This window comes from Anser brachyrhynchus (assembly GCF_964034855.1).
Source record: "Anser brachyrhynchus genome assembly, chromosome: 3".
NCBI lineage: Eukaryota > Metazoa > Chordata > Aves > Anseriformes > Anatidae > Anser > Anser brachyrhynchus.
Genome location: NC_137696.1, coordinates 89,379,099 through 89,500,994, shown reverse-complemented (window position 1 = coordinate 89,500,994; position 121,896 = coordinate 89,379,099). Strand labels below are relative to the sequence as shown.

The 121,896-nt window shown below is 39.5% G+C and overlaps 2 protein-coding genes and 3 long non-coding RNA genes across 9 annotated transcripts; 3 read left to right on the top strand and 2 right to left on the bottom strand.

The window, feature by feature from the left end:
* Positions 1 to 5,697: 5,697 nt before the first annotated feature.
* On the top strand, positions 5,698 to 15,439 carry LOC308191743. Its single transcript, XR_013948248.1, has 2 exons — positions 5,698 to 8,639; positions 10,712 to 15,439. It is a non-coding gene; the product is annotated as an uncharacterized lncRNA (long non-coding RNA).
* A 2,598-nt stretch (positions 15,440 to 18,037) lies between these two features.
* IBTK (inhibitor of Bruton tyrosine kinase) lies at positions 18,038 to 72,956 on the bottom strand. Of its 3 annotated transcripts, none has more exons than XM_080584489.1 (29): positions 72,751 to 72,956; positions 64,501 to 65,157; positions 62,301 to 62,397; positions 60,769 to 60,893; positions 59,005 to 59,115; positions 57,639 to 57,809; positions 56,322 to 56,439; positions 54,392 to 54,572; positions 53,055 to 53,178; positions 49,957 to 50,134; positions 48,643 to 48,820; positions 47,233 to 47,829; positions 45,944 to 46,030; positions 44,919 to 45,001; positions 44,794 to 44,831; positions 43,008 to 43,104; positions 42,517 to 42,618; positions 41,381 to 41,498; positions 40,513 to 40,573; positions 39,666 to 39,793; positions 37,266 to 37,378; positions 36,747 to 36,895; positions 36,206 to 36,369; positions 34,372 to 34,464; positions 32,937 to 33,092; positions 27,865 to 28,017; positions 21,013 to 21,081; positions 20,787 to 20,919; positions 18,038 to 19,415 (listed from the first exon to the last, which is right to left on the bottom strand). In XM_080584489.1, the coding sequence occupies exons 2-29, from the start codon at positions 64,822 to 64,824 to the stop codon at positions 19,290 to 19,292; spliced, it is 4,074 nt and encodes a 1,357-aa protein (XP_080440615.1). In that variant the 5' UTR covers positions 64,825 to 65,157; positions 72,751 to 72,956; the 3' UTR covers positions 18,038 to 19,289. The 3 variants fall into 3 exon arrangements, with proteins under 3 accessions (XP_080440615.1, XP_080440613.1, XP_080440614.1); XM_080584487.1 differs by having other exon boundaries at positions 32,937 to 33,095; positions 72,751 to 72,955; XM_080584488.1 differs by having other exon boundaries at positions 32,937 to 33,095; positions 48,643 to 48,817; positions 72,751 to 72,955.
* A 199-nt stretch (positions 72,957 to 73,155) lies between these two features.
* On the top strand, positions 73,156 to 90,805 carry LOC308191740. Of its 2 annotated transcripts, XR_013948244.1 has the most exons (4): positions 73,156 to 74,630; positions 85,810 to 85,985; positions 86,571 to 86,742; positions 90,689 to 90,805. It is a non-coding gene; the product is annotated as an uncharacterized lncRNA (long non-coding RNA). The 2 variants fall into 2 exon arrangements; XR_013948245.1 differs by lacking the exon at positions 90,689 to 90,805 and having other exon boundaries at positions 73,159 to 74,630; positions 86,571 to 90,654.
* Positions 90,806 to 92,858: 2,053 nt separating this feature from the next.
* On the bottom strand, positions 92,859 to 94,699 carry LOC308191742. Its single transcript, XR_013948247.1, has 3 exons — positions 94,569 to 94,699; positions 93,464 to 93,504; positions 92,859 to 92,978 (listed from the first exon to the last, which is right to left on the bottom strand). It is a non-coding gene; the product is annotated as an uncharacterized lncRNA (long non-coding RNA).
* On the top strand, positions 93,525 to 102,108 carry TPBG (trophoblast glycoprotein). 2 transcript variants are annotated; one of them, XM_080584490.1, is made up of 2 exons: positions 93,525 to 95,010; positions 95,656 to 102,108. In XM_080584490.1, exons 1-2 carry the CDS (start codon positions 94,443 to 94,445, stop codon positions 96,918 to 96,920), a joined length of 1,833 nt encoding a protein of 610 aa, XP_080440616.1. In that variant the 5' UTR covers positions 93,525 to 94,442; the 3' UTR covers positions 96,921 to 102,108. The 2 variants fall into 2 exon arrangements, with proteins under 2 accessions (XP_080440616.1, XP_080440617.1); XM_080584491.1 differs by lacking the exon at positions 93,525 to 95,010 and adding an exon at positions 95,218 to 95,332 and having other exon boundaries at positions 95,656 to 100,009.
* The last annotated feature ends 19,788 nt before the right edge of the window (positions 102,109 to 121,896 follow it).

Genomic DNA, 121,896 nt, shown 5'->3' with positions numbered 1-121,896 from the left:
AAAGAGGAAGAGAGAGAGTTAGATTTGCTGAGATCATTGCACTGCTGCTCTGAATGCTACACCAGAGTGTAGTTATTTGGTTTCATCTAAGGGAGACCTAATGTTCAGGGTGAACATATAGAGAACACGATTACTGAAAGTCCTCCTCAAGTGCTATATTTTGTATTCCATTAATTATTTCTATTCCACTGAAAGTCTTATTTTTTTTTTGCCTCAATTTAGAGAGATTCCTGAATGTCTGTTTGAAAGACAGAGGTAGAGCCATTTATGAAAACATAGTTTATGAAAAAGGTGTAAGACTACCAAGTATGAGATATCTTTGATGGGGAAAAAAGAACATAAAAACATCTCCATCTGTATGTGATGTTACCAACTGTTGAATACTAAACTACATGGAAAAGGAGATTAGAAGATGTTATCTATACATCTGCCAATCACACAGCTTTCCCCAGGCTCTACTATTTTTTGTTTACATGCAAAGATTATTTTTCTTTCAGTACTCATTCCACTAACATTATCAGCAATAATGTTGGTCTGTAAGGTAATTTATCATTGCACACTCACCCACCTGCAGAGCACCCACTCCATGCACACACATTTTCCCACAGAGTACCAAATCTGATATGGAAATAAAAGGGATTCCCAAATTATGTGACAAAAGAAAGGAATGAAGTTTAAAGAAATCTAAGAGATGTGTGTTGTGCAGGAAGAAATGTTCTCAAAGCATGTTTACCACATTAATCAAGTCTTTCCATGTGGGAGGACAAATTCTCTCCCATAAAATACGAAGCCCTTCTTGGGGCTTTTCTCTCTAAGCAGTAGAAATCCTACAGTGATTTCATGTAGAGAGTTTGATGGCTTGGTACTGCATGAACTTCATCAAGATTAATCTGACTCCAAACCACGTAATGTTGTTTCAGTACTCATTTGCCCAGAATGTTGTGGTGAGGAAAGAAATTTTTGATGCCTAGCTTGATTGAATATCAGCCTTTCATCTGACAATTGACAAGGCACTGAAAATAAACCATGGTTAATAAATACAAAAATGTAGTTTATGAACATGACCATTGTAGGTGGGTATGACTCAGTATCTTCACTTTTTCAGAAATGCAAACTTTGATAGAAGCCTACACAAATGACTGGCAGGTTATTTCCTTCTTGATGCAAATAAAAGAGCTGGACAGGAAACCAGTTATTAGACCCTTAAGTGGTAGGGATTACAGATAGACTCAGAGCTGTGGATCTCTTAGCAGCCCCAGGGAGCTGATGGGAGCTTTAGACACAGCCCTTCTCCGTGGAATATATTCTTAGTCTGTAATTTATGGCTTTGCAATGTGGTTTGCTATAAATTAACACATGACACAGAAGATTCAGAAAATATGGCTTTGCTTTCAGACCCAACCTTGGCTACTCCTGCCCAGAGCTAGTGATGAGGGTGCTAGGTACATCATGACAGGGATATGACCTACAAGCCAAAGGCGGTCCATTCTTTCCTGGGACCTTCCCTGTCCAATCCATGTTTCTGAGAAACACAGACAGCAGATGCTGAGAGGATGCTTCTTGTTTGCTTGAGACCTCAGCATGGGATGAATTGGCATAAACATAAACAAAAGATGTTGTCACTCCATTTGGCAATAAAAGCTAAGAAGAAACATTCCTCCCCCAGACATTCAAACTGCTCCACATGCTCTTAGTGGCAAGCTGAGTGGCTGCAAACCCCTTGCCCAGTCAGAGAGCCGCTGAGCAGGGGAACAGCCATGACTTTCCATGGCTTCCAGCTGCTACCCTATGCTCTGACATTTCTGGAGAAGGTGCACAATTTATGAAATAATAACTCTAGGTATTATGCAGAGAGTAAGGTTGTTTTCAAGAGCAACTACCATCAGTCTCTGCACATACCGCAAAAACACTTTGATCCTCGTTCTATGTGACTGCCTCAGACTTAGTAAAACCACTTTGGTTATATCGAATGAACATGAGCATCTTAAACATACCTGCTGAGGTGCTAGAGGTGAGAGATATAAGATGTAACATGCAGAAAAGCAGCGAGGAGGAAGCAATGAGGGACCTTTGAAAACTGCAGCATATTTTCTGTCTATAAAACACATTTCTGAAAATAAAACAAAGATGAAGCATTTCATGCAACACTGTGACAAGAAATTGTAAAAGAAAAGACACTGCATTGGAAAGAGGAAAAAAATAGAGCAGGAAGAAAGAGGAGGGAGCACAGCAGAACTCTTTTTTGCAAGAATCTGTAAGAGGTTTAGATTCCAGAGGTAATGCTCATGGTCAGGTTAAAACAGAAATAGATGCAAAATGTATTCAGACTTTGTTCATCCACAATGATCAAAATTATGCTAGCTTTCCTTCCAAGAGTTATTAATAGCTGTTAATACACAGGGTCTTACCTCTGCACAAGGCTTGTACAGCTACCCACATCTTAACCACCGTCTGAATCTTTCCTCTGCTGATTTAGAGGATAGAGCTATGAAAAAACATTCGTTAAGAATTAAGCCTGTACCTTTTACAGGCATTAACTAGAGTGGTGATTTCTGAGGTGCATGTCTGCGTGTGGGGGGGCAGGGAGTAATGGGAGCACATAGCAAAAAGCCCTTGTTCTGGGCTGGCTTGGCTGATCCAGTTTCTATTCCAGTTTCCAGACCAAGAACACACTGCTCGTTCGTGGTCTGTGGACAGCTGACTGGTTAAAGGCTTTTTTGGCTCGCCTCCTCATTTCCACTTGCTAAATTGCCGTATGCAGCAGTTATGCTATGGCAGGAACTTTTACTTTTGGCATTTCAGAAATGTCTAGCCTTCAGCTTTCTTGTTTGTCTCAGTACTTCCCTGTGTCAACAACTGGGGTAACTTCAAGACACGTGGTATAGCCAGGATTAACAGAGAAACAGTCCTAAAGCACTGTGAACTGGTAGGCCAAGAAGTAAATGTGATCCATTTACTGGTATGAAAAATATCCCTGCTTAACCATTATGCCTTTGAGGCAACCTTGCTTAAAAGAAGAGGACCCCTAAAAGAAAATTCTGCTTTCTCAGTCCTATTGGTGTGTGTCAGAGGTGCTGGCACAGGGAGACTCAGACCCTTCACCAGATCCATGCTCCAGCCCCTGACCCTTCTTCACCTTATACAGAGGTTTACCTCCAAGTTCACTGCCTAGACTCAGTAGAAGCTCCTGACCCAGAGGTCTGCTTAAATCTCCTCACAAGAGCAGAGGGCACAAACAATGTGATGGGGCACCATAGGAAACTTCATCATGTAACCCTCCACACAGACACCTTGGTCAGACAAATCAGGCAATAAATAAATCTCTCCAGAGTTTGCAACTAACATTACTCTAACAATAGAGGGGGGGGAAAAAATTAGGGCTGCAAAGCACGGACACAGGAGATGCTCTTAATGGTAAAATGTAAGTACTGGAGGTATCTGGAGTGAGAAGAAAAGATATCTGAAGGCAGAACAGAAGCTTTCCTCAAGATGGAGAAGGTTCCTTTTAGAGTAGCTTTTGCCTTTTTTTCCAAATTGTTTTGTGTTGTGCATGTTGTTTAGCTCGCCCTGTTATTCACAAACTTGCCTTGTCCGTAGGCCAGCACAACATGCAGCTGTACAGTAAGGTCTAAATGCCCTCTCTGTACTGCACTGTGACTGTTCCTTCACCCCCTTTGAGATCAAGCACAAGTGGATCACATAACGTGGGGCTAATACTAGTTGTACTTGTAAAAACCAAACCTATAACACCAATGCATACAGGTGCTACATACTGGACAGTTCTTGCTACGGTCTCTAGCTGGAACAATCTCCAAATAAAACGATGTGTTCCTTCAGTACCTTCTCAGCTTTGCTCTTGCTTTTCTCAAGAAATATTAATTTATTTCCCTCATGTAGATTTCATTTCTTTTAATTTCCATAATAATATTTCAAAGGAAGAAGTGAACCAGGCTACAGTTACTTTGACTGAGCTAACCATAAATGCTACCAAGTACAAAAAACTTCAGGAAACCATCACCACAAGAAATGAAGTTACAGTAAAAATATCACAATAAAGTGTGATTGGGACTAAATCACTGTGTTTATATATATATATATTTCTCTTTTTTTGATTGTTTTCATGCAAAGGTCGCCAGAAAGTCAACTATGATGTCCTGTAAGCATAAACTCTGAAAGACCTCACGATTTCTTACCAAAACAGTATCATACCCTGTGTTTTTCTTGGGGAAGGTTTATTTAATCTGAAACACACAGTTACAATTCCTAATTAAGAGGTTGGGCACTCCAGGGCACTTTTCACAACATGGTTTATTTTCTGCTTCTGTAGATGATTTGACACAAAAAAAGGTGTTAACAAGGTGTCTAGTAATTAATACTCTGTAACTGAGGGAGTTGGGGGTGGTATATGAAAAAGGTCAGGGCTAAAGAGATCATGCCGTAAACTATGTAAAACAGAGCAGATGCATTCTGTTGTTTGCATCAACCTCCTTTACTTTTCCATATGCACTTCCACATTCATATTGTTATTGAACATTTCCACTAAAAGCCAGGTACTTGCATTCTACACTTTTGCATCAGATTCCCAAGATAAAAGCATCCGTCTCTCTCTACAGTCACCAGATTTTCCAAATCACAATCACCCTTTTTAGGAATATAATGGGTTTTAAAAATGAGTGTTTTACATAAATTCACACAGGCATAGTAGTGTTAGTACATTATTTTCATTGAGACAACACCAAGCTCTAGCTGCTTTGAATGGCACTTCAAGTGCATAGATGCATATTAAAAGCCACTTGCTGAAATAAATTGAAATAATCATAATAATTCCTGATTACGCTTAAAGAAAAGCAGTTTCAGAGCAGTAAAAATTGGTAGGCCAGTCAAATCTTGTTATTCAACCATGACACATTGGATTTATGTTTTGATGTCTATTAGTTCTTTAATTGTTTTCCCCTCAAGCATATATTTGTGGAGGTTTGATAGCTCTCTAGGGTTGTTATCAATTACTCTAAAATAATTTGTCCTAAAAAAATTGTCAGTGTTCTTAATAAGCGGTGAGTCTGAATGCCTAGCTGCATGATTCATGAATATCAACTGTTATTAAAACTCCTCACAAAAAATACTAAAAGTTCATTGTAGTAATAACAATCTTTAATGCAGAAGCTTTTCTCATAATAACTATCTTTATGCAAAAGTCTCTGTTTCATACAGATGTCTGCACAGGCAGAAAGTTCTTCCTTTTGGGGAGGATTTTGGCCATGATTTCAGGCTTACTGCTAATCAGGAGGGTATCTGCACGAGAAATTGAATAAATGGTTTGGGTTTGTACCTCTCCCACTTTATCCTGAGGTTGGCTTAATTACACCTGCCTTAATCCAGCCTGTTTTTAAAGACTTCAGTGATTAAGACAGCCTTGCAAAGTCATGGCAAGACTTCACCATCCTTGCTATTATAATGATTTTACCACTGTTTAACCATGGTCCTTCATGCTCCAGCATATTTATTCCTATTTCACCATGGACATCAATGAGAGGTGTTGCTTTTCCCACAGTGCAGTATATTCCCGTTGCCCATTACCATTCAAAGAAAATGTTGAGGTTAAACTACTTCAATATCTCCACCCTTTCCCCAGTTGTGAAATCTTCAACACCTGAAATAATTCTTGATAGCCAACATGTCCATCTCAGCCAGAGAAACTCCACAGAAAAGCAATTCCAGCCAACTTCCACCATTTTGCTGCGGAGGCATAGCAGGAGGTGCTCCAAAATCCCAGTGTGCTACCTGAATGTAGCAGGTGCTCTGTGTGGGTGCTCCTGTGCAGAGCCAGGGGTTGGACCTGATGATCCTTGTGGGACCCTTCCAACTGGGGAGATTTTAAGATTCTATGAATTATCCCCCAATGTCATATGCAAACACACTGAACAGATAGCGAATAATTAATAAAACAGCGATGACAGGAAACAAAAGCATTACAGGATCTGACTCCAGCCTCCACCTAAATCACAAACAAAACCTTAATATGAGCCTTGCTGATAACCAACACAGCTTCACTAGTGCGCCTTTCATTTCCCTGTTGCAGTCTGCTGTGATCCTCAATTTGTTCTTGGACCAGGAAAAAAAAAAAAAAAAAAATTAGCGTCTCTGACCTCTTCTGGAGTACCCCATTGCACAGGAGAAAGCTACACCTTGCAGTCAGGCCCAGAAGAAGAGAAAACCCAGCAGAGACCTTCTGAACTACTTGTTTCTGCACACCAGAATGGCCAGGCACCATTTCTGAGACAGAAATATGCTGTTGTGCTTCCCATAACAATTTTAATATATGCTCCTCCAGTATCAGCTCATAAAAGCCTGGCTCTCCTTTCTCCAAAATTATGTCAGTTCGTACAAGAATCAGGATGCAGGAATCACTCTTGGTGCTGGCAATTTTCTAATAGAAGTTGCTGAAAGATTGTTTTAGTTTCCTGGGCTGGCAGGGTTCCTCTATTGATTCACGTTATCTCACTTAAATGTCTTTGACTTCTCTTAATTTCATTTCACGTAAACTTAATTAAGTTACTAAGACCATTAGCACTAACTACTGAAAACATATGTGTGAGATAGTATAGTAAAGGGATAGTAAAGGGTATGAGGGAAGGGGGATTGCCAGGTGGATGTACTTCTGAAATGGCTTTGACTGTCCAGTGTGCTGGATTGTCATCAGCAAAATACTGTGGGAACAGAAAATTGCTTCCAAGACATGTCCAACTGCAGTTGTACAGACCTCTACAGAGGACAGAATAGATAGCAAAATTTAATCCAGTTTCTAAATTGTGTTAAAAAAAAAAAAAAAAACAACAACAAAACAAAACAAAACACCTTTAATATGGGCTAAAATGGGGGGGAGGAGAATTGCTTTAGAAAAAAGCTGGCATATGATTTTGGCTTCACAATGGATCAAAGCTAGAAATACAGCTAGATACAACATTGCAGAAGTCCCAGAAACACTCATGAAATCAGACATTATGAATACTGCAAAGGCATATGTAAATAAAATATAACCAATGAGAATCTGGTAGCAGATCTGATAATTGCTACCGAGCAGATGAAATTTACAGGGAAAATGTTTAATAAGTAAGTTTTCCCTAGCTAATGGCAGACACTATGAAACTGCAGAAAGAGGAGATAAAAAGAGAGGGGGAGGCAAACACAGTGGAAGAAGGAGCAGCAGTTTAAAAATGCTGCTACACAACACCAGATCATTTAAGTAAACCAGGAGATAGCAGGGGGTAAGGGAGGAGAACCCTGGGATTTCTCCAAAAGCAGTTTAAATCCACAAAAAATGGCATGCATGAAAGACTTTTTTGAACAGTGTAATCAAGAAGCTGAAGGAACCACACAATAATATTTCACCAAGCTACATGAAATGGCTGACTCATGTAATTACCCAGTTTTCAGAGATGAACAGATGGCATTAGTAACAGAAATGGAAAAGGCAGTAGCTGAAATGAAAGCACAGAAAGCTCATCCAAACTCTACCAAACACCAGAGTATCAAGCCAGCTTGATAAACAAGCTTACATGCAAACACAAGCCACAAATCAAACAGAGGCAGAGACAATACACTGAGGAGGAGGCAGCAAGCAAATGAAAATAAACTAGCATGGAAAATAAATTGGCACTCACTCAGTACCAAATGTACGAGATACAAAGAGAGCACAAGAAGAAAACCAGTGATGCTCTTGCTCTATAGAAACCTTAATGAGAATAATCTTTACACAGAGTCATTCTGTAAAGGGTTTCAAAAAAAAAAAAAAAAAAAAAGTCAGTGACTTAGAAATTTCTCAAGTAGGATAATGCAAAAATAAAAGGTAAAGGTTTGTCAGCCCCAAATAAAGAAAATAAAAAATTAAAAAATAAAAAATGAAAACAGCAGCAAATGAATCAGAAGCCAAAGAGAGAAAAATGGCATGCTGAAACCTGTACCAAATAGTGTATATTAAAATTGCACAACAAGACGCTAAAGGGATCTTCAGACAACTACTAGACACGTCAAAAGGTAAAATGATTGAGATTTCATAAAGGGTGGAGGAGAAGTCAAACCTTCCAACAAAAACAAAGTGCATATATTAACTTGCACTAAACTTAATATAAGACAAATAAAAGACAAAGGCAAGATGGTGAGTCAGTCACAAATTCAGAAGTGAAAGATTTGTTGCTCATCAACCCTGAAGAAGTAAAAGTGCTACTGTGGGTACCCGTCCTGAGCGTTATCAGTGCAATAATCACCCGGGTTTTCAAGCTCTCTGATACTCAAAGACGTCCAAGCACATTCTCCACCTGTGACAACAAATGGAGTAATCTTCTACAAGATACTACCTCAGCATGCTGCAACTTGCATATTGAAAGGAGATGGAAGCCAGCTACCACATCCTGAAAAATAAGGCGGTGAGTGAAAAGGCAACGAGCACGCAGCGTGAAGTCAGCCCGGCAGAGCAGAAGTGCCGCGCCACTGAGGCAGCGACTTGCTGGCTTGCACCTCAGTTTCCTTATCAACTGATGATCAAGAAATACGTGAACATTTTGAAACAACTGCCTGCTTGAGGAAAGCTTTGCCAGAATTTTAAAAACTACCACATAAGGAGCATAGCCGGTGGAAGAAAGGTTGGGTTTTGTTTTTGTGTTGTTGTTTTCATTGTTTTCTCATTTAGTTGATTACTGGGTTTTGGGCGGAAGGGCAGGAGGGGGTGGTAGGAGGGGTTGTTTGTTTGTTGTGGGTTTTTAGTTGTTTTTAACAAAAATACCACAAACAAAACAAGTACTTCACTAAAGGAGCTGAGAGGTACCTAGCTGACTGCTGAGACTGAGCGGCCCTGCTATATGAAAATGCATCAACTGAGCAAGAACATGAAACTCTCAATCAAATAGAAAGCACCAACCATCCCACTTCAGTAAGAGTTTTAAGGCTGGTGCCGGAAGGAAACAGGAAAATAAAGCAGAGGTATCCATGTGCTTGTATTCATCGCTCTGTCTGGCTGACCCTGCAGGGGAAGGAAGCCTTGTCTGTTCCCATAAACACATGAACTGTAGAGACACACTGAGCCACCTTGAAAGCATTACGTAAAAGGTAGAGTAGATCATCGAGAACAGAAGTGCTGAAAAACCAGAGTTACCAAATTGTAATGAGGCCGTGGGGATGGAGTGGGCATGGTACTTGCAGAAGTCAAGCTAAGTGGCAAAGAGAGAGTGACAACTCATAGCACCAGCAGCAGGTCAGGGGTGGGGAGGGGTGGGGGGGAAATGAAGTGGGATTTTGCAGCACTATGGATTCATTTTCTGTCTCTCTCTGACATTTGAACTTCACAAACCTTAAGCTTTAGCTTCTCTCCCCATGAACTGTTCAACAAGGCTAAAAGGAATGTAACATCCAGCAACTGAAATTAATCACCGTGAGACTGTCAGCAGTAAAGTCCAAAGAGATGCTATTAAAAATTAGAAATATTTAGACAAGATGGGAACCAAAATGCTAATTCCACAGCCTCTTGGATGTGAGCATACTGCATTACAAACATCCAACCCTGAGCATAGCGATGTGACTTTTAATGAGTTAATTAAAGAAATATTAAATATCTATTCATAAAATCTTCCTCCTTCCAGAATGGGCTTTGATTAATTAGTTTTCAATAAACAAAAGATCATCAGCTTTTATTCTATGATAAATCTTTTAACTGCAGTGAGTTCACAGTCTCCTCTGCTACCCACTGCATCCCCTCTAGCTGCTCTGAGCTCTCAGTAGTGTCTGCAGAATGAAAACATGCAGCAGCTCCTTTCTCTTCCCAAATGTCAGAACTGACAAAATGAAACAGAATGACATCACCAGTGGTTTACACCTGCTCCCATTATCCTTCCTGAAAATCATTGTACAAGTAATAACGCAAGGCATAACTAAATCCCCCTCCTACTTAAGCTAGCCAATTTTTTTTTTCCTTCAGCTGAAGGGGGAGGAGACTCTTCATATGCCAATACACAACCCCTAACCAGAGCAGATATCTCTCACTCATTTCTCATCTGTAATTTCATTTGGGGTGAGAAGGCTGACTAACAGCTTCCAGTATCTCACAAATAGCAAAAGCCTTTTGATACTACCTGTAGTGGCTCTAAGGATGCCCACTACACTCCAATGGCATTTCTAGTAGTGGCTCAGCTTGCAGCAGGTAGAGATCTCAACTGGAAATTTCCTGATAGATTTACGTGTATGTGTGTGTTCCCACACATATGCTCATGCATGAAAATAATGCAGCTGAGCTACAGGAACACAGTATCATACAAACAAGGACCGAAAAGTTTATTCATTAGGAAGGTAACACTATAGCAGGAGGGAAATATTTGGTTGTTATCCAGTTAAGAGCAGAAAAGAAGTCCATTACCTCATGAAGGCTGTGTAACTTCCACTTCCAAGCCCCCTGTTTGTGTTCCGCCCAAGCACTGAGGGCCACTGCACAAGTGCAGAAACACTTCAGCATTCTGCAAGGTTTGAGAGCATTGGCACAAATTTATGCATGGAAACATAAAAACTCTATTGCGTTACACCACCACTGCACAAAACAACAACAAAAAACATTAGGCTTGTGATGTTGTGATGGAGATGGTCTCCACTGCACCCAGGGCAGAAACTGCCCCTTTTGATTTCTTTGCCTTCCTCCAGCAAGAATCAGCAAGCACCTCCTGTATTGCAGATTGAAAGCATCAGAGCTTTCAGAAGAAAACTACTAAGACAGCCACAAATTGACAGAGCTAATTTGAAATATCCAGCACTGCAGACACCGCACCAAGGCTATCAGCTCTAGAGTGACAAGGAGAAAGGCAGCTTTGAGAGCCAGGAGGTAGTTACACTGCCTCTGATCCTGTAAGTTTTTGCTTCTTTGTTTTCATAAAGGCTTTCCTCTGCTTAGTGTAAATATCACTCTATATAGCTCCTTTATTTTTTATTTTTTTAATCTCATCCCCTTAATGAGCTAAATTTTTGATCTTCAAAGCAGGAGACTTCGTTATGCTTTAAGTATATGATGAATGAAAGCACATCCCAGGAGAAATTAAATCCAGCTTCTGAGCCGTATGCACTTGGACATTACTGAAATTAAAGTGGTAATTTCAGTTTCTGAACAATGTAAAAATCGCACAGTTTAATGACAGGTATGCAGGGAAGACTTTCCTACTGGAACATTAGGAAACTTTGGGTACTGTTTATGTCCACTCTTTAATTACAAAAATAACAGAAATAATAAATTTAACAAATCACATACACATTTCATCATTGCCATCAAAGTCTTGCAACTTCTGCAGCAACAACTGGTGCACTTTTGACATATCCAGTAGCCTTCACAGAACAAGTTTGCTCTGCAGCATGTCACATAAATCATCACATCTCCTTTTCCACCAAAGATTTAGCAGAACTGTGATTTAGTTATTGCTGCTCGTTGTAAAGCTGCAAAGGAGGAGGGAGAAAAGGACTGAGTAAATCCTAGAATTAGTGTTTCTAGGAAAGGAGAGGTTGGAGTTTGTAAGATGAGAATGAACATGGGACAGCATAAACAATTGCAGCTTGCAATTCACACAGAGTTTTCAGAAACCCAGCCAAAACCTCCTTTTTGATGCCATCAGCCAGCAGAGCGCCCTGGGAGTGCAGTATCCACCCCGTCTGCTTGCATCGCCGCCCAGCCCTTGAGGCTGCTCTGAAACTTCACACAGATCCAGTGACATAACGTGCTTTGAAAAGTAACCAAATACTAGTTTTTTTTGCCTCAAATAATGAAATCAGGCTTATGATTTTACATTTGTATCGTTTTGTCATTTCCCTCCCCATTAACATTTTCAACCCCAGCTTAATTTTTAGTAATCATTTTGATTTTTTTGCTTAAAAAAAAAAAAAAAGGAAATTCAGATCAGACATCCTAGATTTTCTAACAGAGAACTTAGAGACTCACGAGGTATCTCTCTCTACTAGATACTTCTATACGGTCACAAGGAAGCCACAGAGGACACAAACTCGGTTTTTGCCCCTGCAGCTTGCCCTCAGCGATGTCGTCGACAGCGCCTCCAGGCAGGCGACACGGGCCTTACATCTCGATGCCTTCCCCCCAGGAAATCATCCCCACCAGTCCCTCCAGTTGTGCTTCCCTGCTTCAAGTGAAATCACCACGCTAAAACCGCCTGATAGTAATCATCATGGGCTTGCCAAGTGTTTCTTTTACGAGAGTATTAGTTTACAAGATCAGAGAGCTGCAGCTTGACCAGCTTGCAAAGGGTGCGCGGCTCCGTCAGGCAGGAAGCAGCAGGAGCTGCCCAGGTCAAGCGGCCCAGACAAGCACTTTCTGGCAGCAGATCCCCTCGCTTTGTGAAGTGCAGAGATGTTTGTGAAGTGCAGAGATAAAGCTCAGATGAAAAGGTTCGCTACCAATTTATGTATATTAAGAAAAATAAAGTCTGCTGTTTTAGTGCCTGCACTATCAAATGAAAAGATTACTCGGTACATAAAGATGGAGATAACAGATAACGTACTAACTCTGTTTGCTGAAGCAGTGCAATAATTTGATTTTACAAGTGCAAACAAATCAGACAAAGAGCTCTGGTTATGCACGCACACATGCACACACATCCTCCATCAGCCCTGATGCTATCGGCCATTTGTGCAATACATTGACAAAGATGGGATCCTGAAAACCCTGCTGTGTTCACAGCCTTACAGCTTCATTTCATCTTCACGGCATGCTTGAATGTGGGCAGCGTGTATTGTAAACATCTTAAAATATACACAGTTGGAAAAGAACTAGGATTATATATTTCTAGAATAGAAATAGAAGAACTAGGATTATATATATATATTTATATATATATATATATATTTCCCCTTCCATTGCAATAAAGATAGCATTTAAAAGGCAGGATAAACAGAACAATCCTTAAATGTGCATAAGGAAAACAAGACACCTTTGTGCTTAATACAGTCTTTGTGTTTGTTTTTGTTTGTTGATTTTGTCTCTTTTTTTTTTGCTAGGTTGTTCCAGGCATCGTGTCAGCAGATGGCACGAGCACAGTTCTCTCAATGAACTGTGCCACAGTCGGTGACATTGAGCAGAAGAGAGGTAGCGCCTGCTTCACAACAAACCTATAGACAGGAAATAACCCTAAGAGCTCGCTCGGTCATCCTGCAAGACAGCAACAGCTGATGAATCATTATGTCTGTAGAGAAGTGCGCCGGAGCAAGTTGCTCGTATTCGCAGTGCAGTTCTCATGAACTCTTCACCTAGTGTAGAGATTATGGACAGACTCACAAAGCAGATACAGCTCCTGTGCTTAAAGCAAAGGGCGCCTGGCGTTCTCCCACCTAGAACAGCATAACCCACAAAACAGGCAGCTGTTTCCCTGGGGTCAGGGTTTACTGGCTGAAGAGTGGACATGACATATTCCTGCAGAATTACAGGATGGTGAAATGAGTAGGTTAAGGCTCATCTACTTAAATGCCACTTCAGTCGGAGGAGACATAGTTCTGTAAATGGCTTAGCACCAAAAGAAAACAGTGCATTCTGGGTTGTTGTATTCTCCGTATCTTCCTAGAATAAACTTTCACGGAATAGGAAGAAAGAAAATGGCAGGAACAACAGAGAACCATAAAGTCACTTTTGGGTCAATTTTCCTTGCTTACTATTTTATTTGAAAACATCTCATGAAAATTATTATTTTCTTTTTTATGAGGAGAGAAAAGTAGCCAACTCTTGGTTTCCTTCTAGCTGTACATTATTATTTCAGGGAAAACACTGTGGATCTGTTAAAGTGTGCTCTTATATAAACTTGTTTTTTGTGTGCTTGCTGGTTTTGATCAGTTTTTGACATGTGATGTACCATGCAATCAAAATTATAACAAAAAATAATCAGGCTTCTAACAGTGTTATTCCCATTGCTATCTGAAAAGCTTATGTAAGAACTGGAAAAATTGGCCTGCAATGTTTTTTAAAGGTATGCATTTTAAAGAAATTCTATAGACCAATAGAGTTCATTTAAACCAAGACTGAACTCAGAGAATTCCTTTGCTATATCAAAAACAAAAGTGTTATCATATAAAACATATATTGCAATTGTGAATTTATCAGCCTTCTACAATTAATAAGTGCTTTTGAAAGGTTAGATACCTAAAATGACACTACAAGAATAATTCCAGAAGGAACGTAAGTATTCAAAGCTACTTTAACCTAGAAAGCAGGTAATGGCGGGGGGGGAATATATATGTATATATACACACACACACACACAAGATGACAGTGGAATGTGTTTTTTGCTAGGCACGGTTTCTTGCAGCTGCTGTATGAAAAGCTGCTGCTTCTAGGTAGCAAGATGAATAAGAGCCAGAAGGAGCCATTCAAGAATCGATGGTAATTACTGCTTCAAATCTAATCTTCCAGTTTTACATCAGCGAACAGACAGGCTGTTCCACCACCTACACCCAGCACAGGTGCAGGCACCCAGCTTCCTATGGGAATCACCATTGCGACACTCAAAGACGCTTTTCTAAGACGGTTTACACTGAAAGACTAAGAACTAACTTGAATGTATCAACAGATCCTGCCTGTTAATATTCCTTCAAGAGCATACATAGAAATACTATCTATATAGCTCTCACCGGGTTTGAAGCAGTTGCAGGCAAAGAAATGCATTAACAATAAACTTTCGGGTTTCACCGTACTAGCCCATGGTCGGAAAGATTTCTGTCTTCCAGCGCAAAACTGGTCAGCTATTCTGGGTCGTTTCCCTCTCAGCATTTCTGAGGTTTGCCACAGCTAGACCCCAGACAGGAGGAACTCACCTTTTGAATACCTCATCCGCATCTCACTTGCCCAGGGTCAAGGGCATTGGATTTTGCAGAGGAAAGAATTTTCCCTTAATTTAACAGGCTCCTTGACGGAGTTTTAGCTTTGCTAACCAGTTCCCTGTTACTGCAAAGGTCTTTGTAATGGTAGCACCTCAATCTTGCCCATCCTCAGATGGTATCACCCAAGTCAAACCTTCAGGATTGAAGTTGCTTCATTCCAGTATAAATCTTTTATATTTAGAACAAGATCTAGTCATTCAGTGATGTATTCTGACTTAAATTGTACGCATTGGAGGAAGCATTTCTTCAGGCAACATCGTGAGTTCAATTTGAAATCACATTCTTGAATTCCTTAGCAATAATGGAACAAAAAATGAACTTTTCAAGTTGAGCACAAAGTCACTCTTTTTATCATTTCCCTATTCCAAGTGTTTAAAAAGGGGGGGGGGGACAAAACCATTTAAAGTCCCAAAATATTTAAAGTACCACCATAATTTCACTTTTCCCGCAGAAAGCTTTGCTAGAGCCTTTGTAAAGAAATTTATGAATTTGTACCTAAAATTTCTTGTTGTTACTTGTAAATAAAGACTTACCCATCTCATGGGCTGAGGGGGTGTGTAAAAATTAGGTTTAAATGCATACGTTAAGAGGGTATTATCCAGACTTGTAACACAAGTGAGATTAGTAATTTTCTCTTAATGCTCTTCTTTGAAAAATTGCAAAAATCAGTCTTTACACAGAGATTCCATTCAACAAAACTCTAGTTAATTTATTCACTAGAAATGGCCTCTCTTCCTAGGGAACAAAGGCTCAGAAGGGTTCTTCAATTGACTGAAGTCACCTACTTTTCCTGCATTTTCATTTCAATACACAATGGAGAACAGTTATACATTTCAAAAGTGCCTTGACACAGACTTTAATAAGTGCTGAAGACACTGCAGTAGTATTAGAATATTAGATGCTTAGATGTAATTTTGTCTCAATTTTAAAGTATTTTGAAGTTCTACTTTTCCTTACATTTTTTAAAAAGCAACTGAGGTTTGAGATAATGAACGATGGAGGAGAAAAGTGTTTACCTGTACTCAAGAAACTCAAGAAAGTTGTTTTGTTGTTTTGAAGGTTTGTTTTTGAAATATAGGAACTATTTCATAAGACGGCTTCTGCCAACTTTTCTTGAGCCAACTAGCTATAAGGTCTCTCCTGGAAATTATACACCAACACACTACATATATACACACTGTTTTCACAGTAAACTTTCACATGGTGCCTTATGTTCATTAGGACCTGGGAATTCCACCCTTGACTTAGCAACAAGTTTTGATAGAGATGCTGTTCTGATGCAAGCTAAAGGAGTTATCATGCTCAGAAATGACTAGATGTTATTAGAGCTAATGAAAGATGGAGTTCGTGTTTAACATTACAAGAAAAACCACAAACTTAGGCATCTGAGCTAGAAAATGCCAGATATTTGTTGCTGAAAACCTAGCACATGCACTAGGTCATTTATTTTCTGGTTACTCTTCCCTCAACCCTGAACATTCTCCTCATGTAGACTGGATGCAAGAGAGCAGTTGCACAGACAACTAAAATGTGATGTTTCTTTATATGCAAGCTTCGGGCATGGATACCTGTCAATAATTTCAACTATGACTTCAGCCTGTCATTTTCTGCTTTATGTAAAAACAGTTTTATCAAGGTAAAACACCTAGGAAATGTCCCTGTGGGATTTTGTTTTTAATTTGTCTAGGAAAAATAACTAGAAGAAATCAAACTGTGAATATTCATTCACTTGACATGTATAAAATCTGTAACCAGATTAATGGTTCTACTTATTTCCTCCTTATATACGACATACTTATTTCTTTGGCCTTAAGAATTCTGATAGACTAGAACAAAAAAATAGGATTGCCAAAAAAGATTGTGACATCAAATTTTCAAAGATCATATGAAAATCCATTTAGAGAAGAAGCCAGCATAACGTCCACAGGCACATTTACACAGATCATTACAATCAGACACCCACCTACATATTGAATGAATTGAGCGGCACATCTCAGCACATTTCACTAGATGAATACAGATCCAGTGCTATATATCAAACAGGTATAAATAGAATAGAGTTTTAGAAGTCTTAAAATACCCCCTGAATATTTTTTCAGAAGACATCTGGTAAAATACCTCTCATGGTGAGCTTGCACAAACTGGAGAGAGCCCAGCAAACGACCACAACGATGACTGGGGTAGCTGACACATGAGGAGAGACTCAAAGAGCAGGGACTGTTTAGCCCGGAGAAGAGAAAGTCCAGAGGGATCTTAATGTGTATAAATAACTGATGGGGAGGGACAGGGAAGAAAATGGAGAAACTCTTCTCAAAGGTGGCCAGTGACGTAAGAAGAAACAAAAAACACTGACTGCAATACAGGAAGTTCTGTTGACATGTGAAAGGGCCTTTTTACCGTGAGGATGGTCAAACATAAGACAGGTTACCCAGAGAGCTTGTGGAGTCTCCGTTGCTGGAGAAATTCAAAGCCTGATTGGTCATGGCCCTGGGAAATCTGCTCTAGCTGGGCCTGCTTGGGCAGGGGACATCAGACTGGGCAATCTCCAGAGGTTCCGCTCAGTCTTGATGATGATGTGATTATAATGTCTATACAAAAAAATAATACACCTACATCACATTAATCCCAGGAAATGACATTGGTTTTAGATGAAAGCAAAGTATGCAACTGAGAATTTAAAGTTCTACCACTTCCACAGAAAGACATTTTTATCTGTTGAGGTACCAGATTTTTGTTTGGGCTTTCATGTGTACCGTATAAGCTAACCCCAAAGTGAACCGGTGAGTTCTTTATACAGTGACTACTTTATACTTGAGAACAAGTTGGGTTCATATCTGGAAAAGGCCGGTGCTTTTATAGCTATTTCTCACAGTACATAAGCTTTCTTTTAATTCAGGATAGTTTCAGCAGGCCCTACGGCACTGCACTGCATCAAGCAAAGCACTTAACGAAAGTATCCTCATCAGTATATCAGATGAATCAGCAGCAGAATTTAAAACAGAACATCTACATCTTCTGTTTTCTGTGTAGCTCCACAACACCTATAGTTCTTGTTTCACACCTAGAAGAAACTTTTATATTATTCTGTAGGTACCTAAAGCATTGATTATACATAAACAGCACAAAAAAGTATATTAACTTTGTGTAAATCAAGAATTTATGGTTTATTGCATTTGTTTACAACTTCCATGGGGGATTTTTGGTGTAGCTTAACCTGAAACCATTAGACATATCTACACAGCTTTTTTCACGACTCAACTCTTATCACACAGTGATCAATCCTCTTCATTCATCTTCTGTAGCTCTCAATTCCAGTTTTCCAGAGTTCATGAGTACTAACACTATTGAAAAAGTGGAAGTTCAAACACACCTATACAAACAAACTAGACAGAATATTGTAGGTAAGGCTATCCTTTTTTTTTTGTTTTTCTTTATATATATAAATTTGTTTAAACCAGGCACAGAGAACTTCAGAAAACACAATACTGAAAGCCACCTATGATACTCTTCGCAGGTTAGGAGTTTGCAAATTCCACAATCAAGCATTCATCCCCATAGCTTTAACAATGAACATATAGATCTTGTACTTCCTCAGCACTTCAAGTGAATTGTACCTTAAACACAGTGGTGCTAAAACTGTACCATATTTACCAGAATAAGACTATAGATGAGCTAATTAAGTGCCACCATGTTGCATTCAACTGTGTACTTTACTTCACAACAGAACTGACTGCTCTAAGGCCAGTCTCACAACAAGTGAAAAAAACATGCACAACTGAACTGAGAGCAGGCAACGGTTGGGCACTTAGGTACAGCATAGAGGTTCGTTGTGGAGCATAACAGTAAAAAGTACTGGTCACGGCAGTAAGAGAACCAGTACTTACATACAGAAGTTAAGGAAAAACTGCATTATCAAACTGTACTTTTACATTAAGTTCAAGCACAAACTTTTTATCATATTCCCAATTTGCCAGAATGCTCTGAAGAACACAACCCCCCCAAAAAACTTTAAAGATGTATAATCCTGCACAATCAATTCCACATTAAATCACAAAATAAGCACTCGCTTTTCAGCCACCTGTGAATTTAACAAAAAACCCTTACAATTTAAATTAGCAAATGCATTTCCAATCTACAGCTTCATGTGACACTACTAGTAATAGGCCTTGTTAAAGAAATTCTCTCAAAACATACATACAATATATACTGTGGGTAAAGGACACAGTGAACAAATTACTTCCATTTTCTCTACCAAATACCTACTGATTATGTGCAATTTTTAATGCTGATGTTAAAAGTTACATGATTTGTGTTCTTCCAGTCCCATTCTAATCGGAAAAGAATTAGGATTTCAGAAGTGCACATATAATATGGACTGTGAACAGTACAAATTAGTGCTTGTTCCACATAGGTGTTGCCATAGGTCCCTGCGGAGCCCTTTCAACAGTCACAAATTCATCAGGGTTGTCAAAAGCTTCATAGTGCATCAATAAATCTTGAATAGCACACTCCTCAATCTGGAAGGAAAAAAAAAAATGTATTTCAGTGCCAGACCCACATTTATACCAGTAATTACAGCACAGTTACAAACAGATTTTTGGGGCCCTGAGTATGTCTGCTACAGACCTCATCAAGAGGAAGTAATATTAGATGAGGTCTTCACGCAACTGGAAGAAGCCTCGTGTTTGCAAGCCCTGGTCCTCATGGGAAACTTAAGCCACCCTAATATCTGCTCTTACGGCAAACACAGCAGGGCACAAACAGTCCAGAAGGTTTGCATTGGTGACAACTTCCTAATACAGGTGATCAGCCAATGAAGTCGATCAAAGTGGTGGATCTCAGACTCACAAACAAGGAAGGACTGTTCAGAGATGGTAAAGTCAAGGGCAGCCTTGGCTGCAGTGACCCTGAGACAGTAGACTTCAGGATCTCAAGAGAAGTGACCATGACAAACAGCAGAATCACAACCCTAGACCTTCAAGAGAACAGATGATGATCTGATGAAGGATCTGCTTGGAAAAGAAATCATAAAAAATGGCCCTTGAAAGAAGAGGAGTCCAGAAAAGCTGTTTGATTTTAAGGTCACTGCTTCTAAGCTCAAGAATGGTCTATGTCAACGAACAGAAAGTCAAACAAGAATGGAAGGAGGGCTGCATCAATAACAAAGAGCTCCTTAAAAAAATCAATCACAAAAAGGAAACATATACAAGGTGGAAGCAGAGAAATGGCCCAGAAGAAAAACACAGACACTAAGCGCGCAGGAACAGATTTAGTAAAGCCAAAGCCCAGATGGAGCTGAATCTGGGAAGTGACATGAAGCTAAGAGAGCTGCAGTTGCTAAACACGGAGAAGAGAAAACTCAGGGAGATCTCAGCAATGTGTGTAAACAGCTGATGGGAGAGTAAAGAAGACTGAGCAAGACATCTCAGTGGTGTCCAGTGACAGCCTGAAACACAGAAAATTGCAAACTTTTTTTTTTTTAAACTGTAAGAGTGGTTGGATACTGGAACAGGCTTCCCAGTGAGGCTGTGGAGTCTCCATCCATCATTGGAGATACTCAAAAGCTGTCAGGGAAAAGTCAAGTAACATTCTCTAGCTGATCCTGCTCTGAGCAGGGACTTGGACTAGGCAATTAACGGAGATTCCAGCCTCCACCAGTTTGTGATCCTGTGGACTTCTGGATATCAGTTGTGGGCTCAATAGCCAATTTGACTTTAATATAGACCTGCCTTATCAAACAGTGATGTAAAGCTATTATTAAATTATATTTAATATCATTATATAAATGATACTGAATGTATCAATACATAATTAGTCCTAAAAACTCATCTCTGAAACAACTAGTGGAAAATCCTTGTGTACCCAACCACAGTAACTTAGCACTTTACCTGGATCAAAGCCAAAGGTTTCTCTCTGCTCCTAATAAGAGCAGCTTCTTGCTGGAGCTCTTCTTCTACAATAGCTGCAAACATGACAGGTGCCATCACAGGAGAGTTAGTTGGTGATGTTGCTAACCAAGGACTGCAAAAAAAAAAAAAGCAAGTGATATTATGAGGCAACATCAGGAACAAGGTTAGCACAACACACAGAAAAACTCCAGAGTTTATGCCTTACTTATGATTCTCCAGTGGTGGAGAATCCAGAACACGGTCTTCCAGACTTGGGCTACTTCTAGCTGTGCATCTGGAAAAAGGCAGGAAAGAAAAGTAAAGTAAAAGTCACTGACAAAGCAATCTCCTAAATCATAATGAATTACAAAGTCAAAGTAGCCAATTACAATTTATTTATTTTTTTCTCCATAAGATAGGCATTGGGAAGTAATGCTGAGTTCGTCTTTAAATGTGACACTGTGACTAGTAGGGACACTTTGATACTCATTTCTGACTACCAGAACTTAACAGATTTTCAGCTTGAGCATTAAGTCTGGCATTTCCCAACTTTTGAGCATTTGAATGTGTTTTTTTGTTTTTATTTTTTTTAACCTGGAAAATAGTCAACTGAATTATACACTAACAGCGTTTAGTATAGATCTGTTTGCAATTCACATGGAAAGAGAATGTCTTCAAGATATAAAAACCCCTGTATTCAAATCAAAACATTAAAAGAGCCAGTACTATGAAAGCACTAGCAAATTATTTCCTGAAGTGTAAGACCAGAAATTATGGACTTTCAGTATGTACCCTGCAAACACCTCCTATATTCATTAAGGACAGCATACAACTAGAATTAATAGAATTGAAAAAACAAATCCTATCCTGAAATACCAATAAGGAGTTCCCGACAAGAAGACATTTTATTCCTTCATAAAATGTTAACCTGTCTACAAAAGGAAATCACATTTGGTATATTTTATGCCTTAAGAGACAAGTATTTGTATCAAAAAAATCCTACATCAGTAAGATGAGAGAAACTTATCCTTGTTATTTAAAATCTATCTTTGGCAACATGTGCAACTTCCAGAACTCTAATAAAGTGTTATAGCATAATATGAAATGCTAGCAGACTTTTTTTCTGAATTATTCTATGGCACTGAAGTACTCTAATGGTGTTGGTATTTTAATAAATCAGTCTCAATTTTCTTTAAGGCTTTGGTAATCCTTTGAAAGTGGCCACAAACTCTTGGAAAAGAGGAAACATCTATAGAAAGCTATCTAATAAGAGAATTCCAGTAACTGCTAAGTTCTCTGCCGGGAATTTTTTCCCCAGAACAAAACTCCAAGGACAACAAGAACCACGATTCCTACTGCTAAGCAATGAGAGCAGGATGTCAAAAAAGCTGAAAGACATCCATCACCAGAAGTGACATTTAAATAAACCATGCCCAGATTTTTGTCACAAAAGCTAATTTTGCCCACCAAACAGCCAAATACTCAATAAACAGAATGAACACAAACGTTAACATCTGCCAAGGCACAACACTGGACTTCAGAAGAGGATCTCTGCAGTGTCACTCCCATGAATCAAACCCAGCAGATCTACCTTCTGCCAGCTCATATTGCTTCTGTGTTTCCACTGGAAAAGTACAGTTCATATGAGCCAAGATGATCACTTGCCTCCATTTTCAGTAATATTGATTGTATCAGACTCTAGCAAGACAGCCAGTGAGACACTGTATGGAGAGGAAGCCAAAAAGGTGTGGTACTTTCCAAACTGAGTGTTTCTGGATAACCACTGTTCCAGAACTTTGAAGGAACTGACACAAGAAATAAGAGCTGCATGGCAAGAGAGGTCAAATCTGCTTTATCAGTCTCCACACTGAGTATCTATAGAGCCGCAGTTCATTTAGTTTGACATTATTAATTTGCAATTCTTTTTTCCATGAGGATTGAAGAATAGATGGGGGGAAAAAAAGGTAGAAAAACAGTATCTTGTATTTTTTTTCCCATTTTATCTTTGGTAAAAGAAAACTAAGGGCAGGATAGACAATCCTACTTTCTTTAATAAAGGTATCAGGTCATGCCAGGTAAGTGTGATAAACCAATATGGGAATTCTGTAAGACACTAAGTGCCACATAATCATTAGATTTAATTTTTTTCTTCCTTGATGAATGTCTTCTACCTCTCCTCCCTAGCTAATTTCTTACTCACTTTACAGCTGGGTTAATCATTATTAAAAAAATAAGTTAACTAAAATAAATCTTACCATAAATTAATGCTGGTGAATGCAATAAGCAGCAATGCTCAAACCAACAAAATTGATAGTAACTATTAATTTAGCAAAGAATAATATAAACGGAGTGTCTGTGAAACAAAGAAAATTCAGAAGTACAAACAAGAGAGACTGTGTGAAGTGCAGCTATTTAAGCTAGGAATTTTTCAGCTTGAAGAGAAAGAAGAATCCAGGGTACACTGATCATGAATCAGAAGTATGTGGCTGGGAAAAAACAGTCTTGACTCAGAAGTATGCTGGACAAGTTTCCATTTGAAACGGATATTTCTGTCACCATATACAACACAGGATGAATATTACTTGAAAGAGCTTTCAGTTTTTGCCTTCGAGATTCAGTGGAGAATAATCTAAATTGTCACAGATGCAGAGAAGGAAAAACTGGTATTGAATTTTCCACCGATCATTTTCTGAGAGACTACAAGTTATCTCTAACCTTGCAAAGAAAAAAATGAGAGGGAATATGACTGCACTTCACAGACAGGATGTGGACTGATTGCTGATCTTCAGAACAGCCTCCTCCAGACACCAAACCAATTATTCCAATGTGCCTGAAGGCAAGCAAGTATGGCAAAAGGTTGGCATGAATTAGCAGGCAACTCTAGACTGAGTTCAGATACAAGTGGGACAACAGTCAAAGCGGGGACAGACTACACAGGAGGAAGATGGAAACATTACTTCACTGTACAAGGACAGAGTTTTAAGAGCCAAAAGCTCAGCTGGAGCTGAAACAACCTGTAGATACGCAGGGCAAAGAGAAGTGCTTCTACAGTAACAGGAAGAAAAAACAACCAATTAACCACAGAGGTTTCATGATGACTACAAACAGCTAAATGTTATAATACCGACTTTTCAAGATGACGGATGTCGACTTTTCAAGAAGACGGATGTGGGGAACTACAGACTGATCAGTCTCACCTTTATCTCCAGGAACGTTGTAGAGTAAATTGTTCCTCAAGTCATTTCTGAGCACATGAGACCAGATGGTGAGTGGGAAGAGCCCACATGAATTTATCACCAATGGCAAATTATCTGGAAACCTGCTTTCTATGAAAGGGTGACTGGCTCTGGACACAACCAGAGAGCAGATGATGTCATTATCTTTCTTTTTTGCTTTTGCAAGCCAAATAGTTATATACAGTCTTCACGTAATTTGCATCCTTGCAATCAGTTTGAAAAATATGGACTGGGTAAACGTACTACGAGATGTGTGGAAAATGGGCTGGGACTGCAAGGCTCAAAGGGTTCTGGATCAGCTATATGAAGTCCAACTGGAAACCAATTACTAGTGGTGGTCCACAGGGATTAATACTGGAACCAGTACTGTTTCATGTCTTCAGTCATCTGGATGGAAGGATGGTGTGCACTCTTAGCGAGCCCACGGATGGATAGGGACAGGCTGAGGATGCATGCAGCAGTCCATGTGCTGAATGCCAGGCTGCCCTTCAGAAGGGCCTCAAGAGGCTAAAAAAAAAATGGGCAAACGAGGACTGATGAAATTCAAAGTCAAAAGTAAATTTACATACTTGGAAGAGAATATCCCCATAGAGCAGCACAGGACAGGGGCTATCTGGCTAGAAAAGGCTAACTCTGCAGAAAAGGACCTGTGAAGTCTGGACAGGCAGCCAGGTAAATATGAACCAGTACATGCCCTTGCAGCAAAGACGACCAACGGCATACTGGGCTAGCAAAAGCACAGCCATACAGTCAAAGGAAATGATTCTTCCCCTCTGTGCTCTATTTATGAGGTTACAGAGTATCATATCTATTCTGGGGCTCCTCAATACAAGAAAGATGTTGGCATGCTGGAAAAAGTCCAGGGGAGAGTTACCAAAATTAGGGACACGTGGCAGGAAACAGCTGAAAGAACTGTTTGCTCAATCCTAGGAGAAGGTGGCAAAGGGGAGATCTCATTGCCGCCTCCAACTACCTCACTGGAGGGTTGAGGAAAGATGCAAGAATCTTCTTAGAGGTGCACAGAGGCAGAATAAGAGACAATAGATACAGGCTGCAAAATGAGAAGTCCCAGTAAGATGTAAGGAAAAAAACACCACCATGGGGATGATTACAATTATGTTGCCTAGAAAGGTTGGGGTATCTACATTCTTGGAAGTACCACAAGTCAACTGGGCCAGGCCCTGAGCAACGTGATCTAGCCAGACATATTTTGAGCAGGAGGCTGGACTACAGAATCTAAATTGTTCTATGTTTTCAACATAGGGGACTGCTTTTGTCTGAGGTCTAGATAAATCAGCTTCCAGCTTTTGCTACAGATCATATAAATAATACAAGAATAAAAACTAGGAAAGAATCAAAGAAGAGGAAGGACAGAACAGGAAAAGATGATGATTTTCTCCTTGCCAGTTCATTTAATTAAGCGCATGTTTGTACAGCTTACTGAATGCCTTTATTCTGGTGTCATCTCTACTTTCTCTCTTTTTCCACCCGCTCTAATAATGCTCACCTTCCTGAACATTGACAATAATCTGCATCTATCCAGCCCATTTGAATGATACTCTCTCCTTTCCACTCATAATCCACAGAACTCACAGCACCACTATGAACAAGTCCAAATAGACTGCTGTACTTAACCAGTCTGTTACGAGTATAAGGAGTTTTTCTCCAGAGTGAGAAAAACAAAACACACAAGCTTCCATTAACTGCCATTCACAGTTCCAGTATCACAGCACACTCTAGTGATCAATTAACTGACAAGTTTAAGTACCTGTGTTGTCTACCTCAATTTAAGTAGGGCTTTAAAATGTAGGAAGCAGTCCAGATATTTTGAAGCTGTTTACACATATGTACATCTGTGTTTCTTGCTAGAAAGAAGCTTATTCCAGATATTAAATCAACTGCAGATATTTCAACATGCTAGATTAATTCCTCAGCTGGCACCAAAATGACTAGGAGAAATGGAACAGAGGGGAAACGGGAAGTGAGGATATATAGAAAAATGGAGAAAAACCCTAAAAACATAAAACTTGGAAACCTGGAAGTCTCGAAAATTAAAGACTGATGCAGAGATGTAAGTGGCTCTGCATGGAAACAAACCAGCCAAGTATCGGTACTGAACCAGCCTGATTAACTCAGCTGGCTGAACTTGCTGTGACTCCTGCACAGCCACCGACATGTCCCAACACTCGACTTCTCAGTGTTTCTTGAGGATTTGTTCACTTGAAACCATGTCAGGTCTGGTGCCTCTGTGACCTAATGACTGCTCTCAGGAAAAGAGCACAGAGGCTGGTCTCCTGCAGAACCTCTTGGGTTTTGCTGTACCATATCACTCATGCACTAGTTATTAGCTCAATATTAGCCAAGCCAAAACTAGGCCATTCCCATGCGAAGCCAGAGAAACATGTTTCCACTAAGACTCTTCACTGCTCCCTGGAGTAACACAGTGAAGACAACCCAGGCTGCCACAACAAAGTTAAGTCATGTCAGGCCTATGTTTTTAGCTTGCATTATGAGCTACATACACACAGCTGCACAGCATAGCTCCCAAGGCTGAGCTGTCCCTGGAAACAACAGTGATCTGCCTCTGGACCCCATCCAGTTCACATCTCCACATTCATGACATTGTTCATCTACAGAAAATTTCTGGATTGCAGAAACTGGAAGGAGACAGTGTATGGAAGCACATTTATACAACCCCCCGAAAATCTCAAAATCTCATCCAGTGACTTAAGAGGTTTCAGTTTAATTACTACACAGTTAATCCAGGAAAAAAAAAAAGACAAAGCAGAAACAGTAGCTGTGCAGCATCAGTAAGTCTGACATCAAGAAAGAGATGAGAATTACTTATGCTCTACACACATTCAATTTCCTTTTCTTAAAAAGGAAGAGGAAAGGATGCGGATAATTAATCTTCAGTGAAACAGTTCTTGAATGCCACTGGCAGAAGTCAGAGCCTGCTGTGACAAGAACTGTACAATCAAAGAATAAGATTACCTCAAAGTAGAAACGCAATTCCTAACTTTCAGATGGATGAGCTAGTCACCTAGGCTTTTTATACCTAATAGAGAGAAATAAGCATCTTCAGAGACGATTCAAAACAACCTGAAATAGCTCTGGAAGTGCCCTTTTTTCCAACTGATGATAGTCATCTAGGCTCCCACTAGCTTAATGTATCATTTTCAGACAATGAACGTATTATGCCTGGATTCAGCTCAAAGAATCCAGTTTGCGAGCCTGCAGACAGGCCAGACTGCACAGACTAGACAGAGCAAAGCAAAAGGAAATGAAGTGACTTTATGGAGATCATAGACCACATGTGACAAAACTAGCAATGGCATCCGGTGCAAGTTCCCTTATCACCACCCCATGCCATCTTCCATGGGATGAAAAGCTTTACCATTTTGCTAGCAATTAAACTTATCCTGCATCTCCACTCACCACAGTAACCTCAGCTTTATCCCTGTTTCTGAAGGACACCCCTCCATTACACACACTCTCCAAAGCCCTCCTCTCTCCCACCAATACTTTTATATACATACAGATGTGCATGTATTTTGTTTGTAGTCCTAAGTGTTTGTGTACGTGTCCATACATACAGACACAAACGCTTCGAACAAAATATTAGCAGCAGCATTAAATTCCTTTAGTCTATTTTAAGTTTCCAATTCATAATATTTCATTCATAAAATCCTATTGACATTAAAACCATTAGAATCATTAGAAGAGTGCTTAAAGGATTTTAAAAATATGACAATTTGATCCTTTCATATTGCAGCAAAAGTTTAAATAGGTTATTGTGGTTCTTGTATAAAGAGTTGTTCTCAATTAGGAAAAAAACTTACTTTATGGTGTTTTGGACCAGTGAATCCTCAGTTCCTTTATATCCAGCCCTTTTGATACCAGTACCAGGTGAATTATTCACACTCAGACATTTTTCTTCTTCCATTACAAGATCACGGAATGACTTCGGCAAAGCAGCACGTGATGAAGATGACCTTTTAAATAAATACATAAATACATACACACATACACATATAAAGTGATGTATCTTAGCTTCTGTATCTAGCCCTTATGCCTGCTAGACCCCATCCACTAAAACGTCACTTTGGATCAAACAGGTAAACATCAGATAAGTTCATTACTCTGAGGTACTTAAGCATTTTGGACTTTTGCAGAATTAACAGACACAGCTGTCAAACAGAACCAAGATACTGAACAAGTTACTTGGAAAAATCCCTTAACCTAACGTGAAATTCACGCGCTTCATTTTCTTTTACTTGCATAAGCATAATGTACACTGCTACTGAACTAGAGCCTGCATATCATCTTTCAAAAATAAAGTTTCATGAAAATACAGCACTTTAAAGTTATAGCTACTCTTAATGCTTTCTGATCCAAAGATTTATTTACAGAAATCAAGGTACTTACCCTCGGTTTCATCCCTCCCCATTAAGGCTTAGATTTAATTTTACATATGTTCTTACATTTAACTTTACTAACCAGAGCAGTCCCATTCATTTCAAACAACTATTCACAGTAATATCAAAAACATGAAATACATTTTAGAACTGATCTGCTCATCATCTACTCAAAGAAATAACAGATTAATTACAAGATTAGTTATAAATACCATTGAAGTAGAACAAGCTATCTATACGATGCTAATTAATTGTGCAACTACTGTAAGAAGGGAAGCCTTTGATGTCAAAGATGTTTGAACTACACCAATGTGGTATATAAATTAAGAAAACAAACATTAGGCAATTAAAATGTTACAACAAAAGCACCTGAATGCTATATATGATATCTAAACCACACTAGACTACCCAGCAGTATTTTTTTTTTTCCTATTGCATAAGCAGCACATATGCCATACACTTTATACATAGACATATAAAGCAGAATGGGAACCACCAAATAGGACTCAGAGCCATTCCACACGTCCTCTATTTGTACTACCAGTTGGCATCCAAGAGTCCGGGCAAGCGTTTGACCAGAAGTTCCCAAAACTTACTATACTGGCTAGGCAAATGGTTACCTTGGGATATGCTGTCACAGAAGCCTCCTCTGATACTATCTATCTAAATAGCCTACCTACCTATCTTCATGAAAATTCTGTACTGCAATCAGATCCACTTCCAACACTGCACCAAAAAAAGCACACCACCACCACAAAAACACAACCCAACTGTGTCATTCTCAGATTGTGATTCTATCCAAAACAATGCAGATGGCTTAAAATGGTTTGGCTTAAAAACTCTTATGCATTTTCCCAACAGTAACAGCCCTAAGTTTAAGCTTGTTCTTCCTGATAAAATTAGATAGAAATGACAGTGTAACATTAAAAAAAATCCTTAAAAAAAGCTTCTCTAAGTTGTAACTGCAAAACTTCAAAGCATGAAATTCCAAAACAGCTGATGTTTCAGAGTAAGCTGAAATACTGACAAACTGAATACCTAGACATTAAAATAGAGAAGTATTGTATATATCAATTCTGAAGAGAAAGTTTCCATTCTTGAAAAGCCATAGGCTCTCCCATCTCCCCCTACATTTCCACCATTCTTTGGAGAAGGTAGCACAGCGGTAGCATAGCTTCACTCCCCCCCCAAACTATGAAACGGTAGGTTACTTTTGGCAGAAAAGGTAGGGCATGGTAGAAGATATACTGTGCCTTTTAGTCAACGAAAAAAGAGCCGGAAGGTCCCACACCCTTCTGGCAAGCGTTCTCACTGCGCATCCAAGATGAGTATCTCATTTCATTGGAACACAAGTTCTATGGCTTTGACTATACTGCATGCACGGAAATCTCACTCCATTGCCAGACACACTCTAACAGCCCATTGTGAATTTACAGAATAGAACTTTGCAAATATGGTGTTAGCGCAGATCAGTAACACCCTTCTATTTCATGTACAAAAACCACTTCGAACAACTAGCAGGGGCAATCAAATAATTGCTGGCTTGCCTGAAGCAGCTTAAAGTTTCTTCAACAAATGCTCTTTTTCGGCAGCTAGGCATACATTAAAATATTCATATACCTCCCACTGGTTCTTTGCTTGAGCTCGAGCTAGCGGCATTTTCCAGCTCAGCAGCCAGGGGAACACTGCTGAGGAACATACAAAATCGTGTGTGGTGACCACATGAGCATTAGACCAGATTCCATCCTCCTGAAGTAGATGCTGGCCTTTCCACTTCAGATTATTTGCATAACACAGTAGAGCCCAGCTACTTTCAAAACCTGCTAAATCAGAACCTTAGTGTTTTCTGGAGAGAGTTATCTGATATACTCAAAAATCAGTCCATACTTGCTTTTTAAATGTAAGCAACAGTTCATGGGCAGTTGGTAGCTTAAAACTGAACAACACAATAAGTAAAGAATTATCTACAGGAGAGTAAATGAATAGTGCTAGTAGCTTACTTAGATGTCAGACAAATGAAGTTACATTCCATATTTTGATACACCTTTTATCAGAGCTTCTCTTAATGCTATTGCCTGTATTCAGAAGTAAATAATTTAACTATAGGCCACCTATCTCGTGCTTTAGTTCATTGGCACAAACACTTCTAAGGTCATTTATCTTACACTGAAAAACAGGCCTTCAGGAACACAAACTTCTGAAGAAATTCAGGTAACTCTGTAAGTCACTCGATGTCCTCCAACACCTACTTCAGATTTTGTATCTAAAAAGCTGTGTATGAAGGGAAGAAGAGAAAGACAGACGCCCATACAAACATCAGCACGGACATCCCCCAAGTCACCCACCGGATGGTGCACAAGAGCATCATTTCCCTGGTGCTGCCACACTGAGTCACTGATGGGTACAAATGTGGTAGGTTTCTAAGAACACAAACTGGTGTGTAAGTGAGCCCGAGCGATTTGTGTTTCTAAGACTGCATGCATCGTCACTGTAGATGTTGGGTTACACTCGCTGTTTATGCATAATTGTAACATTAGCAGTAAGATTAAGAATAGTAGCTAAAATACTATTGGAGTAACGTAACTCTGTATGTTGGACACTGGAAATATACACCACAATTTATTTTTTAATTATAATCAACACGTGATAAACAGATGCCTACAGAGGAGACTTTGTCAGAATCACTACTTGAAGGACACTTCATGCCACAATACCTTGAATCTACCACACAACAGCCCATTTCAGATCAGACTGATGCGATCCTTGAAAGGCCCTATAAAATACTAATGCTCTTTAACCGTAAGTCTGAATGTACTGATTGGTGTCGCTAGAGAAGCGAAGCTTGTTCTGGTGCCATAACTGCAAGTAGGATACTATTTTTAGAACCACTTATCTGTTTTAAAGTGCACGTTTTTGAGATGATTACAACATGCTCTCAAATTTTTCCTGTGAGTTACTGATAAATATTTTGTAATCCCAGCTCTACTCTACTGCTATTTATGTTCTGGAATATTTTTGTTATTACTGTCATCTTAAACTACGGTAACAGCATACCAACAGACCTGTGTGGAATCTCTAATAAATCTAAGGACACTCCAAAATCAAGGTGGTGATCATATTAACATCTGTGCAAGAAAGATGTGATAACTACATGAAATGGAACAGAGGACACAAGAAGTTCTAGATGTTACTTTAAGTTTATTTGACACAGGATAACTCTCAGGAAGCAACTACTGCCAGAAAGCAGCCTACCTTTTCCTCAGCCATCTCTTCATGTGATTTTTTTCTTCTCCTTACACTCATTAAATAGTTAACAGGCTACATGTCTGTTTTCAACTTACATAGCAAATAGGCAAAGATTCCAGCAGATGCATACTACTCTTATTTCTAAAAGGAGAAAGCAGTATATATAGAGGATCAAAGAAAAGAGTCCAAAGACACAAGAGGGAGGTGGCTCTAACTGTGGAAAGCATGTCTATCCTTTAAAAGACATGCTCCAATTTTACTTTGGTATCTATTCAATATGAAACTACAACATAAGTGTCTAAAACAGCTAAACTGTCTAGGTAACAGTTCCTTTAAAACAAAAAAGGTTACAGCAAGCTTTGTTCCCACTGAGGCACAAACAGGTAAACTCTAGAGACAGCAAATGGCCTAAAATTCTTCTAGGTATTCTGTATAACAAGTACAGAAGCAAGTTGCAATGAAAAACTAGACCTTCTTGAATGGGGAAAAGCAGGAGAACCATTCAACATTTGCCTCCACATAAAAGCATGCACATAAGCATTTATTCTGTAGTAATTAAACACACCAAATCCACAAAGCTTATGGCTACTTGTTCAGTTATGCCTCTGCATCCTCTGCATCATACAACACTAATTCTAACCGTGAAAAAGAAATCGTGAATCAGGCTAGCTGTAATTGTTCACTGCTGTAAACTCAGTTTGTTGAACAGATTATAAACCATTCTTGTTTGATATACTGATATTTACTTGAACATTTAAATTGTGTTTAAAATGACTTTTAATGCTGATTACACACATTATACCTCCTCCCACTTTAAGAGTCCTTAATAGCAGCATCCATCACTCCCTTGCTCTACTCCAAAATCTGTTTAGCCTTTTCCCCCAGGAAGAACAAACTTTTTTTTCCTGACAAAGAAAAACAGCATTGCTAATGGTTATTAATAACCTCTTCCTGACTAAGTTTCAGAGCTTGTGTTCTACCTCTTTCTATACGTCACTTTGATAACATCTGCAAATACCACATCACACGCAGGCAAGAGCCAGATGGGATGCAGCCCTCTGACTCATTATAGCAACCACTGCATTTCCCTGCCCCATTCAAGTTTCTAGATTACTACCAAATGTAGATACAAATAACATTAATCTTTTTAATGAACAGAATCTAGGTCATTTTTATTTAAGAAACTGCTTTTAAGACACTAATGTAAAAATCCTCTAAAAACCAGAAGCGATATTTGACTTGTAACATACCACGCGTTCCCCAGTTTTGCAACTTTTGTAGGTGTGGGTGGTGCAGTTATTAGTGGAGTAGGCTCCGTGCTGGTAGTTACTGAACCGTTATCTTTTGCTGCCAAGGCAATCATTTTCCTTTGCTTCTGAGAAAGCTTGATTCCATGAGAAGCCATTCTGCTGTAAATTGATATTGCAAATAAAGACGTAAGATCAGTGTCCTTTCAGATGACTTGTCTTTAAAATTGCGTATTAAACTGAGAAATTTCTTTCCTAGACCAAAATACTTTATCCAGTATGGTGAGAATGGGCAGAGGGTGGGCAGGGGGGGTGGTTGGATGGGGAGCAAAAGGAGGATCAGTAAGTATCAAGAGTGATGGAAAGAAAAGCACTATAAAATGACTCCTCATACCAACTCCTATAAAAGAAAATATAGGGTAGGAATAATTCTGAGAGAGATCCTCCACCAGATTAAGACTATTTTTGTGACTTTTCAGACTGACAGAAATTTAGTTCCCTTAAACCAAAAATATTCTTGTATTAAGAAAATGTACACAACAGAATACAGCCATTTTTTCCTATGTGTAATAATTTGTTTTCTAAGTCATTTGGATTCTTCATTCTCAGATGTTTGGTTCACAGCTTCTGAATCAACCTAAACATCAATCCTTTACTTGGCTCAAAGAAAAACAAAATAAGACCACAACAAATAGTTTCTTCCAATTTACCATAAGCATATATTACTGACTGCGTAATACATTTCTCTCCTGTGATACAAAGAACTTGATCAAAAGGCTCCAGGACTCTTTTCCTAGCTCTCCTTTACAAGAATGTCACACTTTAAAGGTCATGCAAGTCAACTCCAGTTCTCTTCCATACATCACCATGTAATAAATGCCTGTTTTAATTCTCTCACTATGTCTTTCAGGTGCTTCTCAGAGCAAGAACCACCCTTGACTAAGAATTGCCAGTATCAACATATTGATATGTTGAGGTGATGGGGGACAGAATATAACGGAAAGAATGTGAGACGAGATAAAACTTCAGGATCAGTTACAATATAGTCCACAAGTAATTTCCTAAGTGCTATGTACAACAGTTAATTCTTTTTGGCTGAAAATAGTAAAGTTCAGCAGAACAAACCAATTATTTAAGACAGCAACTTCCCAGCACTTCCTTGCTTTCTTGCTTTTCATTTCAAAAGCTAGGACGTTTTCACAGTAGTTGACCAAGCAAGACTACAGTGAAAATAAGGGGATAAATTTTGAATGATAAAAACACAAACAAAAAAACACTATAATGAACCATAATATAAGTAAACAAAGTCTTTCAAAAAAGAAAGAGGACATCTTTTCTCCTACTCGTTTTCAACTCTGAATTGCCAGAACCACTAAGTAAATTCATAATGGCCTAGTCTATCACACTTTTCTTTTATAGATTTTGGTTTTTTACCAACCTTGAATTTGTCTTTGGCATGGTTCCACATTTCTGCATATTTTCTTCAATTTCCATGATAGTTCTTAGATCCATAGCAGGAGGGCTGGCAGGACTAAATGAAAAATAAAAAGTTACCTTACAAGGCACTCATTTTTACTTACATTCCACAGTTCCAACCTTCACTGAAATCCTCTAAATCATACATAAGATTGGTAACCAGATGTATAATTGATGTCTGTTTCCTCAATTATGGCAAACCTCAAATACAATGTTTCTGACAAAACTTTTATAAATATATACATATTTAAGAACATACTATAAAAATACTCTCAAAACTCATTATACTATGAAACAAAAAGATGTGAACTGTGATTACTTTAAAAAAATTAGGAACCTAAATCCAGGATACTTATTTAGTAGCCAACTTCTCATGTTAAGTATTAGAGGAGCATTGTTCACAGCTTCTTCACACAGGCTGAAATATCCTTCTTTGAAGAACTTGTTTAAAAATATTTCACATGGCACAGAACCTTCTTTGCCAGTTAAAGCTCTGTACAAAACACCAGCTACACTGTCAAACTTCGGGAATCTTTTTTTTCTTGTAAATTGCCTACTTTTAAACTTCCATCGAAATAAACATGAATCGAATCCAGACATTTCCAAGATGTAAAACTATGAATTAAAACCTATGTATTCGAAGATATTTGTAAATTAACTACATTTAAAGACAGACCCTGAAATCAGACATAAGCAGCACTTTCTCTCTACATAAAACCAACTGCCATGGACTAAGCAGTGAATTAACCAGTAGGAAGTCACACCAAACCCTGTCATCACTGCTCCTTAGCAGTACTTCAACCAAATATGCTACGCTATTAATCCTTAAAACGCTCAACAGAACAGTGCTGCCTGCCTTTTTTGGATATCGTGTGCTAGCAATACTAGAAAAAGCAAACGAGTGCAAGGGAAACCCATAAAGGTACAGGAATATAACACCAAAGTCCTTTGGCTTTATTTGTTCCCTTTTCGTGTAACTCTCTAAAAAATATCCCAGAAAAATTGTAAGGCAGAAAATGGAGCGGGTACTTCTTCCAACTAGTCTGAACACTAAAGATTCGGTTGGAGGATGTGTCGCCCTCTCTGCACAGACTACGTGACAAGACAAAAGTCGAGACCTAATGGACCCTGCAGGCTGAATCATATACTTCAGAGCTGGGATTTTTAATTTCTACAGCTTTATCACCTGCATTCACAAAGCTCATCAGACACAACCAACAGAGGCTGGGAAAACTCTGGCAAGTTATCACTGTATGATTCCCTAAATCCTTGACCCTCTTCCCTCATCAGCCTTTACTGACAACTGTCAGAGTCAGGACATAAAGCAAGATGGAACTTCAGCCCATTAGAGTACTGCTGCTCTTTCACATGTAGATACTACTACAGATAAAAAATATCATATTCAATTATTTTATTACAGTACCAGTTAAAGCTGAGGTGTTGATTTTCACAGACCATTTAAGTTTAAAGGAATGGCTTAAAAACGCCAAAGCACAATAGTGCTTCCAATTGCTGCAAGCATCATCTGATTCCACAGAATATGGCCACGTATTTTACAAAAGGTTAATGAAGCAGGCCTCTTCAAAATAAGACTGCACAAGTCCAGACTGGTAAGACTTTAAAAAGTTATCAAAAGCTTTTCTCAAAGAAAAATTCTCAAAGAATGCATTTTTAATGCACGTCAAGTAACTTATGATCATTTTGAGGATCAATGAACTTTGCAGACTGAATAGGATTCGCCAGCACATGAAGAATACTGACTGTAACTTAGGTAGGTACAACAACTATTACTCCACCTGAAACTGGTTGCTACCCAATTGGGAGAGGTTGCAGAGTTGGTTTTGGAACTGGGAATGAACTGTGGAACAGACTGTACCAATGCTGACGATCCCCTGTATGACTTCATCTCCTTGTTAGGTTGAGAAGCTTTCATAGGCTGACTACATGCTTTGTCTTTCATCTAAAAGAGACAAAAAAACGTTGCATAAATATTCTCCAAATATTCTCAAAATTTTTCCCCTCAGAAAAAAAAGTGAACCCCTGCTCAGACTATTATTTGTAATCCCCCCTTATTTTTTGCTTCACACTTCACCCTGAATCATCTAAGTCCAAACATGCATCTTGTTAATGGAAAATTTACTCTGAGATGTTCACTTCTAAAGCTCTAACACTTAATGTAGGCAGAAATACCTCAAAATTATTTTTCTTTGCCAGTTAAGCAAAAGTCTCTCCGTCTTAAGGACGACAGCTTCTCAGAAACACTCCAAAGATGCAAACCCTGCTTTTGATGGATTAGATAAACATAAAAATAAATTGCTAGGAACAAATAGATCCAACCTCAGTCTTCTCTGGATGAAATCCTTTTGTGAAGTCAGGGGACTGCAAGTCTCTGGGGCTACCCACTCCTGCATAACTACCTTCAGAGTCAGAGGTTAGGAGTTCTGGAAGCGATTCTACAGAGTTAGTTTTATCCAGCTTTATGGAGCCTAAGAAATAAGAACAGGAAGTAAAACTATTATATCATGAGAGCAGGACTAAACAATGCTTAAAAAAGCAAAGCAAAAATTATTAGCTACATAGCATGGGTACAAAATAACTAATTTGTTACACTAAAGTGTCCATTAGCTTTGTTTTTTACAAAAGCCATGCTTTTACAGAAAACTTTGCACACAAGCTTAAGATGACAACCATCGCTTTAAACAACTTAGTCTTAGGAATTCACCATTCAAATTCAACTGTGGTGTTTGCTAGAAAACAAATCTTTGCAAGGTTTAATGGTTGAAGTATAAAAATTGCATTGCATGTTAAACTTTATGCTCTGTTTTTATATCTGAAAGGAAACACTTTCCCACTGACCTGTAGAGGCTGGACTCTGAATAATGTCTGATAGATTATATCCCCCAGAACTGTCAGAGCGTTTCCGTGGCTTCTTTTTTGCCTTAGTTTTTGCTCTTTTGAAAAGGGCTTCCCTGTTAAAAACAAAAAATTACAAGATGGATTAAACCATGAAGGAAATCTAGTCTCAGAAGTATCAATGTCAAGTTTTTCAGGCAACAGCCGTGGTTATGCTTTAAGTAGTAATAGTTGCTCCCATCAGCTGTCACTAGCTGTTTCCTCCTCCTCTGGCATTACCCTTGTTTATGCATTGGCATAAATATTTAGTAAATGATTCAGGGGGGAAAAATAGGAGGAAAAGAAAAAACCTCTCACGTAGATCTAGTCTCTGATCTGTTCCACTGCACAAACACTTCTGCTGAGACAGTGGAAGATACAGCAGCTGCATAGGCTGGCACTGCCACCTAGGTCAGATTAAGCTTGCTACACATCACAGCAATTGGCAGAAAGCGAAGTAGTTCCTTATGCCCAGCAGAGATACTGACACCAAGTTAGCACTACCACTACAATAGAGTAGGTATGTGGTCATGTAACCACCATGTCACTTGTTCCTACATATCCTACAACGTTAGGGATAGCGGAATCAAATAAAAGGACTCTTATTTTAACAAAACTACTAGAAATTCAGAATTAAATGAATCACAGCTACAGTACCTCGATTTCTTCTCTACCTTGGGGAGATAAATATATATGAACCTATTTATTCCTGCATCAATACTGTAACCTTAAAATATTTTTCTTTTTAAAAGAAAATTTCCCTATCCCCTAAAGGCTATCACATAGCCTGTAAAAAAGACTGAAAGGATGAAAAAAGGATGAAAGGCTTTAGGTCTAATAACAAAACAGCCTCTCAGTTCCTTTGATCTACCAGCTCTTATCTAAACTAGTTCACTTTAACACAACTTCACATTACCAAGTCATCACACCTAATTAATTTTTCATAGTTGTGAACATGTCACAGTCAATTTCTCCAGTTTAAAAACTGTACCAAAACAAGTAGCTGTAAGTTTATTTGCTCATCAGAAAAGAAGCATATTAAGTTAGCCTGACAAGACTCTACAAATCCTATTGGTCTCACCTCCCTGTCTTTACAAGTGTAAAAGCAGAATGACAGAAGTCCATAAAGCTACCAAGAACAAGTTACCTGATCTACAGTTGTTTGAATCACATTTTCTAACACTTCTTAAACATAGGCAGTTTGTTTTAATCACTCTTCAGCAGATAGTACCAACAGATTAAAAACTCATGCTACAAAGCTTGCTATTTCACATGACATTGTTAACATTAAGAAATGCAGATTAACAGTATTTTCCAAATATATAGTACATTAAAAATATGTATTTTTCTCTTTTTCTCCTAATTCAGTGAATTTCATAGTTTTTTCTCATACATACATAGGTGCTGCCACATATGCACAATGCCTAAACATTGTTTTCAATGCTCATTTTCCTACTTTTGCTGGACAGAATAGGACAGATAGAAGGGACCTACAAACATCAAGCCCAACTGCTTGCCTGTTTCAGGGCTATCCAAAAGTTAAAGCATTATTAATGGAGGCATTATCCAAATGTTCCTTGAACACTGACTGACATGGGGCATTAACCACCTCTTCAGGAAAGCCTGTTCCAGAATTTGACCACCCCTCACAGTAACAAAAATTCCCTTTCAATCTATCTAGTCTGAACCTTCCCTGAAGCAGCTTTGTGCTGTTCCCATGCATCCTATCACTGATTCCCAGGGAGCAGAGACTAGCACTTCCCTCTCTCCTCCCCTGCTCAGCAGGCTGCCGAGAGCCACAAGGTCACCCTTCAGCCTCCTTTTCTCCAGACCGGTCAACCCAAGTGTCCTCAGCCTCTCCTCATAGCACATGCCTTCCATCCCTTTTTACCATCTTTGCTGCTCTCATCTGGATGCTTTCAAGCACCTTAACATCCTTTTTATATTGTGGAGCCCAGAACTACACATAATATTCCAGGAGAGGCCACACCAGTGCTAAATATAGCAGGAGGATTACCTCTTTTGACAGGGCACATAGCTGGCTCATGTTGAGCCTGCTGCCAACCACCACCCCCAGATCCCGTGCTGCTGAGCTGCTCTCCAGCCACTTGTCTCCCAGTCTGTACCTGTGTCCAGCACTGCTCTGTCAATCAGATAGGGAGGGGGGAAAGTGCTCCACTGCAATTTCACAACATTTTGTAATACTTAAGGGCACTGAGAAGTCTTTGAAATCTCCATTGCTCCTATTTCCTAATATATTTCAATTCTGAACCCAAATGGAGTCAGTCAGGCACCATACAAAGGCGTATAAATACCATATGTACCTCACTTAGTTACAAATGTTGATGTAAAACAGATACTTACTGAGAACTCTGTTCTGTATTAATTTCCTCCTTTAAAAAAACAAAGTTCTCTCCATCTTCAGGTTCAAAAGAACTCAAATCAGGTCCATCTGGATAGGGAGTAATTACCCTCCTGACCATAGCTGGAATCTGTAGTTGGAAAAGCTGTTAAAATCACTGCTCTTTAATTGCTTCCTAGTAAATACTTGATCTCTTGTGGAAGGACCAAAAATGACAGTTATTTAAAACACTTTTATAGATTAAGCAACTGATTATTTAACCAGTTTACAAACTTCAGTTACTTCTCTAAGCAGAATGGAAGAAGAATTCTTTCTTTTAAGTGATAGACTCAGAATGTATATACGTTTCAGCTGCCTCTAACTCCTGACAGAAGACATTTCATGTTTGCATTAACTCTCGTCCTTTACTTCCATACAGTTAAAGAATACAGGATTATAATGCACCTTGGTTTTCCCCTTATGCATGGAAGTTCAACTTTTACATTATTTTTCTCATTGCCCTTAAGATCTAATGAGAACACTGTACTTTTCACTGGTGAAAGTCTTATTTGTTTTCTTCTCCTTTCTTCTAAGGGATGTCCTTTTCCACAAATCTTCCTTAATTTTTCCCCACACAACAATTGTTAATTAAAGAACATTTAATGGATTTATAGGACTGTACTGTTGTAGCAATGGCTAGTAACTAAGGAAATATGAGCTCCATGAGAGTGGTAATAGCAGCAGCCAACCTTCATTTTTTGAGTCATACGTTCCACTTGCAACCTGTCAACTACAGACCCTGCAGGTATGTATTATCCACCTGTTCTCACTTTAAACCTGACCACCTTACACTCAAGTTGTTCAGCTTACCATTTTCCTGTAGTAAACAGAAAGATCCTTTACAACTTCATCACTTAAGACATCCAGAGTCCTTAAAAACAAACAAAAAACAAACATTGCTTTTTCAAGCTTTCAAGATAAGCTTAGCTTGAAAAAGATAAAAATAAAAATTACATTAATGAAAAGCTCAAATGAACGTCCTAAATAAATCTTAGATGCATTATTACACATCCATAGTAGTCACGCAAATGGAAGGAAGTATAAACTAGTTAATGCTCTTGTTATAAGGCAGGATTAAAACCCTAACCTTTCTAGACAGTCTACATTTCCTTAAAGCCACAGCCAACACAGACCTATGTAGTTAATTACAATGAACTGATTATTGCCTTACCTGTTTCTGCATAGATATGTGTCTGACACATATCTAACATCCAAGTCTAAGCAAATTCTTCTGTAAAGTTCAGCCACAATATCCTCTGACATTTATGCCAGAAAGTAATACTATAACAAGTTCTGCAACAAAATTCTATCATGCCTGCATGAATGGCTCTCCTTGCCCAAGGCTATAATTGCTAAGTTTTGTCTCAAGCCTACCAGATCAGAATTCTTGCTACCTATTAATGACTGGGTATGACTTCATACGTATGAAGATGTAAAGAGAAGTTTCTCCCCCTAATTCGGGCTTTTCATGCCAGATTGTAACATAGTTTTTTGTACTCAGAGTACGTACAGATAGATATATAATTAGCTTCTCTCTCCGTTTGGCAAAAATGAGCCTTCCTTTATAGGAACAGCATTCAGTTGCGCTTTAAGAACCTTATAGTTCTTGCAAAAACTGCCTTTTTGGAATATCTGAATTAAAGAGCTAGTACACAAACACATATGCATCTCTCCTTACCTTGCTTCAAGCAAAGCTGCCATATTGAGTCCTATGAACTGCAGGCAGGACAGTTTTAACTGTTCAGCATTATACGTTGCTGAGAACTCCAGCAGCTCAGCAGCATTCTTTAAAGTAACTGCAAAGAGAAAACACAACAAACTAAGTTCATAAAATCCCGAAGGCTGGAAAAGACCTCCAAGACATCTGGTCCAACCGTCCCCCTACCACCAATATCCCCCACTAAACCACTACCTTAAATAGAATCACGGAGAACAGGATAACATGTTACTATATCATGTAGCATTTTTTCGGACTTGTTGCACAGCAAAAACAAGTTAATTAAACATCAAGAAATATTTTTCCTTCCTAGAAAAAACACTAATACTCAAATAGTCATAAACTACAGCAAGCTCCACATAACTTCACAGCAGCTTGAATGCAAGGGCTACTTCACAGAAATATAAAGATCCTACCTACAGATACATTAATTTCAGTATATTGAAATTCAGTGGATCAAGGGGAAAAAGAAAGTTAAAACCAGCAATTTTCATACACACAGCACAAAACTCTTCATTAATCTCCAAATCTTCCTTTAGGTGGGAAAAAGAAAAAAAGCTGGGGGGAAGGTGAAGTCATCAAGAAATGACAAGCAAAAATTGTATGCTGCCTTTGCATGTGAAGCTGAGCAACATCTAATGTTTTCTAGAAGAGACAGATCTTAATAGCCATATAGGAACACTACTGTGTCAACTAATCAGAAGACACAGGAGAACTCAATGCAAGGACAGAAATAGAAACACAACACAAATTTTGTCATGTTTTAAAGACAAGGAATCTGAATTTAATGAAGAGAACAGAAATTGGCAGAAATAAAGCTCTGATAAATTTGGTTTTTGTGATTTTTTTTTAAATAATTAAAGATGGCGAAATGAAGAAAAGGAATAAAGAAAAGGAAGCTTAAAGAAATAATGATTATGCTAATCTAGAACCTTACCCAAACTAAAGAAGCAACAGTCATCACTGTGCAATTAATGGCAGAAGGTAACCAGAGCAAAGAAATATAAGTAATTCCATGCTGAGATAAAGATGAAAAGCCAACATCTAAAAAAGTATTTTAATCTTTGAGCCATTGTAATAGAAGTGTAAGAACTCACGTTTTTCTGCAATGGCTACTTCACACATTTCTTTTAGTCTGGATATAAGTAGCTGGTCTGCTACCACAAGAACGTTACATATGAATTCCACATTTTGAGAATCTGGAAAATAAAGCATCACATAAACAGTGGAGGCAAATCATGAGCAACTGTAACACACAGAGCTTCAGCAAGATTTTAGCTGGAGACAAACGTACTGGCTCTGCCAATTCTGATGGGGGTTTTCACAACACAAGGAATAAAATAGAAAACCATAAAAGGTGATTATTATATGTATTTTTTTTTAAAGCTAAAGAAGGGAAAAGGGAAACTGGAGAGTCTGACAAACTGGGAAAAAAGGTACAACACAGCTTGGGGTAAACAGTCTCAAAATATAAAGACACACCAATTTGGATTTTCTACATAAAACTTCAATGCAAGCATGGAATTTCTATTTTAAAAATAAAAAACATGCAGAAGCTGCAGTTGAGTTAAAAATATGTTACTGGCACCTTTTACTGCAAGAGCTTCATCTGTATACAGGTAATCTATAATTATCTGCAGTATGTCAGAATGGATCGGCATTTCCAGAGCAGAACAACAGGAAGCCTAAAATGCAAAAGGAGAGGAAAAAAAGGTAAAAGAAGTTAACTACTTAGAATAAAATAAATTAAGACAGTAATTATATTTAGCAAATCACTCAGGCTGAAGTTCACATTTTCAACGTTAAACAATTATTTAAGCATTTGGACAAAATCTCTTCAAATTCTTAAAGAATTGATCGAAGCAGTACAATTAAAGTCTGTCCAAACTTCTAAATAACCAGGAAACTGCTCGGTGTTTTTCATCAATTCAAGGGTCTTCTCTAACAATCCTCTTTAATTACATGATTTTAAACACAACTGTTCAAAAGTAGAGAACTGAACTTCTTTCCTTTCAAGGCAGAACATCTAGTGAAATCACAAGTTATCATTTAAGAATAGAATTGTAAGGTTACATTTAGCATTTTCTGTGGGATTAACAGTAAAGAATCCTCATCAAACCCTTCATTTGAAGAACCATTGTAACCATTAAGGCAAAGCTTTCATATGAGCAAACATTAGCCATTAAATCATGTAATTGTCATTGTTCAAGTTTATTCAGTGTCACTGCTTAACAATTTCTATTTATTTCAGTCAGGGCTGAAACAAAGTTTCATACTAAAAGATTTATTTTGCTTAAAAACGCGTTACTGGTACTGACATATCTCCCATCCTAGGTTTAAAAAACTCTTACAGACAGATTTTTATACAACATCTATAGCACTTGATTCACAAAATATTTACTTATGAATACAGTATGATTTAGATTTGCTTATGAAATAATAGACAACTGAATCTACATACAGCTGATACAGCCATCACCAACACAAATCAACACCTCAACACTTTTTTTTTTAATCACTCGTCTCCCTATGTTTCAGATATGTTTTCTCATGGATGACTGAGGCAGCACAGTAACTTAAATGATATGTAAAGTTCTGTTACTCAGCAAAAAGAGCTGCCAGTATTTCACCAGGTTCTTAGATTCAAGTATTGCCAAAAAGCTATGGAAAGTTGAGAAAACACTTGAACTTTGCTTCAGCTTTCAGTCTCTGAAAAATGCTCATCCATCTACGTCTTTCCACTCATCCACTAAAAATTATCAAGAGTATTCAGACACTTAAACAGAAGCATCTAGTGAAATCCCCATGTCCAGGAACAGCTGAGACACTGATACACACAACTAGCAAATAGAAACTAAGACACATAGAATACCAACACCTTTTGAAGCAGCATCTGGGGACTTCTGTGGAATAGCCTTCGATATACTCTATTCTATTAACAGGAGAAGTCAAATAGAGATTCTACACACTGACTTTCAGTTTTGCTGTACCTTTCACTCAGTACTTATGAAAAGCTACTCAATAATGCATACTACTTAATTTGTAAGATCTTTCATAGAAAAAATATGATAATACACCCAAAGGCATCAGTGTCTTATATGAACAGGCCAGCATCAACCTATGAACTAGCTCAAAATAAACTGCAAAGTAATAATTTGATCTCCTGTTATATATATTCTTACATTCATTATTCTCATAGAATACAAAATCTCAGCAGTACAAATGTAATTTAACCAAACACGTTTTTTTCCTTGCAAATGGGAGCCAAGAACCCAGCCCTTCCCTTTCCCTATTATTTAAGACACATTAGTCTAGAAAAAAACTGAAAAGCCGTCACAAAACATACTACCACACACATTTATTGGCAAGCTTACCTCAATCCATGAGCTGCTTAACATGCTGTGAAAATAATCTGTAAAGAAAGGCATTTCAGTTCAAGATGCAATAAAAGTTCAGTTTTAAAGAAATATGTATTTAATATATATATACACACACATACCAAGTCTTGCACAAAGTACACACTTATGACACGGGAATTCCTTTCCATCTGAAGATTTCAGGGTCACATCACAGAGGTACGAGCTAGAAGACATTTAATAGGATCAGAACTGTGACTGTTCAGGAGACTGTCAATTGTATACTATACAAATACATTCTTACTTGAGCAAGTTAGGACTTCACATAAAATACATTTGAATTTTAATAATTTTAAATAAAATGAACCTAACAGTAAAGACATGATAGTTTTAAGGGAGAAGGGTTTTTTGGGCAAAGAAAAGGTTCACAAAAGGCAGTCATTCCATCTCAGGTTTTTCCTTCAAAACTTTGTCAAGTACTGTTTCAAACAGCTACGACCAAATAATTAATTATGGCTAATTTTAGTTAATCTCAAGTGGTCTATATTAAGTTAGTTATTTCTGTTAAATTAATACCTACTACAAGCTTTGGCAAAGCATTTTAAGAGTAAAGTAATCCAACTTCTTTTTAAAAAGTTACTTTTGCACAACATAGCTTTTATTAACTATATAAGCCAGCTATTCAAGCCAGTCATACCAAGGGAATTAAAGAACAATGAGCCCTTTTATAAGTGTAACGAACTTCTTCTACTGAAAGATATTCCAGAGATTTTTCTCCTTAGAAAAACACATCACACATTTGCTTATTTCCAAATCCATGTAATCTCAGTGTCATAGCAAGCATATTTGCAAGAAGTCAATCTGCTTTTGACTGGGCTACCCACAAAATCTCTCCTGGCATTAGTATTCTATGACAGTTAATCAATGGAACACATTAACATACAGGAGAAAGAAGCCAAAATATACTATATACAACCTATCCCAGATTATCGAAACACAGATCAGGGTATCTACAGAGAACTTCCAAATACCTGTTACCGTGAAGGGGACAAGGGTACACCAGAAGCTAAACACATGGCTAATCAAGCTTGGCATACACTTAACAGGCAATGAGATGACAGAAGAGGAAGATGGCAGAGCTGAGGAAAACTTAATTTTAAAAGTTTACCATTTCTTCTGATTAAACTTCAGTTTGTTCCCATTCTTCCTGTTGATAACATTAATTTTTCCATTTTCTAACCTGACTCCATCCAATCTGCAAATCATTAATATCAGTTATAAGTAATATAATTAGTATACAGTCCAAACTATTAAGAAAAACAGTTTCAAGAATTAATAGCACTTCAGCAGGCTAATATTGTAAATACGAAAAAGAATCAAAACAATTTTTCATAGAAAACTGCAAAGGGCCAGTTGTAAAATATAACTGACATTCTTTCTACACCTTAGCAATCTTATTTATCTTTAATGAACACTATACTTAAGGCCAAAGTCCAATATTGCACAGTCAAAAATCTAAGAGTTAATGTATTCTACTACCAGTCAGTTATCTGAACAAAGACAGTGGTGTGGAAAAGGCGTACATTTCAGCACAGGCTTTTTAACATTCTAATTTATGAAGAAGGCTTGTGAGTTGGAATGGTGAAGATGCAAGAGCGTTGCTGGTGGATTACGTAGCAATATACTTTCAATGAGAAAGTGTTTTACCATGACAATTTTACTTGGAAACTCAGTTTTAGCAGCAGCTTTACATCTTTGCTGATTAATTCTAGTGTTTGTGAAAAATACAGTGAAGAAACTGCCGTAAAACAGCTCATTACCTCCTCTGGAACGGAAAGACAAATGCAGGAAAAAGAGTAATATAATTCTACAGAGATATTTGATCTCATTTTCATTAGTTTCAACACTAAGAGTGCATCAGTTAAACAGGAATTTGGACAAATAAATAAATAAAATAAAGCAAAGTTATCTGTGGAAAAATAGGTAGACTATGGACCACAGCATAGAAATCCATCAATCCAAAACTCAATCAGATCAGCTGACTCTTACAAAAGAGATAATGTTTTATGAAAGTCATTTTTGAAAGTTGGGTCATTTGCAACAGATGCCAAGTCTTGGCCCTTAGAATTAGGGCCAAGAGTACATTTACATCACGTAAAACCTTACTGGAAAATGTTGCTTTAAGTACAGAATTGCACTAATGAAGTCTAATGCTGACATTATTCAAAAAAGTCATGTATACTTTGTCTTAGGAAAGAACATCAGAACAAACTGATGTTGCTTCAAAGAGGTGACATAGTGTATGCTGTAAGCTTTTATACTTAAAAACATAAAAAAAGCAAAAAAGGCAGACTCAGCAACCCTAACTAGTCTTCAACTTTAATAACAAGCTAAATCAGCTTAAATAACATACCATGAAGAGCTTGCCAGAATATAAGTGTATTTCCTTTCACCTACCTTCCACTTAAATTGCTGAGTCCAAATTTTTTTGCAGTACTTTGCAGCATTTTTATGAGGTTAGATTCTTCACCAACAATTTTGCCTTTTTTAGACTTGTTCTTCTGTTTTTCATTTAGAATTTGCACTTGATTATTTCTGTAAATTTCAAATGCAGACTTTCTGTTAATATCTTCATCAAAACTCATTTTGTTCAGGTTAGAAATTAAAGTATTTTCATATTCTTCTGACTTTTCTTTATGCAGGATTTTTGGTTTATAACCATGAGTCAAAAGATCACAAGTATCAGTGTAAATGAATTGCAGAAGGTATGCAAACAGATCTGGATGAACTTTTTCTATTACATAAAGATCACATCCAACAGCATCTTCATCTTTACGGTAGACATCTGGAGTGTCTAGCTGATCATCACTGGAAACAAACAGCTTCTTGAAGAAGTCAGAGCGTACAGCCAAGATGTATTTGTGCAGAGGGTAAGTTCTTGTGCCAATCTGAAAAGTCACATCATGGATGCTGTCCATTTCATCTGTTTCATCTAGCAGCTTGCCAAAATCCTCTCCAAAACTTGATAATGACACACTTGGAATTTCATAGAGACTAGAAAAAAATGAATCCCATCAAAGAAAAGCCACTATTTACAATCCCACAAAATTTTACACAGCACAGTTAGCGAAGAGGATGAGGGTGTTCTCATTTGTTTTTTATTATTATATTTTCTTATGTTGCTGGACTACTCCATTTCATGTCCTATTCTTTACTAAAAGAACCAATAATATGCTACTTAGACTATTAAACCACATACGTAAAACCCACCATGTTTCAGAATACCAAAACCAGCATTTCATCTTTATAATTAAGCCCATATACATGTATTATCAGATCTCTCTCAGATCTCTCTCAATTTTCCAACAACAGGACAAATATTTACTGTATTTCACATTAGCTTTTTTCTTATTACTTTGAATTGTAATATCTACTCCTGTATTAGATGTATTAGAAACTATTACAGGAGTGCAAGGAACGTCATTCAGTAGTCTATTCATTTTTCCAAACAAAGATCCACTTTTCACTTTCATTTAGAAGTTGATTACTGAAGGGATGAATTTCTACAGTGCTTAGATCTGAGTGTATTAAGAACTTAAGAACTACATTGCAAATGCTTGCCTTAAACTCTTTATCTAAAATATCAACGCTACCTATCCTAATTACTCAAAGAACTCAGCTTATTCATTTGTATAACACGGCTGATTACTAACAAGTGCTATTCTCTGGCAATATAGATAACCACATATACTGTGACTTCTATATGAGCTGAAAATTAAGCTTTTTTGAAAAGCAGAACAATTTAATTGTTATCACATGCACAAACACACAGAGGAAGAAATACAGTCATTGGTATTTTAAATATACCTTGTTTTAGGATCTGACTGTAAAACAGCAAAGTTGCATCCATTAGGATCTGTAGCAACACTAACTGCTCGGTGGACAAAAGTAAGTTTCTGAAGTCGAATTCTTTCATACATGCTGTTTGTTTCAGATGAAGAAGGTGTTTCACATGAAGCATTCTGAGGGCTCGATACAAGTTCTGCTAAAAAAAGATGTGAAAAAGAACACGAGATGGTCAAGCTAATTACAATGTGCAACTGATAAAAGCAGGCAAGATTTATGATTTCAAGTCCACTGATGCAGTCACTGATAAAAGTCTGGACTACGCTGAAGATTTCAGCTCACATATCGACATGTTTATTAAAACTTTCAAAACAGTAATACATAGAAAGCTCTCATTCACTGCCAAGCAGTCACAATGTCAACTAGGCATTCACCCGTCAACAGATCTGGATTCTAAAGTTTCCTTAAAGGTACCAAAGCCACAAAATGAACATTAATAAGCAGAAAGATCAGAGTGCCTACAGATATATACCAGCACCAGGACAAAGAATGCAAAAAGGTGTGTCTGGGAACTACTATATGATGTTGAATAAAGGAAAGTAATGACAGAGCAAAACTAGTATGCAACTCTGCAATGAGCAGCAGAAGAAAGATTTTTGCTGTCAAAAAATAAGTTAATTTCCGCATAAAATTGAAGATGGAATCTAGATATCAAATGAGGCAGAACTATAAAAAAAGATGTAAAGCTCAAATACAGCCCAGGGTGGGAGTAGATCCATTGCTATCTATAGATTTTTAAGACATCTAAATAAATAGAGACCCCAGTTTCAATTAAAATCCTGTCCTGTAGTAGAGGGGTATCTTCTTCACAGAAGTACAATCCATTAGGACCTATTCTCAGCAATATCAGAGAAGTGAATAAGGAAGAAATTGCTCTGGAGACCATACTACTTTCAGATAAGGGTCTGTGAAGAAATATAAGGTTTCACTGACTGAGCAATGACAAGCAAGTACATGCTCCTAATTCAATGCCAGTTTTCTAGGACTGGTCATTTAATGTGTGACAAAATTGTTACGGTGGACCCTTGTACTACCACTGTGTTTTTAGAAGTACTCTTCTTCCTGGAAATCTCCACCTGAAGGTTAACCAAACTGTAAGCCTTAGGATTACTGAGGAAAGAAACCAGTAGCAGTCAGCGTACCTACCATGGAGAAAAGAAATAACTTGACACACAGTACCATTAGATCAAGCAGAAGAAAACAAAAAGACTGTGAAAGTTTGATTAAACTATTTTATTGATTTAAAGTACTTCTAATTAGAAAGTCATAACTAACCTTTCTTTTCTGATGGTTTTTTCCCTTCTTCCAGCCACTTGCCAGTAAAGGCTTCACCATCCTGTGTGACAAACATCATTTCATTCCTATTTAAAGCAACATCGGACATGAAGACTTGCCGGCCATACACCCAACGACATTGCTTCATGGAATTGTTAGATGACTTCCAGCAAAACACCTGTAACATCAGTACCATTTTTTCAGAGAACGGGAAAACACCCATATGATATAAAGACAGTTAGTATTATACAACACAATACTTTTTAAACACAAGAACGTGCCACCTCAAAGTCACATATAAAAAGAGAATGACATCCTCTAAAGTCTTATCCTAAAACATTATGAGCATCTATTACGAAGAACCTACAAGTAAAATGGGGAAACCCTACTACGATATCTAATCCATTTGCCCACGAAGAGCATTTGAAAAGGTTCTCTGAATATTTAAACAACTTTGTAAGACTCATTTACAGGACAGCTTTTACTGCCATTTCATTAAGGACAGCAAAAGGTAAGTCAAGTCAAGCAACAAGCTTAATCCAGTTCTTGATTTACGAGTTTGTTCCCCTGGTTTGCTTGTAAATTAGGTCAAATTCAAAGCTAACAGAGCAAAAACAAACCATTTCTTACTAATTGTTTGAAAAAAATCTTAAGTTTCTCTGTAGCATCCAAGGTTCTGCAGTGGAGACTATAACCAAATATAAACATGAAAACATGCAATACAAACATGAAGGACTACAAGCATGAAAAAGAAGCGTGGCCAGTAGGCTGAGGGAGGTGATTCTATTCTCCCCCTCTACTCTGCTCTCATGAGACCCCACCTGGAGTGCTGCTTTCAGCTCTGGGGCCTCCAGCACAAGAAGGACATGGACCTATTAGAATGAGTACAGAGGAGGGCCACAAAGATGATCAAGGGTGTGGAGCACCTCTCCTACAAAAAGAGGGGCTGAGGGAGTTGGGGTTGTTCAGCCTGGAGAAAAGAAGGCTCTGGGGAGACCTTAGAACAACCTTCCAATACCTAAAGTTGGCCAACAGGAAAGCTGGGGAGGGACTCTTTGTCAAGGAGTGTAGGTTAGGACAAGGAGTAATGGCTTTAAACTAAAAGAGAGTAGATTCAGATTAGATATAAGGAAGAAATTCTTTACTCAGAGGGTGGCGAGGCACTGGCACAGGTTGCCCAGAGAAGCTGTGGATGCCCCATCCCTGGAGGTGCTCAAGGCTAGGCTGGATGGGGCTTTGGGCAACCTGGTCTGGTGGGAGGTGTCCCTGCCTCTAGCAAGGGGTTGGGTCTGGATGATCTTTAAGGTCCCTTCCAACCCAAACCACTCAATGATTCTATGCACAGCAGGACCCCACACACAGCTGTACTGTGGATGTCTGTAAGAAGTGGGCACACAGCAACAATCCTGTGGAAAGTAAGCCCAGATGTGACATCAGTGGTGCTAAAGTTAGGCTTTCTTCTCATCCCATTGAAGGAGGTGCAAAGGTCTGTCAACACCTACATAAGGGACAAAGGAATTTGAGTGACCTGTTTCCTTTCCCCTCGCTTGTGCCTTGCAGAATCAGAGTGGTCCAACTGCTCTGCTCAAGCAGTGCCAACCACAGTAGGTTGCCCAGAACCATGTCCAGATGGCTTCTGAGCATATTCAAGGTGTGAGACTCCACAACCTGTCTGGACAACCTACATTCATGCTCGGTCACTCCAACAGTGAAAAACTTTCCTGATGTTCAGAGGGAACCTCCTTGTGTTTCAGTCTGTGCCTACTGTCTCTTGTCCTGTCATTGGACACCAATGAAAAGAGACTGGCTCTGTCTTCTTTGCACCCTCCCTTCAGTTATATCAACACATATATATGTGTATATATATACACACATACACACCTTCTGGTACGTATATATAGACATTGGTAAGATTCCTTAAGGCCTCTCTTCTCTTGGCTAAGAAACTCTCTTGAAGAAAGTACTAGACTAGGAAGTGTTAATTCAGGAAACGGAAGTACTAAGATCCCATGCCTCTCTTTACTCAATAATGCCTACATCACTAAATCGCAAATCCTAGCATTTGCCATCATTCAGCATGGAAAGTATGCCATGTAGGTTGACGTAGTTCCACTGATGCAGGAAGATAAGTAATTTCTCACTGCTGAAGTGGTATCCCAAAGATGCCAAAAGGATGCTACCAATAGTACAGATGCTAGAGGCCAAGCCTCATATGAGCAAACACTGAACTGGAAGTTTATCATCTCTGATACAACTAATGACCTAATAAACTGATAAGATCTGTTCAAATAAATGCAAGGAGATAAAGGAACATACACACACTGATCTCCATTTTGATGTACAAAGTCACTTTTTAACATTCCTTAAGGCAGAACCTCAGTAACAAAACATTTTCTGAAATGCCACTAGATGGCACTGAAAGCTTAGGTCTCCCAGTGAACAGACCTATGCTAGAAAAGGCTATTGAAGTACCCCATAAACTACTCCTCTATTAGAGAGCAAGGAAAGAAAACAATGAATCTTCCATAGTATTGCAGCTTTAAGAAAACAGAGCGTCTACATTTAGCTGTAAATCCTAAGCTATTTACCAGGTTTAGCTATAACTTTTCAGCAATACAAGGGACATTTCATTTACAGAACTGCTGCTTTTCAGCATATATTCCAGAGACTATTTCTGAGACTGTTTCTGGAGGGTGTATAAGTGACCAGGGAGGTGGGATAACAGGAGAGAAAAAACACCACGCATGCTATAGCCACTAGCAGGCAAAAGTAAAGAAGCTTCAACATCCAATGAAAAAGCATTAGATGTTCACAGATTTAAAAGTGAACTACTGTACATTACTTTGGTAGTTTTTTTCTTAATGAATTGCATATTCTTTATGAATGATTTTGTACCATCAACTTAAAGTAGAACAGTAAAAATACAGTTACTTGCTCATTATTTCAGCATGCATTTTAAATCCTACCCAAGGTAAGTTTTATTTCAATTCTTAAATTGAAACACAGGCTCACCAAGCGTGCCCAAATGGTTTCGTTCTTACGAATCAGCTTATTTATGCAGCTTACTATATAATTACGATTTTAGGAACACAACTTACTCTTCCAGCTTCATCCAGTGCTAAAATACATATCTTCTGACCCCCATTTTCTTTAAGATGCTGGGTGTCTACCTTGTATTCCAAGCAGCCCCCATTAACCAGAACTTTTTTAAGGTTCAGCTGTCTGAAAGAACATAAAAGATTAAAGTAGTATTTCTTCATCATGTACAGATATTGCTCCTATGATGAAATGAGTTCTCTCAGAGAAACAATTTTAAAAAGCTGAAGTAGTGACACTGAAAGGCTACTTAAGTTTAGTTATCCCGATGGTACAACTAAAAATTGCTAATAAAATACTATTAGTAGACTGCATTCTTTTGCTTTGTTTTTTTTTTTTAGTACGTCGCATCATATCCACACGTTCTTCACAAAATTCCATGAGTGAAAACGACTGTATGGTTTAGCTTTGATCTTAAGCATTACAAAAACTACAGTCTTAAGAGTTTCATTTAGCTGTTTGTATTAAAAGACCTATTCTATCCCAGTAAGCTGTTTCTCACTTTCTTTGGGGGCATTGTTTTTTAACCGATCAAACCCATGCAAGATAACACTTTTCAGTTTCCTAATACAGGAGTGTAGTAAATGGAGTTACATTTTTCCAAGTATCAGCACTGTTATTTAACATGTAAAAAATAAAGTATAAAATAACCCTTAAGCTAACACATGTATATGAACATTGCTACAATTTTAATTGTAGCTGAGAAGATATAACTGGGAGCTGTCAAAATTTGTTAATTACCTCTTCTGAACAGTTAATGCAAACTAAGTAAGAGAGAATGGGACCATATGATTTAATAGTAAATTATGAGTCAGAGGCCTAGTTTCTTCAACAGGTTTTACATTCCGGTTTTAGCACACGGACCGGATGACTTCACAAGGTCACCCTTTCAAACCTAAATTACTCCGCATAGCGTGATATATCCACATGTTCTTTATGAAATACAGAGCCAAACTTACTGACTCAAAATCATAACAACATAACTAAATACAATAGCACACCTTCAGTGACTCTGCTAAGACAAATTTAAACAAACTGAGGTCAACAGATGAACAAAAAATACCAGTTTTAAAATTTTAAAACCTACAGCATGGAATATTTCTTGCTAATATGCTTTTTTAAACTTACTCGGTGTACTATGAGTGGATCTTAGCCTCATCTAATAATAAAAAAAAGGATGGCTCCAGTTGATATGTAAGAACTGCAAATGAAGAAAACTTGGTGAAACACTTTATTAGCACTACTTTATACACAAAAGTCTTCAAAATAGTTGCAAGCATAAGACTACAGTGAAATCTTCACCTCATAATTCATGACAAATTAGAAGAGTACCACATACTTTGAAGCCATCTTTTTGCACTGATAGTCTGCAAGCAGATATATATCTCCTCTTTCAGTGACGCATACTGTAGCACCATCACTTGCAGACACCAGGGACACAGAGATATCTTTATGGTGTAGAGCAGAAACTTGGCGAGGTGCAGTTACACATTTTTCACCATTAGGATCCAGCAGATAACCTAGAAAATACAACCCACCCCAAAAGCATTACTTCACATTCTACACATTGTTCATTTAAAGGACATTGTTATGCTACTCTGAAGAACCTTTAAGTTCTCTAAGATTTTCTCGGTAGTTAGATAATTCATCTTCAAAATAATAAGACAGGTAACAGATGCACCATACATACACGTGTTAGTTTACCACAAATACCAGAAAATATTCAAGATCTGATACAAATAATAAAGTAAGACATATTCTACAGGGCCAGCTATTTAATATGGTTATACTCTACAGTCGTACTGCCTTTCATTCCAAAGATCATTTGTTTGATCATATTACAGTTCATGGCACTAGAAGTACTATCACACTGGCATAAACTAAGGGTTATTCCAGCCACTGAAATAAACTAAGCAAGCTTGTAATACAAATTGCTCTAAGTGCACATAAGCACAAAGGCAGGGAGTTAATGTGAAAGAAAAGATAAGGTTGGGGTTGTAATGTAAGAACTCTGAAAACATAAAAATCAGGTCATTACTGCTCTGCTGCATTAAGAATCCTAAAACAAATAATCTATAAAAAGGTATACAGCATAATCCTGCTCTGTGTGCACTTATGTCTGCGCCACAGAGTGGATCAGGGTACAAAAATCCAGGAATAAGCAGCAGAGCTACCTCTAAAGATGAAAGCAGCCCTGTTCTGACAGTGTAGTGCAATGCCCAAACCTCCTATAGAGGGACAAGGTTTATTACCACAGGTCCACCACAGTTCCCAGCTGATAAAACTATACCACTTATGATACAAGTTACTGTCTCCATATGGTCCTGCACTGGGCCACGTGCATGTCAGAAGAATCTCAACAGCACACAACCACAAAAAAATGTGATAGATGCATATACAAAAACGCATCAAAAAAAGAACAAATATGCAGTAGTAAGATACTTCTCAGACAAAGACATTTTTTCACATGCCTTTTCAATCTTAAATAGGAACACAAAATGGTCTGAACCTGATGTCAGAAGCAACAAAGATTAACTAAGTACCATTAACTAAGTAGCAAGCTAGCTAAGTTTTGTATGCACAAAGATACAGAACTGTTGAAGTGCAAAATCCAAACCAATATTGCAACATCTGTTTATTAGAAAAGACAAATGCAATTAAAATATCCCATTCGTACAATAAATTAGGAAGTTCACTAGTTGGCAAAATATTTTTTTTTTTTTTTACATTTTCTTAATTTCAGAATAATATTGAATTAAGTGAAGATTCTGGTAATGGTGTTGAAAAAAATCTACATATGGGAAAGCATTTCACTTCAAAACGTTAGTACAGAAAAAGCTATCAGTAGCTTGTTTACAGTGCATGGGGGAAAAAAAATAGGCAGGATCAATAAATGCTAGTTTATGATTTATTAAGGACAGTATCAGTGAGACTTGGGGTAATCTGCAACACAAACAGTAACATTTTGTTTCCTGAATGTCTTCAGCAGCAGAACCACACCAGATACACAGAAGGGAAATGAATTATAAAGAATTCAAATACCAAAGCTAAATCAGACTAGCTCCCATTATCTCAAAATGCAAAAGTCATTGCCAGTAATGAAAAATATTCTTCAAAAGTAGTGTGAAAGGTTGAAATCACCAGATTGGAAGAGGAAAAAAAATGAGAAAGCTTTAACCAGGCTTCTGTTGGAAGAAGCAAACAACAGCTTTAGTATGAGTAACGTCTTTTAATGGCTGGGTTTTACTTTCAGAACGCTTCTACCTTACCTAGTTGGCCGCCATTCAGCCCCATGGTATACACTGCTTCCTTAGTCCATAGCACTGTATGGAATCTGCCTGCAGCCACTCCAATCACCATTCTACCTTTCAGGTTTTTTGCCTGAACCTAAGCACAAATCCAAAGTACATCTTAATATTAAGCAGCGACGGGTAAATTTCACATGTACAAACTTCTGACAACATTTAACTCCCAAAGTCATTAAGAATACAGTATTGGTACAGTATCCATGTACAGTCTAGTAAGTCAGGATTATTTCAGAAGTTTGTCAAGTGGGACACTATTACATTTGTGACCAAAAAATATATTTTTTTTCCAAGTATCTCATTAGAACTAGAATCTAATCTTCTTAGTCTGTCTTCATATATAAGATGCCAAACAGGACTGCACAGCACACATGTAAGACAGGCAAAAACAACTCAGGTACTGCTGAAGCGTCAGTTAAAGTTTCAGCTTGTAAGCCCTAATGCCCTAAACACACTGCAGAACACTACAGTACTAATTCCACGTGTCAAACTTGGCTTGATATTCCAGATAATTCTTGATGATCAAGATCAAAGTAAATACCGTGGATAAACAGTTATCATTACACAACTGAAGAGCATCCCATTGTACCCCAAAACACTGCCCTGTTGCACTTTTGCCAGATATTATTCCCTACTTTTATAACATTGGCAGTACATTTTTTTAAACTCCAGATGAAACTTCTTTTCAATAAAAGGTGAAGTAATTCTTATTTCCTTTAAATATATATATATATTGATTGAACATAGAAATATAGTGAAGTTGCAGATGTTTAACCTCTCCTGAAGCCTCATGGGTTCTCTTTGGTTATTTCTCCTCCCTGTTTCTTTTCTTTCTAAAGTACTACAATTCCAGAATCAGTGCTTCCACCAAAGGACACTAATGTCAAACTCTTAGAGATCCATCATTTGGTGATCCAAAAAGTTTTAAGATTATTAGTCTCAAGTAATATATACTTGTTATTCTTAGTCCATTTCAGCTACAGAACTCTTTGGGGGGAAAGGTTTTTGGAAATTGGAGCTTGTACTATGCTTGTTACTAAAAACTTTAGCACTTTCCAGGTTACAAACTGAGATGTAAATCAGGACATAGGTAAGTAAGTATTTAAGATTGAGATGTATGACAACAGAATCGAGATTTTATCTGAATTCCGATTCCACTCCACTGTCCTGAAAAGCTTTAAGAAGTTATTTATATAATCTTTATATTTCACTTTCTGTTAAAAGAAAAAATAATAATAAAAACCAAACCACACCACAAGTAAGTTTTTGGCTGATTTTTACCTGTCTGGGAACATTGCAATTAGCAGGAGGAGGAAGAATACCCAACTGATGGAAAGTATTTAGACCAAACGTGTAAACACATCCATCTTCTGTTAAAACAACAGTATGATCCTTAGCTGCTGTTATCTGGGAGCACTGGTGGCCAGCTAAGCCTTCCACAAGCCTTGGAACCTAAACAAGAAAAAAAGTTTAATATTAATCATTGGCCACATAAGTAGTTACAGAAAGTCATGAAATATTGAAATACAGATGAAAGCCTACGTGAAAATACAATATACTCATTAACAAAATTACCACCTCCAATGCAATGAGACATATTACTTTCTTTGAGCTATGTGAAACACATCCTTTGCTATCAAGGGAGAGATTATTTTTAAACTACCTGCTCTGAAATCAGGGTGGGAACTATACCTTGAGGACAGGTAAAAATGTATTAACTGTTACATCTTTTGTTTTTCTTTTTAAATTACAATGAGCAACAGGTTTCTCCCTTCCACCCAAATACAGGATAATCCAAAGAAAATAACACAGAATAAGGAAGCAGTTCTGTATCTTCAACGCTTTATGCCCTCTACCAGGAATTCTCCTTTGACTGGGCAACTTCCCATTTTTAAAACACCAGTTTGCATCCCTTTTGAAAAAAAAAAAAAAAGATTTTCTAGAACTGTGTTCTTTAAAAAGTGTGTTCAAAAGAGATCTCCAGTCTTGACCATAGCATCCAGCAACATAGTATCAAGTTCTGCCAGATGCCCAGTATTAGTAATTTTTAAAAATTAGAAGTACTGTGCTGTAAACTAAATACACACTACCAGGTAAACAGGATAAAATACTGAAATCTGAATTGTATTGCCATCATATCTGTCTTCTCAAACTTTGGTTTTGTATACTGCAACACTACTATTCAAATGAATTCACTTAATAGCTGTGCAAGTCTAACAAGAAGCAACCCTACCATCACTACCAACTCCACAGTACTGCTTCTGCCAGTCTTGACACTCATCTGACAGCATCATAAACCTACTTAAGAAGCCAGCCCCACAGAAAACCATTTGCTTCCGCTTATCTGACATCATCTACCTTTTGATCCAACTTTACCCTAACCTGAAAGTTTCACCTCAGCATAAAGTTATCTTAAATTATAATACATTTAAATGTACGTTCTTCTACTCTTTGCCACATCACTTCTAGTACTGGAGCAGTTTTCTTCTGTTATTTGGTGGGGAAAGGGGATATTGTTTATTTAAAATCAACAGTAAATTGACTAAAAAAGTTTTAAGAGTACACTCACAGAAACTCTAATTCAGACTTCCTGTTTGATATCAAAGAAATATCATGCTAGACTACACACAAGACAGGATTAAGATACCAGGCATGTCTGTTCATCGCCATGACCCAAACGTCCTCCTTGTCCATGTCCACACGTATAAATTTGACCTTTGTGGGAAAGGAACACCGAGTGGAATTTGCAGAGTACCACCTGAAAGAAAAGGGATTAAAAAAAAAAGGGCAGGGCAGGGGGAATACAGGACACATTAGTTTTCTTAGATAATCCCAAAACACCTGTGAAAACTACCTCACAAACAAGTTCAGCTTTATTAAAGATAACTCATCACAATACAGACAGAACTCGTAACCATGAACCGTATGCAATGCTGCAATACAGAATCTTTAACCCAAGGTTTAAATAACCTAAGCAGTGCTTTCAAAAATGCAAATAATCAAAGTTGTTACTATGATATCCTGTTTAGCATGCTTTTATAATTATCTCATGTGAATGCTAACGAACTAGAAAAGAGAAATTGTAATTACTGAATAGATAAAAACACAGGGAAGAGGCATGATTACAGCCTCACACTGTTGGTCTCCTCAATTGCAAAACCTGCCCTGAAGTTAGTTCAGTTAGCCAACGTGAGTTTTTTCTATTACCGCTGTAACCAACACAAACCACCTCACAAGGAAAGGGAGAATTCAACTGAAAGTGAAATGCATCTGTTGCATGCATCTCCCTGACCTTTGCTTAGATAGCGAAGTTACAGCAGCTTGCCATACAGATCTGATGACTAGGCTGACCACAGTACAGAGTCCCCAGAACAGATTAAACTACAGTGTAGGCCACGGTATAGGAAAGTAGGCCAGTTTATAAAAGAATTCCCATGATTTTAAGTGACAAAGATACAGGACACCAAGATTTAGGCATACTTCTAGTTATTTCACTGTGTTACCTGTGTAGTAAACCTCTTTAAAAGCTAAGATTTAAGTGAGACAACAAACACTCTCAAAGGTTATGATTTACCTTTTCACGAAAATATGGGTAAGATTCTAGTATTACAGCACAGGCACTACCAAATCAAGTCACAAGGAACACAAAATGCTTTAAATTTAGTATATATTGCCTTTACTTACTTGAAGAGTTTGTATTTATCAAAGGCACGGGCCCTGCAGGCTAGCAAAAGCCCAAAAGATTCAGTTTTAAGTGCAACAATACCAGCTCAGAATTGCTGAAAGAAACATTAAAACTGCTGCAGATTGTTTGCACTAAACGCTTGTTCATCTTCTACTGTAAACTATTCTTAAACAGAAGTCACAAGTTATTAGGAACAAACTACATTAACAGAAGTGCTGTAACAGCACAAGCTGCTTTCAACACAAGATGACCTTTAATTAAACACATACCAAACAAATTCACTATCCCACTTTAGTTCACTATGGGAGCTGCATAAGAGGTTAGAAACTTAGAAGTTACAGAAGCATCACGCTTCTGCGCTATTTTAGTGATCTATAAACCATATATCCAAGGTAAATCATCAATAACTATCAGAAAGCATTCTCCCCACCAAACACTGAGAGCCATAATTTCTTTGGGGGATATAGGGACATAAAGCAGCAAAAACATAATACAGCAGGCCAAGTCAAATATTCCCTGGCTGCTCTAAGCTGCTTGCCAGATCAATGGAGACTGCTTGCTGAGAAAAAAAATAGGAAGAAAAAAATGTAATAATAAAATAAAAATCAGACCAAACATTTTTTTCCTCTGTCTGTTTTCAAAAGTTGACATTTTTGATAGTTGTTTCCCCCTACACACCCCTCCAGGTTAACTGAGTAAGATGCCTACGTAATACTTCCAGAATACCTGTTTGATATAAACGCTGTTACGAGGAAAGAGGTCCACCAATTCAGGATGATGTTTACTCTGTTGACCGCCATGACCCAAAGTAAAATTTATATTGTTTCCCCAGGTGTAAACTTCTGTGGGATCTGCAATGAAAAATATTATCTCTGCAGCTTGTCAATATAGCAGTTTCATGCATAGTGAATTTGAAAAGTAACTCCTGCTGTTTCTATTAAAGATTTGAAGAGAAAATTTGTTTAAAAGATATATTCTTATGAAAAGTAAGATGCTACAACAACATACTTTGACTACAATGTATAGAAAACAATCACCATTATTCACACTTATTTTCCAGCTGCATAAAATGCAAGCTTTCTACAGCAGTAGATCTACTGTAGATGTTTTCAGAAGATCATTACTACCACCTTAGGTTACATATGCTTTTCTTTTTCAATTTAGTAAAAAGCCTTTCCCAGAAACTCTTACGCATAGAAGCCATAAGCACCTTCATTATCCTTTATTATTTTTTAAATAACCTCTCAGTTACAGTGACATCCGAACACCATTTTCTGATGAGTATGAAATTGAAATCAATGCACGTTCGATCATGTTGCACTACTATTATAAGAACTAAAGAATTTCACAACACATTGCAATGTAAAATTAATACATGAAACTCAGGATTTGCATATCCAAAACCACTTAAATTGAATGGAAAAAAACTGAAAAGGACTTTCAACGTACAACCACACTACATTTGGAGACATGGAGAAAAGGACATAGAAGAGGGGTACAAAAAGAATAAAATAGCATAAAAATAAGTAAAAAACACCGGAAAAACTTGTTTCCTGTCAAATAAAAGCTTGTGTGCTATGAGTTATTCTTACACAATCATTTCCTATTTCAAGTTACTATATTTAGAGTGACTGTAGCTAACATACCAAGTTATCTTACCTTAAAAGTACTCTGAAGCTTCAAGAACATCTTCCCCCTCTTTTCACAAAAGACACAGAAGTGATGTAAACTACCCTACTGAATTCAAAGACATTGTCTTTGGTAACTTGATAGTCTCTCTGATAACTTGAATTGAGATAAAAATCGTGGAACGGCTTTGGAGATACCTCTGGAAACCATCTAGTCCAACCCCCCTTCTCAAACGCAATCAGCTAGAGCTGGCTGCCCAGGACCACGTCCTTCTCAGGTTTTGAGTATCTCCAAGGTCCGAGTCTCCACAACGTCTCTGGGCAACCTATTAAATCACTTGCTCTCCCCATCTCCCCACCCCCACCCCACCCCCTTTAATTTTTTTTTTCTTTTAACCTCTAAGACAGCCATTATTTGTCCATTCACGCTACATATGTGCATTTAGCATCTACCGCCAACGTTTTGCACCTGCTGTCTTACAACATTAGTGACACCACATCTTCAGGTATTTGATAACTTATACAGTCCTAATCAGAAACTGAAAATACTGTCTGTGCTGGTATATACATTAATATATTGTTAACATATATTTCCTTGTAAAATACAATTTAAGTTATTTGATTTCCTACCAGTTTTCTTGAACACCACATGGATTGGCCTGTCTTTCATCACAAGATCCAAGGCTGACAAGCCTTCTTTATCCTGAACATACAGACTAACACCATGCTGAAATAGAAGCAGAGAAGGGGAAGAGAAGAAAAGCTAAGGTTAACTCCACAGCTTGAAGAAACCCAGGTAAACATTTACAGAGCTAAATCAATCTTTAATTGAACTTTAATATTGATAAAAGAAAATCTTCAGAATATTTATGGTTAATTTTAAGTAGATCTGGGGAAAAAAATAACAAGACAAAACACCAATAGTTTAATTCTGTTCAGCTACACACATTTCATGTTGATTCATTAACTGAGAAATTACTGCATGAAAACTGATTGAGTAATAAGACAATCAGGGAAACACAGAGAAAACTCACTTGAAGGTAAAGCACTGCCATCTAGGAAGGGCAAGAAGCAACTACGTACCAAAACTGCATTTACTATCTTTGAAAAATACATTTTCTTCTACTGGCAAGTTTGTTTTTTTGTTATTTAAAAAAAAGTTTTGACATGCTAGAGAAGTGAAAAGATGGAAAAAACCTACTATGACTTCGAAAACAAGCAGGGAACAGTAGTTCACAGTTGCTGAGAAAAAAGCAAGAGGACAAAAATAGCCAGACAAGATAGACAAGATGATTAACCTAGAGAAGATTTATTGGGGGGGGGGGGGGGGGGGGAATCTTATCAACAGGTATAAAAAAATACCTGATAATACCTGATAGGAGATGGGTGAAGAGGTATTATCAGTGGTACCCAGTGATAAGCCAAGTGGCAATGGGCACAAATTGAAATACAAGAAATTCCATTTAAACATCTAAAAAACATTTTTATTGGACTGGTGTTAGAACACCCGAATGCAGATGTTTGGACGAGACGATCACTCAGAGATCCCTTTATAGCTCAGCTATTTCATAATTATATTCTATAATCCCTTCCTGTCATTGCTATAATACCTTAAGAATACTTGCTCTTAATAACACAGTACAGCAGAGAGACTTTGGTTAAGGAACTGGAAGGTAGAGCACTCTCTCTGACTCATCCTGCTTCTTAGAGACTTATCAACAGAGCCACCAATCATAAAAACCTCACTCATTTATGCAACTGATAGAAAAGTAGAATACATTTGGAGAAACCAGCATAGATCTCATATAAGCAAGCATCAAAAATGCAGACACATACGTTAGAGGATGGAATACCTTTTCAAATATCACATACAGTTTTGAGTTTTCTTAAGAACAGAATCACAATTCTCGTAAAAACATTTGTTTTGAAAAGAAAACCTCTTCACTATGTAGGAGTATAGCACATGAAACATGTATTTATCAGTTATGAGAACCTCAAGAATAACTACTGGAGCCACAGCTATTTTGGTTAAACTGCTTGTTGAAAGCAGAGAGTTTAACACTTAAAATTCCAATGACTAGCCATTTGTAAAAGGCTAAACTCAAAATGGAAAAATCTCAGCCTTAACACGTTTACTTTAAGTCACCCTGAACCAAATATTTCATTATCTCACATGGTTAAAGGGAGCCTGGACCTCTCAACCACATGTAGCTCTTCCTGTTGCTGAACTTGGGGTAGGAGGAACAGAAGGAAGAGCAAGCAAAAATTAAAAAAAAAAAGCTTGCTAAAAAGCAGGGAAGAAACAGCAATTGCAAGAAAGGAAGGAAGGGAACTAAGTGAAAGCCCTGGTTAAACCATAAATGAAATGGGGATTCACTTAATAAAATGCTGTGCATCTTGAACTGCTTCTCTCTCAAACCTAAGATCCATTGCTAATTGCTACTCCATCCAAGCTCATATTATTTTACGCTCTCTAAAAATACTAATTGGTATAATTACTAGCGGGTCTATTTTTGCAACGTCTTTAGTCTGACATCAAGTTCATTCTGTACTTTTCAGATCCTAACGCCGATACTGTTCGTACAAACCAGTCTTTAAGAAAGTCTACAATTGATCAAGGAGCCTGACTCAGTGCTGATTTCTGTATGGGCAAAGACAGACGCCTGTGATAAATACAAAGACAAGTTTCAAGTAAATCAGTGCACTGTGATCTAAACATAAACTAAGTCTCAAGAGGCTTTCCATCAAGTTTAAAAATCTACTTTTCTAGAAATGATACAACTCTAAAAATTGTAGATACCAAGGAAAATGGCAGCTGCAAATTACTCACCTTCAGTAATGACAAAACACAATCAATGTACCCATAAAATATACTTCTGTGCAAAGCTGTCCATCCAGATTCCTTGTCTTTTGCTGATAGATCTACTCCTTTCGTCTCAGCCAACCAATCTAGCACACCTTTTTTGCCACAAGATGAAGCAAGATGTAGAACATTTCTACCAAAGGCATCCTTTATAGTTGCAGCATTGTAGCAGTAAGAAGAGAGAAAGGCTTTGATCTGGCCTTCACTTCCTCTGGTTACTACAGAGATTACATCCAGAGCATGCTGTAGAGATCGACACTTTGAAGTGCAGTCTGGCATGAGAGAATTCATCTTCACTTCGGAGGCTGCTCCTCTCCTTAAGGGGAACAACCATCAAGTATATCAAGGCACTCCAATTCAGTATACAACACAGTGCCTTCAAAAAGCTGTAATTCCAAGGACGTAAATCCAGTTTTATTGAGCTGCCATTAGAAAACTTATGTTTGGCACTTGATCCAAATAAATATTTATAAATATATATTTTAAGAAGTCTTATTTCACCATCATATATAACAAATATTGTTGTCCACAGAAATTCCAAAGAGAACTACCTCACGTGTGGGGAGGGGGATTCCCCCTCCACACACCCTTATTCTTCTAAAACTCCATAATTGCAAGGGAGACCTGAAAGAGAACAAAACAGAACAGATCAGTCAACTGAAAATCTTTTCCCCATCAACTGTACCAAATTAAATGCACATCAAATTAGAGCTTACGAATACAAGAGCAACGTGGCAAGGGTTAACTGACTCCTCATGCTACCTGAGCTTAAATGAGGCATTCAGCCAGTCTAAAAAGCCATGACTCCCTTCCCCACCCCATCCTCAGAAAATACCTCCTCCCTTCCTTTGACATAAATCTTTGAGGCTACACAGTGAACTGCTGCAAAAAGTAACCTAAAGAACAACAACAACAACAACAAAAATCCTTTCCCAGCCTCCTTAGGACCCTAATAGTTTCCTAATTATATTATTACTTTGTGATCATAAAGCAAAGACTGAACTGAAGGACTGCTGGGAAAAACAATTAAACAAAAAAAACACAGGTGTTGAGTACATCTTGGCTGACAGAAGCTTTGTCAGTCCCACCCAGGCAGAGGGAGTGACCACCACAGTTTCCTTTGGCAACTTCAGTGACGGATTATCCTCAGGTTGCCTTCCCTGGCTTGAACGTCCACCCATTTCCCCAAAACGCAGGCTTCTCTCCACCACTCCCAGAGCTACTGACAAAGGTGAGAGGGAAGACAGCAAGAAAGCAAAGAAAAGCAGCTAGTACAAGAGACATGAATTCAGACTGCTGCAGTCATGCAAGGCACAGGTCAAAAGCTCCTGGAACTGGCAGGAAGAAATGATGGTCTAGGTTGGATGGGGATGGGGCACATATCCGTGCATACTTATACATGTATACTTTAATACGCAGATATTATGGATATGCTTACTGTATTTTAGCATATCTATCCTTCTTTGGCATATACTTTATGAAATGTAAGCAAGGCCTGACAGAAGCACTCATCTAGCCTATTAAAAATGTACAGGTATATTCAGAGTGTTACAGCTCACAAACTCGAGAGAATAAATATTACACATAAAACCATCTAAAGTAGAAAAAGTGAAGTAGACACATCACCAATGCATTGCATAAAGCAAACTGCTATTCAGTCCCAAAACACTTCACACTAACATTTCAAGCATAAGCATCAAGCTGAGTTGGAGTGTGAAATCACATCAAACTCCTTGATGGTTTTGCTCGCTATTCAAACTGCAGTCTAAAATCGTTCTACCAGTGAGTAAAATATTCCAAAAGAAGTCAGACAATGCTACCATGAAAGATGGATAAATAAAACTAAAAATGTTAACAAATCCTCAAAAAAAAAAACTGCTATCATTCCAGCTCAGCAGTCAACGTAGACCTGCATAAGTATAGCCATGCATGCTCCACTCCTTGCCCTCTCCCCAAAAGCCTGTCGATGTCAGCTTCCTTTGTTCTCAGGCACGGAACATATAACAACATTTTGCTACTGCCTCTACCTGCAAAGATACTTCAAGGAAAAAATGACTGTTTGGAAGAAAAATCAGAAATCCCAGCCCTCCTCCTGTTTCAAGAATTATCATTGATTGCGACACAGTTTAAAGCGATCAGTGTGAACCAAATGGTAGTGATGGAATCTAAACTTTTGAGAGAATAAACAAACCAATAAATAACCCACAGTTCTAATCCAAGGGCATTTAAACATCTCATGACAAAGCCTCCAACAATTATTTTTCCTCCTCATTCAGAAGGGATTAAATACTTGGATTGGAAATCTACAGATCACAGTTGTTCACTAGGTACTTTCAAAAACAATTTAAGAGCAGTGGAGAAAAACAGTCTTTATTCCCTATAATTTAGTCCCTCATCTGTCTGGGAGCAACATTCAGAAATGTTTCTGACTTTTAGATTGCCATTGCATCACACACTCTTCTAAACAGCAGTCATTCTAAAACTTATTTGGACATCTATAGAAAAAACATCAGAAGTGCTATTATTATCTTCAAACCACTTTGTCGTATTTCATCAATACTCCACTAGGCAATAAAATCATGCTGTGGAAGAAGTAGGAATTTTACTTCATGCCTTGTGAAGTGCATATTACGTATTATTAATTTTTAAGACATTGCTAGTAGTGCTACAAAGAAAAGTAAACATAAAAAGCACAAAGAAAAATTCCTCAGGGACGTCATAAATAAAGTTGACTAGTCTGTTAGGCCCAGTGGTACGAAATGGCACCACCACCCAAGGCAGCAGCCCTGCCATGCCCCACGGCATACCTTCCCTCGGCAAATACTCATCTATTTACAACACTGAACTGCACGGGTAAAGGGTACAAGAGAACATACATCCTGGTTCCAAAAACGTGCCATTACAAGAAAGGAACAGATGGGCAAGAGAAAAACTGCTTCTTTAAAATACCTGAGCTCTAGCCTAAGGGACCAAACACCAAAACACTGTGGACAACAAACCAATTATCAAAAGGATGAAAAGTCTGCAAATAGACAGAAATACAACCCTGCCTACCTCACACGAATTCCATTATGGTGATACTTACTGCAGCTACATGAAAGATGACTCTGCTGAATTACTTTTTTGTAAGTCATCCTAACCCAGCCCTCCTTTTCTATAAACATTGCAACACCAGGTACTATATTTGTACATTGATACATGCACCTTGCCTTTCGAGACAGATGGCTGTCACTCAAGGTTTCAACACTCCACAATAATGACACACCAATAACACAGTCACGTTATTACAATATCTGAAAGGAGCTGATAATCAGATCTTGCTATTTTGAAGTACAAACTAGGTCCTTAAGTGAAACCTTTCAACTTTAAAATTGTGAAGCGATGCTCATGTCTGCGTGAAAATCTTGCAATTGCTGTCAAAATGCTTAGTTCTATTATACGATGTCTCAGCTTAATGATCAGCACCTAAAACAAGCTCAGGATGGGTACAGCACCAGCAGATATTTCTATAGACGTTTCATCATTATCTAAATTCATGTAATAACACTAGTGTCTTCCTAACACTGCAGTTATTGAAAGGCAAATATGTTAAGTAAGATTAACACCCTTTAAACATTTTTATGATACAATGGGTTGGAATTCAAGTTCTTCTTAATTAGCATTTTCATTATAGAAAAAAAGTTGACACAAAATGGAGGAATTGGAACTATACTCAGACTATCTCGAAGATGTCTTTATTTCAGCATTAAGTGGTTTTCTGCATTTTCCCCCAAGAGACACGAGCTACTTAGTACAATATTCACAGCCCAAGAAGACTTAAAAAGATTACCACCAAGCTGGAGGCAATTGCAAAGCAGGAAAAAAGCCTTTGTGGTATCTGGCCTCCTGGAACTGAGACCTCCTACTTGGCTCTTTCCCTAGAGAGGGCCAAGCACCACCACTCCTCAGCTGCCAGCCTCCCTCCAAGCAGAGCTGCTTTAAAGGAATGTTTTCTCTTTACATGCTACCAAGTATAAGGGCTATGGATAGAGAGGAGCCCTCTGACTTTACGGAGTCAGAATTCCTCCAGCAGGAGAAGTCTCTACCTACTATGCTGTCCCAAATTTCTGTTTCTTTCAAGGAGTTACTGCAAATAGGCAGAAATTTGTCACTCTTATGAAGTCTAAGCTCAAAGCTGTCACATCTCTCTCAAGTATGAAACTAAGATCCTACACATCTGTCAGAGTAAGCTAAGAAATCCTTTAACAACCAAGGATGACAATGGTACATGTCTTTTCCTGCAACCATCAGAGTGCATCTTGAGATTCTGTTCAATGTTTGGAACAATAAACAAAGCAGGCAGAAGCAACTTCCCACTGGAGAGTTCTAGAAGTCTCGCAGCACATCAAAGCTGCTTCCAAGGGATTGCTGGTGGGGTCTTCTAGTCCAAGGGTTCTGTTGAGCTTTCTGATTATCTGAGATGCTTCCCAGAAGAGATAAAAATATATAATCAATTATATTCTGGTAATATGAAATCTCAAAACAATAAAGCCAGAAGAAAGAGGTGCCAGCATAGAGGCAGCCTTAGGAACTCCCGATCCGTTTCCTGGTCACTGTCTTCAGAAGCCAAATCCAGCAATGGCAGAGCGTATCCAACAACATTTTTGTGATGTCTAGAACACTGACAGTCAGCACAGAGAGATCACGAGCTAATGGACGAAGGAAAATACCAGACTGTTCACAGCCACTTCTGTACGATCTTATTCTCCATTAACACTTTCCTTTCTTTTTTTCTAAAAAGTGTTTCCACACACACCTGGCTTAAAAGTACAGGGGTGCTCTCAGAAGAGAAGGATAACCAACACCTAGCTGGCATTTGCCACAAACAGACACTGAAAGTGCCAGCCTGGGAGGTGCACACACATTTGATACTGGAATTCATGTCTACAGTATTTCAGATTCTTCCTGAGGACAGCCTATTATACCAAACAATCAGAAATTATGTCTACAAGAAAAAGTATTGTATCTAGCAAAATCTGGCTAACACGGATGTGGACACCATACCAAAGCAGTGGCCAACTGCTGGGTAGTTTTTTTGTTGTTGTTCCCAACAGCACAAAAGACAATGGCCCTGGCACAGAAGTAAAAGAGAAAACAAGAAGAGATTCCGGCAGGGAGAATTCAATGCTCCATGAGGACAGACTGCTGGGCTTGCATCTCCCATGTGCACTGCATTACAGTAACTCAACTGCTGAAAGAGCAATATGGCTTTGAAACCCAGCTTCTGGACGCTTTAATAAGAACATATTTCTTGAAACCTTATTTAATCATTAAATTAACATAACCTGTCCTCATCCCATTCACTGTTCTGTTTTCTTTTTTCTTTTTAATTTATTTTTAAGTGGTATTGATTTTTTTTCTAACTAACAATTGCATCCAGGATGCACTTGGTGAAAAGTTACCTGATGTTGGGCTCTCCAACAATCAAAGTGTGTAACAGTTTCTATTTTTCATAAAAGAAAGAAGACTAGAGTTTTCTTTGTCAATACTAATATCCCTCTTTTTTTTATTAGTGTAAATAACATTGCTTCTAAGGAGATGCAAAATTCATTCACTCTTTCTTTTGACAGTAAGTTGACAGAAGCTTAAACAAAGACTTATGACTAGCAACATCAAACTTCAATATGGTAAATCCAACCTTCTAAGTGTACTGTGAGTTCTTAAAAGATTTCCAGGGTGTTTTTTTGCTTTTGTTTTGGTTTTTGAACCTGCGTACTGACATTTAATAATATTCTCCAAGTTAGTCCATTCACAGTGGTTTCATAACATCACAGAAGACCTGTAGACATAACAGCATGGGAAATCTGAAAACTTTACTAATCAAGTAATCTGCTTTGTGAAGTAATCATAAAAAAAGATTACAGCTTACGGAATTGAAGACCTGGTTGTTTGCTAGCATGTTACTGATTTTCCAGGATCTTCTGATGACTGAAGTCTTACTTAAAGACATTAATACATGTTAGAGTAGCAGTTTAGAGTCTGCCAAAAGGGACTAGCAAATTGAAGCTAGGTGGTAATGCAGTAATGTAGCACTGACGTTAAGCAATGTACCCTCAAGGATGCATAGCAAGAAGCCACTGAAGACAGATGAATTCCTAGATAAATAACAGCAAACACACCCTTGAGCTATAAGCAGCACATTGACCAAGGCTTTAAAGAAGAGTGAGATTACTACTAATTCCTACTCAGAAGATTACATCTCCATAAAGCATTTAACCTGTTCAGAAATCCTCTGCACATTTGCTGGAAGTCTGAACACATCAATCAAGATTATTAAACCCCTTCAACAATATTATTTGAATATATGGGGGGGGGGGGGGCTGGTTTGTGGTGTCTGAGTATCAAAAAAGGGGAAATTAAGAAATTTAAGCTAGATACCATCTCCAGGTGATTTGGAAACAAGATGGTCCCAAATAGAATCCTAAAAACATAGTTTTCTCGACAATTTTAATGGGGCATTGCATACAAGACGTGGAACGTAATGGTTCTGCTCTTCTCAATACACAAAGCAGCAAGTAGAATTCTGCCTCTAGTTCAGATATTAAATTTTAAAAGAAGCAGGTAAGTGGAAGACGACTGTGGAAAGAGCAATTAGGATTCAAACGGTTTACAAAACAACCCGTGAGTACAGCCTGAACAAACAGGATCTGTTTTATCCCTCAGCTGTGTTTTCTACAGACCACAGTCTTCAAACAGGAAGGTTATTTACAAAAAGAACAAATATAAATCTGTTACCCCTGACAGTGGAGTAAGTACTCATTCATTCAAATTTCATAGATTAAAATTATGTCAGGAATCACTTTCAAAAGATACGCTGATCGCAAATGAGGCTACCCAAAGGCATTCTCAAAATGGACTAGATAAGCAACCTTGCAAATTTTAAATAGATGTCACCTGTCTAGAAGTAAAGCTACAGACAAAATTCAACTGAATTTATAAAACAACAGGTTCTACTATGCCTGCTATGCTCCCTTAGCTGTGGCATATCCAAGCTGCTGCATTTACTAGGCTGGGGCTTCTCTACTATCACTTAGAAACCCTGCAGCTGGTGGCCTTTAGATGTCCTCCAGACTTTCTGCAACTTCTGCCTTTGCAGTGAGGACGGCAGGATCCTTATCGGGATGAGACAATCAGTGATTCAGCCTTTTGACATAACTTCTTTCTTTAAGAGAATACCAACAACTCTAGCCCATTTGCTCCCAAGACTGCTAACAAACATTCTGAATTGAAGGCAGACAGTCTGTCAAACAAGCATCAAAGTATCACTGAGAGCTAAATTCAGCTGCAACACCTCAGAGAAGTTCAGCTTATCAGAAATAACAAGGTATCTCTGTTAACAGCTCATGAACAGGAAACTGTGAAATACCGTGCTTTGCTTTTCTGGAAACAGTGAAAACTACATAGTTTAATAGCATTAGCAAAAAATTAAAACGTAGAGAAAATGGTAACACAGAAGCACAGCTACAGACTTTTCCACAATACACTGGGATCCTGCTCTAGACTTTAAGTTTATCTGTCTTTCAGTAAAAGTGAAGAGTAACGAACCAAGAGTGCCTTCTAGAATTTCACTGTACTTAAAGCTCCATGAGATAAACAAATCAACTCTTAAACTTAGCAGACTTTTCTGTATGAACTCGGAACTTTTAGTAAAGTGTTGTTAAAAAGTACCCACATCAGATGTTCCTGTGTGCTTTTATATTTACTTTTTGTAAGCCCCAAGCTGTGGTCCCTGAAGACAGACAACTACATTGACCACGTCAGCAAGGAAAGGGCCGGACGCCGGAGATCAGGTGGCCGGCCCCAACAAGGCCACGCACAGACATTTTTTTGACCCAACTAGGCGATTTCAACTCTCCGGCGCTCAACGCTGCAGCTCGGCAGCAACACCGTGAGCTGCTACCAGAGGCAGCAGGCAAACACCCCCAGGAGGGCCAGACACAGCAAAGGCTTCCCGGGAACCTCCAGCTAAGGAGAGCGGAGGCTGCCACCAGCGCCTGACGCGTCTCTCAGAGCCGGCCCCAGACTTTGGGGGGCGGCAGGGAGGTCGATGGCCGCTTTAACAGCCACGTAGCGCGGCAGCGAGCACCGCCCGGCTCCCCGGCTGTCCCAGCGGAGCCCCCGCCGGTGTTCCCGTCCCGGTCCCGGTCCCCCCGGACACACCGGCGGCCCGCCCCTTACCAGTCGCTAGATGAATGGACTCGGTCGGGCAGGGCGGGAGGCGCGCTGGGCAGCGCGGGGGCTCATCCTCAGTGACGCCGGGGCAGGGCCAGGCCGCTACGGGTACCGCGGCACCTCAGCAGGAGGCGGCGGCCGGTGCCAGCGGAGCAGCGAGCGGCGAACGAACAGCGGCCGCCGCACCCCTGAAGAAGCAAGCAGCCGATTGGCCGAGGCGCCGCCGTAGCTCGCGCGCTGATTGGCTGCGGCTCACGCCACGGCCACGCCCGCCCGCGGCGGAGCCCGGATTGAGTGACAGGTAGGGTGGAAGGGGGCGGGGCCTGCGCGTCGCGGCTGTGGCGGGACGCCGTGAGGCGCGCAAGGGTTAAAACAAAATGGCGGCCGCGCTACCACGGGGGGGCGCGCAAGGGTTAAAACAAAATGGCGGCCGGGGGTGTAGCGAGCGCGTCGTGTACTGAGTCCGGGAAAGGGCTGCTGGGAAGGAGCGAGTGAAGGAAAAACGTTTGAGGTGGTTCAGGGGGTTTTCCTGTCAGTTTTCATGGGAAAAGGAAAATTGTGGCCACGCAGCTAGAAGTGGTGGCTGCGATATCGTGAAACACTATCAATTGGTAGAATGAAACAGGCAAAGGACACAGGCCCCTGCCTAACAAAAATGTTAAAACCATCTCGGAAGAATTATTATCAACATCTGAGGCTGTCCCAAAGGAACAAAAGGTGAAGAGATGCAGCTTGCCTGGCTGTGAGCAAAGTTTCTGACAGGGCAGCGCCCCTCTGGGAGGTCTCAAGCACAAATCATTAAGTAACCCATCTGCAGGTCTCAAGGAAATAAAGAAGTAAGAGAAAGCATCCAGAAGGCTTTATCGAGACAGATTGTCTCAAGCCAATGAAATTTCTCACTATGGCACTGCAAGTGGTCTAATTTACACGATACAACTTGATTTTTGTGAGGCTTTTGACACCAACCCACAGGGCAGTCTTGTAAGCAAGCTCGTTAAGTGCACACGGATTTGACAAATAAATCTTGCAAAGTAATTACCTATGGTTCACTTAGTGGGTGTCTGAAGCAAACTCCAGTTCTACTTTTTAAATATATTTTTTGGATGATGCAATAGGAGGTGCAAATTACAGTTTAATCTGGAATAGGATTCGGATTTTGCATTGTTGGGTGGGAAGCTAGGAACCAGAACAAGTAGTACCCAGTGTAAAATAGAAAAAAAAAATACCACTTTTTCCAAAATAGAAAGGAAAGGCTGTATTAATGTTTATGCCAATGGCCAGAATTTCTCTCTGTTTATTTAAAGCTACAATTTTATCACCAGAGTAGTGAAAGCATTAAGGAGTTTAAAACAACCTAGCTATTTTTTAAACACAAAACATTTGAAGTTGAAAAAAAAAAAAAAGTGTATTCTTCAGCAGCAGTTTAATTTGGGGAAAATTGACTAGAAGTTGTGTGTAGGTGAATCACAGGCATTTTTTACTCAGGCCATCTGCCCCAGTTAATGTGAACTTTGCAGTCAGCCTTCTGTATTTCACTGTACAAAGGTTCAGTTTGCCAGCAGTCATTCCTCTTTGTAACTAAACCAGCATACTGTGTGAAGTTTATTTATGCATTTTTTTCCTAGTGATAGCTTCTTTCTGCTTCAGTCATGAACATGTCTCAGAGTTGGCCTTGCTACAAGTATGCTGCCAGCTGGCCTACAAACAGTAATGACCATCTGGGGAGATAAGAAGGTCCAAATACAGCTGAAGTCAGCCATAAACAATGCTTTGTTGTACAATAATAAATTCAAGTGAATAGCTTGGGCAGGCATCCTTTGGAGAGGTAAACAGCACAGTGGAAAGATCAAGGGGCTTAAAAGAGAACAAGGCCCAAGACAACAGTGGTAAGTTCTATATGAGAAAAATAATTTCTAACATGCTGGAGTGCCTTTAGGTGCTTACTCTTTCACACAGCTCAAAATACAACTGTAAAGAATAGAAAACCACGGGGGATACAGAAAACTTTGAAAATAATTATGAGTCATGAATAGGACCTGATGTAGTCCATTGGGTCAGACAAAACCTTGGCAGAATAACCAACAGTCTTTTAGCAACGGGTTTCAATGCAAAAGTTTGATCTCCTCTGCAGGAGTTTTAATATTTTGGTAGAAAGGCAGGATATTAACTACTTTACCTATTGTTTATTGTTGAGGCTTTTCTACTTGTCTTCAGCTCAAAGGCCAGCAGTAGAAATTCCTTCTATCTTGCATCACCTCTGCAAGAGCAGCCAACTAATGAATGTCATTCACAGTATCAGGATGATGTAGTTTGATTTGCAGAGATATGTTGAGGCGATAAAATAACTTTTAATAAAACAAAAAAAGGCTAACTTGAACCTCTGTTTAAATTACTGTTTTTGTCAGTTTTGTTTTTGTTTTTCAGCAATGGAAAATTACAACATAGTTGTGGAAATTATACTGTTTTAAGTCTTTCAGAAGGCTTCATCTCCAAACAGTGGAGATGAAAAGACTGTATCAAAACCCTGAAGAATCTTTCCTAAGTGGATGATCCAATATCAAGATTTTTGGGTTCTTGAAGCATGTAGTACATGTCTGAGAGTTTGAAACTGTTCATCTTTTTTTTTTTTTTTTTCCAGTCTATGGTGGAAAGGTCTGAATTATCACAAATAAATATGTAATTGTTGTATAGAAAAAAATGTGTCTCTGACCATTGCTGTTACCTTTTATAGTAAGAATAGATTTGTAGCCAAAAATCCCTCAGAAATGGAAAGAGCAACACTTAAAAAAGAAAAACAGTATACTTACCCATCTCCATAATTTGCATAGGAACAACAGTTTTGAGAGTCTTAATTAGCCTCCAGAGTGTATTTTTTGTGTTAGTATGCATCTCAGTTCATTGACTGTTGAAGGAGCTATAGATTGACTGTGCTTCAAATGTGTATACTCATTTAAGGTAAGGGAAGATTAACCTAGGCTATAGGGCAGACATTATCCCATTAGGCAGCTTTCCGGCAATCCATGAATCCTTTCGATCCATCCAGAACAGTCTGCAGAAATACTGAGTTCTGTGCCTTGTCTGCTGCGCCAAGCTTAGGTCAATGGAGGAATTAGGGGAGAAGGTGTAAGTCATCGTAAAGAAAAAATGTACTCTGCACTTTGTGCTATCTCTGTAACAATCTCATAACAGATTATTGAAATTGATTCTGAATGTTGAAAAAAGATAGTAATTACTTTTATCAGCCAGTAATCCAAAAGTTCAGACTATATATCAGAAATGAACATAATTAATCTCTTTCCTTTTCAGCTACACTAAGAGTCTGGTGATGGATTTCTGCCTTCAAATTTCTATTTATGTGCCTCAGATGGCCTAATTATTACCAGTGTCCTCTGGAGCCTTGAGTAATAATTCTTATTGGCAGCAGTAATACTCTCCACTGGAAAAAAAAAAATCAACTCCAGGCTTATCTTCTGCTGATACTAAATAAGTTTCCAACGATCTTTTTGTTTCATGAACTTGAAAAGAGCAGAAGAATATAAAATATTTGGAAATTTGTATTACAAAGCTAACAGAGGAAGATTCACTATAGCACCCCTTAGCAGGTAAAGCTTGTGCTTTGCAATGCAAAAAATAAACTATTTATCAGATAGCCACACACTCAAAAAAGCTATTTTTATTACCACTAAGGGATCTCCAAATACATAAACAAAAGTGCATTTTGCTTTAAGAAACCCTATTAAATCAGAGAGACAGGTTTACTGAATTCTATATACCAATAGCGTCTGAGAAAATGTGAAAACTGAGGATAAAATAGCACGGAAAGGAGGATGGTGACGTGTGGAGACTCCCTGAAGTCTACTCAGTCTGCTTCAGAGCTTCCCTGTGAAGGTAAAGTAGGAAATGAAGGTGCAAGGAGTATCAAGGAGCTTTCACTCAACAAGCTTCAGGAAAGCATTTTCTTCACCTTGCAAGACTGGGAACTCCAATGTGGCCAAGGCGTGTCAGATACTCTGACATCTCCTCTTTAACGCGTGAGATCTCCAGAGTGTCAAATTAGACCCTGACAGCATTTCTGATATCCAAGGTATATTTTATGTTACTATGCTAGTTCAGAGACACAGAAAGAATAGTTAGTCACGAGCAATACAAGCTGTGTTCAATAAGAAAGCAGTCCCACCTTTGTACAGCATTGCAGAGAATGCACAGGGAATGAAATCCCCACAGCCAGTAGACACACCTTTGCACTTACCTTGCAGTGCCATCTACAGTCTAAAAACTCGTCTGGCACACAGATGATACCACGGTATTATTTGGTTAGCAGCTCAGAGTTAGCAGAGTAATTCTGCAACAAAACTTGAGAGCACTGCTGTTTTGTTCGTACTCAGAGCTCACTGAGTGTCCAAGGACTTAAGGCACTTGTCTTGAGCTAATCTCAGCTGTGCCAGTGGCACACTGAGTATTGTGTCAGATACTGGGTGCATGTTCATAATTCCTCATTCCCAGCACGGTCTGTCTCCATACAAAATCAGAGAGAGAATAGGCTCCTCAGCTAGGACTGCTCAAAACAGGAATTTAACTTACCTGCTTTAAATTGTCCCTTGTATGAGACAGTTTCTGACCATTGACTCAGTGCAAAATAGGGTGGAATGTGATTTTGTTTGTCCAAAATTGTGTTGAAACCTGTGAATGAAAGGCTGTATATGAAATAATAAACATTTCATTACTTACAATTTGAGATTCACTTTTGCTTTAGTGTATGACGGAAGTACAAATGAAGATGCAGGCAAACTATAAAAGGCATGAGTAGAGTTTCTTTTTCTACAGTTTTTAAAATAAAGCTGTGCCAAAATTGGGGTGGGGAGAGAAGGAGGTGTTAAAAAGGTTCATATTTCCTCTCAAGTAATTCCGACTTACCCAGCTATCATCTAGGACCACTTTAAAAAGGTCATGCATATGTACATTTATATTTCAGGCAATGTATCAGGAAATATATAGAATATATATGTATACATTTTAAAAAGAAATGCTTTATTGATTTTTTGTTATAGATTTAAATTGATTATAGCAATTTTGATACGTCTGATTTTTCTGCTGCGGATTCTAACTACAAAACCAAGCAGCAGCGTATTTATGAACCACTGCTTTACAGTGCATAAATATACACTGTGCTTTTTTATCACCACAGAACCGTGGCTATAGTCTTTAAGGTTACTGAAAATTTATGAGTATTTTTTTCATAATGAAAAATTCATTTTCATATACTACTGAATGTTCATTGTGTTTGGTACAGTGTTTGGCCACTAGATGCCACTGTCGAGACACATTTGCTTTCCTTTCATCCTGCTTCTCCATAGTCGGGAAAACCAAATTATGTATATACATATATATATGTATATATATATATATACATATATATATATTTGTTAGCAGAATTTTGGAAAGCCTTATTCTTAAAACAAGAATTGAAGAAACTCAATTTTCTAGTGAATATGGGATAGTTTCCTGAACAAGAACCAGGGAATATTCTTTTGAGACTACTGCAAGTAAATGAGTTCATTTTCTATTTAGCCACTTTAAATAGTTGTGGTACCATTTAGAGCCAGTGAATTCACTTCACCTAATCACAACCTATTCAAATATTACAGATTCAAAAACAGGGAGAGAAGGTGAGATTTCTGTTTAATGTTAGTTCTTCCCTAGTTTTTGCCAAGGTCCATTTGTCTGGGAAGATGCGCCTTCCTCACTTGGGTGAGAAGCCCCCGTTCCTTCTCATATGACAGAAGGCTAATAACCAGCAGCCAGGGGAAAAGGAAAGGAGCCCATAAACTGGACTGTTCTTCTCCCTTCTTTTCCCAGCAGGGAAGAAAATAAGAATTTTCCCATTATCCTGCAGGTATTGCATGGAGTAGGACTCCATCCAGCTACCTGATGGGGACTAAAGCAAATCTGCAATCCTGTTTCTAGACCTTGGAAACTGCAAATGCCCCTTAGTCATGTGCAGTTCTGAATCTAAATGTGTCAACACATTCCCACGTTTGTTTGGTCTAGTGGTTATCTGAACAGCTATCCACATGCTAAATATTACTCAGCTCTTGATGAGGTGCACTGCAGGCAGCGGGATCGCTTACAGCCTCGGGAGGGCTGGCAGAGCAGAAGCCTGACCTGAAGTGCAGACAGGGAAACAGTCACCCTGTGCTTTAATTCTGATCCCATTCTGAGCAAGCACAGTGCTGTTTTAATAAGGCAAATAAAAGGACTTATGCTCAAAATCTCTAAGTGGCAGTTTAATGAAAGTTAACTTCGAAGAGTGAAATAAAAGGTGTAGCATTTCAAATTTTAAAAGATGCTAAAAATGCAGAGGCATTCATTCATTCTTCATTTTAAAAGTCTTTTTATTTTTATTTTTTTAAGACTTTTAAATATATCTGTGCATACATCCTCCCTTACTGTTGTTGCTTGAGAGTTTGGTCAGAAGTCAATTGCTTCCAGAACATGTGTCCGCTACTTCTTGAAAAACAGTCTAATCAGCTTGTTGCCTTTTAAAACCTTTTTTTAAACAGAATAAACCTGTGGGGGCAGATTACATGCAAGAGCAAATTAAGTTTTTACCAAACCAGTAAGCACTTGCTCAGGTCAGTGAAGATGTTGTAGACCCACATCACAAGACCTACACTGCATCCTGAAGTGATGAATATTTCAAAAATACTCTCCTTTTCAACCCAAAGTAGACCAAATTTTGTTTTCACCAGAGCCTCAGAAACCTAATTTAGCACAACAGAGCAAACTGCAGCACGGACACGGGAGTGAGCATCTCGGGCAGAGGGCAGGATGGAGAGGCAGGAGAAGAAAACCTCAGGGACCTGCCCTGCTCCCAGGGAGCGCCTGCGGCTCCCACTGCATGGCCCGGCTGGGTCCTGACACTTGCTTTATCTCAAGGAAGGGACAGTAGAAGCAGTGGGAAGTGTTATTTTTCCTTTTTTTTTTTCACTCCTAATAGTCATACTTATTTGTTTGCCAGGTAGCCTTCCTCTCTCAGCTCTATTTTTGTAGAAAACAATACGAAGGAAGAAATAAAGATCATTTTTCATGTCGAAGCTCATTAAGCAAATTTGATTCAGCTCTCCTCCCTCCCCCAAAAAATAAATATATATTAGGAAAGGAGCAATGTAACTCGGGAGCCAGTTTTCCCCTGTACTTCAGTAACATCCTTAATGAGCTGACCTGTGAGAAATTATTTTTGTACACCTTTTGGTTCCCTTAGTGAAGAGTTCTCAGCAATGCCTCACCTCAGCATTGTCTTATGTCTTGGCTCAGCTATGCAGCAGCACAACAAAACCTTTATTATGTCCTTACCAGTGCAGGCATATTTTAGCCTAAGTGGCATTATGCTGTCCTTCCACCAAAGCACTTGAAAAGAAAAGGCTGGGGCAAAAGATACTCAAAGGTGGTATTGGGAGCTCAGAGTCACATTAAGGAATATTCAGGTGATTGGTGTTGCACTGCTGTGAAAGGGATGAGACACAATACAAGATTTTTGTAATAAGCAGGCCCAAATAGATGGGGTTTAATGATAACGCGTAGTGTGTGATGATTCACTGGTTACTCTGTAGGACATTGCTGTTACAAGCCTTCCTCTGGGTCCTTTTCTTTCTGCATCCTGCTTTTATGTGACTTAAAGCTTCGTGCTCAGCCTTTTCCAGCCTGAGCAGATTACAGCCAGGTTTTTCTCAACTCCTGACAAAAAGCCCTGTGTTACCAGTGCAGACAATATCCTTGCACAACCGTGTGTTCCCGGTACCAAAGCTGGCGTGGCTTTATGCAAAAGCCAGGCTGAAGGAGAGGAAAATAACAGAAATTATAAAAGCTGTTTCTTATGAAAAATAGGAAGGTTAATCTGTCTGCTCCAGTCTCTTTACGGAATGTCTCCCTTTAGCAGCTAGTAAATCTCTGATCTGGGACTCAGCTGCTTCTCACATGAAAATGGCATATGCCACTGAACCTTCAGATGCCTCAGCACCTACAGATATTTTAAACTCATAAGCACTCGCAAAAAGTCATGTCCAGATGGTATAAGACTTAAACATAGTTTCTCTCTCACGCTGGGACGTGATTACCTCCTGTCTTGCTCTTTATATTGCTTGTACTGCTTGTACCTTAAAATTTATACCTCTGTAAAACATTGCCATTTGGGGAAGGTGACACTACACGCACACCTGTAAGTGGCTGCATAGGATATGAAGTAGGAGAAAATTAGGTCTTCTTATCCCATCTGTCCTGCAGGAGGAAAAAACAATCTAGAGAGAAAAGGAGAATAGGAATTGCCAGCCAACTAGGACAGCGGGAGATAAACAAAACTATTATTCTCCCATCACTCAAGGAAGCAGAAAAAAGCAATCTGTAGTGAACCCAGACACTTCTTTTACGATTGCTTTTCACAGATCCCAAGATGTAAGTATTTCATGAAAGTCCATTAAAATGTTTTCCAGAGTTTTCTTCCTGAAAGCATATGAACCAACGTGATCCCCTTTCCTTCAGCAGAGTGCTAGGTCACTCTCGCAGGCAGCAGTGATTCATTCTGTAGCATGCTTACATGGCATTTAATCAGTCTTTATCTGTGGACAGCAAGCACAGCAATGCCTATTCCAATATAGCAGAAACACTAGGCATCTGCCTCATGCACCTGAAAAACTGGTAGGGAGCTAATTTCTTCTCTCAGCACTAGAGAGAATAGTCCCAGTGCCTCTGTCGAGCTGCAGGAGAAGTACTGAAAGGATTCTGAGTAAGGAACCGGGCTGCCAGCTGCCCATGCTGTCTGCATGGGGAGGGAGGAGAGCAAAGGAAGGGGACAAGACAGCCTCTTGTGAGGCTGAGCTGCTGGGAAAAGCTCAGGTCTGTGACCCTCTCACATGCCTAATTGGTCTTTTTTACCAGTATGTGTAGTACTCATGCAGCAGTACTCATTTATAGTGTTTGTACGTATTTCAGATGTCCATATATACAGCTTATAATCTAATCGTATACACAAATGCTACAGCAGCCACCAAACAAACAGAACTGGCTCAATGTACTGTCACCCACCAATGTGTGACAGCTATGGCCCCTGCTAAAGCTTTTTCACCTCGAAATACTTTCTTGTTTTCCCCCTGCCCCCCCCAAATATATCAATATTTTAAGTCTTCAAGATAAACACATAAACTTTAATACACCTTATGAAGGATGTAGATAGAAAATGAAAGGAAAAGAAAAAATTGCACAAGCTTATAACTGTCAGCTTTTCCAAAATGTAAGCTTTGAAGCCATCCTGGGAGAAGTGGTGCTGATAGTTAAGAAAAAAAAAAAAAAAAGATTCAACTGTGTTCACATATCTATTGATTGCTATGAAACATTAATACTTAATGCATCTTTTATATTGTCTAGAGGCTGCTCTTTATGGTCAGTTAAAGAAAACACTGGATATCTCCAGGATGCTCTCCACATTGCCGCAGAAGCTTTTCAACAGCTGATGAGTTTCTTTGTCAGTGCATGGAGAGTATCAGAGAGCTGTAGGAGTTGTAGACACATTCAGAATACCAAAATACCGAAAATGAGAAACTTCAGTAATAAAATGGTATGATCTAACGGTATGATCTAAGCAATACTATCTGATGAACAGGTTTAGTCAGGCTCCCACGAAAGTCCAGAAGTGGAAGGGAGAAACTCATAAGGGACAGGGATGGTTTAAAAGAGTTCAGCATTAGCCTGACTCTGCTTGCATTGAAATCACTGCCTTGCAGAGGAACAATGTGTGGTAGATGTTTTTTTCTTGTTGTTGTTGTTTTGTTTTGTTTTGTTTTGTTTGTTTTGTTTTGTTTTGTTTTTGAAAGCAGCACCTTTAATCTTTTCTTATTCATTGCCTTTTTTCCTACAGGAAGGTTTTCTTGTGGGGTGACAGGCAAGTAGAAATATTCTAGTTGATACAAATGCCAGCACAGGTCTGATCTTTCTGTCTCTGTGTAGATACTGCCCAATGGCATGCAGCCCACTTCATGGGACACAGCTAGGAACTGAAATGTAACATATGTGGCAGTTTGAAATGTAGTCAAGCAACTTCTGTAATTTTAAACCCATTCTGACCTAGCAGAGTTATTTCCTTTCCATAATTATGTCCATCGGAACTGTAACAGGAGCTGTATCTCATATTGAAGAAATGCTACTTTAGCAAAAATGAACGATGAAAACTACCTCATCAAAAATGAAAAATATTCAAAGATATCAAATTTTCAGTAAGAAACAGGTGAATAAGGTATCTTATTTGACATGCTTACAGAAAAAAAAAAAAAAGGGAAAAAAATTGCAATCCATTCCTATAAAAGTGGTTGGTCCCATAATACAAACACAGTCCAAGCAATCTGGCATGCAACAGAAATGAAAGCAGCTGTAGCAGGTCAATAGGGAATAAACAGTATAGAAAACAAAAGAAGACAGTGTAAGAGATGTACTTTAAATAAAATGAAAAGTTCTGGTTGATTTAAAAACTACAGAATGAGATCACTTCACTGATTGCCAAGGCTCTTTGACAGTGCGTGAAACAGCCCAACATAGCTTGTAGATGGGAAAACAACATTTCCATGTTTCACAACAAGACCAGTTTCAGGCAGGCAAATGTCACTGCCAGTGAGAAAGTGTTTACTGCAAAAAGGCACCTGTGAAGTGCCTGAGGCTACTGGCTAAGATACCCATATTGCAAAGGCTTTCTATTACAGACCTCCTCTCTTCCACATAGGATTGAGGTGTATGTGGACCCATTCTCCTTTAAAATGAGGAGGGCTTTATCCATGAGAAAGGTTTGTACCAATCCAAAAATATAAATGAGTCTGAATGTGTAAATATAAGACAGGCTAGTTTTCCCAAACCAGAAACGTTTTATTACTGCAGGTAGACAAGCCAACCACTGAGATGTAGAAAGTCAATAGTGGACTTAAATAAAAATTCTCCTCGCAAAATTCACTTGACATCTTTGCCTAAAAAAAAAAAAAAGTTTCAGTCTTTAGCAAACATAATGCAAACACAGAAAAGATGATTTGTTCAAATCTTCCCCAAACTTTGAGGTAATATTATGTTTTCAATTAATTGAATTAAAAACTAGTTCTCTTCCCCATCCAGCTAAAGATCTGCACTATACACGATTAAGATTTACCTGGCCATGACTAGCTCTCTTGCCTTCTGAAGTTCAACATCTGACCTTCTCACACACTCAGTATTCCTTTCTACAAATTATTTTTATTTTCAAATTAAATAATTCAAGCACTTTTTTTTTTTTCTGTCTCATATATGAAGCTGTCATTAAAAAGTAAGTCCAGGATACATTCTCCCCATTCATGTTTCACTGTTAAAGGATTAAAGGCATTGCCTAAACAATGAATAAACCTTCTTGAAGACCACATTTGACGAGGTAAGGCATGAGATTTAGTAACGTAACCCAATTTATATTTTTTTTCTGCATTATAGGCTGGATAGTAAAATTTAAGCAACAACAAAAAATGCTGGTTCTATTTTTTTCCCTATCCCCAAGGGAGATATTTTAATATTATATGTAGCATATTAATTTCTTAAGTAGTGCTATTCTATTATCAAGAAACTGCAACCAGTATAAATCTGCTTTGTAGAGGTGCTGACTGTGAATATCGGGATGGAAGTATCTCTGTAACCTAGAAATAGTTAGAAGTCTTAAAAAGTGCCATGCCTCAAGAATTTATCTACTTACAATGAATAAATTAAACTCCTGGAACCACAAGGTTAACATTCGCTAAGGTGAGGGTTTTGTTTGTTTGTTTGTTTGTTTTTCTATTTTCTGTGTGAATTCATATTCACACAAAATCAGAATCTGAATTCATGTTATGATGGCTTATTTATTAGAATATTATCATTTATCCAGAAGAAAGCAAACAAAAGGCCTTAACTGAGGAAGAAATAATGAGAAGAGTCAACATGTTCTAGAGAAAGCAAAAAAGGAAAAGAAAGAGAGAAAGAGAGAAAGAGAGAGAGAGAGAAAGAAAGAAAGAGAGAGAGAGAAAGAAAGAGAAAGAAAGAAAGAAAGAAAGAAAGAAAGAAAGAAAGAAAGAAAGAAAGAAAGAAAGAAAGAAAGAAAGAAAGAAAGAAAGAAAGAGAAGAAAGAAGGAGATAAAATGATTGTGCTAGCTTTCAATGTTCCGTATCTTCACCAGTGTAAATGTGGCAACTATAAAACCTGGGAATTACTTCATCCAGTCTGAATTGAAAAACTATTTAATTCTGAGCCTGCAATGTGAGCAATTGTGTAATTAGATGAAAACATTTCTACAGAGCTCCTGCTCCCATTAAAAACATCTGCAGTGTCACATTACCTGTGGCATTCGTGACTCCACAGTGTTGTCTGTCTCATGCACATTTGGTTAAGATGCCAGTTCAAACTTTTCCTGAGAGATTTTCTACATACGTTTTCCTTCTCTACTTACACGGACTCATTTTATACGCTGGTTGACACCTTTAAAAAGTAATCACATGCCATCCCAGACAAACGTGTAAGTAGGTAATGTTCCATCAGCAGGCATCACACAGCCAGGGTTTATTTGTCTTCCAGAGAGACTTAGGAGACCACTAATGAGATGCTGAGAGTTACGGCAAAGCACAAAATCTTCAGTGACCCACCTGTTTTGGGGGAACTGTTACTGCTTTACCAAGGCACTAAAATCCTTGACTCATGAAAGTGTGGTGTGTGCTCCGGTAAGGCGGCACCACGTTGTCACTGGGAGTGTGATTTTATGAGTACCCATCCCTGAAAATGCTGCTGTTTGTTCAGACTATAAGATAAAAGTGATTAAAAGCACCTCTATGTGGGGGTAAAGGATGGCACTTAAAGTCAAGCTGTGATCTGGAATACTTTCCCAGGACACTGCACGTACCCAAGTAAAGGAGTCAGCAGAGGCTTTGCCTGGCCCTGTGTGGGAAGGGATGGAAGGAACAGCTGAACACCCTGGTGGGAGGCTGAGAGGCACTCAGCACTCTCTTTCCACCCAATGGCTGGACTCATACAGTCTTTTATTTCAGAGAACTGCCAGAACTTGATGGAAGCGCGATACTCAAGACACACAAAGCTCTGATCCCCAATTAATCCTTCCACCAGGAACAACCGATTGAGATCCCAAAGACTGGTGACCATTTTGAACTCACGGAACTGCAGTACGAAGAGAGTGATCCCAAAGTGCTGCTTCTCACACGGCCAGGTAAGAAGAGCTTATGGTGCAGTGAAACCACGCTAATCAAACAAAAGTCAGAAACATAAATGAAGCAGCCTCCATCTTTACCGTACCTTTCAGTGTAAGGGTAGAGATACCTGAATTAGCTCAAAACAGGTCAACTGAGATACTTAGAGCTCTCACCGCAGCCCCAAAGATCAGCCTCTGGCAGTGGGCATCGTGTACTTGGTTTTCCACTGGGTGGCTCCACTGGGTTTGAGGTACACAAATGTATTCTTTCCTGAAGGAACAGCACAAGAATACAGGCTTTTGAAGCAGGTCTAGCCAACACCAGAGCTCCTAGCAGCGTCAAATGAAATTTTGTCCAAGGCCACTCTTTTTTCTCCTGCATTTTTCCAGCTATTGAATTTGCCTTTGTTCTCCTGTGAGCCTGAACTGTGACTTGGCAATGTGAGACTAGCAAAGTGAAGGCATTTTTCACTCTGATACTGGATGCTGGACAAAATACCAGCTGACTGGAGATTCAGCTGTCATAGCATATAAAAGCTACCTTTATCTTATGTAGAAGCAATAGAATATTTTTTTTAATACTTTTTTTTTTTTGAGTTTCAGTTGGAAACACAGTGAAGAACAAATGAATGCATCCTCGTCCTTTTTCTTCTGCCTCATCTGGTTCTGGCTTGCAGCAGTTGTTTGAAGATACGTGAGTCTGCAGTTTGCCTAAGCATGTTGGAAAGGATGAATTGACTGGAAGGAATAAATGAAATACTGAAAGTGTGAAAAAGTGAGCAGGCTGCTTTTCTGTGAATGTAGAATTGTAGGCAAAAAAAAAAAAAGAAAAAAAAAGAAAAAAAAAGTTTTACTTGTAGCCTCAATAATGCCAAAGTATTATGCAGTTTCTATTCACTAGAATATGAACATATAAATGTAACAAGCCATGTCCCTGCATTTTTGCAAATACTAAGAACTGGCTTTTTCACAGTAAATAGCAAATTCTGAAAATGTTTGCCATTCAAGACAGCATTGGCAGCCTAATACCTGACCCCAGCTTAAATGAACCCAAGACCTCCCCACCCAGTGTGATCAATCCCCAGTTATGGTAATAACCATCAGCAGCAGATTTATATTAAAAGCAATAAAACATTTCCAGCACTGAAAACTTCAGTGGGATCTTTTTCTCAGTATGACCTAAAGATGATTTAGCCCTGTTAACAACTGCTTCCTGGCCATTTTCCCTGGCACCACATTAATTTTAAAATGTCATGTTTATTTACTTGATATCATCATCCTGAACTTCAGAATAATTTTACCTAGCTGTAAAAGAAACAACTATTGTCAGCTTGGATCTAATTTTGTGCCATAAATCTCTCCAAGCAGAAAAGCCTGAGCAAGAAAGTCTTTCCTACATTGCCTACACCACCACCTTCGGAGGCTCAGCCAGGCCAGCACTTGTTACAATGCCAACTCTGCTGTGTTTTAAGTGATGCATCTTTTTTATTATTATTATTTTATTTTTTTCAACATCACATCATAAAAAATAGTTTCATTCAGCATTTAAAAACATCTTGTAGAAGCAGATTTCTCCCAGTTATGGGAACTCCATGTATGCTCATGTTGCCTTGAGATTAGAAGCAGATGGAAGCTGTTTTTTCAGTTCTTTTACCTTTCTGGGGTATGAACAGTAGGAAAAGGGACGTGGGGAATGATAGCCCTAGTCTGTACTGTAGACTGTGACTGTTCTGTCCCAAATATCGGTCAGAGCAGTCTCAGTTATATTCCGCTCTCCTCAATCCTCATGAAATAAATTGTAGGTATACATGGTTCACCCTAATACTACTCTTCAATGTGTTCCATGTCCATACCACAGTTCCATTTAGGTCATCTGCATCCAAAGAAGGGAAAAGGCTTCAGAAAGCCATTTTACCCATTAGGGCACATTTACCCTGTGAATATGGCACAAGGAGGTCCTAATAAAACAAAGAAACAACATAGAAACTTTATCTGCAGCACTTACATGGTGTGTGTTCCCAAGAGTTTACTCAACAATATCAAGCATACACTGTGGTGCTGAAATGCATTGATAGCCACGTATAGATCAAAATCTAAAATGAATGGGCTTGGCATTAAGGCATCTGTTGAATTTAAAGAGCTGGAAGTTTTAAATTCATTAATAAATATTAGTTAATAAATGTATGCAGGTGAACGAAGAATTTCATAACTACAAATGGTCAAAAAAAAAATTAAAAAATCTCCCAGAAACATGTTCAAATAGTTTTTCTTGTCATGTTAGTTACATGGCAGGGAAAGACAGATGAAAAATATTTTTTTTAATGTTTTCTGTTTCTCTTCCTGTTTAAAAATTAAAAAAAAAAAATTATAATTTTGCCCGTTATTTTCATGTCTCTCCCTTTATTTGGCCACAGACTATAATTGAATTAATTAGATACACTGCTACACTTCCATTTTTTTTCATTCTTTTTGATCCCTCCTGAGATCAAAATCTTTCAGAGCTTGAAACTGAAAAAAAAAATGTTGTAGAATTTTAACTGATTTACTTTTTTCTAAACATCCACAATATTAAGTGATTCATGGAAGAACCCTACAACTCAAAGCAAATGAGTTATAAAGTAGGTATGTGGTTTATTTCGGCGCCGGGCACATGTGGGATAGCTCCCAAAGTCATGCGCATCCCAACGCGGCAACTTGCCTTGGTTATATGCAGTAAAGAGTTACGTATGCATGAAGTTTCCCAGTATGTCTATACATATGCATAACCTATCCCCACTTCATATTAAAATTAGTTCCAAGAAGTCATTTCCATAAACTCTTCCTGTCTGCACTTGCGCAGTGCCTTCTGGTGGTGGTCGCCAGGGGTCGTGGGGATGAAGGCTGATAACTCTTCTTCATCACCACTAGTTGACCTCCTGCCTTTGTGCAGACTCAGCTGCTCCTTGGCTCTTGTCCAAACCACAGGGTCGGTTTCAGCTGGTTTTTGAGACAGGTTCCCTGTTTTGGGCAGGAACCATCCTTTGTGAGGGGCCCCAAGACTCCTTGTTTCAGTTAATTTGCACAGTAGTAAACAAAGACATTCAGCAACATCTATTTTAATGCGATTAAGCAAACCGCCATTCTTCCATTCCTGGCTTCAATAATAATAATTGTTTTATTTAGAAATCATTACTGTGATTAAGCAAGCCCCCATTCTTCTATCCCTGGCTTCATAAGGATGCACAATTTTGTTTTGAAATTTCAGATTAAAAGAGAAGCTCTGGCCTGGGAAGTACTGAGGAGTTCACGTTTGCATGGAATTTACAGTCTTTCTTCAGCAATCTGTGCTGGCCACCATAAAAGGCAAAATGCTGAACTAAATGGACTCTTGCTCAAACCCAGAGCAAGACTTTGTCTCTTTATCTGGGACTGAAGGTTTTTTTCTAGTTTATATTCATGAATAATAAACCTAATGGGGCAGACCTCAAACCATTTATGACATCAGGCTCATAATTATAACTGAATTTCTAATGTAAAATGCATGTGATACCCATAAAAGATATTAAAATTGTTCAGTAAGTGCAGTAAAATTAACTTTCAACGGCTAGCTGGTGATGACACACATCAGGTTCATTATTGCATTAAATCCATATAACTACTGTATTTTAAGCAGGCAAATTTGGACAGAGAAAGATGATGTATTTTGATCCTGATATTCATTTTATCAGAAAGAGAGTGACAGAATAGACATGTAATAGACTCTACATGTAATTGCAGAGGACATTGTGATTCTTGGCCACGTCACAGCAGTAGACAAAGGGAAAATTAAGGATATGCATTCCTCTCAAAACATTCAGTTACTGCGTAATCTTTCTATTTCTTACCATAGCGGACTTAAAGACAGATGGTAGACTTCCAAGGGATAAAAAGATTGGACCTAAGTAAGAGGTTCTTGGATTGAAGCAATTGTGAGAAATTGCACAACATTTTTAAGTGTTGACAACCATGATCTAAGGGAAAGAGATTCCCAAAGCTGTAAGAAGTGGTCAGGAAAAGTCCCAGATTTGCCTTTCATACATCAAGACTTACCTACACACACCTGCTGTTGTGGTCTTTAAGACTCTTTCCCAGCATGGCAGAAAAACAGGTATGTACTACAGTCATGTCTTCACTGGTTTATTCAACTGAGTATAGCACAGAGATTGTATTATTAATTCTGAAGTACTTTAATTAATTAAGGTAAAATACCACTAGCACAGTGTGCTAGGAGACAGCTCTATAATGTAGGCAACCTTATTTTATACCAAGCATGCAGTTTTCTTTTCTGCATTTTATCCCATCATCTCTGGCCACCTTGAATAACTACCTATAAGCAACTCCCTTCTTCACTCAGTTTTACATTCTGCTTCCAGAGATATTTTCTATGGCCTTTTGCTTGTGCAAGCTTTTTAAAGTTAATTTAGTCTTTCCACATAACTCAGTATACATCTAGCCTCTGAATCACTTTTACTGCTCTTTTCTTTCTTTCTTCACCCTATCTTGTCATTTTTTCTAGTCCGAGGATGCCAGAATGGAATGCAGTATTTCAGGTGGAGTCACTGGTGCTAGAGGGAAGGGAAAGTATCATCTTCCTCCCTTGCTGTCTGAATGCACTATACAAACGAAGAGCGAAAAAACAAGTGTCTGCCTGGTCCCTCTCATCCCCTTCCAGTTCCTAAATATACATTCCTTTTCTAACACAGGAGGCGTAGAAACCCCTACGATGCGAGGAGTTGAGATAAAGCAGGAGAAGGCTGGGAAGGCAAAGCAAAAGAGTTCAGTAGACAAGGAACTTACACACCTCAAGAGCTTAGAGATCTCACAGTGGCCAGAGACAGGTCGCAAAGGATCAATGTTCACAGAGGAAAAGAGGTCGGGAACTGATTCACCAGGCTTTTTAATCTTGCATACTTGCATACAGATATGATTTTTCAGTCACGCTTGTCACTAAGGAGAGGCGAGTCCTAACCAGGCAGCCAGGCTGCCCTTTACATTCACCTTGCCAGAGCACAGACAGCAACACAACGCAGAAGACAGTGGGGAATCAAACCCCCTATGTTCCCAAACCTGATGAGCCTCTTCTATGCCATTTTTTGTTACTGATCCCCAGAAAACCAGGGCAAATGGGGGGAAAACTGCAGCACCCCACAGCTGTGAAAACATGGGCCTGCACAGCCATGTTTTCCTGCCCTGTGTTTCTTGCCCACAGGTGGGAAGCGAGTGGGCCCAGAGGAACGCTTTGGCCTCGATTCCTTGCAGACTGGGGCTCTGCTTCTCAGAGCCAGGAGGGATCGGGGTTCAGCTCTCCCTTCCTCTCCCTGGATGCAAATGCCCTCACCTATGCCATCTTCCAGTCTCCTAGATATCAGCAGCAGATGGGAGCTGGAGCCCAGCACCTCAACCCAACCAGGTGCCTCCCTCGCATACCGTAACCGTGACAAAATTGCAAGTTGGCCCAAGAAATGTGATTTTGAGCTCTCAGTGCCTGCTGAGAGTGCTTGTGTGCAGCAAGGCAGTCATTGTGGCGCAGAGGGGCACTAATCCAGCCGACAATCTGCTCTGCCCACATCCCAGGTGGACACGACCAATACACCAACGTGCCAGCTGAAGCCTGCTCACATATGCCGTAACGAAAAAAATTACCGTTCTTAAATACGTATAGCAATATATCAAAGAAAGCTAGAAAGTAAACGACCTGCATCGTTCCTCAGTAAGGGAAGAATAAAGCAAGACTGAACGTTTACCCTGACCCGTTTAAGCATGTTGAATTCTCAGTTGTATTCGTCCGAACCTGGAAGAGGCTGCTCAGTCCTCTGCACATCAGAGCATGCAGAGCCAGAGCAGGACAGAGGGATGTGCACACAACGGCAGAGCTTGGATCCCAGTGAGTTCTCCTCCCAGGTCTCTTTTCCTAGCGAATACTTGACCCCAGCTCAGGCGGCCAGCTTCACTGACAGCAAGTCTCCATAGATTCCTCCTCATTTGAGAAACAGGGTTTCATAATAAACCACTACTGGGAGTAGAGATGGGCTTTCTGGAAACTGAAAGGGTGAGCTGTGTCTCTATAGCTCTAAGAATTTTTGGTGTTGCATATATTCAGGTGAGGACACTTTGTCTGCTATCATCCCTTCCATCTCCACCTAAAGGAGAGTCTCCGGAATTCATAAGAATGCATTATTACAGATACCCAATTAACTTATCTTTTAAGACAAAAATGTTACTTATAGCTAGAATCTTTTTTTTTTCTGATAGCACCAGGAAAATTTAACATACGCTTTCACTATATTAAAAATCGACACTGTTTGTATTAGACTGACTTGTGGTTTCTTCAACACAAAAATGGACAGTATGTAAGAAAATACAAACATGGTTTTATCTTGTATAGTGATTTATGACTGAATGATTTCCACAGAGGAGCATAGATAATCGTAGGATTTATCTGCATTTATCATATAGACAGGGAAAACCAGAGTAGGTCAGCAGATCATTAGGGCAGGGTGTTTTTGTGACTGGAACTAAGTGCTAATTAAAAAATAACGCAAAGACTGAATTCTGTATTATTTCCATTTATATAAAAATCAATAACTACCATATAAATCTACCATATAAATTTAAGTGTACCTAAAAGGAAGACAAACAGAACATAAATGTTTATGTGTGTAGCATGTGAGTATGGAATAAAGCATTCACAAAAGAATTCAAGGTAGCAGTTGGTTGCTCAAGTATTTTTATGGCACCATTTTAAGTATTCTGATTGTTTCTTCAAATGAAGCTGAGTCCCAAGGGAAACAGAAGGTGTCCTTTGGAGGACCTGCTGGATCTCTCCATGTGAGGAAGCAGATGGAACTTGCAGCTTGTTCTTCCTTTTTTATGGGAAGATATTTTGGTGAAAGAAAAGAATTCTGGTCCCTGTGCTATTGCTCATTTGGTGTATAAACTTTAGCACACCACAAACACCCTTCCAAGGCCACTTCCTATGAGTATCTTCAGGCACTGTTGAGGCAATGTGGAAACATTTCACAGAAGAGGCATAAATTTTCCTATCAGTTATTGCCAGTTCTCTCTACAACTCTCTGCACTCCTTTATGCAGGCATCACATCTTCAGGCTGGGGGAGCTGAAATGCTGGAGTACTGATTCTTTCTGTTAACAGAAGCTTCTCAGCCAACCCAAAGGAATAACAGACACAGGAACAATTTGCTTATGGTAAACTGTCTTCCAGTTTGAGTCTAGTCCAGACTGTGTCTTTTCAAATACTGTGTTTTAACTCAGGACAAAGTTTTGCATAAGCTTTATTCAAAAAAAAACAAGGAGATGAGATTCTATGGGCTGTGCAATGCAAGTTCCCAAATCAATCAATTATAATATCCAAAACTGATCTAAAAATACATTTTTTTAATTATATTTTTTTCCTACTTCTCTTTCCTAGCACAGATAGCAAACACATCCGGGAAATCTACTCAATAAAACTGTACTTACCAGAAAGCAGTTTCCTTCTTGGAGTGCACATCGGAGAAAAGCTGTTTTATGTAAACGGGAAGAGAACAGAGCAGATTAACAAGTGTTTTTCTTCTTGCAAACATAAGCAAGGTTAGCAGATGCAGTTCAGCACTGGCTAATAGGAAAATCCTTGTTATTTATTATTTGCATTTCTGCAGCACTGACAAACATGGAACAAGGAGTTCCCTGCATGAGGAGCTAAGACTCTATACAGGGCAAGAGACGCAGATGCATCTAGACGCTCATGAAGTGTCAGGAGAACAATTTTGGTCAGCACAGTATGATCTGTATTTTTGTTCTTTGCATTATTACATTAAAATTGACATTGTATCTAAACATTTTATCAAAAAAAAAAAAACAACAACAGTTATGGGTACATTCAGTTTTTCTATGCATGACCTCAGAGTTGTTAATATTTTTAGTTAACTATTTTAAAGGCTATCTTCTTTTAGGAGACTCCTGGAAACTTCTTACTGGTCACTGAATTCCACTGTTGTCTAACAGGCCAACTTTATTTTTTTCCTTTAACTCTTCCAAGGAACTCTAATAGATTAGAGAAACGTGTCTTTCTCTTACAAAACGCAGGCTCTCTCTACCTATCCACTTCTCTAAGCTTTTTACTACAAGAGCCATTTGGATCTGGAACTCACATTCCCTTTAACAAACTAAAAACTCCTGCGGTGTAGTGCCACTGCTTTTCTAACCACACATCCAGGCAGCAACCTCCCAAACTTCTGGGACTGCTCGTGACTCCGAGACCCCATGCTGCATCTCTGTCACTTCTGCTGTTCCCTATTTCGTTTTCCCTGTGACCTTCTCATCCAGCACACCCCAGTCTGGTGGGACCCCCATGCCACCAGCGAAGAGCGGCCCCACAGACGGGGGGCTTTAACTGGTTGTTCCACAGATCCTGGGGATCCTGATGGAGGAAGTCTGAAAGAAGACAAAAAAACAAAGAATGGAGAGGCCATGCAGGGAATCATGCTGGCCAGGAAAGCAGAAGGAAGATAACTCTGACGTACAGGGGGAAAAAAAAAAAAAAAGGTGTTTCGCATGTGGGTGGGTATTGAGGCTTTTGCCTTACCACAGTAAAACTTTTATCTCAGTGTCAATCTGCCCATTTGCAGCTCCGGTTTATTCATTTGTTTTAGGGCCTCGAAAGGTCCCGCCAGCTTTATCTCCGTTTAGTTTTGCAGCTTGTTTGGGACATTTTGGTGGTGCTGCCCTTTATTATTTCACTTTTCTCCCCACAAACGGTCTCCCCGGCAGGCATCGCCCCTTCCCCGCAGGAACCCCAACCCCTGCCCCTCGACGGCACGGTGCCGCGGGCCCCCCGGGCTCCCTCCTCCCGGCCGCGGCTTTGTGGCGAGGCTCGGGCGGCTCCTCCCCGCTGCCGAGGCGGGTACCGGGCTCCGGGTACCGGGCTCCGGGTACCGGGCTCCGGGTACCGGGCTCCGGGTACCCTCCCGGGCACCTCCCGACTTCGCCGGGCCACGCCGCTTGTGGAGGCTCCGCTCGGCGGCCAGGTAAACCTCCGGCCGCACCACCACAGCCGGGGGGACCGAGGGGAGCGGGGCTCCGGGCGGGCCCCTCCGTGCCGGCGGGCCCCCGGGTCGGGCCGCCCCGCGGAGGGAGCGGGGCAGGGGAGCGGTGCCGGCGGGCTGGGGCTGGGCGAGCGGCGGTGCCGCCCGTGTGGGGCGGGCGCGGTGCCGGCTCCCCCCGGCCGGGGCGGCGGTTGGTTTCTCCTGGCAGCGGAGGCAGGGCCAGGCGCGGCGAGGGTGGGCGCGGAGTTGGCGGCGGGGCCGGGGGAGGCGGCGGCGGAGTTGGCTCCGGACGCGGCGGCAGGAGGTGAGGGACGGGGCTCCGGCACCGGGAGTCGGCGCGAACCGCGAGCGGGGAGCCCCGGGGCGGGCAGGTCGGGTACGGGGAGCGCCGGGACGGGGAGCCCCAAGACGGGCAGAGCCAAGACGGGGAGCCCCGGGGCGGGCAGCCCGGGGACGGGGAGCCCCAGGACGGGCAGCCGGGTCTCGTCCTGCGCTCCGCCGTGAGCCGTGAGCGGGCAGAGCCGCGGGGCCGGGGCCGGCCACGTGTCGGGGGCGGCGGGCGAGGCACAGGGCGGCGGGGGGCGTGCGGCTCCGCGCTGCCCTCTCGCTTTCCTTCTCCCGCCGCAGGTCCGCGGAGCGGAGCCGGCTTCGCCTCGCCTCTCCTCGCCGGCCGGAGCCGAATGCGCCCGGAGGGGAAGGTCCCGTCGCGGGCCGGGCCGCCGCCGCCCGCCGGTGCCGGAGCCGGAGCGATGTCGGGGCGCGAAGCCGAGCGCGGCGGGGCGCTGTGCCTGGGGCTGCTGCTGCACGTCCTGCTGGGCTGCGGCTCGGCGCAGCAGCCCGGCGGCTGCCCGGCCGGCTGCGAGTGCTCGGAGGCGGCCAAGACGGTGAAGTGCGTGAACGGCAACCTGACGGAGGTGCCGCCCGACCTGCCGCCCTACGTGCGCAACCTCTTCATCACCGGCAACCCGCTGCGCCGCCTGCCCGCCGGCGCCTTCGCCGCCCAGCGCCTGGCCGAGCTGGGCGCCCTCAACCTCAGCGGCAACCACCTGCGGGTCGTGGAGGCCGGCGCCCTCTCGGCCCTGCCCGCCCTGCGGCAGCTGGACCTCAGCGGCAACCCGCTGGCGTCCCTCAGCCCGCAGGCCTTCGGCGAGGGCGGCAGCCCGCTGGAGGAGCTGGCCCTCCGCGGGGCTCTGCGCGACCAGGGCGCGCTGCTGGGGCTGGCCGCCCTGCTGCAGGCCGGGGCCCTGCGCAACCTCAGCCGCCTGGAGCTGGCCGACAACGGGCTGCTGCTGCTGCCCGCCGGCATGTTCGGCGCGCTGCCCGCCCTGCGGCACCTGGACCTCAGCAACAACTCGCTGGTGGGGCTGCGGAACGTCTCCTTCCAGGGGCTGGGCCAGCTGCAGAGCCTCAACCTCAGCGACAACTCGCTGGGCGTGCTGAGGAACGGCACCCTGGCCCAGTGGCGCGGGCTGCCCGCCCTGCGGCGCATCGGCTTCGGCCGCAACGCCTGGGTCTGCGACTGCGCCATCGAGGACCTGGTGGCCTGGCTCAAGGAGAGCGACCAGGTAGAGGGCAAGGAGGCCCTGACCTGCGCCCACCCCGAGAAGATGCAGGGCAAAGCCCTGCTGAAGATCAACGCCTCTGACCTGAACTGTTCCGTGCCCGTAGACCTGCCTTCCCAGCTACAGACTTCCTACGTCTTCTTAGGGATAGTCTTGGCTCTCATCGGGGCCATCTTTCTCCTGGTTTTGTACTTGAACCGAAAAGGAATCAAAAAGTGGATGCACAACATCCGAGACGCCTGTAGGGATCACATGGAGGGATATCACTACAGATACGAGATCAATGCCGACCCCAGGTTAACAAACCTCAGCTCCAACTCGGATGTCTGACAGAGCGCCGCGGAAGCGGGGCAGCACACAGTAGCTATGCATGAAACGTAGACTGATGCTTTACCCTTGTGCTTGCTTCCCTCTCCCCAGAGAAATCTCAGACGTGCTTGCAACATGAGGGGGATATGCCTCCATGTGGTGTTCATTACCCTTCTCTCTTCGTTCTGAGATGCTGGGCAGCTGCGCATGGTGTTGGGCTGTATGTAAGAAACAAGCTGCTACTTCTCTTCCTCCTTACCTGTTTTCGTTGGTACTCATGGGAAGCTTTTTCCAAGATCTCAAAAGAAAAAAAGGATTTTCTCTGTGACGCTCCAAAGCCACCAGAGTTTATATTATATATACATATATATATACATACACACACACATACCATTCAACAAAAGCTGCCTCAACTTTTTGGGAAAAAAGATTACGATCTTCTGTGCCAGTTTTGGTCTTGTATATCTGAATTGTGATGACAATGATTCCATTTCATAGACTTACACTGAATCTCAGAAAAACAAAGAAACTCCTTTTAACAAGTCCTCTGTAACAACGAAGGAAATCAAATAGTGAGCATGCACAAATACTTTGTAGTTTTACATGTTAGGAAATTTACAATCTCAGTAAGTCTCTTAGTATTTTATACTAAGTTATTTTTGATTGCAGTTTACCTGAAAAGACGTTTTTTTTTCTATATAAGCTGCATCTAAACTCCGTCTGAACCATTAAATTCAATAAACAGTCTTACAAGAACTTGTGTTGAAGTTTGCTGTTTAATGAGAAATGTATGGACATCTAAGAATGTTAATAACTTTAGAGTCTCTGGAGTAATAGCCTTATGGTAGTAATCTGAATAAAATTTTGTATGAACATGTAACTTAGAGACATAAATATTTATGACAATTTTGTGAAATAGGCTTTAAGAATTACACTGATCAACGACGAGAGTAGTTCCACTTGGCACAAAAGCCCCAGTCTGCTCTCCCTAAACAACTGCAAAACGTCGAGACAGATGCTAGTGTCTATCTAGCTGGGAAGATACGAGCTAATAGAATTTACATAAGCTCTTCTCTACCAAATTTAAAAACATTCAAATTAAATTGCAGAGTTTGCAAGCTAAAGAAAATTGTACCGGAATGGAGTTGTTTGTTATAAAAGATATGCTTGCAGGTCCTGAACTAAATTAAATGCAGCTCAGTCGTGTAGTCAGTGAGCTTCAGACTTGTAAGTCAGTGCAGTACTTAGTAAATTAAGTTCTTACTGTTTGATTTTAAACTCTTGGTGCGATTCTGTAGTGACTACATTGAGTAACTCGATGGAACTTTGCATTTATCTTAAGACTTCTAACAGGTACATTTAAGTATTGTGTAATTTCTCATGCTTATTACTTGCTTGGGAATGCATTTTCATGTAAATATATGAAGCATGCAAAGAAAAACTTCAGAAATGCATCATTTACTAACTAATTCTGAAGGCATATCGAAAGGTTAGCAAGAACCTTCCAATGGCCGTCAGTAATTAATGCACTTTTCCTAATACATTCTTAGATTTTTAATGAAAAAAAAAATACACCGAATGTGAAAATGTAATGTAAATTGGTATCTGTCAGTATATTGGTGGAGCTTTTTCCATGGTCACTGTTAATGGAAGCTCGTAAGCATCTCTAAATTTTATGAATTAGCAGCAAATTTCCTTCATTTTCAAAAATGACAGTTTTGTCATGGATATATGCCTTCGGTAAGAGCTCATAAATATAAAATAGTCCTTAAGGAATCAGAAGAAATATAATCTGTCTGGGGCATCAGTATTATTCAAATGCATTTTTCTCTCCTTGTAAGTTCAGACATTGTCAAAACAAGTAGCACAAGTTGGTTTAGACTAATTTTCTATTTCTTTAAATGGGCTTTATTCAATACCAGCAATTTTTTTAATGTGCTTTTGTACATTTGCCCTCAAAAGTAAAAAAGAACATTAAGTACAATCAATATTTTGATAAATCAGTGTATTCTACAATTAATATGTGTTCAACAGTAGCCTATTTCTCCTGCTGTATTTAAATGTATGAGCAGTACCTGAATAACAGCATATGAATTTAAGTTTGTGGATTCTTAAAAGCAAACTGCTGGCCTGAATGTTCGCTGCACATATTTTAAGAATAGTGTAAAAAGCCCGGTGTGAATAATTATTACTGTGCAACTATGCAAACTGTTCATACTTAGCATACGTCCAATAGTTTATGTAACAAGGTAGAGTTTACAATAGCTATGCAGTGTGCGGTGTTGTATTGGTCATTTTGGAGATTATCAATTTACAATCATCTATACAGTGCCAAGAGGAGAGGAGTGTCATTGTTGCTTAAGATGCTTCTCTAATGTTATAGGTAAAATATGTACAAAGACATTTCTTGGGCAATTTCTTGTTTGTTTTTTTAACAGATGCTTTCAAGTAACTGCAGTGAAAACCTACGATCCGTAGTGTGTTAATGTAACAGACATGCATTTATAGAACCGTGTAAGGATGGGCAACGACTTGAATCACAGTCTGTCACCACTGGACTGAGTATTTGTATAGTGAGCAAGTGTAACTCTTGTACCACACCTATTATTCTAAAGATTATTATTATTTTTGTATCATGGAACCTCATTGTAATAGACTTTAATTAGAGACCTGGTGATGGAGACTTTAAAATATTTTTTCCATTTGCTTGTATGTGCATTTGTTAGGATATAACATTTAGCATGTGTGAATATTGTGATGGATGACATTCTCTTACAGTGTTTGACCGACAGTGAATGCTTTGGTGTTTTGTACAATGCATTTGGTCTTAAATCCCCTTCTATAACCAGTGCTTGAAATTTGTTTTCCTTTCCTATTACGAAATAGTTACAGTGGTACTCAGAAGACATTTAAAAAGTAGCTCCCAAAGTGCTTCAGAGCTTGGTTAAAAACTGTTCAATTTAAAATAGCGTTAGTTTAAAGGTTCTTCTGAAGCATATTTTATTCTTCTTTGACACCTGAAACTTCAATTGATTACTATTTCCAGAGCAGCTTAATTAGCCAGGCTGTTTTATTCATTCATTCTTCAATAAAACACGTGCAGTACTAAATGCCTCTAAAATGTGTTTTGTATACATAAAACCCCAAAGTTCTGCATGACACAGTTGTCATTGATGTTTCATGGAAATCGGAAAGGAGTGGGCAAATCTGAAGGGAAGGCAACACAGCTAAGAAGCAAGAACGATGGATTATCCAAGGGTCAGCTGCTCTCTTAAAACTAGTTTTAGTAGTAATGAGCTTGAAACTTTCTTAGAGAAGTAACACAAGGAACTGAAGTTGTTTTAATGTATCTTCCGTAAATATTTTCTATATGTCCTGTTGCCAAGTAAGAAACAGAAAATTCCTAAATGTTTCTTTACCCAAGGTAGCTCAGTGTTAGATCACCTGACGTTTTTTACTCTCAGCAAGCCATAATATTCCCAATAATTTTTACATCCAAAAAGTACTTTGAATCTTTGTGCAACTGCTTTAAATCTTTTTATTCTGGGTAATTTACCTTTTAAGAACTAGTGGCAATCCCCGGCGACGTGGCAGCTCATGAAGCCGCCTGTTCAGACCCATATACAGTTGTTGACTGAGATGTCACTGAAGACAGGCATGACAAAATATTCACAAGATGACTGTGCCAAGATCCCAACTCTCATTATTCTACCAGCATTTTCCCTGTGGTATACTCTGCTCTTTGTGCATCTACATAATTTCTTTTTTTTGCCTCATTTTCCCAAGAAATCCATTAAAAGGAGTATCATGAATCTGCGCAGGTGGAGAAATCAGTCTGACTGCACCTGTATTTATGGTTTTGCATCTTCATTTCCCTTTACGTCTTAGCATGAAAAAGAGCCTTTGTCGAGGTGGACAGAGTGATAATCTGATATGCTCTTTTTCTTTAGCAGCTGAATGTTCAAGAAGAACCATTCATTCTCAGCATATGATGAAGGAAAATAGCATTTGGTAAGAAAAACACTTCAGTTTCAAGCTTCCAAATGGCATTAATATTCTTCAAGAGACAGTTGAAGGGAGAAGCTTATAAAGGAAAGAGAGATATCAGCACTGAAAATCAGGACGCTTATGGACAGGAAAAATCCGCATCTTTTATGTTATGGTCATGGTTTATGGGTATGGCTCTAATTTCTTCCTGTTGCTATAAATAGAGTTTTTGTTAACAGGTGGAGTCACGTCCTATAATATTTGCAATGCAGGTGGTTTTGGGGGTTGTAATAGAAGATTGAATTTAATTCAGTTTGCTGATTTAATAATGACTAAATGAGGCCCACAGCTCCGTGCTCTGTTTTTATAAATGTGCTGCTTGCTAGTTGCAAAGCCCTTGACTTAAATGAAAGCCCACCAAGGCAGAGGGAAGGACAGTCTGTTTGGGGAGTGTGACATTTACTGGATATTTCACACATGCTTAAAGAAGAGAAACAAACCATGTGGGTGGCAAGGGTCCTTTGCTGAAGCAGAATTAAATGCATTTCTCTGGTTTCTTGAGTCAATTTAGCAGTAGCAGAAAAGTGGTGCCTTGTACTGACACAACAAACCAAACAGCACTCCTCTCCCAGCTTGGAGGAAAAAAAAAATCACAAGCTTTTCAAAGTGGAAATATAGGTCTGCAGTATAAGTATGTCCTTAAAAAGGAATTTTGCTTTCTCAACAGTGTTACAATTTTCATGTCGTCGCATCCTTGGAAAACCTTGCTATGCCAGAAGTCATCTGTAGTTTAGGCAAAGCTTGAAATCAGGCCTTGCATTCCCAATCTTATCCTAAATAGAAATAGGGAACTATTAAGAGAATTAAAATGGTACTTTAGACACTATTTGTATTTCAGTTAGTAATCTAATAGTTGCAATTACTTATATTTTTCAAAGTATTCATTAGATAGCTTTTCCTTTCTGATGACAGACTAACAAAATAACAGAACAGATTCGTGTTTTCCTGTAATTATGCATGAAAGCATCTGAATAAATTAGCAATGTTGTTTCAGTGCATACAGTGATGGAAAGTTTAGAAATCCATCTAGTGTTCTAGAATGTTTCGTTATCCTAGACGTTTTAGATATGCAAGAAACTGTTGTATTTCAGATTGAACTTTTACTTCATAATTAAAAAATGATACCTCAATAAAATAAAATGTCTATCAGATTGCTTATTAATGATATGTGTTCTCAGCGTTGATTTAATTATTGTAAGTCCTCGTAGATATTGAGGTCTTTGCTAAGTGTCATTGTTTTCTCTATAGGTCAAAGTGATTATTGCACTATGAATTTGCATGACACGATAGTGAAATAGCAGCTTCCATCTAGGTAGTATGATTACTTTCTTTAGAAAGAAATTTTGTCAGTGAATTTAAGGGATTGTGATTTAATTATTTTTGTTATTTTTGAACATGATTTGGTAGCTTTTTCTTTTTAGTATATGCATTACTGATTTTCAAGTTCATTTTAGATTCTAAATTTAACGGTAATGGATTTTTGAGTTTTTAATGACTAGATCAAATTGTGTATTTTGAAGTCTTCAAATGTCTATTTACATAGTGAAATATAGAGGCACTCTTATTGGTGGCATGCATTTTCTTACTGTGATGGAAGTATTAAAGAAAAGTGTTGCTGAAATAGAGAATGAATGAATGAAAACAGAGAATGAATAGAGAATTTCAGAGAAAAAAAAGCATTCTGTTGGCAAACTATTTTGTTCTTACAACTTCTTTTAATGTAAGTACTTGGACTGTGACTATGTGGAAATTCAAGGGGGCAGATGTCATTTCATCTTGTCATAGATAGCTATTGCAGATGTCTGAAATTTTAGCAGGACAGAGCAATTTCTGGGGGCTGTCCCAGCAGTATACCTGATGACTTGGTTAGCCGTGTATTTAAGCTGCATGCTGTTGCTGTTTTTTCACATTCTTAGGGACACCAAACAGGGGAGGATGTTCAGTTTTACCAGGAATGAGCTGATCTATCCTAGATTTTATCTTCAGGCTGATTTGTCTTAGTATCTGTCCACAGCCTACTTTAGCTACTCTGTTTGTTTCAGTATAAATTTTGTCTGTGGCATACCCTGCGGTAGCTTTGCATGAAATCGTGGGCATTTATGCAATAAAGAACTCATTTGTCAAATTGACATTATCAAATGTCACATAGACATTTTAACAGAATCCAGGGTATACTTCATGCTGGCAATGTAAGAGCACTGAGTAACAGCAGTAAAATATCAAAATAATAAAAAATACCATTCCTTTCAAGAGTGCTGTAAGTGATCGTGGACTGACACCACTTTGGGGCATTTGAAAAATCTAAGCTTGTTTTGAAGAAAGAAAAAGAAGTACTGTATTGACAATTGTTTTTTCATCCTCAGGTAGGTGTCTTCACTCATTCTCTTTAACAGCTTAAGAACAAATAGTAGCCAAATCCTGTAGATAAAAAAATGAGTCCGTTTAAGCCAGTGGCGTTACCTGGTGCTTTTGTTTCCCTGTTTTCAGGAATGGGTGTTTTTGTTAGCCTGGAGGAGATCGAGAGAGCTCTTAAACGTCAGAAACAAGAATTCTCATTATACATATATATATACATATATATACATATACATGCATGCATATTTTTCATATATAAATACATATATGATGTAAATCGAGGAGACTGAGGAGGAGCAAATTCTGAGCCACACCAATCTCTTCAGTGTTTTCTGTTGGCTAGGTTAGGTGCCTAATTTTCCCCACACATTGCAAAGGGGATCAAAGTGTCCACGTGGAGCAAGTATGCCCCTGACAAGCACTGGGGATTTACACTAGCACTGGCACTGAAGTTGGCACAGATTGCTGCTAAGCAGGCAAGGTTTTACTAAAGCATTTTCTAAAGAGATTGGGGATCAGCTTTCAAAGTAGTTTAAGGGGCTTCATTTTCAAAAGCAGTTGGAACACCTTTCGGAAAATCACGTAGTTGTTCGATTGTTTCTTTCAGGTGAATTGAACTAAACGTGGAAAAAAAAAAATCAGTGTGAAAATTCATGTATCCGGTATACACTCGAGAGATGTTATAAATACATGTAAGAGGTTTTCAAATCCCCCAGTCTTTGCTCTTTATTGCTTCTTGGATTAATTGAGATCTCCATAACACCTCTATTCAGAATATCCTCTCTCTTCTCCAGCTCACTTATTTAATCATCTGTGATCCAAATACCCTTTTTTCCATCACCTCTGTATTGTGCCAAGCTTGATTACTTCGCCTCGGTAAGCAAAGATACGATTCCTATGAAACAAGTCAAATAAAATAAAGAAAATCAAATATTGAAGGTTTGTCACTAAGTTAGTAGGTGATATCTATTGTTAGACTTGCACATGGGTTTTCTCTTTTCCTGTCTGCCCCCTTCTATTTGGTTTTCCAGCATACCAGAAAACTCCTGTGGAAGCCCAGAGGCAAAAGAAGATTTTAGTCTGAGAAAATAGTCTAGAAAAAAAATGCAGAAACAGTGCTCAAACTTTTCTGACACCCGGGATAGTAAAATGGCACCAAAAATAGCTCCACTAACGCAGTCTTCATTTGTCAGAACCCCTACGGATGCAGAAAGAAACGGAGTGCTGAATTTGCGGTATGGGTGTGTGTGCTGTTTTAAGTGGATCAGGAGACTTCTAGCACGATAGCTTACTGCAGCTCGGATCCAGTGTCTCCTCCCCAAAACCCCCTACAATCCCCCATAAGCTCCAAGAGGGCTCAGATGAGTTTGGGACAGGCATTCGGCAGATCGTGGCACTCTGTTTATATTAATAATCACACATGAAGACACTTTTTTCAGGCACATAGAGAAACACATCCTCGTGCTTGTCAATGTTAACGGAAACAAACTAGCTGGCATAAGCCTGGTTTTGTCTGTAAATACAAAAAAAATGCTCTAAATTTGAATTTAGAAGGAACAGATGTCTTTCAGCAAGCTCAAGTGTAAATTCAGCAGGATTTCCAATTTAATCCAGGATATGATGACACTGAAATTTATTGCAAACAGAAGAATGACTTGTTTCTCCTGGTAGCTATGCAGGCTATGCCTTCCCACGGAGCAGTGCAAGGTGTTTTATTCCATAGGTTTCCAGGGAGACAGTCACAATCCAGTAGGGGTTACTGTTGTTCTTAATAAAGCACTCTAGATTTTGTAGTTTTAGCAATTTTTCTGATGAAAATCACAGAGATAGCAGATAGCATTTGATAAATGACAATGAGTAACATGAATTGATTTGACCTATTTCAAACACATAATGCTGTGGTGCGCCAGCTTAGAGCAGATGATACTGGTGCTTCCACCAGCTAAATCATTGTTTTAACCACTAAGAAAAAAACTCAAAACTGAGTACTAGTCACTACAAAAAGTCCCCATCATTTAGCAGTTGATACAGCATATAGGATATCCGAAATATTTTTGATACGGGGCAAAGCACCTTCTTCGTGGCAGCAATTCTAGGTTTGTTCATATACAAATTGTCCAATACTTCACAGAAAACTATGCTTTTTGATTCAGAAGGAAAATAGGAGCAAACAACACTGCAAAAATCAAAATCAAAAAACAACAAAAGTGAAATTAACAGATAAAAAAGTGTCTCATCTTCAAATAACAATAGTTACCAGTTGCATTAGTGATGAGAATTCAAGAAAATTTTGTCATAGAAATATGTTTTTCTTCATTATACATTGGACATCGTAAACACTGACATGTGCTGAGGCAGTGTGCAGTGCCAGGAGCCACGTGTATGGTGCAGAGGAGCTGCTGAGGGCCCTCCCAGTCCTATTTTCCATTATTCTGCCATGCGGAGGGGAGAAGTAGAAAAGAGAAGAGCTTTGACAGAACAAACAAAGAGAGAAACGTGGCAGAGCCAAAAACCTCATGTAATGTCAGCTGAATGACGTGGCAATGGTAAAGATTCTGCAGCAGAGGTACAGTTTCTTTCAGAAGTTTCAGGTTATTTAGGTTTATTCAGAGTATTATTGGAGCCACAGCTAGTTCACATATCAACATTTAATCCAGCACAGCAGCAAATATCGATACCAAGATGTATATACATTAAAAATGTATAAATGCTATACATTTTCTTTCCCTTATCTTTGTGCTGTACTCTGTGCCTTCCAGCAATGCCTTAAGCAGTTGTTCCCTCCTTCCCTCCCGAGGGGAGCATGTACCCTGTCTGAGGGACAGCGTCTGCACTGCCTTGCCTCATGTTTTGGAGAGAAGCAAATTAAAGCACCTTGTACTTAAAGCAGAAGGTTGATTAGTTTTGTATATTTCCTAAATCCTGGAGGTGTTATCCTTTCCAAATGATATTTGCAATATCCGAAGTAATATCCCTTGGAACGCCTGCTGCTTGGAGAATTTTGTCTCCTGTGCAAAAAGCCTTTTGTCTGCAAAGAAAAAGTTGTTTAAGACACTTTCTTCTCCACTTTGATTTAGTCCTAAATGTTCATCTTTCCAAAGGAATATAATAGTCTTAAAATTTTCTTTTGCATCATGAAGTAGAACATAAGCTATGCATAAATTTGGCGAGGCCCACAGGAAAATAGTTGTTTAGAAGCAGTGAAAAAATACGGAGCAAAAATCATACCAACTAAATAAGGTCTTAAATTGCATTGGAGTAAACAACCCCACTCCCCCCGCATCCTGCTTAAGCGCGCACCGCCGCAGACATCCCTGCTGCTCCTCGGAACAGCAGCAGCACTCCAAGCAGCACCCCGGTGGTAGGATCAAGCCAGCTCTCAGGACAAACTCTTTCAACAGCAAAACATGACTTTTGCTTCAGATTTAGGTCCTTTCTGAGGGTTTCCTACAGTGCTGAGCCTTGTGATATGCCAGGCCATATCCAGAGCGCTCAGGTGTGGGTGCCATCATCTCCTGCAGGCTGCATCCCCCTCTCCTCCCACCGTACAAAACCACTCTCCCGACCTGCCGAATCCTTATCTCGGGATGTAGGAGACAGGAACTCTCTAACCCAAAACTGCCAGTCAGCCTCTTCTCCCCTCATTTTATTGCTGGTGCCGTGGTATTGCTCACAGAGGGCTTCCTCCCGCCTGTGACTGCAGCTTCTCACAGCAGACTGCACTGACCGAGCCTGCCTTGTTCTGGGGGAGCAGTGTCCCACCATCCAGATACAAAGGGCATGAACTTCATCCCCTTGCCTCCCTGGACACGCAACATTTGAACCTCAGGGTTGCTCTAGTGTTCTTCTGCATCAGCCAAAACTCAGCATGTGCTGATCCGAGCTTTGCAGTCTCTTTAGGTGTATGAGGAGTGCAAGGGGAGATGTGCAGACAACTTCATTATCTTGGGAATTGCTCTTACTGCCTTTAAAAGAAAAAAGGAAAATCCCTTTTTCCCCATGCCCTTTTGTTCTTCACCTCATAAGCACACAAACAAATAAAATTCATTTTATACATTTTCAAATTATATATCTATGTACAAGTACACATATATATATACAGATTTATATGATACATTTTAAAATTTATAACTCTTTCTGAATTAAATATATGCATGAAAACACATGCTCCCTATACACAGGTAGGGATGGATATGCAGTTCTTGTTGGAAATTAATATTTCAGTTTTATCTTATGATCAGACTTCTAGAAATAATGGTAAACAAAACCTATTTACATTCTGGTCACCATGTTTTTTGTTGTGTGACGTTTTTTATTTATTTTTTATTTTTTGGAAAATGAAATAATAAGTCTAATGCCTTAGAGCTCATTATTGCAGTAAAATTTTGTAATAAACACTTTTGATAACAGGAATGATAGTGCAGGTTAGCACGGCAGTTTTTAGCATCTATTACATCTTATGAGTAGCTTTAGAATTCATAACTTGTGAAACAGTCAGACAGAAGCCTATCCTGGGTGAATAGTTTAGCACAAAATACTCCCTTGCCTCCACTTGGGTTTTATTGCTTCTTCAGCATGGAGATGCTGCCAATATTTTGACATTTTTTTCTCTTTAAAATCTGTGTAGCTCTGTCTGATTGTATGCCTTCAGAGAGAAAGAGCAAGGGACTGGGATATTCTTGCATTTTCTTGTCAAAACAAACACAGGATAATTAGCAGGAAACAATACCATTCCGCAGTAGGAGAGCAGGTACACTCAATACAAGTATTTATGCTTTGTGGAAGGGTATCGGCATGGTTAGCACTTCGTTTGGGTATAACATTTTGGTTGTGTACCTGGAAAGGGTTGGTCTTGGTTTTCAGGTACCCCTGTGCACAGAGGTGACTTCAAGATGCAGAGTTGCCCTAATCCTGCACCACCTACGTGCTGGGCAGTAGAGGAGAGGACTCTGTGTTAGGCCAATGCTTCTCAGTTCTCGAGAGCCACCAGAGCAGAGGTGCCAGAAGTTGTCTCACGGCTTCATGGCCTTCCAGCACCCGGGGCCGTCACACTGCCCATGGGCAGCAAAGCAACAATTTCAGGTTCTGGAGGGTCTCTCTGCAATGTCAGCGATCCTCTTTCAGCCAGTAATCCTGGCTTTGTGGCTGTTTTGTACAGGCAACAGGACATCAAATGTAGTGATTACAGGGGAGGGCTGGAGCTCTGTCCTTATTCCAAAATTATAAAAATGTCTGTCTCCAAGGGGGACCTGGGGCATTCCAACAAGGAGAATGCGAGCTTTGGAGGTGTGTTCTTGAGCCCTGGGGGTATATCTCTCTTGGCAGAGATATTTTGAATTTGTTCAGAGACACAGATCTCTGGTGATGACAGGGAAAATGTTCCATGGTATTATTTTCGTAAGGTTCCTCTCAGAGCTCCCTTTAGCCCATCAATTGTCCTTTTTTTTTTTTTTCTTTTTTGGTGGCACAAAGTACTACAACATAGGATTGCATTTGAAAAAGGGAGAGAAAAGGCACAACACTTACCCTGATTTCATTTGCAGCTTCATTTTTGCTAATGGGTATTGCAAAGTGAGACTTGTTAATACTGCAAAAATTATCATAACTTTTTGACTCAACAATAAAATTCTATAAAGTAGTAGTAGGTAGGCGTTCTAAATGCTTTGAGAAAAATATTTTCAGAAGCATGCTGTCATTTTTACTGTGAGCTTTTTGGGGTAGAGGGTAGCTTTGTTCTGTATTTCTATATTGGCACATTGGGTTGCTGATCTCTGTCAGGAGCATCGAAATGCTGCTGCAAAATAAATAATGGTAGCACTATGCAGAGCAGTATGCCACACTTTCTTGTTAGCTGCCCAGTACGCTTACTGTTTTAACAAAACCAATGCACTTGGGATAGTGTAACAGATCCCCCAACACCCAGGCCTCCTCCTTCAGTTCTTAGCATGAATAACACCTTCTCAGCACAAAGTACTCAACTTTATAATAGCGCTCTGCCAGGAAAGAGATTTTTAAATGATTTACTTTGAGACAGGCCTAAGAATTCCTCAGACAGCTAAATACTGCTTACTAAACTGGGGAAACCCTACAGTTTAATGTAGAGAAACACGAGCTGGCTTTAAATGCAATGCTTTGCGCATGGGAAGTCTGGTTGTGGCATTACAGAACTCCTTGTGAGAGAATTTACCCTGCTGGAGACGCTGCCTCTTGCAAGAGCAGCAACAACAACAAGATGCCTTCCTTCTTGTCCTAACAGTTCTTCAGGAAAATACTGAAAAGCCTAATGAAGGACAAAACTCTCATATAGAAATACTTTTAATGAATCCCTATTCTAATGAATCCTATTGACTGAGATTGCAGTTGTGAAAAGACTTCAGGGAAAGAGGATGGCAGGTACTTTCAATTGCACCAGAAATACACTTTCTGCTGGAGTCCTCTGAATATCATCGACCCCTGCCCTGTTAAGCCGTGCTGTCTTTCCTGGAAATAGAATCCCAGAATCCCAGAAGGGCTGAGGCTGGCAGGGCCCTCTGGAGGCCACCTGCTCCAACCCTGGCCCAAGCAGAGACACCCAGAGCAGGCTGCCCAGGCCCAGGCCCAGGCCCAGGTGGCTTTTGAAGGTCTCCAAGGAGGAGACTCCAGCACCTCTCTGGAAAGAGGGACAGCCCTCTGAGACAGATGTGCCCAGTCCCTCTGTCATCACGGCTGTACCTTTACGCAGAGCCAGGTCTCCACTGAGCAGGATAGCAGTGAAGGGGGTCATGAGATTACCTTTTTAAAATAAATTAATAAAAATATCTGTGCAAGAAGACCTGGCAGAAACCTCTGTGGGATGCTCTGGTCCGTTAAGTCTGAAGGGCTGTAGCTAGTTTGCAGTGAAGTATTTGTATCAAAGTAATGTAAACAGTGCGGTGTTTCTGCTTCATTTATTTTCTTACACATGCTTCCAAATGTGCTAATTTTATGCAAAGATGTCTGTTAGCTGTAACAAATATTTATCCTCCACAGGAGCTGAGCTCTTCCGAGTGCACAGCGGCTCTTGCAAGCAGGCTTTCGAGCGAGGCAGGTGTACACCTGCTCCGTCTCCTCCCTTTTTTCCAGCCAGCCACCTTGCGTTACCCTCCTCAAAGGAGCTGGAGCTCCCAAGGTCTGCTTCTGGCTGTGGAGCTGTAATAGGCTCCAGTGGGAGTTGGGTGTGAGGTGTCTGAAGGTCGGTAGCAGCTCAGAAAGGCACATCTGATACCTGACCAAACTCTTCGTACTCCTGGCCAGCAGTAAAGGCTTGCTTTGAACTTCAGAATGACACGCGCACAAAGCATTGCATTGTTTTTCCAAGTAAATGAGCCTTAACACAGCAGCGGGAGGCAGGGGCTGGCTTTCCCTTTCATAGTCATGCCTGGTAAATTTTGAATCCACTCCAAAGGAAAACAGATAGATGTGCTTTCCTTGGATGCTGTAGCCCAATTATCTTCAAATAGTTCATGTACATTCTGCTTATGATCACGTCACATCAATGTCGTTTCTTAATTCATGAGGGGGGAAGACTTGGAGAGAACAGGCAACTCAGATCATTTTCTGTTCTGTGAGAGCAGATCTTAATTTGTCCCATAATTCTTCTGAGTCATCACTAGAAAATATGCTTAATACTATTTAATACTAATACTAAACCCAATTGTTAGTACTTTCTTAGTAAAATGAAATTACAGTACTCCTCTAATGATGTAATTTATGTTAAATTTTTAGACATTTATATCACCCAAAGGCCCCATTAACTCCTAAGAGTCATCTTCTTGTACAATGTATGGCTAAATATCCTTAAAAATTCCACCACTGAGGTGAATAAGATTTGCTCATCAAATTACGACATAAATGCTAATTTGCTTTCCATATGTATGTTTTAAGTTTATATATCACATGCATAATTATACATACACAAGTATATTTTTAGGAAAGAATGAAATAATCACAGGACACAACTGTGTCTTAGAGGACATCTAATGCATTTGGGAGATTTTTGTGCCTGTGAGCTCAGGACATAGGCAAACTGTAATTCAAGCAACTGTGTGCCCCTTCTTGTGAAGTTGTTCTCTGGAAAATTCATCCCTGGGACTCGATTCTTGCCCCAGGCCCACCTCTATAGACACATCTTTTTTCCTGTCTTTTGGAGGGATGGCCTGAACACTTAAGTAGGAGGCCTGTGCTGTGGGATTTTGTGGAGTAAAGGCACTTATCCCTTCTGCAGGTTGGCCTCAGTAAGAATTTCTCTTCCTGGTCCTGATACAGAGAGGAAAGCATCTGGGTTAGTTCAACAGCTACACTGAACTGATAGGTCATACACTACGTGGATTTTGTGAATGGAAAGTCTTCAGTGAGGACTTTTCCAGCATTCCTGTAGCCCATATGTATGTGTACTTTAGTGCTATACACTGTCAAGACAGCATCTCAGAGCACTGCGAAAGAAAAAGTCTAGAACAAATACCACCCTCAGTTCCAAAACAATGCACAAAAACTTTCTTAAGTGGTCAAGTATGTGATGGACAGTTCATGTTTGAATATGGCATGAATATGAGCCAGCAGCGTGCTCAGGTGGCCAAGAAGGCCAACAGCATCCTGGCCTGTATAAGAAGCAGTGTGGCCAGCAGGTCTAGGGAGGTGATTGTGCCCCTGTACTCGGCTCTGGTGAGGCCGCACCTCGAGTACTGTGTTCAGTTTTGGGCCCCTCGCTACAAGAAGGACATGGACGTGCTCGAGAGAGTCCAGAGAAGGGCGACGAAGCTGGTGAGGGGTCTGGAGGAGCGGCTGAGGGAGCTGGGATTGTTCAGCCTGGAGAAGAGGAGGCTCAGGGGCAACCTTATCACTCTCTATAGGTACATAAACATTAAAGGAGGCTGTGGCGAGGTGGGGATTGGTCTATTCTCCCACGTGCTTGGTGACAGGACGAGGGGGAATGGGCTAAAGTTGTGCCAGGAGAGGTTTAGGTTGGATATTAGGAAAAACTTCTTTACCGAAAGGGTTGTTAGACATTGGAATGGGCTGCCCAGGGAAGTGGCTGAGTCACCATCCATGGACGTCTTTAAAAGATGTTTAGATGTAGAGCTTAGTGATATGGTTTAGTGGAGGACTTGTTAGTGTTAGGTCAGAGGTTGGACTGGATGATCTTGAGGTCTCTTCCAACCTAGACGATTCTGTGATTCTGTGATGTTTCATTAGCATATCCTAACGGGGTCGTTCACTGGTAATATTTCTAAAGCACTTAATAAATGAAACTGTAAAAGCTGTATTGTTATTTATATACATATGAAACATATGTATTTTTGTACAAGTTTTTTGATAAACCAAAACTGATCATTAAAGGAAAGATAATTGTGAAATGTGATTAATTTCTCCTCCCTTTTTCTTTAAGAGCTGCCTATAGTCTAGTGCCCTAAGCCTGTTTGCACAAGTCAGAGTTCAATGTTCAGTGAAGTAATACAACCACAATATGTAGTTCCACAGATCCTTTTAAGCTCCCACATAATTAGCTTACATGATTTAGTTAATGAATTAGCTTCCATTAATACCTTTCCTCTACAGTTACAGAGATCATCTGCAAATGCAGGGTAGCCTGGATTTCCCTGGATGTAATTCTAAGAGATGGGAGCTATTCTCATTAATAGCTGGGGATGTTAACTCTGAAGCTTCACGAAGACTATTAAAGTCTGAACAGTAATATCAAATTACTTTTTACCTGTCATATTCAGAACAGTGAGACCAGATACTTAAGCCTTCACCTCTCCCCAACATTCCTGGTCCGTGATCACAGTTGTATCCAGGATGTATTTAAAACAATTCACTTCTTATGCCTTATTGACTGACACATGTTGGAAATATCATGGCCAAAATCTGTGCCAGCGCTCTCCAATATCAGTGTTGTTTTGATAATAAAGATATCAGCACAGAGACTAAAGCAAGAGAAGTGGGAAGAAATGGATCTGGAGGCTGTGGTGCCCAATTAAATCTCGCACTATGCAGAGAGCTGTCTGCTGGGATTGCGTGAAGCCAAGCAAGGGCAGCCTTCAGTTTTCCAGGGGGAACTGTTAGGAGATTAATCCTCTGCCACAGGTGCCTCTGCTTCCACTCAGAGCTCAGTTCACTCGCTCACAGTTCTTTTGCTTGAGAAAGAGCTGTGGTATCAGTCCCAGTGTAGCCAGGTATAGAATATTAAAAAGAAAAAAAATGTGAAGAAGAAGTATTCTTCCTATTTCTGACTGATGCATAAAGTGCCTGGACATTTGATGTAAAACCACTTTGAATTTTGTATATGTATAGAGAAAGATTGAACGGCAGACATTCAGGGAGAAAAAGGGATTCATTAGTTTATATATATATATAATATATATGTTTTTTAAATATAATAACTACAGCAAGAAGACCCTAAGAATGGAAATGAGAGTTCTCTACAAAGACTTCTCATGGCGATCAGCAGCAAGAATAAAAAAAAAATAAATACTGGTGACAGAAAGATCACTTCATTTGCAAATATAATAGTCTCTAAGGGAGATGCTCTTACAGCCAAAGACATTACTCTCCTTGCCACTCATTGCCTCATGGTTAGTAAAGGGGCCATTATGATCATGAAAACAGCAAATGAGGAAGCAGATAACTAACCTACAGTGCTTTGAAAGTTACACATTGAGACCTGGCCTCCTGAGGAAACAGCATAATACCCTCAGATGTGATATAAAACATTTATAACCTCCCTTTTAAAAGGCTTCCAGAGAGGAAGTTTCAGGTTTTCTTTTCTTTTTTTTTTTTTTTCCCCCTAATGCTTCGCTGTGAGAAGTACACCAAAAGAAAGGGAAAGGCAGAGAAAGTTAGCAGTAATTGTCTTGCTTTAGCATTTTTTGTTTGTTAGCCATTTTTTTGGCCATTTCTACGGACTAAAATATTTCAAAGCAATAAAATATATAGAGACAGTAATTCCCATTTAAAACCTGGGTGGGAGATATACTGCTGAAAATATTTTTAAAACTTTATCATATGCAGCTGTCTCTGAGTTTCAAACTGAGTAGTCCAGCCACAAGACGGACCAAGCCTCAAGTTTCAAGGGCAGAGCCTAGAGACATAAAAACAAGCAGTTGGAACATCCAATATGCCTTTGTAGCCATGAAATGATCTCTTTTAATTTATTTGCCTGTAATATCTGTATTTTAACAGTTAAATAACATATATGGTGCATGAATTTCCTCACTTAGCACTGAAATTTGTGGCACGTGATGGAACATCCACTTTATTTAATTTTGCTTGGAAAAGTTAATCAAATTTAGTACAATAATGTAAAAGTAAAATGAAACCTTATAGAAAAAAAAAAAAAAAAAGAATTATTTTGATTTACTTCCACCTCTTAATCTGGTATCCTGAGGAGAGAATTTTATATCCCAGCCCAATTTATGCTGAGTTTTACTATCTGAAGACACATATTTAAAAGGAATAGTTTTAAAAGAGAAATCCCATTTTAATTACATCTTAATCCACCCACAGAGATGCTGCATTTTATTGATTTGATTAGTCAATGTCAATTCCTCTTGTGTACTCACAAATGAAAATTTCTCCAGAGCAAACTGAGTATTAATAGGCAATTTCAGTTATGCAGATAGGTAGATATATATCTTGAAGAAAACACACACAAACAAAATTCTTCCTCTCCCTCCAGGCTGCACTCATTCTTTCTAAGAACATGTTATCCTTACTCTGAAATACATTTGTGCATCGTACCTCCACAAAGAAGAAAAGGGTCAAAACAAGGAGAGGTTTTCACCACCAGTTGTCTCAGTTTCGTACCAGAAATCATTTTTAATGAGCACGTTCCCTCGTTTCAGGGCAATCCCCACAATATCACATTGCTCTGAGAAAGAACACCTGGGAGCCCTCAGTAAGGTTGTATGTAGAGAACAGACCAAAAATAGGCCTGCAGAAGATCCCATGATAAATTGCTAGCTAGCGTGAGTCACCTCTGAAACAAGAACCGGTGCTCTTTGTTCTTCTGTTGGCATCATTTGTATAAGATCAGTAAACTTAGCCATAAACATTTATGGCCGGTTTGAATATGTACAAAAGAAGTGATTTCGTGCATTTCCTGATGCAGATGATGAGGGAAACTCAGAGCAAAACATACTCCAAGTACAAAATCCTGCCAAGTTTTATTTAGTGTGACCTGTCATTGCCCCCAACATGTTTCTAACGAGGGATCAGCATTGCCTAGCATGCTGCATGACAAACTGCTCCGGGGTGAAAAATAACACAGAGGGTATTTCTTATACTCATAAACACAAATTATAATACTTGGTATTGCTGGCAACTGAAGTCAGAGAAATCTCAACTAAGGGTTATGTAGATTTAATTCTGCTTTCCTTATAACATAGGCTGAAGACCCACAGTTTACCCTTTTCTTCTGAGTGCTTTTAGACCCAGAAATCCATCTTTAATTTCCCCCTAAAAGCTCGCAGCTTCCAGCACAGGGTTGATTCAGACAGTGGAAATACCCAACCCCAGCCTACAGGAGCCCTGTTGCCTGTCCTGCAGCTGATACTGACTGCTGCTGGTGCAATGGATGAAGATCTCCTGCACAATATTGCTCTCGCTCTTGTGGTAGCTCATGGAGCAAGTTTGCCCTGTAGCCTTTTACGTCCTCTGGCACTTTTCTATACTCTTTGCAGGAGTGAGGTGAGCTTGCTGCTGCAGCATGAGGCCCATATATTGTGCTTCTCAGGGTGTGTTATGAGTATTTTTTTATCATCTCTTACAGCCAAGCCAACAAAGCAGTCTTCAGATAAAGGTGAACCACTCCTGGTGGCATAGCTCATTTCTCAGCAGTGACAGAAATGCCCAGCAAAAGATTTGCTGTGCAGTCACTGAGCAGGATGCGGTACACGAAACTATTAAGCCACCTTAATAATAGGCAGTGCTTCTGCTCCATCTCGTACTAAATAAATCTACAGGCAGATCTCGCAGAGAAGCGAACAAGCATGATTTTATCCTCTTCATGCTTATGACTGGAGAAATAGAGTTTGGAGATGTCTCCTCTCCAGAGTGTCCAAACTTGGATGTAATACTGCAGTCCCTTTCAATAAAAAGTGGCACAGTGGTAGAGAAACTTCAGACCACTTTAGGAGAGGCCTGTTCTTCAGTCACTGCACCATGTTTTGTTGGGTGATGAGTTCCCTTCTGCAGGTTATTTTGGATGTATTTCACTATTAATCTGTTTTATATAAGGTAAGACATTATCTTCCTTGGAAAGACCAAGAACAGTAGCAAAGCTAGACTTGTTTTACACTGGGGAGAAGTAAATCGCAAAATCAGTTTCCTAATGAGAAGTTTATTACTACCTGATAATGGCTTAGTCTCCTCACTCAGACTGAGGATTACAGTCTAGCTACCCTTTTCCTGTAGTTTCATGAACAGCCTAATGATTCAAAGACTAACCATTTCAAATGAGATACTAAAGCAAAAATAAAGCAGCTGTAAGGTAAAAAGTCCAATATAACTAATACAAGTCAGAAAAAGAAGAGTAAAAGAATTACTTTGCTAGGGAAACAATAATATAGATTAAAAAACTCGATCCTTCTAAGATTGAAGATATTACTACATCTGCTATTACTTTTTTACAATCTTTAAGTCATTCACGTATTAAATTTTGGAGCAGAGATATTCAAGGAGTGTAGACCCAAGGGAATTCCTTAGGTTGCTCTGGGAATTTGAGAAAGGACATCTGAACACCTCTGGGAGTCTAATACTCTGAAATAAATATAACTGCTGAATTATTCATCAAAAGAGCATGCACTCATAAATAGAAAGCAATAGCTGAGGAAGTGACCAGAAGACTATTTTCTAGGAAGACTGGAGAGAGTTGCTCAGAATTTCATTGTTCAAATTATCTTAGCTAGATATAGCTGCTTTGGTCTGACTCAGTAGCCTTAGGAAAACATGCTCAACACCGAGTTCCTTCCTGCACTCACGTGGGCTATGTCCTCTGTCCCTCATGCTCAGACATGAGTGATGCATAACTGTGCCCCTCCATCTCATTTTTTGGCCAAATAGTAGCATTTTGAGCAAGCAGCCTGCTCCACAAAGCCAAGAGGAATTGTATGAGACAAGACACAGCTGATGGACCTTGCCGAGCCTGGCAATGCTCCCCACCAGTTCCTCCAAGCCCCTTGCTGACACACAAGCCACCAGCTGACCCATGGTGGCTTGCCAGAGCACCTGCAGAAGGCAGCAAGAGCCAGAAACCACTGAGAATGGTTAATGGATAGGATGTTGAACAAAGGGAAACATCAGCTTCCAGGCTTAAATGCAGTTCCTTGCTTCTTTTTGCCCTCCTTCGAGTGCTCTGCAGCCCTAACCGAGAGCTGCTACCTGCAGAGCCAGGGCCCTGGCTTCTGTGTTAAAAGAAATGTCAAACTCCAAAAGAGTTGCCTCTTTCTGCAGGTATTGAGAAATACATAAAATCAGTACTGTGATTCTGAAAAATATTTCAACATTGTCTGTGTGTCGAAGACTGGAGTAGGAGCACTTGGGCTTGTACTGATACACAAGAAAAGGGAAGAAATGTGAGATAATGGTGTCCTGATCTGTCCCCAGAAGGGAGGGCAGCAGTTATTTTTACCTGCCTTGAGACTGTGAGGTGGGATATGGTCTTGTTGTTTCTAGCGTCTGAGGAAACAGAGGGAAGAGAGCAGAGCAGACATGTCTAAGAAAGTACAATATGCATACAAAGAACTGCAAGCCTTGCTGGTGATGCGCATAACTGATCTCTTACAGCAAGTAAATGGTGGGAAAGAGGTGACCGGAGGCACCATAGCTTATATTACTCTCTTTCTAGAAGGTAATTGCCTATAATACCAGAAAAAGAAATATATCACAGGAAATAAATTTTAAAAGCTGTTTAGTTGTCTGATTAATTATTTTAATAATGCACAACCTCGGGTAGATTATTCTGAGATTCTGGCACAACTGCCTGTAAATTGCCCATCAGCAGACAAAAAATGGAGAGGCAATTTCTACTCGCTTTCAATCATTTTTTTGTGCAGCGATTGTGCTTGCTATTCTATGCAGGCAGTGCACCCAGAAGGGATGTGGGGGCTAATATTTATTTAACGACTTTTGGCATCTTTGTTATCCACTGGCTATTCTAGGCTTCCCATCATATCAGCTGGGATGGGCACCTTCAGAGGGCAGCTATGAGCATCTGAACGATTTCCCTCTGTGGCTACATTCACACTGCTAAAGGCCTTTGTCCAGTGAACAGTGCTTGCTCCCAGGCCAAACCAGGGTACGGAGTGGCTGGAGCCCATCCTGCTGCTGCTGGAGCAGACTGCCCACACACACACTGCCCCATCATCTCACCACGCCTCCTCTGGCTGCTCCTCCTGCAGCTGGCACGCACTTATTTTCGGTGGAAAGTGCCTGAAATATTGTGACACCAAGCCCTGTGGTCTCTGATCCAGGTGCAAAGCCCAGCCATCCCTGTATCAACCAGGAAGGGAGGCAGACAGACTGACCAACAATTTCTCTCCATATATAATGTTATAACAGGAGAAGTGCTGGGGAAGCAGTTGCTGTCCATGTCTCAGAACCCTGTTTGAGAACAGCACCACAATCCCCAGCTTTATTAAATGCAGCATTACCACAAATATGATATTTCTTCATCATATAAGTGTGAAGTAGTGCTGCTGCTGCTGGCTGAAGTAGAGCCTCCTCACAGAAACATGCAGCTGATGCTTGTTGCTGCATACGCATCTCTAATGTGGAGTTGCATTTTCTTTGCTTCTCTCCTTTGTGCTTGTCCTTTGGCCCCACACTCCAGTGACTTCCATGTGCAACTGGAAAGTCTGGCTGCACGATGACAGCGGTTTGTGTTACACTGCCTGTGTGTGAAAAGGGGGCCAGACAGTGTTCAGTGCCTGCTGGGGTGATGTTAGAAAGCCATCATGAACAAAGAGAGACAAACTTGTTGTGGTTTATACCCAAATACTCTGTTCTGGAGTAGGGTGAAAAGTTCTGCCAACTGTTCATAAAGTTTTCCTTTAAGAGAGGGCTAAGTGGTTTGCTTCAGAAAAACAACCCCCACCCCCCACCCCCCCCCCCCGAAAAAAACCCTCTAGATTATATCTAATGAGGCTGCAAGGGTGCAGGAGTGAATGAAGAAGCTAAGTGATTTAGCAGTTCAGCATTTCTCACGTGCTTCTCAATCTTCTGCACCCTTTGAAGCGGAGAGGTTTTCCCATGGAGTGACTGACTGAGGCAGAGGGTAGGTTTGGGGAGCAGAAACCCTTGCCTCAGCAAGGCAAGGAATCATGAAGTGCAAGCCTTGCATCCTTCAAAGAGGAGAGGCAGCATATGATTGCACTGGAGGGGCAAATGGAGGGGAAAATCTCTCCATCTATTGGGATTCCTGCTTTTCCTTGTAGGACAATTCATGCAGAGTAAGTATCCGAAATACAGAAACATAATTCTTGCTTCTCCATGCTGTGCTAAGTGCTTCTGGTACTAAAATCATGAATTGCACTGTCCCAGATTAGCAGACATTAGAATTGTGTCCTAGGATGCTCTGGCTCTGAGTCCCAATCTATGGTAGGGAGTGTGAAGAGTTTCAGAGAGACTTGGGAAGGGATGCAAGGTCCCTGGGGCACTCAAAGAAAGGATGCCAGGTTCCTGGGGTGTCCCAGTGGCACTGCTGATGGAGAGCTCAGTGCCCTCCCGAGGCTTACCCATCAGTTTTACACAAAGCCCATATTGCTGCATGGTCACCCATGAGCTACGTGCTGTAACCTCCAGTCGCTGCAGCAGAGCAAGGGATTTGCCCAAAACGGTGGCCAAGCACTGTGTTTGCTAGAAAGGAAGGTTTGTGATGTGTGAATCCTCAATGAAGAGACACATTTTTCTCCATCTCTGAGTCAGGGACATAAGCTCCAAAGAGGGGAGATTCTCTCTTTCCACATTTTCTCACCGTGTGTGTTTTCTGCTCAGTATAGTTGGTTTTGAGCACCACTTTGAAGCACTTCACTGTCTCACTACAGGTAGCCTAAGGTTTCCTCCTGCAGCCAAGCATGCAGGCTGCTACTTAACTCTCCTTCCACAACAAGGGTTTTTGGCTCCTTCTCTGTATTCTTAATTTAGGCAAAGGTAGAGCTTCTGACTGCCTCAAACCTTCTTTCTGACAGTAAGAAAGAGATTTTTCCTTTCTCCAGTATTTCTATGTGTAGAAATATGCATGTGTTACCAGTATTTCCACTCTTCCAAATACACAGTGAGAAGAAAAATCACCCTCTTCAAGAAATTGCCTACTTTGCACCAGAAAGCACACATTTTAACACTAAGCTATGCAACACCTACTTGCAGTTTACAAATTTGATTTAAAAAATGATCCACCAACATACGTGTCTGGCCATTTTTCTTTCTAGAAACAAAAATATATATTGATTTCTTTGAAAAATCAAATACCAGAATAAAGAGAAATTGTCAAAAAATAGCCTTCTAATTCAGTTTAGTATACATATACGAACTAAGTATCTACAGTTCCAGTTACATTGTTTGTCCTTTGATAAAAAGATGGATTATCTGATCCATCTGTTATTTTATTTATTTTTCAATGTAATGTAAGTAAAAGCTGTCTTCAATGAAATGAGGTAGAGCCCATCAATAATTTACTTTCAACAGCTACAATATTTAAAGGTAATCATCCACTGTGGCATTTTTTAGCCCTGAAAAAGTGAATATAGTATCAGTTATCACTGAAAGGCCTGGAGGATTAAGGCACCAACCCTACAAATTCTGACATGCTTGACAGTCAAACTAGTCTCCAGGACTATAGTTAAACCAGGTCATAACCCTTTGCTTGAAGTAAATGCATTTAAGTCTATTCACACTTTGGATCATTGTCTCTCTGGCTGCAGGGAAAATGTGAGTTAGCTCAGTACTGGAGGAAGAGATTTATATAAATGCAATATGGTCTTTTTTCTTGAAACATTGGTTAACATATAACTGATAGCCTGTATGCTTTCTCTATAAAACTGTAATTATATACTCTGTAAGGTATTATAAAAAATAGAAATGAAAAAAAATTAGACTGACATGCTTTTTCAGCAAGGTCAGGAATTCAGCAAGCAGGTACCTTGTGATTCCTTTAAATCCATCAGTGATGTATAGGGAAGAAAATTTTTGCTTCGAACATTTGAATTGTATTTGTTTATATAAAAAACAACTTTTTTTTTTCTATATTCTGATTTAAAGAGAGACATAAAATCAGGTTGTACTTCTCTAGCATCATGATGCATTTTATTCATTCATACCTATGATAGCCAGGATTTTCTGTGCATCCAAGAAATAATAATAATAATAATAATAATAATAATAATAATAATAATAATAAAAACATTGCCTCATTTAACACCTTTTCATATTGGGATAACCAACGATATATTATGATTAGAAGCAATGCTGCTAAGGGAGGAGAAAAATGAAAGACTGAGTATTAAATCTGATCCATGCATCCAAGTCGATGTTGCTACCTCATGCAGCAAATACCATTTTATCGGCATCGCCCGCCCCCTTCTGT

Excerpts from the sequence above, each read along its gene's own strand:
- IBTK (XM_080584487.1), bottom strand. The coding sequence starts at position 64,824 with ATGAATTCTCTCATGCCAGACTGCACTTCAAAGTGTCGATCTCTACAG. Across the intron at positions 60,894-62,300 it reads TGTGGTGTTCAAGAAAACTG|ATCCCACAGAAGTTTACACC; the intron begins GTAGGAAATCAA and ends TTTTCATTGCAG. Across the intron at positions 57,810-59,004 it reads GCGATGAACAGACATGCCTG|GTTCCAAGGCTTGTGGAAGG; the intron begins GTATCTTAATCC and ends TTTCTTGTTTAG.
- TPBG (XM_080584490.1), top strand. The coding sequence starts at position 94,443 with ATGGAGAGGCCATGCAGGGAATCATGCTGGCCAGGAAAGCAGAAGGAA. Across the intron at positions 95,011-95,655 it reads AGGCTCCGCTCGGCGGCCAG|GTCCGCGGAGCGGAGCCGGC; the intron begins GTAAACCTCCGG and ends CTCCCGCCGCAG.